Raw genomic sequence first — 144179 nt, forward strand, 5'->3', positions numbered from 1 at the left:
GAGCTGAACCGTATCACGATTCGCGATCCCTATCCCCTTCCTCTGATCCCGGACCTCTTCAACCAAATTGTTGGGGCCAAGGTGTTTTCCAAATTGGATTTGAGAGGCGCGTACAACCTGGTCAGGGTCAGAGAGGGGGATGAATGGAAAACGGCCTTTAATACCCCTAACGGGCATTTCGAGAATCTCGTTATGCCTTTCGGCCTGATGAATGCTCCGGCCGTCTTTCAGCATTTTGTTAATAGTATTTTCTACCATTTAATGGGGAAATTTGTATTGGTGTATCTTGATGATATTTAGATTTTTTCCCCTGATGTTCAGACCCATCAGGATCATCTTTTTCAGGTTCTGCAGATTCTGCGGGAAAATAAATTGTACGCCAAGCTGGAGAAATGTCTTTTTATGGTATCGGAGATTCAATTTCTGGGTTTTCTCCTCTCTGCTTCTGGTTTTCGCATGGATCCGGAGAAGGTCCGTGCTGTACTTGAGTGGGAGCTTCCTGAGAATCAGAAGGCATTGATGCGCTTTCTGGGTTTTGCGAACTATTACAGAAAGTTCATTTTGAATTATTCCTCTGTTGTCAAACCCCTTACTGACATGACAAAAAAGGGGGCAGATTTTTCCTCTTGGTCGGAGGAGGCGCTTGCAGCCTTTTCTAAGATTAAAGAGAGTTTTGCGTCTGCTCCCGTCTTGGTGCATCCCGATGTTTCCTTACCTTTTATTGTTGAGGTGGATGCTTCCGAGGTGGGTGTGGGTGCGGTTTTGTCCCAGGGCCCTTCTCCTGCCAAATGGCGACCCTGTGCCTTTTTCTCTAAAAAACTCTCCCCGGCAGAGAGAAACTATGATGTGGGAGATAGGGAGTTGTTGGCCATCAAGTTGGCTTTCGAGGAATGGCGCCATTGGTTGGAGGGGGCCAGGCACCCTATCACCGTTTTTACCGACCATAAGAATCTGGCATACTTGGAGTCGGCCAGGCGTATGAATCCGAGACAGGCCAGATGGTCTCTGTTCTTCTCCAGATTCAATTTTGTTGTTACATTCCGACCTGGGATAAAAAATGTGAAGGCTGATGCTCTCTCTCGCTGTTTTCCGGGAGGAGGAAACTCCGAGGACCCGGGTCCCATTTTGGCGGAGGGGGTAGTTGTTTCTGCTCTATATTCCGATTTGGAGGCCGAGGTCCAGGCTGCCCAGACTGAGACACCTGCCCATTGTCCTTCTGGGAAGTTGTTCGTGCCTCCTGAGCTACGTCACAAACTCTTTAAGGAGCATCATGATACGGTTCTTGCTGGTCACCCCGGGAGTAGAGCCACGGTAGATCTCATTGCTCGGAGATTTTGGTGGCCGGCTCTTCGTAAGTCGGTGGAGGGTTTTGTGGCTGCTTGTGAGACGTGCGCTCGCGCTAAGGTCCCTCGTTCACGGCCTTCAGGTTCCCTTCTCCCGTTACCCATACCTTCCCGTCCTTGGACACACCTGTCCATGGACTTTATCACGGATCTTCCTCGTTCCTCGGGGAAGTCAGTGATCCTGGTGGTGGTGGACCGTTTTAGCAAGATGGCTCATTTCGTACCTTTCCCTGGTTTACCCAATGCTAAAACGTTGGCGCAAGCTTTTGTCGACCATATTGTTAAATTGCACGGCATTCTTTCTGATATTGTTTCCGATAGAGGCACGCAGTTTGTGTCCAGGTTCTGGAAGGCTTTCTGTTCTCGCCTGGGGGTTCGGCTGTCCTTCTCTTCTGCTTTTCACCCGCAGTCGAATGGTCAGACTGAGCGCCTCAATCAGAATCTGGAGACATATTTGCGCTGTTTTGTGGCAGAGAACCAGGAGGATTGGTGTTCATTTCTCCCTCTTGCTGAGTTTGCTCTGAACAACCGTCGTCAGGAATCTTCTGATAAGTCACCATTCTTTGGTGCATATGGGTTCCATCCGCAGTTTGGGACATTCTCGGGAGGGGCTCTTTCTGGTTTACCTGAGGAGGAGAGATTTTCCTCGTCTTTGTCTACCATTTGGCAAAAGATTCAGAGTAATCTTAAAAAGATGAGTGAGAGGTATAGGCGTGTGGCTGATAAGAGACGTGTGCCTGGTCCGGACCTGAATGTGGGTGATCTGGTGTGGTTGTCTACAAGAAATATTAAACTGAAGGTTCCCTCCTGGAAATTGGGTCCCAAGTTTATTGGGCCTTATAAAATCTTGTCAGTCATCAATCCTGTTGCCTTCCGTCTTGATCTTCCACGGGTTTGGAAGATACATAATGTATTTCACAGATCTCTCTTAAAACCATATGTCCAGCCCACGGTACCCTCCTCTTTGCCTCCTCCTCCGATTTTGGTTGATGGCAATCTGGAGTTTGAGGTTTCCAGAATTGTGGACTCTCGCATTGCCTGCGGTTCTCTTCAGTACCTCGTTCATTGGAAGGGTTATGGTCCTGAGGAGAGGATGTGGGTTCCGGTGTCGGACATTAAAGCCACTCGCCTCATCAGGGCATTTCATAGGGCTCATCCTGAGAAGGTGGGTCCTGGGTGTCCGGAGTCCACCCGTAGAGGGGGGGGGGTACTGTCACTACCAGAGCTTTGGGACGTTCTCACAGCTGTTTCTCCACCCCTGTGATGATGTCACTACTAGAGCTGGGAGGAGTTCTCACTGCTCTGTTTACTTTTGGTTTCCTTCCTCCCAGCTGTTCCTCTTGCGTTTGATTTCCCTCTCTTTATATCACCCCTCCTCCTATTGTAGGGCGTGGATTATAGTTCTCATTTCAGTTGTAGCTCTTGCTTTAGTATCTTCACTTGTAGCTATCAGTTCACTGGACCTGTGTTCTGCTGCAGCAAGCACTCCGGATATTGCCAGCTGTCCTTGGATCCGTCTTCTCTGCGGCTGCAACACCTTCAGCTAAGTGTACAGACTTTGTTGTGTACCTGATTATTTTCTGACTGGATCTGAGGTGGCCACGGTTCCCTCCATATACTGAGTAGGGCACCGGTGGCCGTGCCCCTTCCACTATTGTAGGGGTTACAGTGGTCATCAGTCTTAGGCACGTGGGCATGCCTCGTTCCGCCATTTGAATCCGGGCATGTGCTTTAGCAGCATAGGGAGAGCTTTGAGGGTCTGACAGGGGTCACCCTTTATCCTCCCTAGTTTGGGTCCGGTCAGTAGCTCTTTTACTGTGTATACTATTGTTGCTCACATACAGCCGTGACATTGTTTTACCTTTTGATAATCTGTGCTGTCCTCATCTGGCATAGTCCGGTATGCTTCCGCTGCCCTACCCGACAATTTGCCGGCCAATAGGGGTACCTTATCCGCAGGATCGATTTTATGCAGCTGGCATAATCTTTCGAAGTCCTGCAGGTACCCATCAATGTCCTCGGTTTCCACATAGGTTTTAAATGCATGGTGCGGTAATTTCTGTTTTTCTGATATTACCGGATATGCAGGAGGGTTTGCTCCCCCAGGTGAAGTGAGGTTTGGTCGGGTGGCCGCTAGATATTCATTAATATCAGCTGATGTCCTTTCCAGAAATTCCTGGGAATGTGGCAACGGAAAAAATGCCAGCCTTATCCTCATTTCGTTGGCCCATGCTGAGCTATATGTTTCCGTGGCTGCTGGTGTAACTGCTGCTTGATCGCCCTCCATGAGTTCTGCAATAATGACTCTTTTCGCTTTGTTACTGGCAATAATTCCTCTGGCTTCCAGTAATGCCTTTAGCGTTTCTCTTTTCAGCCTGGTATAATCCGTCTTCATTCGTCATCTGTTCGCATAAAATCTGCATACTCACGAACGATGACTTTGTACGGATGAGGTTCCTTTCCGTTCGTATCAAATAAAACAGCTGAACGGTCTTCTGCTGTGAGATTCGAATCCCGTCGCTTGCCACCAATTGTAGCGGAGAGGCAGGGTGAAGTGCAGTATCTCCGCTGGTAGACAGGAACAATCAGAATGAAATGCAGGTAGCGTGTATATATCCCATCCCTCCAAGAACTAGACGACACATAGCTTGGAGGTGAACTGCCTGGCCGCTAGCTTGCAGCCCTCTTTATTACATGCTCCCATGAAGGAGAGGGACACACACATTATCATACATTAAGCAATAACATTGTAGTTACAACCCACACATATTCCTCCCCTCTGTCTAGGAGATAATTGAATCAATCACTGTATCTCCCCAATTATCTCCTAAACTGAAAAGTTACTACACAATGGGACAATAGAAACCCACCCAGCATATTCCTCCCCTCTGTTTGGAGCTAATTGAGTCAATCACTGTATCTTCTCAACTATCTCCTAAGCTGAAAAGTTACTCTTATACATTTTTACAACTTTGTGAGTTTACAGGTTACATACATAAAACTTATATCAATTTAACCAGTATAACTTGAGGATAACATATCCAAAACACAGTGGCAACTTGGACTAAAAGGGGGGGATTGTCACAAATACAGTCCAACAGTTCTCAATGTGGCTGGATTTGCCACAATAATACAGTCCAACAGTTCTCAATGTGGCTGGATTTGCCACAGTGGCATCTGAGCGCTCAGATCCAAGCCATATGGGGATATGTGGGGTTTTGAGGTGTGTGACAGAACCATCTGTCTTTGGAATTGTATTGTATGTTATGTGATGGTACCCAGATAGCTAATTTTATTGTATTTGTGTATTCTGAGTGCCATTCACCTAATGATATGCACTCAGACTTGAGTTGTCTGGGAATATGTTAAATGTCTGTGTTTGCTGTGGGGGTGTGACATTGTGTGTTTGGGTGGTGATTTCTGTCCTGTTGTTCCCACATGTGTATTGGTGATTTCCCTTTGTCCTGAGAGATAATTGAATTGCTCCTCGGGTGTCTCCAGGGCAGAGAGGAGGAAACCATGATGCATTGTGGGGATGTGTTGTGTCTGTGTATCCTGAGTGCTACGTATCTGTCCTGTGTCACAGTCTTCCTTCTGGTCCCCTAGGGGCGTGTACACCAGATGGGGACCTGCATAAATACGGGCGGGTAGCCCTCAATAAAGTGTTCCTGTTTTACACTCAACATAGAGCCTTGTCTCATGTGTGTGGGGATTGCTATACTTGTATACTCCCCTGGCTATTACTCCTAGCTCTTGTAAGAGCTGTTCCTGTTTCCTGTGGTGGTATCGGTGTCGAGCGGAGTCCTCGGGAGGCACTGGGAGCATTTATCAACGGAGGTACCCGGTCGGGGTGCCAGGAGATCCGTTACAGTGATCAATGATAGGGGGGTGATCAGGGAGTGTATATGGGGTGATCACCCCCCTGTAAGGCTCCATTCAGACGTCTATGTGTTTTGCGGATCCAATCCATGTATCCGTAAAAAACATACGGACGTCTGAATGGAGCCTTACAGGGGGGTGATCAATGACAGGGGGGGTGATCAATGACGGGGGGTGATCAGGGAGTCTATATGGGGTGATCACCCCCCTGTCATTGATCACCCCCCTGTAAGGCTCCATTCAGATGTCCGTATGTGTTTTGCGGATCCGATCCATGTATCCGTGGATCCGTAAAAAACATACGGACGTCGGAATGGAGCCTTACAGGGGGGTGATCAATGACAGGGGGGTGATCAGGGAGTCTATATGGGGTGATCACCCCCCTGTAAGGCTCCATTCAGACGTCTATGTGTTTTGCGGATCTGATCCATGTATCCGTGGATCCGTAAAAAACATACGGACGTCTGAATGGAGCCTTACAAGGGGGTGATCAATGACAGGGGGGTGATCAGGGAGTCTATATGGGGTGATCAGGGGTTAATAAGTGACAGGGGAGGTGTAGTGTAGTGGTGTTTGGTGCTACTTATTACTGAGCTACCTGTGTCCTCTGGTGGTCGATCCAAACAAAAGGGACCACCAGGTAGCAGGTATATTAGACGCTGTTATCAAAACAGCGTCTAATATACCTGTTAGGGGTTTTAAAAAATTGCATCTCCAGCCTGCCAGTGAACGATTGCCGCTGGCAGGCTGGAAATCCACTCGCTTACCTTCCGATCCTGTGAACGCGCGCGCCTGTGTGCGCGCGTTCACAGGAAATCTCGCGTCTCGCGAGATGACGCATATATGCGTGACTGTGCGCAGGGGTGCCGCCTCCGGAACGCGATCCTGCGTTAGGCGGTCCGGAGGCGGTTAAACTAATAACACACAAAGAGTTAAATGTTACCATGTTTTTATTGAACACACCATGTAAACATTCACAGTGCAGGTGGAAAAAGTATGTGAACCCTTGGATTTAATAACTGGTTGAACCTCCTTTGGCAGCAATAACTTCCACCAAACGTTTCCTGTAGTTGCAGATCAGACGTGCACAACGGTCAGGAGTAATTCTTCACCATTCCTCTTTACAGAACTGTTTCAGTTCAGCAATATTCTTGGGATGTCTGGTGTGAATCGCTTTCTTGAGGTCATGCCACAGCATCTCAATCGGGTTGAGGTCAGGACTCTGACTGGGCCACTCCAGAAGGCGGATTTTCTTCTGTTTCAGCCATTCTGTTGCTGATTTACTTCTATGCTTTGGGTCGTTGTCCTGTTGCAACACCCATCTTCTGTTGAGCTTCAGCTGGTGGACAGATGGCCTTAAGTTCTCCTGCAAAATGTCTTGATAAACTTGGGAATTCATTTTTCCTTTAATGATAGCAATCCGTCCGGGCCCTGACGCAGCAAAGCAGCCCCAAACCATGATGCCCCCACCACCATACTCCACGTCGGGATGAGGTTTTGAGGTTGGTGTGCTGTGCCTCTTTTTCTCCACATATAGTGTTTCTTCCAAACAACTCAACTTTGGTTTCATCTGTCCACAGAATATTTTGCCAGTACTGCTGTGGAACATCCAGGTGCTCTTGTGCAAACTGTAAATGTGCAGCAATGTTTTTTTTGGACAGCAGTGGCTTCCTCTGTGGTATCCTCCCATGAATTCCACTCTTGTTTAGTGTTTTACGTATCGTAGATTCGCTAACAGGGATGTTAGCATATACCAGAGACTTTTGTAAGTCTTTAGCTGACACTCTAGGCTTCTTCTTCACCTCACTGAGCAGTCTGCGCTGCGCTCTTGCAGTCATCTTTACAGGACGACCACTCCTAGGTAGAGTAGCAGCAGTGCTGAACTTTCTACATTTATAGACAATTTGTCTTACCGTGGACTGATGAACAGCAAGGCTTTTGGAGATACTTTTATAACCCTTTCCAGCTTTATGCAAGTCAACAATTCTTAATCGTAGGTCTTCTGAGAGCTCTTTTGTGCGAGGCATCATTCACATCAGGCAATACTTCTTGTGAGAAGCAAACCCAGAACTGGTGTGTGTTTTTTATAGGGCAGGGCAGCTGTAACCAACACCTCCAATCTCATCTCATTGATTGGACTCCAGTTGGCCGACACCTCACTCCAATTAGCTCTTGGAGATGTCATTAGTCTAGGGGTTCACATACTTTTTCCACCTGCACTGTGAATGTTTACATGGTGTGTTCAATAAAAACATGGTAACATTTAACTCTTTGTGTGTTATTAGTTTAAGCAGACTGTGATTGTCTATTGTTGTGACTGAGATGAAGATCAGATCACATTTTATGACCAATTTGTGCAGAAATCCATATAATTCCAAAGGGTTCACATACTTTTTCTTGCAACTGTATATGGAGACGAGTGATGGCATTAGTGATCACTGCTTCTTATACTGTGGAGGAGATCGCTGCATGTAACTGTGTCTCCTCCACTGAAGAGCAGGCGACTGTCAGGAAGGAACGCTTCTGTATGTGGACGAGCGATGGCATTAGTGATCACTGCTTCCTGTACTGTGGAGGCGATTGCTGGCGGTAATAGCAGGATACTCTATGCCATATATGTCTGATAGGTCCCAACTCTGGAACCCAAAGTGTAGAGAACATGGTTCCCCCGACCTGTCTGGTGAAGTGAGTGCAGAAGGAACAGAGTGGTGTCGCTGCTCTTCTATTCACTTCTGTGGCAGTCATGGCATCACGGAGGGGGGGGGGGGAGGGGTGTGCATTTACCCTATGGAACACCCTATAAATCTGCTGCTGCTCCTTATTTAATAGGTGACATGAAACCAGAGACGGACAGATCACCAGATTTACAGAAATTGCTAAAAATCACCTCACCAAGACTGAAAAAAGAGGATTTACACAGCGTGAGAAAAAGTATTTTATTACAAAAATCTAATATCACAACATTCCAGATAGTGTACAGGGCAGGAGGAGATGACCTAGAACCCAGTGGAGGGTGGCACAACTAGAATGGTATCTGGCATGAGAGTTTGTAGTAAGTGGCCTGTGTGAAAGGCTTGGTCATCACGTCTTCTGTCCATTGCTCCTGTTGGGGCTATAGCACTAGCTTGTCCCCATACGGCGGGGAGCGCTGAATGGCAGCAATGTTGGGTTAGACGTCTTCCTGATAACCGTCTGAAGCACTGCTCTGTGTGAAAGGACCATCAGGGTCACCTACATTTCCAGAAGATTCTGGAGCCCACACGGTCTACTCCTCCAAACCGTACAATCAGGGGAAAACATAAGGACTCCCGAGGAAATGTTTTCTACCTTGGTGGACAGATTATTATCTAATCTCCATTCAAATATAAAAATATAAAGGAGATGGAACAAAAACCACTCACATAAAGACTTCACAATTTAATATAAAAATAATATAAAATTCACCCATCTTCATTCCACACAAGGATGTAGATTTATCACTACCTTAAAGGGGTTTTCAAGTTAGACCACTTTCACACTCACGTTTTATGCGGATCTGTCATGGACGGATCCGTTCGGATAATACAACCGTCTGCATCCGTTCAGAACGGATCCGTTTGTATTATCTTTAACATAGCCAAGACGGATCCGGTTGTATTATGTCTTCTATAGCCAAGACGGATCCGGTTGTATTATGTCTTCTATAGCCAAGACGGATCCGGTTGTATTATGTCTTCTATAGCCAAGACGGATCCGGTTGTATTATGTCTTCTATAGCCAAGACGGATCCGGTTGTATTATGTCTTCTATAGCCAAGACGGATCCGTCTTGAACACCATTGAAAGTCAATGGAGGACGGATCCGTTTCCTATTGTGCTAGATTGTGTCAGTGAAAACGGATCCGTCCCCATTGACTTACATTGTGTGTCAGGTCGGATCCGTTTGGCTCAGTTTCATCAGACAGACACCAAAACGCTGCAGGCGGCCTTCAGAGCGGAATGGTGACGGATCGGAGGCAAACTGACTTTTTCTGAGCGGATCCTTTTCCATTCAGAATGCATTAGGGCAAAACTGATCCGTTTTGGACGCTGAGCCCTGAACGGATCTCACAAGCGGAAAGACAAAACGCCAGTGTGAAAGTAGACTTATATAAACCTATCCTCTATCCACAGGAGGCCTACCTCTAGGAGCCCCACTGACTATGAGAACGGGGGCCTCTACCCTGTGGTGCCCCCCAAAATGAACAGAGCAGCCAGTTGGGCATTTGCACTGCCAGTCCATTCATTTCTATCGGAGGTCCAGAGATGGAGCGCACTGTACTCGACTATCTCCAGAACTCCCATAAAAATGAATTGGAGCAGCAATTCATTCTGGGGGGCACCACGGGGTACGGGGCCCCCATTCTTGTAATCAATGGAGGTCCCAGTGGCAGGACCCCCACAGATCTAATAGTAATCCTGTATCCTGTGGATAGGTGATAACTTTATATAACCAGAATATCAGATAAAAATAAGTGGTAAGAAGCCAGGTTTATGAGGACAATTCAGCGCCAATGCTCTGACCAGGCTCTACTTGTCTTCCTCATGTCCACAACATGTCTCCTCCATGGACCACAGCACAGCTGCCCTCACATAAATATTATTTGAGTATTTGGCAGATCCAGGCTGATTCCACACAAGAAATAAACCCTCGTATCGGCTGATTAATGATATGCTACAAAACCTTTTCATCTTATACCATGTCCCACACTCCAAGCAAGAATATGGTTTCTTCTCTGTGTGAATTCTCTGATGAGTTTCTAAATTGATTTTACTTTTAAAACATTCCTCACATTAATAATGTCAAAATGCCATCTCTCCTGTGTGACTTCTCTGATGTGTAACAAGCTCTGATATATCTGTAAAACATTTCCCACATACTGAACATGAATATGGCTTCTCTCCTGTGTGACTTCTCTGATGTGTAACAAGCTCTGATTTATCTGTAAAACATTTCCCACATACTGAACATGAATATGGCTTCTCTCCAGTGTGATTTATATGATGTCTAACAAGTTCTGATTTCAGCATGAAACATTTTCCACAATCTGAACAGGAATATGGCTTCTCTCCTGTGTGAATTCGCTGATGCTTAACAAGATTAGATCTATCTGTAAAACATCTGCCACATACTGAACACGGATGTGGTTTCTCTCCTGTGTGAGTTTGCTGATGTTTAACAAGAACTGTGCTCCGGGCAAAACATTTCCCACACTGAGGACAAGAATATGGCTTCTCGCCTGTGTGAATTCTCTCATGTGTAACAAGATTTGATCTAATAGTAAAACATTTCCCACATACTGAACATGAATATGGTCTTTCTCCTGTGTGAATTCTCTGATGTTTAACAAGATCTGATTTCAGCTTAAAACATTTTCCACAATCTGAACATGGAAATGGCTTCTCTCCTGTATGAGTTCTTGTATGTGAAAAAAGACCTGAGTGCTTGTTAAACTGTCTTCCACACTCATCACACTGAAACTTTTTACCTCCTTTCTGCCCTGTATTTGTGGTAAGAACCTGTGGTCGTTCGGGAGGTTTCTTCTGATTAAATAGATTACATGACACATCTGTTCCGTGAGGTCCTGAATGTATGTTAAGTCTAACGAGGTTTCCTCCCGAAGAGCGCTGCTTGATATCTTCACCTTCTGCTCTATAGTTTAGTGGAAACATGAGGTTCCTCTCACAGTTCTTACTGGGGTTTCCTGCCAGGATAAAAAAGATTTATTTATTTTTTTCTTTCAACAAGATTTATAAAATTTCTATTAGATCGCAGTCACACATGCAGTTCTTTGTGAAGTTTTTCAGTCAAAGCCAGAACTGAATCCAGCAGGAAGGAGAAGTCCTTCCTTTATGTTTCCTTTTCATTTAGAATTCATTTCAGGCTTTGGCTCAAATAACTGCATAAAAAAAAAAACAGATAAATTTTAAAGAGTTAAATAAAGCTTCAGATGCAGGAATCACGTGTCCTCCTTGTGAAAGTCTAGGACTCTGCGCTTCATTCAGTGACTGCTTTTATTAGGTGAACCTCAAAAGTCTGAGAGGCACAGCCTTGTCTGGCAATCTATGCTGTCCTCTGTTAGGACAATCTCACCATGCCCACAGTCTGCTGGTAACAAGGAAGGGAACTGTAGGTCGCAATTGTGAAGAGAAAAATGAGAAACGGTTAACTATGAAAATTAAAAACATAAGTGGCACACTGTTATTGTGGCTCAACGGCTGTGGCCAAAGTGTCATGTATCATGAGACTAAAGTATGCGAGGGACATTTTCTACTAAACACGGAAAGAACAAGACAAATTCTGATACAGCTGTAAGGTCCATATACAGTGCCTTGCAAAAGTATTCACCCCCTTGACTTTTTTTTCGTATTTTGGTGCCTCACAACCTGGAATTAACATGGATTGTTTGAGGATTTTGTAATTTACAGAAGATGCCGACAACTTTGAAGATGTTTTTTTATTTTTATTTATTGTGAAGCAAACAACAAATAGGACAAAATACCAGAAAAAGTCAATGTGCAGAACTATTCACCCCCCTAAAGTCAGTACTTTGTAGAGCCACCTTTTGCGGCAATCACAGCTCCAGGTCGCTTTGGATCGGTTTCTATGAGCAGTTGCCACCTCTGACCGCTGGGATTGTTGCCCATTCCTCCTTGCAGAACGGCTCCGGCTCCTTCAGGTCGGATGTTTGCGCTTGTGAACAGCAATCTTTACGTCTGACCACAGATTTCCTATTGGATTGAGATCTGGGCTGTGACTCGGCCATTCCAACACATTTACTTGTTTCCTCTTAAACCACCCAAGTGTTGCTTTAGCCGTGTGTTTTGGGTCATTGTCCTGCTGGAAGGTGACCATCCGTCCTAGCCTCAGATCACGCACAGAGTGGGGCAGGTTCTGCTGAAGGATATCCCTGTATTTAGCACCATCCATCTTTCCCTCAGCTCTGACCAGTTTCCCAGTCCCCCCAGCATGATGCTGCCACCACCAGGTCTCACTGTGGGGATGGTGTTCTTTGGGTGATGTGATGTGTTAGGTTTGCTCCAGACATAGCACTTTCTTTGGCCGATAAGTTCAATGTTAGTCTCCTCAGACCGGAGCCCCTTCCTCCATACATTTTGGGGTCTCCCACAGGCCTTTTCACAATCTCATAACGCGCCATTTTGTTTCTAGCTGACAGTAATGGCTTTCTTCTAGCCACTCTGCCATAAAGCCCAACTCTATGGCGCGTACGTCTTATTGTCGTCCTATGTACAGATCCTCCAGTCTCTGCTGTGGAACTCTGCAGTTCCTCCAGGATTACCTTAGGTCTCTGTGCTGCCTCTCTGATTAATGCCCTCCTTGCCCGGTCCGTCAGTTTAGGTGGGCGGCCGTCTCTTGGCAGGTTTGCTGTTGTGCCATGTTCTTTCCATTTGGTATGATAGATTTGATGGTGCTCCTGGGGATCATCAAGGATTTTTAGATTTTTTATAACCTAACCCTGAGTTGTACTTCTCCACAACATTGTCCCTTACTTGTTTGGAGAGTTCCTCGGTCTTCATGGCAGTGTTTGGCTAGTGATGCCTCTTGCTTAGGTGTTGCAGCCTCTGGTGTGTATATGTAATGACAGATCATGTGACACTTAGATTGCACACAGGTGACATCATGTCACTAATCATGTGACTTCTGAAGGTAATTGGTTGCACCAGAGCTTTTTATGGGCTTCCTAACAAAGGGGGTGAATACATACGCACAGGACAATTTTCTGTTTCTAAACAATAGTTTTATTATATTTTTCTCATTTCACTTCACCAACTTAGACTATTGTGTTCTGATCCATCACATAGAATTCAGATTAACAAAACATTGAACTTAAGGCTATAATGTAACAAAATACGAAAAAAGTCAAGGAGGGTGAATACTTTTGCAAGCTACTGTATCTCCACAGACTCCAGTTTTGTTTTCCATGAGAAACGGACTAAAGTAGTGCAAGGAGCATGGAAAGCAGATGACATCGGTCAAACACCATGTTGCAAAACCATGTAGGCAAAGAAAATAAGGATTTGTGCTGTGTGAACTTTGAGTTTCAGTCAATTAATTGGTTAAAATCTTCTTATGACGGCATTTCAGAGCTGCAAAGCCCCTTCCTCAAGTTACAGAAGAACAAGCAAATATTCATGGTGAGGCCCCATTTTTATGTCATCTGAAGTTCTACTACCCACGAATGATTACTGCTCTGATCGAATACTCAAAGAAAAACTCAAGTACAAATCGAGCGCTTCTCAACCTGTAAAGCCTGAGGAATCCACCATACAAATCCCCCCACCTTGGGACCAAGGTACTGGTGAAACATACATGTTGGGAACATTCTTTTAATCTTAAAAAACTTCTAAAGAAAGAGGTCCAACACCATGTGGACTACCTGTTTCTCACGTTATATCTTAACCACTTCACATCTGGGCCATTTGCCCCCTTCCTGACCAGGCCTAATTTTGCAAATCTGACATCTCTCACTTTATGTGGTAATAACTTTGGAACGCCTTTACTTATCCAAGCCGTTCAGAGATTGTTTTCTCGTGACACATTGTACTTGATGATAGTCATAAATTTGAGTCAATATATTTCACCTTTATTTAGGAAAAAATCCCAAATTTACCAAAAATTTTGAAATATTTTCAATTTTCTAAATTACAATTTCTCTGCTTTTAAAACAGAAAGTGATACCTCATAAAATATTTATTACTTAACATTCCCCATACGTCTACTTTATGTTAGCATCATTTTGGAAATGTCATTTTATTTTTAGAGGCTTAGAAGTTTAGAAGCAATTCTTCAAATTTTTAAGAAAATTGCCAAAACCCAGTTTTTAAGGACCAGTTCAGGTCTGAAGTCACTTTGTGGGGCTTACATAGTGGATACCCCCATAAATGACCCCATTGTAGAAACTACACCCCTCAAGTTACTCAAAACTGATTTTACAAACTTTGTTAACCCTTTAGGCGTTCCACAAGAATTAAAGGAAAATGGAGATCAAATTTTTAAATTTCACTTTTTGGGCAGAATTTCCATTTTAATCCAATTTTTTCTTTAACACATCGATGGTTAACAGCCAAACTCAATATTTATTACCCAGATTCTGCGGTTTACAGAAACACCCCACATGTGGTCATAAACTGATGTATGGGCACACGGCAGGGCGCAGAAGAAAAGGAACTCCACATGGTTTTTAGATGCCATGTCCCATTTGAAGCCCCCCTGATGCACCCTTACAGTAGAAACTCCCAAGAAGTGACCCCATTTTGGAAACTAGGGAATAAGGTGACAGTTTTATTGATACTATTTTTGGGTACATATGATTTTTTGATCATTCATCGGGGCAAGGTGACCAAAAAATTGGTTTTTATTTATTTATTTTTACAGCGTTCACCTGAGGGGTTCGGTCAAGTGACATTTTTATAGAGCAGATCGTTACGGATGTGGCGATACCTAATATGTATACAAAAAGTTATTTATTCAAGTTTTACACAATAATAGCATTTTTGAAACAAAAAAATTATGTTTCAATGTGTCCATGTTCTGAGAGCTATATTTTTATTTATTTTTTTGGGAGATTTTCTTATGTAGGGGCTCATTTTTTGCGGGATGAGGTGACGGTTTTATTGGTACCATTTTGTGGGACATAAGCCTTTTTGATCACTTGGTGTTGCACTTTTTGTGATGTAAGGTGACAAAAATTGCTTGTTTTGACACAGTTTTTTTTATTTTTTATGGTGTTCACCCGAGGGGTTAGCTCATGTGATATTTTTATAGAGCTGGTTGTTACGGACGCGACAATACCTAATATGTATACCATTTTGTATTTATTTCACTTTAACACAAGAATAGCATTTTTTAAACCAAATAAATGATGTTTTAGTGTCTCCATGTTCTGAGAGCTATAGTTTTTTTTATTTTTTGAGAGATTTTCTTATGTAGGGGCTCATTTTTTGCGGGATGAGGTGACGGTTTTATTGGTACCATTTTGTGGGACATACGCCTTTTTGATCACTTGGTGTTGCACTTTTTGTGATGTAAGGTGACAAAAATGGCTTTTTTTGACAGTTTTTTATATATTTTTTATGGTGTTTATCAGACTGGGTCGATCATGTGATATATTTATAGACACTTTTTGTCCCCCATAAAGGTAATACAAGACCTCTGGGAGACATTTACTTCACTTTTTTTTTTTTTTTCACTGTTGATTTCTCCTGTAACTGGGGCTGACATAGTAGCCCCAGTTACAGGAGAAATGCACCCCCCAGAGAGGCTGTACAGCCTAATTCAGCGCTGTACAGCCTCAGTGCAGGGCTGATCGAGGTCTCTGAAAGACCTCACACAGCTCCTGCACTCTCCGGTCCCGGCGATCACATGACCGCCGGGACGGAGCAAGAAGCGCTTCCTGTTCCGGCCTGGCGTTCGGTGAGCGCTGTGTATGAAGCGATCCAGAAGGCAGGGACACCTGGGCACTGTCCCTGCCTTCTCTCTGGGTTGCCCTGCTGTCACTGACAGCGGGCAACCCGATCAGCAGCTGCACGATTAGCGTGCAGCTGCAGTTTCTGAATGGACGTTCTGGAACGTGCATTCAGAAACAGAGAACCACCTACCGGACGTTTATAGTCAACGTGCGGACGGGAGGTGGTTAAAGGGGAGCTGGTACCTAGAAGCCTTAGATTAAGCACAGTATGCTCCTTTAAAGGCTATGTACACCTTTGGGGACAATTGTTTTATTAGTGCATTGTACTTATTTTGAGCTAAATATCATTTTTTAATTTGGTCTTTATTAAAAATATGGAGCCCCTTTCTCTGTACAGGGCTGAGATTCTCCAGTAGCAACCTGTGAATTTTCACTCTCTTCTGTCAGTTGGAGAGGGGACAGTGTCCTTATCTTTGCTCTGTCAGGCAGGGAGCTGATGGCTCCTTATCTCTGCTCTGTCAGGCAGGGAGCTGACGGCTCCTTATCTCTGCTCTCTGACATTATAAACACTCATTATCGCTCAGTCCGTATCTTACTGATAAGATTGTGGCTTCAATAAGTGTTTATGAGAAGAGGTTTATTAGATGGCAGCACAAAGTGAAAGTACCAGTTACAGAACTAGAAAAACTGTTAACCCTTTGTGACAGAACAACTCTATATTTTTAATAAAGACCAAATTGAAAAAATGATGTGTAGCCCAAAATGAGTAAAATGCAATCATAAAAAAATGCCTCCAAGGTGTACATAGCCTTAATGCACAAGCTCATATTTTTAAACAAGAAAGACTTTTAAAGAGTTTCTTAAAAGAAGGAAGCCCTCTTTAACCCCTTCCCGGCTGCCCACTGGGTATATACGTCCTATCTGCACATGCCCCATGCAGATAGCTTGTATAGAAACGTTCAGGCAGCTCTTTAGCTCTGATCAGCGCTGGGATTAAAGCTTGTGCAATCAAACAGGAGCAGGTCGGGTCCCGGGTGTGAGACACAGCGGGAACCCCGAGGAGAAGACAGGAGCGCCGTGAGAAGATTGATGCAGGAGCATTGTGAGGAGAGCAGGAAGAGGCAGAGCTGCTTCCTCTGTTAGTCCCAGAGGTCACGTGACCCCCGGGGGTTTCTGGGGCAGTTGCAGAGCTGCAGGGTCTAAAGAGACCTGATCAGCTATACCTGTGTGTCGTGCCCCCACAGGGGGCTGTTTCCTCTATAACGGGCTCCTGTCGATGCTCCAGTTACAGTGGAAACAGTGAAAAGTCAGTGTCCTCCAGAGGTCTTTTAATGACCTCCTGGGGACATCATTGTGTGCCAAAAATAAATTAAAATATATATAAAAAAAAGTTTGCTCAAACCTATACATGTTACGTATTGCCAGAACGCCGCCCCTAGGCACTTACAAGCCTTCATTTGCATATGAATAAAACTGCATTTTTACTGCTGGTCAATGTCAGAACAAAGGTACCATATGACTCACGTACATGTATGCTACAGCGCTGTGTACGCAGTCTATAAGGTGACATTGTGGGGACAGACCCCCTTTAATAATGCATATAATATGAGAGATTCTCATTACATGGGAATGCCAGCTGTTTGGACTCCCGGCGACGTCCACATTATGTCCGATGTGCCCCGGGGCCATCTGATGTGTCCGGCTTTACCAGGAGGATCTAGTGTCCGTCCAGGAAGATGAATACTGCCAAGAGGTGTTTGTGTATTCGCCCCTAAGGTCCAGACTGTGTGGCATCGTACCGACGGTATTACAGAAAGGCATAAAAAGATATAAAATCACATAAAACCGTACACAGATAATAAGAGCCTCTCTATCCTGAACAGATACAGCTCTGCATTATGTGGGAAGCAGAGCTGAGATGGGTTCTGCTCTGTATGGGAGACCTCTGCTTCCAATTGCCTTGTAGTTCTAATTCCTCATCCTGTGGCAAGAGAATGTGCTGAAGAAAGGAAGAATGACCTGCCTCCATCAGCAGGAGTTTCCTGGTCACCCCGTCCTAGACGAATGACTGAGAGAGTAGATGGAAATCTGTAAGTATCGGTGGCTGCTCCAAAAGCCGCTTCACCAGCGGCAAACCAGGAATCCATGGATCAGAAAGCGGATTCATTATACAAAAAGTCTTATACTTCACCTTTTATTGCCCATAACATCTATTTCTAGGAGAAGAGCACTGCGTATCTGGCTGAACCTAACACCCCCTCCCCTCTCATCAGTAACACCCCCCTCCGCTCTCATCAGTAACACCCCCCTCCCCTCTCATCTGTAACACCCCCCCTCCGCTCTGATCAGTAACACCCCCCTCCGCTCTCATCAGTAACACCCCCCCTCCGCTCTCATCTGTAACACCCCCCTCCGCTCTCATCAGTAACACCCCCCTCCGCTCTCATCTGTAACACCCCCCTCCGCTCTCATCAGTAACACCCCCCTCCCCTCTCATCTGTAACACCCCCCTCCGCTCTCATCAGTAACACCCCCCTCCCCTCTCATCTATAACAGCCCCCCTCCGCTCTCATCTGTAACACCCCCCTCTGCTCTCATCTGTAACACCCCCCTCCACTCTCATCTGTAACACCCCCCTCCGCTCTCATCAGTAACACCCCTCTCCGCTCTCATCAGTAACACCCCCCTCCCCTCTCATCTGTAACACCCCCCTCCCCTCTCATCTTGTCACGAGGGTGTCAAGAGCCACGCCTGACTCCGTTATACCCGGGGTCAGGAAGTCGCAGCGGTTGGCTGCACGCTCTATGTAAGATAGGGCTGTTTCCTTATGGTAGCTTTCTGGGTTTGCTTTGCAAACCCTTTTGGGTCACTCAGGGATCCGTAGCTCCTTCTCCTCAGCTGTTCCTTGTCCAGCACTCCCAGACCTCCTTATATTCCCCTCTCACACTTCTCTGGTTGCCAGATATAGAGCTTCCTGCCTGGACTTCTATTCTGACCCTCTGGAGCTGTGTTGCTGCGTTCTCTAGTTGTTGGTCCAGAACGCTACCCTCCGTATCCCTGTTACACCTTTGTGGTCTGCTGTGGTCGCCCACCTGGGTGTATGTGTTTGTCTGTTTTGTCTGTCCTCTCCTTGGTGTTTCCCTCTTAGTGACAGTGGTGCGGACTAGCGATCCCACCGGCCGTTCACTATCTAGGGCTCATTTTAGGGAAAGCCAGGGTTTAGGCACGTGATCGCCGCACGGGTGAGGAACCCGTCTAGGGACGTCAGGGCAGTCAGGTGCCAGCCGCAAGGTGAGTTAGGGGTCACCACCTTTCCCTCTCCCTTGGGCAGGGCTTTCCCTTTTTCCTCCCTGTGCGTGACGCCGGTCATTACACCAGGCCTTTCCAATGCCCAGTGGCGAGGTGGGTTCCGCCACATTTCTCCCCTTTCCCATTGAGACTATCCAGACTCCAGACCTCCAGTCGGTCTGGGGCTCTGATAGTCAGCCGGCTTTTCTTAAAGGGTGTAGTTGTCCCTATGGCCCCCTGCCACTTGTGCCCAGTTGTAGATCCATGGCTTGGGGGGAAGGTAACCAGGGTGCCCTCTCCCCTGGTTGAACAAAGCTGTTGCTGGGGGGAAGGGGTAACAGGCTCCTCTCTCTGCGACACCCTCCCTTATTGTAGGGGAAAACAGACTGCCTCTACTTCCAATACATTGTCCTGTTGTTGTGGACCAGGACAGACTGTCCATATCTCCAGTGGTGCAGGTACAGAGACTACGGTCCCATCTGCACTGTTGTGGGGCTTACTGTCTCCCCTTGGTGTGCTAGGCAAACCGCTGGGGCTACTTGGGGAACAGCGGCCAGCGGTGTTCTGCACTGATGCCAGCTCTTCTGCTGGAAGGGGGCCAGAGGGGGCTACCGACTCCTCTACTGACCCCAGTACCTGGTTTGGAGTTGGCTGTGGAGGGGAGGGGTTGCTTACCTCCTCCTCCTGGTACTGCTGCTGTTGGGGAGAGAGACCGACTGTCTCCCCTCCCTGTAAAGCACACTGCCGCTGTGGAGTGAGACCGGCTGTCTCCACTCCCTGTAGTTCACACTGCCGCTGGGGAGTGAAACCGGCTGTCTCCACTCCCTGTAAAGCACACTGCCGCTGTGGAGTGAGACCAGCTGTCTCCACTCCCTGTAGTTCGGGTTTTTCATGCCTCTCATCCTGAGAGACCTGGTCCTGAGTGTCCGGAGGCCACTCGTAGAGAGGGGGGTACTGTCACGAGGGTGTCAAGAACCACGCCTGACTCCGTTATACCCGGGGTCAGGAAGTCGCAGCGGTTGGCTGCACGCTCTATGTAAGATAGGGCTGTTTCCTTATGGTAGCTTTCTGGGTTTGCTTTGCAAGCCCTTTTGGCTCACTCAGGGATCCGTAGCTCCTTCTCCTCAGCTGTTCCTTGTCCAGCACTCCCAACCTCCTTATATTCCCCTCTCACACTTCTCTGGTTGCCAGATATAGAGCTTCCTGCCTGGACTTCTATTCTGACCTTCTGGAGCTGTGTTGCTGCGTTCTCTGGTTGTTGGTCCAGAACGCTACCCTCCGGATCCCTGTTGGACCTTTGTGGTCTGCTGTGGTCGCCCACCTGGGTGTATGTGTTTGTCTGTATTGTCTGTCCTCTCCCTGGTGTTTCCCTCTTAGTGACAGTGGTGCTGACTAGCGATCCCACCGGCCCGTTCACTATCAGGGCAGTCAGGTGCCAGCCGCAAGGTGAGTCAGGGGTCACCACCTTACCCTCTCCCTTGGGCAGGGCTTTCCCTTTTCCCTCCCTGTGTGTGACGCCGGTAATTACACATCTGTAACACCCCCCTCCCCTCTCATCTGTAACACCCCCCTCCGCTCTCATCAGTAACACCCCCCTCCGCTCTCATCTGTAACACCCCCCTCCGCTCTCATCAGAAACACCCCCCTCCGCTCTCATCAGTAACACCCCCCTCCGCTCTCATCTGTAACACCCCCCTCCGCTCTTATCTGTAACACCCTCTCCACTCTAATCTGTAACACCCCCCTCTGCTCTCATCAGTAACACCCCCCTCCGCTCTCATCAGTAACACCCCCCTCCCCTCTCATCTGTAACACCCCCCCTCCGCTCTCATCAGTAACACCCCCCCTCCGCTCTCATCAGTAACACCCCCCCTCCGCTCTCATCAGTAACACCCCCCCTCCGCTCTCATCAGTAACACCCCCCCTCCGCTCTCATCAGTAACACCCCCCCTCCGCTCTCATCAGTAACACCCCCCTCCGCTCTCATCAGTAACACCCCCCTCTGCTCTCATCAGAAACACCCCCCTCCCCTCTCATCTGTAACACCCCCCCTCCGCTCTCATCAGAAACACCCCCTTCCGCTCTCAACACCCCCCTCCGCTCTCATCAGTAACACCCCCCTCCCCTCTCATCTGTAACACCCCCCCTCCGCTCTCATCAGAAACACCCCCCCTCCGCTCTCATCAGAAACACCCCCCCTCCGCTCTCATCAGTAACACCCCCCTCCGCTCTCATCAGAAACACCCCCCTCCGCTCTCATCAGTAACACCCCCCTCCGCTCTCATCAGAAACACCCCCCTCCGCTCTCATCAGAAACACCCCCCTCCTCTCTCATCAGTAACACCCCCCCTCCGCTCTCATCAGTAACACCCCCCCTCCGCTCTCATCAGTAACACCCCCCTCCGCTCTCATCAGTAACACCCCCCTCCGCTCTCATCAGTAACACCCCCCTCCGCTCTCATCAGTAACACCCCCCTCCGCTCTCATCAGTAACACCCCCCTCCGCTCTCATCAGTAACACCACCCTCCGATCTCATCAGTAACACCACCCTCCGATCTCATCTGTAACACCCCCCTCCACTCTCATATGTAACACCCCCCTCTGCTCTCATCAGAAACACCCCCCTCCGCTCTCAACACCCCCCTCCGCTCTCATCTGTAACACCCCCCTCCGCTCTCATCAGTAACACCCCCCTCCACTCTCATCAGTAACACCCCCCACCGCTCTCATCAGTAACACCCCCCTCCGCTCTCATCAGTAACACCCCCCTCTGCTCTCATCAGTAACACCCCCCTCCACTCTCATGAGTAACACCCCCCTCCACTCTCATCTGTAACACCCCCCCTCTGCTCTCATCAGTAACACCCCCCTCCGTTCTCATCAGTAACACCCCCCCTCCGCTCTCATCAGTAACACCCCCCTCCGTTCTCATCAGTAACACCCCCCCTCCGCTCTCATCAGTAACACCCCCCTCCGCTCTCATCAGTAACACCCCCCCGCTATCATCAGTAACACCCCCCTCCACTCTCATCTGTAACACCCCCCCTCTGCTCTCATCAGTAAGACCCCCCTCCGTTCTCATCAGTAACACCCCCCTCCTCATATTTAGTATGCTGACAGCACAGATAGCAGGCGGTCTTCTTACACTGTCCTTACTCTGTCACTCATGGCTGTTCTATGTCCGTAACCCTATTAACAGATCTTTTCATTATCTTTGGCGCCCTTTTAGGATATAAATATCAGTTTCCGCACCATGAATGTAAGCTTGTTCTGTAACTTGAGGAAGAGCCTCCGAGTCCATCTCTGCTGGTGCTCACAATCTCCGAACCTTCTTTACCCAGTATTGGCTCCGTTGTGGCCAAATGAAGGTGACCACCAGTAAAGTGAGACTTTGTGGGTCTCGTGCATGGGTCGTTACTGTAAGTGGTGGTGCATGATGAACTGTATTACTGAACGAATTGGAGCCCAGATCAGTTATGGATTGCGGCACAATCAACAAATCCGGGTTCAAATTCGTAAAGTAGGAGCCTTGGAAAGTAGTGCATGATTTGAGTTTCTCCAGTGGAAAGCTCCCAACCTTTCTTTTTTAGAGACCTTTACAGCAGCCACATGGCGCACAGATGGTCATTGACATCTAAGTGAGAGTGAGTGGGCATGCTCTGTGACCTCTGCAGAGGAGTCAGCTGAAACCATCACCTACCGTCAGCAGTAGCTTCTCGTTATCTAGAGATGTCACTTTTTGTTGTCCTTCCTGTGATAACAATAGGATGACTGCTGAGAAGCGATCTCTAGAGAGTGGGAAGTGTCTCTTTGACTCCAGAGGCTGATAGCACTTTTATATGCAGTTTGGGAGCATATGAGTGCGTTTTCATTTTGTGTGACTTGAGATGTGGCTTTAGATTTGGGGACTACATTTACACATTTATCACTTTCACTATTATTGACCTTGTTTTTTCTCTTTTCTGCTGTAATTCCCATTGAGGAGTACGTGCTCCATGACTGACAGTGCCGTGTGAAATGTATGCAGTCCTGGAACAGACGTGTGAGGCGCAGATTGCTGTGCAAAATGGGAGGAATTCCCAACACTGAGATACCTTGAATATATGGAGCGGAGATTGCTGCTCACTGTGCGGACCCTTGCTGGGGTAGAGGAGCAGGAGGAGCGGAAGGACGGGAGGAGCTTGAGGGTGGGTGGACGGAGGAGCAGGAGGACAGAGAAGTGGAAAAACGGAAGAGCGGGAGGGTGGAAGGATGGAGGAGCAGGAGAGTGGGAGAACGGAGAAGTAGGAGGGTAGGAGGACTGAGGAGCAGTGAGACTATGGACTCTTTACTGTAAGAGCAGTGAGACTATGGACTCTATACTGTAAGAGCAGTGAGACTATGGACTCTATACTGTAAGAGCAGTGAGACTATGGACTCTTTACTGTAAGAGCGGTGAGACTATGGACTCTTTACTGTAAGAGCAGTGAGACTATGGACTCTTTACTGTAAGAGCAGTGAGACTATGGACTCTTTACTGTAAGAGCAGTGAGACTATGGACTCTATACTGTAAGAGCAGTGAGACTATGGACTCTATACTGTAAGAGCAGTGAGACTGTGGACTCTTTACTATAGGAGCAGTGAGACTATGGACTCTTTACGGTAAGAGCGGTGAGACTATGGACTCTATACTGTAAGAGCAGTGAGACTATGGACTCTTTAGTGTAAGAGCAGTGAGACTATGGACTCTTTACTGTAAGAGCAGTGAGACTATGGACTCTTTACTGTAAGAGCAGTGAGACTATGGACTCTATACTGTAAGAGCAGTGAGACTATGGACTCTATACTATAAGAGCAGTGAGACTGTGGACTCTACTGTAAGAGCAGTGAGACTATGGACTCTTTAATGTAAGAGCAGTGAGACTATGGACTCTTTACTGTAAGAGCAGTGAGACTATGGACTCTTTACTGTAAGAGCAGTAAGACTATGGACTCTTTACTGTAGGAGCAGTGAGACTGTGGACTCTTTACTGTAAGAGCAGTGAGACTATGGACTCTTTACTGTAAGAGCAGTGAGACTATGGACTCTTTACTGTAAGAGCAGTGAGACTATGGACTCTTTACTGTAAGAGCAGTGAGACTATGGACACTTTACTGTAAGAGCGGTGAGACTATGGACTCTCTACTGTAAGAGCAGTGAGACTATGGACTCTTTACTGTAAGAGCAGTGAGACTATGGACTCTTTACTGTAAGAGCAGTGAGACTATGGACTCTTTACTGTAGGAGCAGTGAGACTATGGGACTCTTTACTGTAGGAGCAGTGAGACTATGGACTCTTTACGGTAAGAGCAGTGAGACTATGGACTCTTTACTGTAAGAGCAGTGAGACTATGGACTCTTTACTGTAAGAGCAGTGAGACTATGGACTCTATACTGTAAGAGCAGTGAGACTATGGGACTCTATACTGTAATAGCAGTGAGACTATGGACTCTTTACGGTAAGAGCAGTGAGACTATGGACTCTTTACTGTAAGAGCAGTGAGACTTTGGACTCTTTACTGTAAGAGCAGTGAGACTGTGGACTCTATACTGTAATTGCAGTGAGACTATGGACTTTTTACTGTAAGAGCAGTGAGACTATGGACTCTTTACTGTAAGAGCAGTGAGACTATGGACTCTTTACTGTAAGAGCAGTCAGACTATGGACTCTTTACTGTAAGAGCAGTGAGACTATGGGACTCTTTACTGTAGGAGCAGTCAGACTATGGACTCTTTATGTCATGGCACAGTGTAGTAAATACACTCCACACTGAACACAGAAGGGAAGGGAAAAGGTATTAGGCCTGGAACCTAGGGAAAGGGAAAAGGTCACACCTAGTGAGTCCCTACGCCAAGCCTTGACTGCTATCAGTATGAACAGATCTTGATGGTAGGAATGTTCATACGCAGGAACCTGAGCCCAATCTTATCCTAACAGGGCCCTGCAGATAGTGTCAGGACACAGATGGCCTATTCCTCCCTAGATGAAGGAATTACATTACCCCCCGCCCCCCCCCCCCCCCCCCCGTCTACAGGTGGCCTCCGAACACCCAGGACCGTCTTTATCCAGATAAGCTCTGTGAAAAGCTTTCACAAGACAATTAGCATCAACGTCGGCTGCTGGAACCCACATCCTCTCCTCTGGTCTGTAACCCTTCCAGTGGATAAGATACTGGAGGAATCTACAAAGAATTCTGGAGTCCACTATCCTGGCTATTTCAAATTCTAGATAACTGTCCACCATGACAGGCGCGGGAGGCAAGGAGGACGGTTTAACAGATTCAACATCTCTCTTCAACAACGACTTATGGAACACATTTTGAATCTTCAAAGCCTGAGGGAGTTCAAGACGAAAGGCAACCGGGATAACAATGGCAATGTTTCTTGTGGACAGCCACACAGAATCACCCACTTTCAGGTCCGGACCATTCATACGTCTCTTGTCAGCCATACGTTTATACTTATTGCCCATTTTTTTAGATTTTGAATCTAGATGAGAAAGAAGAGGAAAAACGTTTCTCTTCAGGTATACTAGAAGTTTCCGTACCAGAAAATGTGTCAAATTGCAGGTGGAACCCATATGCCCCAAAAAACGGCCACTTATCAGTGATCCCCTGTCTATGGTTATTTATGGCAAATTCGGCTAAAGACAAAAATGAAGACCACTCCTCCTGGTTCTCCAAGACAAAACATCTCAAATAAGTCTCCAGATTCCGGTTAGTGCGTTCAGTCTGTCCGTTCGACTGAGGATTAAAGGCCGAAGAGAAGGACAATTGTACCCCCAGACGAGTACAGAACGACTTCCAGAATCTGGAAACAAACTGAGTCCCCCCTATCAGACACCACATCAGAGGGAATACCATGTAATTTCATGATGTTATCGACAAACTCTTGTGAAAGAGTTTTAGCATTAGGTAGACCTGGCAATGCTATAAAGTGAGCCATCTTACTAATGCGATCAACAACCACCGAAATCACAGTTTTTCCTGAAGAATTAGGCAAATATGTGATAAAATCTATGGACAAATGAGTTCAAGGTCTGGATGAGATGGGTAACGGAAGTAAAGATCTGGAAGGCCGAGTACGTGTCACCTTAGCACGTGCACAAGTACTACAAGCAGATGCATAGTCCTCAACACTCTAACGCAACCCGGGCCACCAGAATCTACGAGAGATGAGATCAACAGCAGATCTGCTCCAGGGTGTCCTGTGAGAACCGTACAGTGATGTTCCTTGAACATCTTGTGACGTAACTCAGAAGGAACAAACAACTTCCCCGGAGGACAAGAATCTGGTGCATCTCCCTGGGCCTCCAACACCTCTGCCTTAAGGTCGGGATATAGGGCGGATATTACTAACCCTTCAGACAATATCGGACCAGGATTTTCCGAATAACCTCCCCCCAAGAAAGCTACGCGACAAAGCATCAGCCTTGACGTTTTTAACCCCACGGCGATAGGCGATGATGAAATTAAATCTGGTGAAAAACAACGAGCATCTGGCCTGCCTTGGGTTCAGACGTTTAGCCAACTCCAGATAAGCCAGATTTTTGTGGCCAGTAAGCACAGTAATAGGATGAATTGCTCCTTCCAACCAATGACGTCATTCCTCAAAAGCCAACTTAATGGCCAGCAACTCTCTATTACCCACGTCATAATTCCTTTCTGCGGCCGAGAGTTTCTTAGAGAAGAAAGCAGATGGGCGCCATTTACTAGGTGAAAGACACTGCGAAAAAACTGCTCCTACCCCCACCTCGGATGCGTCAACTTCCACAATGAATGGTTGTGACACATCAGGTTGCACCAATATAGGAGTAGAAGCAAAACACTCCTTCACAGCTGAAAAGGCTTGTAATGTCTCATTAGACCAGACTGAGACATCCAAACCTTTCCTAGTCATGTCCGTGAAAGGTTTGACCACAGTCGAGTAGTTAATAAAATTAATTTACGGTAGTAGTTGGTGAACCCCAAAAACCTCATAAGCGTTTTCAGACTTTCGGGTCGATCCCAGTCCAACACGGCACGGACCTATTCTGGATCCATACGAAAACCTGAAAATGAGAGTAGGTAAACGAGGAATTGCACTTCCTGAACTGCAAATACACACTTCTCCATCTTAGCATACAATGTATTCTCTCTTGGGATCTGTAACACCTGTCTCACGTGATCCTGATGAGTCTCCATATCTGGAGAATAAATTAATATGTCATCCAGATACATAACAACAAACCTCCCCACCAGATGATGAAAGATATCATTAACAAAATGCTGAAAACCACAGGAGCATTAGTTAATCCAAACAGCATGACCAGACTCTAAAAATGACCCTCTGGGGTATTAAACGCCATCTTCCATTCATCCTCTTTCTTGATCCTTACCAGATTATATGCCCCCCTAAGGTCCAACTTGGAGAACACTTTTGCACTAACAATCTGATTAAACAAGTCAGGAATCAAAGGAAGGGGGTACGGATCACGGACCGTAATACGATTGAGCTCACGGAAGTCCAGGCATGGCCTAAGGGTTCCGTCTTTCTTCTTTACAAAGAAAATTCCAGCCGCCACTGGGGACTTGGAAGGTTTAATATGTCCCTGTAATAGTATCAACCGTTGGCGATGTCCTTCTCCCCTAGTCAGAGTGGCGCTGTAGAGTCGCTCCCGAGACTTCCAAGCCGAGTTGCGATTCCCAGTAGCTGTGCAGCTCTTACAAGAGCTAGTAGTGATATAGCTGTTCCTTACAACACCAGACGAGGCTGCGAGTTGAGGGTAAGAAGAAGACCCTTTATTGGTGCCACCCTTGGCCTTATATGCGAGTCCCGATGTAAGGGGACCTCCCCTCTGGACCTGATGGAAAACTGGGTGACAAACACACAGACCAATGAAAATAACCACACAATCGGGAAACACTCCCATACAGGACACACAATGCCTCACCTCTGCCTGGGAGATAATTAGTTCAGATACTACCGATTACCGAAGAAATCGCGAATGCATCCTGTTTTAAAATTACAGAATCACAAGAGCCCTCTCATTCACGCAAAGAGTTAAAACTTTCTCAACCCAGAAGTTAATTCACCTCCAGCTATAGCTCACAGAGCAGAGGTAAATTAGCAAGTCCTTGCCAAAAGATTCCTCCTGGCCTTAGGAGCACCCCCTGCCAGGTTACACATCCCTCAATCTGATATTGTCCTGACAAAACCCCATAAAAGTGCCCTCTCTCTAGTCTGAGCGGCCCCAGCACAGCAGGGGTCCTAACACCCTAAACCTGGTCAGAGACTTCAGAAGAGAATGACAGATCCTTATCACACAGCCGGTTGGTACAAGAAGGAAGATGAAAGTCACCTCCAATCCATAGACTTCATATTTTTTCCATATTTTCTTCATATTTCATGCGTTAGGAAAATACTGAATGAACAATCTCTTCTCAAATGGTTGGGGTTATTCTAACCCACCTTCCAGGAAATCCGCAAGCCAATCGGAGATTCCCGCTCTGAGATATAAAGGTTCTCAGGCACACGGTATTGTCTTCCAGTCATATTTGGTATCAGATGGTTCGTAAAGTTCTACTGATTATAAATATGAATTCTATTTCTTGATTTGACCTACGGGTACGGCGAAACTGGCAAAGCAGGGATTCTGACAGATTTTCTCTCTCTGGGGCAAGAACTGCCCCCTCTCCCAATTACACAAGGAGGGACTTGTACGTGTCATAGCCACTACCAGCTCCAGAGGGGGTAAAACACAGCGACCCACTCAGGTCCGAGTCCTTCATCTACCATCTGACGTCGACTAACATCACGACCGCCCGCTGGACACGGGCACACCGCCATCTTGGATTATTCCTTGCAAGGACTTTATCTTTTACTGGACTCTACCGCGGTAATTCTGAACTTACAGACATTCTATTCCCTTTCATCTCTTACTTATTTCTATCCATCCAATCTGTTCGGCCGGCCGGTAGATTTATCTGTCAGTTATAATGTAGATTTCTGTGTGTAGTTTTTAGAATAAAGCTAACGATTTAATGGTTCCAGTTCTGCCCTTGTTCCCTGATTATCGGGTCTATGCTGAGAGCTCTGTCCTCGGAGGAGACATACTACCGCATTGTCTAATTTCTATACATTGCTGATTGGTTAGCTAGGCTGCAAATAACCGTTCCTTCCCTTTAGGATTAGCTAGCCGGGGGTCTCTTCGCCCAGATTCAATACGAAGAGTGGTGGCAGCAAAGTTATTAGATTTTTAGCGCGAAATTTTATTTTAACCGATTGCACATACAATCACGATTGTACCATGTATGGGCACACCAACCAATCAAACGTTTACTGGACTCACAGTGGATTTGCCACCAGAAGTCTCTAGTGGACGAGACCTGAATGGCAACTGTGGCATAGCACGACGAGATTGGCGGGTGGTTGTCACAGTATGTAACCCAATTATCTCCAGGCAGTAAAACCACTTTTTTTTTTATAAAGCAGTCAAAAGTACCCCAAAATCCACTATATCCCCTGATAGCCCTGGCCTGGGTGACCAACATATCCAAAAATCACCCAGATCAGAGAAGGGGTTAAAGAATTTCCTGGAGGTCTTGTTTCTGACCGACCGCACACAAGGCTCCTGCCCAAAATAGTTCCATAGAATCTGGCTGGGCAGTCGGTCCCCTTTCAAGAGTCGAAATGTCTTTTAATACCTAACAGTTCGCAACTTTATTTTGTCCATAAACCTCGTTCGGGGGTTCGACATAATTAAACGAAATATTCCAACAGACAAACAGAGGGCTTCTGTTAGATGGCTCCCTCTCAGTGGAACACGCTGGCAGACCCGGTTTGACCCCTTTTCAGGGCAACTTGGGGCTGTCCAGTCTCTGTTATGCGGGGTTGAGGTCAGTCTGCCGGGCTAATCCATCTGCGTTGCCGTTCTGTTTTCCGGGCCGTTACTGGATGGTAAAGTTGTAGGGTTGGAGTGCCAGACTCTATCTCAGCAGCCGGCCATTGTCCCCTGCAACACGGTTTAGCCAGAAGAGCGGGTTATGGTCTGTAACAAGTGTGAACTCCGGTCCATATAAATATGAAGTCAATTTCTTTAGGGCCCACACCAGGGCTAAGCACTCCTACTCCACCGCCGCGTAGCTGACCTCTCGGGGAAGACGCTTTCTACTAATGTAGGCGACAGGGTGCTCTCCTCCATCTTCTCCCACCTGGCTCAAAACTGCCCCCAGTCCGAACACTGAGGCGTCGGGGTCTCCAGAGTTGGTGAACTGGTCCGTTCGGTTCTAGCTTGTGCAGGGGTCGTCATGGGGTGTGCATCTGCTGTAGACGTGGAGATGTAGGCAGAAGTGAGGGGGCCCAAATCGTTGCCCAGAAGGACTTCTGCAGGTAAGGTATCCATTATGTCGACTTTTACTACACCAGATCCGGCTTCCCAGTCTAGGTGAACGTGGGCGGTAGGCAGGCGAAATACGGCTCCCCCAGCCACTCGAACAGCTACGACTTGGCCTGTACGCTTATGGGCTGCAATCAAGAGCCTCTGTACCAGTGTAATGGTAGCCCCAGTGTCCCGTAATCCTTGGGCGACCTGTCTGTCGAGTTTGACCTCTTGTCGGTGCTGCTGTCTGTTATCCCCAGAATCAGCCTGAATGGGATTGACCTCGTACAATACCCCCAGATATTTCTCAGGGTGAGTGTCCGTGTCCACACAGTGGATAGCCGGGGTACGGGATGCAGCAGGGGTTGACACAGGGGGCGAGTTGTTCCAGGAAGGTCGGGGAGGGCCAAAAGGGGAATTGGCCACTAGGTGTCCTGGTTCGTGGCATTGGTGACATTTCACCTTGGAATTCCCTGAATTATTCTTGGAAGGGCCAGCAAAACGAGGGGGGCCGGGCGGAACAGGGGCCCTAAACTCTGGTTGTGGAGAGCGTCTGGACCCAGGTAACCGCTCGAGGATTAGGTCGGGATAAGGCTGGGTCCAGTCACTGGGTCCAGTCCTAAAATTGTTTTACTTCGTCCTCTGGGATGGCCAAGAAGGCTTGTGCTGCTCTACCGGAGAGCTGGGTGGATAGAATGGTGAAGTACACACTGCCTTTCAAAGTCCACCAAATAGCTGTCAATCTCCCCCTCTGCCTCCCGGAACTGTTTAAATGCAGCAAATGGTACCTTCCGCTTTTCTGTGATGGCCGGAGTAAGGGTGACTGGGGGTGGCTCTGGAGGTCGCTGGGCAATTATTCATTGCAGCTCGTATTCCATCTGTTCTCGAGCTTCCACTGCTACCTGGGCAGAAATCTGTGCAATCCGTTCCTCAGAGGGGTTTGGCCCATAAATCGCCAACCGGTCCCTCACTATGTGAGTCGTTTCGTCTCCAGACGGGGCAGGGGTCTCAGCCATGGCAGAATTCCGATCCAGCTGCTGTAACTCCGCAATCAGCTCCCTCCTAGGTCGGTTGCTGGCACTCCCTCCACGGCTTTCCAGTAGATCCTTGAGGGTCGTCCTTTTTAGCTGCTCATATCGGCTTTCAATTCGACCTGCACGCCTCCTGGGGTAGAAGGACTATCCCACTGCTTGCCACTAAATATAATGGTATCTACCGTTGGCGATGTCCTTCTCCCCTAGTCAGAGTGGCGCTGTAGAGTCGCTCCAGAGACTTCCAAGCCGAGTGGTGATTTCCAGTAGCTGTGCAGCTCTTACAGGAGCTAGTAGTGATATAGCTGTTCTCTACAACACCAGACGAGGCTGCGAGTTGAGGGTAAGAAGACCCTTTATTGGTGCCACACTTGGCCTTATATGCAAGTCCCCATGCAAGGGGACCTCCCCTCTGGACCTGATGGAGAACTGGGTGACAAACACATAGACCAATGGAAATAACCACACAATCCGGGACAGTCCCATACAGGACACACAATGCCTCCCCTCTGCCTGGGAGATAATTAGTTCAGATACTATATGTAACCCAATTATCTCCAGGCAGTAAAACCATTTTTTTTATAAAGCAGTAAAAAGTACCCCAAAATCCACAATATCCCCACAAATGTGACATATCCTGATCGCCCTGATCTGGGTGACCAACATATCCAAAAATCACCCAGATCAGAGAAGGGTTAAAGAATTTCCTGGAGGCCTTGTTTTTGACCGACCGCACAGGAGGCTCCTGCCTAAAATAGTTCAATAGAATCAGGCTGGGCGGTCGGTCTCCTTTCGAGAGTCGAAATGGCTAAATATTTAAAGGGAGTCTGTCACCACTATATGGCCATATACAGCACTTACCTGGCGCTGTAGCACACCTATACAAGATTCTAATGGTACCTTTGTTATTTTCTTTAGACATCCTGAAGCAGGAAAAACTAAGTTTATTTCATATGCAGCACCGCTGCCTTCTCAAACAGCTGACCGGCGGGGGTCCCGGGTGTCGGACCCCCGCAAATCATCAGTTTAAACAAACTGCAGAACCCCTTTAAGACAGTTGTCCATGCAATAATCACTTCAATCAAGAATCTGTCTCGCTTGCCAGTCAATGGTAGGGGATGATGTTTGCTCAACCATGGTAAGCCCAGAACCAGTGGAGCAGGCAGACCCTCCAGCTCTAAAACGGATGTCCAGCACCATCTGTGACAAACATTTCTGAGTAAGTGGTGCGGAGTCTATCGCAAACACAGAAATATTTTTCTCTAATGCGCTTGTTGTCAACCCATGCAAATGGACGAACTGACCATCAACTAGGTTAACCCCTGCCCCACTGTCAATAAACATCTCAATTCTCACAGTTTTGGACTCTAGCGCCACCTCGGCAGACAGGAGAAATTGGGTACTACCAGTAAATGGCAAAAGTAAGTTCTCTGACTCCCCACCCACACCACCAAGTGAGATGGGAAAACGTTTTCTTCTTGTTTTTACCTTGACGCAGAACGTAAGGACAAACATTAACAAAATGTCGCCTTTTTCCACAGAAAAAAACATACTACCTTCTTATGAGTAGAACTCTTGCAAGCAGGCCCAGGGGTAGCTCCTCCTAGCTACATGGGTTCGTCACCAGGCATAAAGTCAGGAGTCTCTCCTCCCAAGGTGTCAGAGGAAGCCGCCACATTATATGATACATCTTCCTGAGAGTGAGGGACCTTTGATCTCTCTCAGGCGTCTATCCATACGTGCGGCAAGGGACCCGGCCGCTTCCAGTGACTCCTGATTTTCGTGAAAGGCCAAGGCATCCTTCAGCCTCTCAGACAATTCCTGACAGAACTGACTACGGAGAGCTGGATCATTCCATTCCGTATCCGTAGCCCATCTCCTAAATTCAGAGCAATAGATCTCCGCAGAATGCTCTCCCTGTCGTAAACCATCATCGTAGATAAGACCTAGAGCTCTGAAAAATGAATCTACCGACTGTGATCCAGTCGGCAAAAAAAAATCCGAAGACCTAGCGTCCCCTTTAAGCAACGAAATTATAATACCAACATTCCCAGATGAGAGCGGATGTAACTTAAAGTACAACTTACACAACTCTCTGAACCGAATGAAGTTGTCACTCCCCCCGAGAACCTGTCCGGAAGAGCAACCTTCGGTTCAGGACAGGCCTGGTAAGTACTACTGACAACAGCAGCCTGTGATCCCTGGATCTGCGTGCGGAGGTCGGCTAACTCCAAAGACAGACCTTGCAATTGTCCAGCCAGTGCAGCGATAGGATCCATAGCCTCACTGACACAGACCAAAAATGACGGTTTGCGGCAGTTGATAATGTCACGGCGCGGGAAATACACTGAATACGGAACACAGAAGGGGAGGGAAAAAGGTATTAGGCCTGGAACCTAGGGAAAGGGAAATGGTCACACCTAGTGAGTCCCTACGCTGAGCCCTGAATGATATCCGTATGAACAGACCTTGATGGTAGGAATGTTCATACGCAGGAACCTAAGCCCAATCTCACCCTAACAGGGTCCTGCAGATAGTGTCAGGAAACGGATGGCCAATTCCTTCCCAGATGAAGGAATAGGAGACCCCTCAGGCCTAATATCAGGAGGAAGGGGAAAACAACAAACAACAAAGAAGATAAACTTAACTTCCAGAAGTATGCGGACAAGCAGGAACTCAGAGCACCAACAACAGGACGTCCACAAACAAGGAGCCATCAACCACATAGCATGATGGGTGAGGTCAGACTAAATAGAGGAGAAGGAATGACCACTTAAGCTACACCTGAGACAAGAGGTCCTCCCCAGCAACAACACAGAAAGTGAAACCAAAGAGACGGTCAATCACGTGCAGCCAGTCATCTCGATCTTCTAGTCCCTGTCACAGGCAGGACCGTGACACTTTACTGTAAGAGCAGTGAGACTATGGGCCCTTTCCTATAAGAGCAGTGAGACTATGGGCCCTTTCCTATAAGAGCAGTGAGACTATGGACTCTTTACGGTAAGAGCAGTGAGACTATGGACTCTACTGTAAGAGCAGTGGGACTATGGACTCTATACTGTAAGAGCAGTGAGACTATGGACTCTTTACTGTAAGAGCAGTGAGACTATGGACTCTATACTGTAAGAGCAGTGAGACTATGGACTCTTTACAGTAAGAGCAGTGAGACTATGGACTCTTTACTGTAAGAGCAGTGAGACTATGGACTCTTTACTGTAAGAGCAGTGAGACTATGAACTCTTTACTGTAAGAGCAGTGAGACTATGGATTCTATACTGTAAGAGCAGTGAGACTATGGACTCTTTACTGTAAGAGCAGTGAGACTATGAACTCTTTACTGTAAGAGCAGTGAGACTATGGATTCTATACTGTAAGAGCAGTGAGACTATGGACTCTGTACTGTAAGAGCAGTGAGACTATGGACTCTGTACTGTAAGAGCAGTGAGACTATGGACTCTTTACTGTAAGAGCAGTGAGACTATGGACTCTTTACTGTAAGAGCAGTGAGACTATGAACTCTTTACTGTAAGAGCAGTGAGACTATGGACTCTGTACTGTAAGAGCAGTGAGACTATGGACTCTATACTGTAAGAGCAGTGAGACTATGGACTCTATACTGTAAGAGCAGTGAGACTATGGACTCTTTTCTGTAACAGCAGTGATACTATGGACTCTTTACTGTAAGAGCAGTGAGACTATGGACTCTTTACTGTAAGAGCAATGAGACTATGGACTCTTTACTGTAAGAGCAGTGAGACTATGGACTCTTTACGGTAAGAGCAGTGAGACTATGGACTCTGTACTGTAAGAGCAGTGAGACTATGGACTCTGTACTGTAAGAGCAGTGAGACTATGGACTCTTTACTGTAAGAGCAGTGAGACTATGGACTCTTTACTGTAAGAGCAGTGAGACTATGGACTCTGTACTGTAAGAGCAGTGAGACTATGAACTCTTTACTGTAAGAGCAGTGAGACTATGGACTCTGTACTGTAAGAGCAGTGAGACTATGAACTCTTTACTGTAAGAGCAGTGAGACTATGGACTCTTTACTGTAAGAGCAGTGATACTATGGACTCTTTACTGTAAGAGCAGTGAGACTATGGACTCTTTACTGTAAGAGCAGTGAGACTATGGACTCTTTACTGTAAGAGCAGTGAGACTATGGACTCTTTACTGTAAGAGCAGTGAGACTATGGACTCTATACTGTAAGAGCAGTGAGACTATGGAACTCTTTACTGTAAGAGCAGTGAGACTATGGACTCTTTACTGTAAGAGCAGTGATACTATGGACTCTTTACTGTAAGAGCAGTGAGACTATGGACTCTTTACTGTAAGAGCAGTGAGACTATGGACTCTATACTGTAAGAGCAGTGAGACTATGAACTCTTTTCTGTAAGAGCAGTGAGACTATGGACTCTTTACTGTAAGAGCAGTGAGACTATGGACTCTACTGTAAGAGCAGTGAGACTATGGACTCTTTACAGTAAGAGCAGTGAGACTATGGACTCTTTACTGTAAGAGCAGTGAGACTATGGACTCTTTACTGTAAGAGCAGTGAGACTATGAACTCTTTACTGTAAGAGCAGTGAGACTATGGACTCTGTACTGTAAGAGCAGTGAGACTATGGACTCTATACTGTAAGAGCAGTGAGACTATGGACTCTATACTGTAAGAGCAGTGAGACTATGGACTCTTTTCTGTAACAGCAGTGATACTATGGACTCTTTACTGTAAGAGCAGTGAGACTATGGACTCTTTACTGTAAGAGCAGTGAGACTATGGACTCTTTACTGTAAGAGCAATGAGACTATGGACTCTTTACTGTAAGAGCAGTGAGACTATGGACTCTTTACGGTAAGAGCAGTGAGACTATGGACTCTGTACTGTAAGAGCAGTGAGACTATGGACTCTATACTGTAAGAGCAGTGAGACTATGGACTCTGTACTGTAAGAGCAGTGAGACTATGGACTCTTTACGGTAAGAGCAGTGAGACTATGGACTCTACTGTAAGAGCAGTGAGACTATGGACTCTATACTGTAAGAGCAGTGAGACTATGGACTCTTTACTGTAAGAGCAGTGAGACTATGGACTCTTTACTGTAAGAGCAGTGAGACTATGGACTCTTTACTGTAAGAGCAGTGAGACTATGGACTCTGTACTGTAAGAGCAGTGAGACTATGAACTCTTTACTGTAAGAGCAGTGAGACTATGGACTCTTTACTGTAAGAGCAGTGATACTATGGACTCTTTACTGTAAGAGCAGTGAGACTATGGACTCTTTACTGTAAGAGCAGTGAGACTATGGACTCTTTACTGTAAGAGCAGTGAGACTATGGACTCTTTACTGTAAGAGCAGTGAGACTATGGACTCTTTACTGTAAGAGCAGTGAGACTATGGACTCTATACTGTAAGAGCAGTGAGACTATGGACTCTATACTGTAAGAGCAGTGAGACTATGGACTCTATACTGTAAGAGCAGTGAGACTATGGACTCTTTACTGTAAGAGCAGTGAGACTATGGACTCTTTACTGTAAGAGCAGTGAGACTATGGACTCTTTACTGTAAGAGCAGTGAGACTATGGACTCTTTACTGTAAGAGCAGTGAGACTATGGACTCTATACTGTAAGAGCAGTGAGACTATGGACTCTTTACTGTAAGAGCAGTGAGACTATGGACTCTTTACTGTAAGAGCAGTGAGACTATAGAGTCTTTACTGTAAGAGCAGTGAGACTATGGACTCTTTACTGTAAGAGCAGTGAGACTATGGACTCTATACTGTAAGAGCAGTGAGACTATGGACTCTATACTGTAAGAGCAGTGAGACTATGGACTCTTTACTGTAAGAGCAGTGAGACTATGGACTCTTTACTGTAAGAGCAGTGAGACTATGGACTCTTTACTGTAAGAGCAGTGAGACTATGAACTCTTTACTGTAAGAGCAGTGAGACTATGGACTCTGTACTGTAAGAGCAGTGAGACTATGGACTCTATACTGTAAGAGCAGTGAGACTATGGACTCTATACTGTAAGAGCAGTGAGACTATGGACTCTTTTCTGTAACAGCAGTGATACTATGGACTCTTTACTGTAAGAGCAGTGAGACTATGGACTCTTTACTGTAAGAGCAGTGAGACTATGGACTCTTTACTGTAAGAGCAATGAGACTATGGACTCTTTACTGTAAGAGCAGTGAGACTATGGACTCTTTACGGTAAGAGCAGTGAGACTATGGACTCTGTACTGTAAGAGCAGTGAGACTATGGACTCTATACTGTAAGAGCAGTGAGACTATGGACTCTGTACTGTAAGAGCAGTGAGACTATGGACTCTTTACGGTAAGAGCAGTGAGACTATGGACTCTTTACTGTAAGAGCAGTGAGACTATGGACTCTTTACTGTAAGAGCAGTGAGACTATGGACTCTGTACTGTAAGAGCAGTGAGACTATGAACTCTTTACTGTAAGAGCAGTGAGACTATGGACTCTTTACTGTAAGAGCAGTGATACTATGGACTCTTTACTGTAAGAGCAGTGAGACTATGGACTCTTTACTGTAAGAGCAGTGAGACTATGGACTCTTTACTGTAAGAGCAGTGAGACTATGGACTCTTTACTGTAAGAGCAGTGAGACTATGGACTCTTTACTGTAAGAGCAGTGAGACTATGGACTCTATACTGTAAGAGCAGTGAGACTATGGACTCTATACTGTAAGAGCAGTGAGACTATGGACTCTATACTGTAAGAGCAGTGAGACTATGGACTCTTTACTGTAAGAGCAGTGAGACTATGGACTCTTTACTGTAAGAGCAGTGAGACTATGGACTCTTTACTGTAAGAGCAGTGAGACTATGGACTCTTTACTGTAAGAGCAGTGAGACTATGGACTCTATACTGTAAGAGCAGTGAGACTATGGACTCTTTACTGTAAGAGCAGTGAGACTATGGACTCTTTACTGTAAGAGCAGTGAGACTATAGAGTCTTTACTGTAAGAGCAGTGAGACTATGGACTCTTTACTGTAAGAGCAGTGAGACTATGGACTCTATACTGTAAGAGCAGTGAGACTATGGACTCTATACTGTAAGAGCAGTGAGACTATGGACTCTTTACTGTAAGAGCAGTGAGACTATAGAGTCTTTACTGTAAGAGCAGTCAGACTATGGATTCTTTACTGTAAGAGCAGTGAGACTATGGACTCTTTACTGTAAGAGCAGTGAGACTATGGACTCTTTACTGTAAGAGCAGTGAGACTATGGACTCTCTACTTGAGGACTTACCACAAGAATGGGTCTGGATGCACTCTGGAGTGTAATAATGTTACAGGTTATAGTTACTAGAATCCCGATTCTTCCTGATTGGATTAAAGAAAAAACTTTGTGGCACTCCGTTGTTTGTCCGCTACTGGAAGTCGGGTTCCCACCCCTTTTTGTCAAGAATACAATACAATCTCCAGAATACAATCTCCAGTTTATGCGGTGCAATAGAATTCATTTAATTTGCAATGCAGCATATCATATACGTGACGTTTCGGCCACAATCCGGCCTTCATCAGACTGGTGCCGCTGGAAAGACTGCTCGGACGGCGGGCGTATATAGAAATCGCAGAGACGTCTGCTGGTATGTAGAGATACCCGAATTGTGGCCGAAACGTCACGTATGTGATATGCCGCATTGCAAATTAAATGAATTCTATTGCACCGCATAAACTGGAGATTGTATTCTTCTTTCTGCCTGATTGGAGTCGGGAATAATTTTTCCTCACAGGTTTTCTTTGCTGGATAAAAGGCTGAACCGGGTGGATGAAGTGCTTTTTCAGCCTTACAAACTATGTACCGTATATATATATATATATATATATATATATATATATACTATTGGAGTCATTTACTATTCTGAATGTGCCTAAATGAGGCATATTTCAGGGGCAGAACCGTTGCGCCGTCTGCGGCTTCGCCCCACTTACTCCAGGGGCCAGCAGGCCTGTCTTATTCATCATTTTCTATGCCCGTTTTAGGTGTAGAATATGGTCTTCATGTGAGACAGCCCGGAATCCGTCTTACATTTAGAAGTGGTGGCGCACAAGTTCTGGAGAGGCCTGCTACTCTTCATAACTCCGACAGATCCACCACCAGCGCATTAAGACTGGTGTCCTAATAAATGTGCCCCTATGTCTGTATGTTCTATGTATCAGAACTGCAACATTTTAGGTTTATAGTCTTAAATATAGATAGCGATAGTAGAAATAAAAAGACACCAATGTGCAGGAGCTGCATTCACAACCCCCGACTGAACTCATCATCACCCGGAGTGCTACTTTACTGCGGCTCTAAGGTGGAGGCTCACCCTAAGAAACCGCTGAATCCACTTCCTCCATCCATTATCCCATACCTGTGGTCACATGGACTGGAAGGTCCTCCTCCACCTCACTCCTACGTGGAGGCTCACCCTAAGAAACCGCTGAATCCACTTCCTCCATCCATTATCCCATACCTGTGGTCACATGGACTGGAAGGTCCTCCTCCACCTCACTCCTACGTGGAGGCTCACCCTAAGAAACCGCTGAATCCACTTCCTCCATCCATTATCCCATACCTGTGGTCACATGGACTGGAAGGTCCTCCTCCACCTCACTCCTACGTGGAGGATCGCCCATCATCCGCTCTTCTTCTGCTTCAAACTCCACTGTAATTATATTCAGATCTTCCCCCTGATTTGACATAAGTAGTTATTCAGGACAATGCAGCAGACGGGTGGGAAATCTAACAGGTCCACATAGGAGACCCCCACCATCTATGACCCCTCTATATAGATGTCTACAGGCCTCAGCTCCACCTACCTGAGCATTGTCAGTCTCTTCTGGACAGTCCTGGGAATACAGAGGACGGGGACATCCCTCTGCTGGATTTCTCCTCCTGGATCCATCTGTGGGAGAACCACAGTGACAGAAACGATTATTTGCATGGGATGATGATGGCAGTAGTACGTATCTGTTTTTTCTTTACAAGCACTGAAAGTCCCCCCTCCTTACACTGCTGATCGCCCCATAAATCCGTCTCCTCTTCCTCTTCATCTATAATCTTAATTTTAATATCAATCAGATTTTCATCCTAAACAAAAGAAAGCATGTAAAATTATTTTTGGTTCAATCCCTTTCTGGTCAGATGTTGGGGAGACTTCAGCTCCATCTACCTGATGGTTCTCTGGGAGCTTCTCCTCTGGACAGTCCTGGGAATACAGAGGACGGGGACATCTCTCGGGGGGATTTCTCCTCCTGGATCCATCTATGGAGACACTAGAGTTGTCACCATACAAGCTGAGCCAACATAAATCAAACTGTGATAGCTAGACGAGGAAGAACATACAAATGGCCAATCATGTGGAGTTGTCCTGGTATGCAGTGGTTAGTATCTACAACCACTGAATTAGGGACAGGGTCAAAGGTGACTAAGGCTGTCTGATGCAAAGACAAGGCCTTCTGGTCTGATCTCTTGTAAAAGAAACTTTAGGGTCCAACAAGCTGAACCTGGTCTACCTCGAGCGGAGTCTGTAGAATCTCATAGGGTTAGACTGGGTCCTCCAGTCCCACTGAGATCATTGGTTTCAGACAAAGTACATCTACCCGCTGTATAAAGGATCTGAGGCCAACATCTTTGTCTCAGAAACCACAGGACACATTCACAGGTCTAGTGGAGTCTATGCCATCACGACTGGGACCTACATTCAGCAGCTGTCCACATGCCAATAGAAATATACACAAAGATACATGTCCCTAAGGCTGAAGACATGTACTTTAATACTAACTGGCGAGCTTAAGACTCTTCTCTTCTGGATAGGAAGGAGGACCTTGCATCTCAGGTCTTCCATGTCTGGCACAATCCAATATGACCAAGTGTCTGTCAAAGGTTACGGCCCCAGCCAGGTAAGCCTGATCCTCCAGGGAAAGGGCTGTAACGACCCTAACTTATTCATCCCTCATCTTTATGTCACCCTGGCCATCAGACAGAAGAGAGACTACAATAAAGGCCATATACATTAGATAACAGTAGAGCGTGCATATTTTCTGAATGCGGAGAAGGATGCTGCAAGAAACCTCTGGTGGCAACTCATTTCCACAAGAATAACAGGGCCAGGGATGCTGAAATCCAACAGCCTGATCCTTGTCCCTCCGTAGAGACAAGACCGGCACCTGGTCCCACTGAAAGCAGTGGTTTAAACTATAATGTACATCTAGTTCGTATGACCAGCTGAAGGGAATCAGGGAAAGCTATTTTTGGCTTTTTTTTTTTTTTGGCCCGGCGGCAAACAGATAATCCATTCCTCTTTACTAGAGATGAGCAAATTTCCGCTTATGAAATTCATTCACACTTTGTTTGGTGGTAAAAGGTGAATTGCGTTCTGGATTCGATTACCACGGACCATAACACAATTCTATGATGGAATGAATAACAGAATGCCTTTAGAGGCATTACGTTATTTATTCCGTCATAATAGAAGTCTATGGGTTGCAAAAAGGATTCCGAGTCCTCTCCTGATCCCGAGTCCTCTCCTGATCCCGAGTCCTCTCCTGATCCCGATTCCTCTCCTGATCCCGATTCCTCTCCTGATCCCGAGTCCTCTCCTGATCCCGAGTCCTCTCCTGATCCCGAGTCCTCTCCTGATCCCGAGTCCTCTCCTGATCCCGAGTCCTCTCCTGATCCCGAGTCCTCTCCTGATCCCGAGTCCTCTCCTGATCCCGAGTCCTCTCCTGATCCCGAGTCCTCTCCTGATCCCGAGTCCTCTCCTGATCCCGAGTCCTCTCCTGATCCCGAGTCCTCTCCTGATCCCGAGTCCTCTCCTGATCCCGAGTCCTCTCCTGATCCCGATTCCTCTCCTGATCCCGAGTCCTCTCCTGATCCCGAGTCCTCTCCTGATCCCGATTCCTCTCCTGATCCCGAGTCCTCTCCTGATCCCGATTCCTCTCCTGATCCCGATTCCTCTCCTGATCCCGAGTTCTCTCCTGATCCCGATTCCTCTCCTGATCCCGAGTCCTCTCCTGATCCCGAGTCCTCTCCTGATCCCGAGTCCTCTCCTGATCCCGAGTCCTCTCCTGATCCCGAGTCCTCTCCTGCATAATGGAAATGGGGCGGAACCGTTATGCAGCACATAGAATTCTATTATGACGGAATGAATAACGGAATGCATCTAAAGGCATTATGTTATTCATTCCATCATAGAATTGCGTTATGGTCCGTGGTAATCGAATCCATAACGCAATTCACCTTTTACCACCAAACGAAGTGTGAACGAAATTCAAAATATGAAATTCGCTCATCTCTACACTTAAAGGGGCTGTGTCACGGTCAGTGTGGGGGGAAAACTCAACACTGAACACAGGAGGGAAGGGGAACAGTAACTGGGCCTGGAAACTAGGGAAGGAAAAGGTCACCTCCTAAATCCGTGCCCTAACTACCTATCTATATGAATAGACCTTGAAGGTAGGAATATTCATATGCAAGATACCTAGGCCCTTATTTCCCTATAAGGCCCTGCAATAAGGTTAGGACCAGAGCCAACCCATTCCGCCCCAGATGGACGAATGGAAGTCTCTGTCTCAGGTCCAGATACAAAGAACAGGGAATATAACAAACACAATACAATAAGAAAAGATAAGACTTCGCTTAAAGTAGAAAACTGGCAACTCCAGAAGCAGCACAGAGTACAACCGACCAGATAGTACGAATACAGGAAGAAAATCTATAAACCGCACCTCCGAGAGTGAGAAGCGGCTACTTATGGGGAAGGTAAATGTCACTACCAGAGCTTTGGGACGTTCTCACAGCTCTGTTTCTCCACCCCTGTGATGATGTCACTACTAGAGCTGGGAGGAGTTCTCACTGCTCTGTTTACTTTTGGTTTCCTTCCTCCCAGCTGTTCCTCATGCGTTTGATTTCCCTCTCTTTATATCACCCCTCCTCCTATTGTAGGGCGTGGATTATAGTTCTCATTTCAGTTGTAGCTCTTGCTTTAGTATCTTCACTTGTAGCTATCAGTTCACTGGACCTGTGTTCTGCTGCAGCAAGCACTCCGGATATTGCCAGCTGTCCTTGGATCCGTCTTCTCTGCGGCTGCAACACCTTCAGCTAAGTGTACAGACATTGTTGTGTACCTGATTATTTTCTGACTGGATCTGAGGTGGCCACGGTTCCCTCCATATACTGAGTAGGGCACCGGTGGCCGTGCCCCTTCCACTATTGTAGGGGTTACAGTGGTCATCAGTCTTAGGCACGTGGGCATGCCTCGTTCCGCCATTTGGATCCGGGCATGTGCTTTAGCAGAATAGGGAAAGCTTTGAGGGTCTGACAGGGGTCACCCTTTATCCTCCCTAGTTTGGGTCCGGTCAGTAGCTCTTTTTACTGTGTATACTCTTGTTGCTCACATACAGCCGTGACATTATAATCCACCCAAAACCGTCCTTTTTTTTTACATGGATCCGCTTTCTGGCCTGGTTGACCGCATGCAGGGTCTTTCTTTGGAAGTAGCGGATCTCCGTCAATCTATGACTCAGCTTCAAGCATTGGGCTCTGCTCCGGCTCATGGAGTCTGTTGCGAGCCAAAGGTCTCACTTCCGGAAACGTTCTCCGGGGGCAGTGAGAATTTTGTTCGCTTCAGAGAGGCATGCAAACTCCATTTTTGCTTGTGTCCCCACTCCTCTGGTAAGGAAGAGCAGAGGGTGAGGATTGTCATCTCCCTGCTCAGGGGTAATGCTCAGACTTGGGCCTTTTCGCTGCCATCAGGGGATCCCTCCCTTCGATCCGTGGAAAGATTTTTTGTGGCCCTGGGGCAAATTTATGATGACCCGGATCGTGTTGCTCTGGCCGAATCTAACTTACGTGTTTTATGCCAGAACAAACTGTCTGCGGAGCTTTATTGTTCTGAATTTCGGAGATGGGCAGCTGATTCGGGTTGGAATGATGCTGCACTCCGGAGTCAGTTCTGTCATGGTCTCTCAGAGAGATTGAAAGATGCGTTTGCTTTCCATGAGAGACCAACGTCCTTAGAGTCTGCCATGTCATTGGCGGTACGCCTTGACAGGCGTCTAAGAGAAAGAAACGAGACCTCTCTGTCCAGCCATAGTCAGTCTAGGGGCAGTGGTGTGGACTCATTCAGTGTGCAGGGGCCTCATCCTGTCCCGCTCCCCTCTGAGGAGGAGCCCATGCAGCTAGGTCGACTTGCCCCTGATAAAAGAGGATTTAGTCCTCAGAGTATGGTGTGTTTTTGTTGTGGGGGCATAGGTCATTTGGCAAATGTTTGTCCCTCTAGGAGATTCTTGAACTGTACTAAGAGCGATAATAAGAGAAAAAACTCAAAAGGTAAATCATCAAATTCTGCTTCATCTGCTACTTTGGGCAAAGTTGATGTAGGAATTGATGCTTTTCCTCTGACCTGCAGTTCCCGTTTTCTCCTGTCTGCCAGGGTGGCGCTAGAGAGCAAAGTCATTTCTTGTGAGATTTTTGTCGATAGTGGAGCAGCCGTCAATCTTATTGACACTCAATTTGTAGCCATGCATGGTTTTCAGGTTTGCACATTAGAAAAGGATATACCTGTTTTTGCTATTGACTCTGCTCCACTCTCACAGAGATCTCTGAAGGGCATTGTTCACAATATCCGGCTAGCTGTAGGTGACACTCATGTGGAGGATATATCTTGTTTTGTCCTTAACGGATTGCCTTCTCCTCTAGTTTTGGGGTTACCCTGGCTCACTAGACATAACCCCACTATTGATTGGCAAGGAAGGCAAATAAATGAGTGGAGTGACTTTTGTAGAGAGAATTGTCTCACAGCGACTTTTGCAGAGGTGTCTACTAAAACTGTACCATCATTTCTCTCTGATTTCTCGGACGTGTTTTCCGAGAGCGGTGTTCAGGAGCTACCTCCTCACCGGGAGTTTGACTGTCCCATTAACCTCATTCCCGGCGCCAAGCTGCCAAAAGCACGCCTCTACAATCTCTCACAACCGGAAAGAATCGCAATGCGAACTTATATCTCCGAGAGTCTCGAGAAGGGGCATATTCGTCCCTCAAAGTCACCTGTGGCCGCGGGTTTTTTTTTTGTTAAAAAAAAAGATGGCTCTCTGAGACCTTGCCTAGATTTTAGGGAGCTGAACCGTATCACGATTCGCGATCCCTATCCCCTTCCTCTGATCCCGGACCTCTTCAACCAAATTGTTGGGGCCAAGGTGTTTTCCAAATTGGATTTGAGAGGCGCGTACAACCTGGTCAGGGTCAGAGAGGGGGATGAATGGAAAACGGCCTTTAATACCCCTAACGGGCATTTCGAGAATCTCGTTATGCCTTTCGGCCTGATGAATGCTCCGGCCGTCTTTCAGCATTTTGTTAATAGTATTTTCTACCATTTAATGGGGAAATTTGTATTGGTGTATCTTGATGATATTTTGATTTTTTCCCCTGATGTTCAGACCCATCAGGATCATCTTTTTCAGGTTCTGCAGATTCTGCGGGAAAATAAATTGTACGCCAAGCTGGAGAAATGTCTTTATATGGTATCGGAGATTCAATTTCTGGGTTTTCTCCTCTCTGCTTCTGGTTTTCGCATGGATCCGGAGAAGGTCCGTGCTGTACTTGAGTGGGAGCTTCCTGAGAATCAGAAGGCATTGATGCGCTTTCTGGGTTTTGCGAACTATTACAGAAAGTTCATTTTGAATTATTCCTCTGTTGTCAAACCCCTTACTGACATGACAAAAAAGGGGGCGGATTTTCCTCTTGGTCGGAGGAGGCGCTTGCAGCCTTTTCTAAGATTAAAGAGAGTTTTGCGTCTGCTCCCGTCTTGGTGCATCCCGATGTTTCCTTACCTTTTATTGTTGAGGTGGATGCTTCCGAGGTGGGTGTGGGTGCGGTTTTGTCCCAGGGCCCTTCTCCTGCCAAATGGCGACCCTGTGCCTTTTTCTCTAAAAAACTCTCCCCGGCAGAGAAAAACTATGATGTGGGAGATAGGGAGTTGTTGGCCATCAAGTTGGCTTTCGAGGAATGGCGCCATTGGTTGGAGGGGGCCAGGCACCCTATCACCGTTTTTACCGACCATAAGAATCTGGCATACTTGGAGTCGGCCAGGCGTATGAATCCGAGACAGGCCAGATGGTCTCTGTTCTTCTCCAGATTCAATTTTGTTGTTACATTCCGACCTGGGATAAAAAATGTGAAGGCTGATGCTCTCTCTCGCCGTTTTCCGGGAGGAGGAAACTCCGAGGACCCGGGTCACATTTTGGCGGAGGGGGTAGTTGTTTCTGCTCTATATTCCGATTTGGAGGCCGAGGTCCAGGCTGCCCAGACTGAGGCACCTGCCCGTTGTCCTTCTGGGAAGTTATTCGTGCCTCCTGAGCTACGTCACAAACTCTTTAAGGAGCATCATGATACGGTTCTTGCTGGTCACCCCGGGAGTAGAGCCACGGTAGATCTCATTGCTCGGAGATTTTGGTGGCCGGCTCTTCGTAAGTCGGTGGAGGGTTTTGTGGCTGCTTGTGAGACGTGCGCTCGCGCTAAGGTCCCTCGTTCACGGCCTTCAGGTTCCCTTCTCCCGTTACCCATACCTTCCCGTCCTTGGACACACCTGTCCATGGACTTTATCACGGATCTTCCTCGTTCCTCGGGGAAGTCGGTGATCCTGGTGGTGGTGGACCGTTTTAGCAAGATGGCTCATTTCGTACCTTTCCCTGGTTTACCCAATGCTAAAACGTTGGCGCAAGCTTTTGTCGACCATATTGTTAAATTGCACGGCATTCCCTCTGATATTGTTTCCGATAGAGGCACGCAGTTTGTGTCCAGGTTCTGGAAGGCTTTCTGTTCTCGCCTGGGGGTTCGGCTGTCCTTCTCTTCTGCTTTTCACCCACAGTCGAATGGTCAGACTGAGCGCCTCAATCAGAATCTGGAGACATATTTGCGCTGTTTCGTGGCAGAGAACCAGGAGGATTGGTGTTCATTTCTCCCTCTTGCTGAGTTTGCTCTGAACAACCGTCGTCAGGAATCTTCTGATAAGTCACCATTCTTTGGTGCATATGGGTTCCATCCGCAGTTTGGGACATTCTCGGGAGGGGCTCTTTCTGGTTTACCTGAGGAGGAGAGATTTTCCTCGTCTTTGTCTACCATTTGGCAAAAGATTCAGAGTAATCTTAAAAAGATGAGTGAGAGGTATAGGCGTGTGGCTGATAAGAGACGTGTGCCTGGTCCGGACCTGAATGTGGGTGATCTGGTGTGGTTGTCTACAAGAAATATTAAACTGAAGGTTCCCTCCTGGAAATTGGGTCCCAAGTTTATTGGGCCTTATAAAATCTTGTCAGTCATCAATCCTGTTGCCTTCCGTCTTGATCTTCCACGGGTTTGGAAGATACATAATGTATTTCACAGATCTCTCTTAAAACCATATGTCCAGCCCACGGTACTCTCCTCTTTGCCTCCTCCTCCGATTTTGGTTGATGGCAATCTGGAATTTGAGGTTTCCAGAATTGTGGACTCTCGCATTGTCCGCGGTTCTCTTCAGTACCTCGTTCATTGGAAGGGTTATGGTCCTGAGGAGAGGATGTGGGTTCCGGTGTCGGACATTAAAGCCACTCGCCTCATCAGGGCATTTCATAGGGCTCATCATGAGAAGGTGGGTCCTGGGTGTCCGGAGTCCACCCGTAGAGGGGGGGGGGGGGTACTGTCACTACCAGAGCTTTGGGACGTTCTCACAGCTCTGTTTCTCCACCCCTGTGATGATGTCACTACTAGAGCTGGGAGGAGTTCTCACTGCTCTGTTTACTTTTGGCTTCTTTCCTCCCAGCTGTTCCTCATGCGTTTGATTTCCCTCTCTTTATATCACCCCTCCTCCTATTGTAGGGCGTGGATTATAGTTCTCATTTCAGTTGTAGCTCTTGCTTTAGTATCTTCACTTGTAGCTATCAGTTCACTGGACCTGTGTTCTGCTGCAGCAAGCACTCCGGATATTGCCAGCTGTCCTTGGATCCGTCTTCTCTGCGGCTGCAACACCTTCAGCTAAGTGTACAGACATTGTTGTGTACCTGATTATTTTCTGACTGGATCTGAGGTGGCCACGGTTCCCTCCATATACTGAGTAGGGCACCGGTGGCCGTGCCCCTTCCACTATTGTAGGGGTTACAGTGGTCATCAGTCTTAGGCACGTGGGCATGCCTCGTTCCGCCATTTGGATCTGGGCATGTGCTTTAGCAGAATAGGGAAAGCTTTGAGGGTCTGACAGGGGTCACCCTTTATCCTCCCTAGTTTGGGTCCGGTCAGTAGCTCTTTTTACTGTGTATACTCTTGTTGCTCACATACAGCCGTGACAGTAAATTACCAACAAGCAACACCTGAAGTAAGGAGTGTGGCATTCACTAAAACACAGACACAATAAGTTCCACAAGCAACTTGTCAATTTAACCCACGTGTTGCCAGTCTCTCTGATCTCCTGGTACCTGCCATTGGAACGTCCGTGACAGTACCCCCCCTTCTACGGGGGGCCTCCGGGCACCCAGGACCGACCTTATCCGGGTGAGATCTATGAAAGGCATTCAATAAACCAGTGATGCCCAACCTACGGCCCGCGGGCCACATCCGGCCCGCAAAGCCGTGTCATGTGGCCCGCGCCACGATTGGAGGCAGAGCTTGCGCACAGTGGAAGAAGAAGAAGCGACACGCCTGGGCGGCTGCTGTGGTGCAGTGCTGAAGTGCCATTTTAAATATCAAGGCAACTCACAGAACGAATGTAAATGTAATAAGTTTCTCGCGCCCAGTAGTTGTTTGTATGCACGCTGCTACGTGCGGAGGAAGGGCTGACCACCTTACTGCTTAATGGCGGGCACAGGCGACAGTGGTCTGTGTGTGAGCAGTGTGGTTTCAGGAGGGCTGCCCCCTGTGAGTGTGGCAGGTACCTTAGTGAGGAGAGTTGGTAAATATCCTGAAGGGCCAGTGGTGTCCATGTGGCAGGGGGTCCAGCAGTACATGCCTTTGAGGGGTATGAAGGGAACCCCTCTTGTTGTTTGGGAAGGCCAGGACATGAGTGGTGTTCATTGGTCTTGGTTGGAATTGTGACACTGGTAGCGGTGGTCTGCGCTGTGGCTGGCAGTAGAGAGAGTGGCCTCTTTACATAATAAAGCTCACATGTGCCCCCTTCACAGTGGTAATGCCCAGATGTGCCCCTTCACAGGGATACTGCCCAGATGTGCCCCCTTCACAGGGGTAATGCCCAGATGTGCCCCTTCACAGGGATACTGCCCAGATGTTCCCCCTTCACAGGGGTAATGCCCAGATGTGCCCCCTTCAAGGTAGTAATACTCACATGTGCCTCCTTCACAGAGGTAATGCCCAGATGTGCCCCCATCACAATAGTAATGCCCAGATGTGACCCCTTTACAGGGGTAATGCCCAGATGTGCCCCCTTTACAGGGGTAATGCCCAGATGTGCCCCATTCACAGGGGTAATGCCCAGATTTGCCCCCTTTACAGTAAAAATGCTCAGATGTGCCCCCTTCAAGGTAGTAATACTCACATGTGCCTCCGTCACAGTGGTAATGCCCAGATGTGCCCCCTTCACAATAGTAATGCCCAGATGTGACCTCTTTACAGGAGTAATGCCCAGATGTGCCCCCTTCACAGTAGTCATGCTCACATAAGCCCCCTTCATGGTAAAAATGCCCAGATGCCCCCCTTTACAGTAAAAATGCTCAGATGTGCCCCCTTTACAGTAAAAATGCTCAGATGTGCCCCCTTTACAGTAAAAATGCCCAGATATTTGCCCCTTCACAGTAGTAACGCTCACACGTGCCCTCTCACAGGGTTTGCATTTCTTTCTGGCAAAGCTCCCTGGTTTTGGCCCGCAAAATTTATACCATATCTAGTGCAGCCCTCAGACGAAAAATGGTTGGGCACCACTGCACTAAACAATTGGCATTAACGTCGGATGCCGGCACAGACATCCTCTTCTCCGGTCCATAACCTCTCCAGTGGACGAGATATTGACGGGACCCACGGAGAACTTGAGAGTCAACTATTTTCGCGATATCGAATTCCAAATTACCGTCCACCATGACCAGAGCGGGTGGCAAGGAAGATGGCTGTAAAGGTTCCACATATTATTTCTACAAAGACCTATGGAACACATTATGAATTTTTAGGATCTGAGGAAGCTCAAGACGAAAAGCTACAGGATTAATACTGGCCGTGATCTTATATGGGCCGATAAGATAAACCTTAGACCCAACTTCCAGGAAGGTACCTGCAACTTAATGTTTCTTGTGGACAGCCACACAGAATCACCCACACTTAGGTCCGGAACATTCATATGTTTCCTGTCAGCCACACGTTTATATTTGTTGCCCATATTTTTCAAGTTATTTTGAATTTTTCGCCATATTGATGACAATGATAAAGAAAAATGTTCTTCCTCAGGGATACCAGAATTATTAGAACCAGAAAATGTGCCAAACTGCAGGTGAAACCAATAGGCCCCAAAAAACAGCAACTCACCAGTGGACTCTTGACTACGATTGTTTATGGCAAACTATGCCAAAGACAAAAAGGAAGACCACTTCTCCTGGTTCTCAGATACCAAACCTCTCAAGTAAATCTCCTGGGTCTGATTAGTGCGCTCCGTCTGTCCATTCAACTGAGGATGAAAAGCCGAAGTAAAGGACAGTTGAATTCCCAGACGAGTACAGAACGCCTTCCAGAATCTGGACACAAACTGAGTCCTACGATCTGAGACCACGTCAGAGGGAATGCCATGAAGTTTCACAATGTTGTCAACAAAAACCTGTGCAAGGGTTTTAGCATTAGGTAGGCCTGGTAATGTAATAAAATGCAACATTTCACTAAAGCGATCAACTACCACCAGAATAACTGTCTTTCCTGAAGAATTAGGTAGATCAGTGATAAAGTCCATGGATCATGAGTCCATGGTCTGGACGGAATGGGTAACGGAAGTAAAGATCGAGAAGGTAGAGTATGTGTCACCTTGGCACAAGCACAGGTAGTACAGCCTGACACATAGTCCTTCACACACTTACGCCACCCCGGCCACTAGAATCTACGAGATATGAGGTTGGCAGTGGACCTACTCCCAGGATGTCCTGTAAGAACCGTACAATGATGTTCCTCCAACACTTTGTGACGCAATTCCGGTGGCACAAATAGTTTCCCAGAGGGACACGAGTTCGGTGCGTCTCCCTGAGCCTCTAACACCTTCATCTCAAGGTCAGGGTAGAGGGCGGATATCACCACCCCTTTAGACAGTATGGGACTCGGGTTTTTAAAATCACCACCTCCAGGAAAACTACGTGACAAGGCATCTGCCTTGACATTCTTAATCCCAGGACGATAGGTGACAGTGAAATTGAATCTGGTGAAAAACAGGGCCCATCTGGCTTGTCTTGGGTTCAGTCGTTTCGCCGACTCCAGATAAGCCAGATATTTGTGATCAGTGAATACCATGATCGGATGAATCGCCCCTTCCAACCAATAACGCCATTCCTCAAAAGCCAATTTAATGGCCAGCAACTCTGTTACCCACATCATAATTTTTCTCAGCGGGGGATAGTTTAAAAAAAAATAAAAATGCACATGGTCGCCATTTGCCAGGTGATGGGCCCTGTGGCAAACTGCTCCTACCCCCACCTCGGAGGCGTCCACTTCCATAATAAACGGTTGTGACACATCTGGCTGCACCAATATGGGAGCAGAAGAGAAGCATTCCTTAATCGCAGAAAAGGCTTGCAACGCCGAATCAGACCACACAGAGACATCCGTCCCTTTCTTAGTCATGTCCGTTAAGGGTTTTACTATTGTCGAATAAGTCTTAATACATTTATGGTAATAGTTGGTGAACCCTAAAAACCACATAAGAGCCTTTAGATGTTCGGGTCGATCCCAGTTCAATACAGCACATACTTTCTCAGGATCCATTCGAAAACCCGAAGATGACAGCAGGTAGCCCAAGAACTGCACCTCGTGTACTGCAAAAACATTTCTCTAATTTTGCAAACAATTTATTATCCCTTAGGATCTGTGACACCTGTCTCACATGATTCTGATGTGTCTCCATGTCAGGAGAATAAATAAGAATGTCATCCACATACACGATCACAAACCTCCCCACAAGGTGATGAAAGATGTCATTCACAAAATGTTAGAAGACCGCAGGGGCATTGGTCAACCCGAAAGGCATGACCAGGTTCTCAAAGTGCCCCTCAGGAGCATTAAAAGCAGTCTTCCATTCATCCCCTTCCTTGATCCTAACCAGATTATATGCCCCCCTTAAGTCCAACTTGGAGAACACCTTGGCACCAACAATCTGGTTAAAGAAATCGGGAATCAAAGGAAGAGGGTAAGGATCACGGACAGTAATCTGATTGAGTTCACGAAAATCCAGACATGGCCGAAGACCTCCATCCTTTTTTTATTACAACAAAGAACCCTGCAGCCACTGGAGACTTGGAAGGTCTTCTGTGCCCTTTCTTCAATCTCTCGGCAATATATTCTCTCATGGCCTTCCTTTCAGGTCCAGAAAGATTATACAACCTAGATTTAGGCAATATAGCCCCAGGAATAAGATTGACAGGGCAATCATATTCCTGATGGGGAGGTAAATCCTGACATCCACTCTCAGAAAAAAAAACTGCAAACTCGGATATAAAAGAGGGTGCAGCCTTAGTAGTAACCACAGAAAAGGATGTATTGAGACAATGATCAATGCAATAGTCCCCCAATCCAGAATCTGCCTAGCTTGCCAATCGACAACCTTGCTTGGCAAGCCATGGTAAACCCAGAACCATAGGTGCAGGGAAGGGAGACCTTCCAAGACAAAAGACGAGAGAACTTCTTGATGAAAGTCACCCACTCTTAACCTGATGTCATGCAAAACTTGCGACAAGCACCTCTGAGTAAGAGGGGCAGAATCAATAGAAAATACAGGAATGTCTTTTTTTAATGTACTTGGTGATTACCCGTGCATGCGGACAAACTGAGCATCAATCAAGTTCACCCCGGCCCCGCTGTCGATAAATACTTTAATTTCCACCGTTTTTTACTCTAGCGCCCCCTCGGCTGTCAGGAGAAATCGTGTACTACCAGCAAAGGACAAATGCACATTCTCTGAATCCCCACTCACACCTCCGAGTCAAAGGAATACGGTACGTTATGTAATAGAGCGTCCTGAGAGAGCGGGCCCTTAGATCTCTCTCTCAGGCGTCTATCAGTACGTACAGCCAAAGACATAGCGGCTTCCAAAGACTCAGGATTCTCATGAAAGGCCAAAGCGTCCTTCCGCCTCTCAGATTATTCCTGACAAAACTGGCTACGGAGAGCTGGATCGTTCCACTCAGTATCCGTAGCCCACCTCCTAAATTCGGAACAATAGATCTCCACCAAATGCTCTCCCTGACGCAGGCTGCGTTATTTAGTCTAGGCCAGGGAGATTCAGTCCAGGTCATCATAGATGAGACCTAAAGCTCCGAAAAATGCATCTACCGATCGGAGAGACTGTGATACGGTCGGCAGAGAAAAAGCCCAAGACTGGGCGTCACCTTTAAGCAACATTACCACAGTGTATAACACCCACTAACATCCACCCACTAGCCGTGCAGTCTACCATTACCACAGTGTATAACAGCCAGCCTCTAGCCGTGCAGTCTACCATTACCACAGTGTATAACATCCAGCCTCTAGCCGTGCAGTCTACCATTACCACAGTATATAACATCCAGCCTCTAGCCGTGCAGTCTACCATTACCACAGGTGTATAACATCCAGCCTCTAGCCGTGCAGTCTACCATTACCACAGTATATAACATCCAGCCTCTAGCCGTGCAGTCTACCATTACCACAGTATATAACATCCAGCCTCTAGCCGTGCAGTCTACCATTACCACAGTATATAACATCCAGCCTCTAGCCGTGCAGTCTACCATTACCACAGTGTATAACATCCAGCCTCTAGCCGTGCAGTCTACCATTACCACAGTGTATAACATCCAGCCTCTAGTCATGCAGTCTACCATTACCACAGGTGTATAACATCCAGCCTCTAGCCGTGCAGTCTACCATTACCACAGTGTATAACATCCAGCCTCTAGCCATGCAGTCTACCATTACCACAGTATATAACATCCAGCCTCTAGCCATGCAGTCTACCATTACCACAGTGTATAACATCCAGCCTCTAGCCATGCTGGATCTATTACTTTTCATTCAAATCTACGTTGCACTTTAGTTTCGTAGCAAATAACTTACAAAGACATAGTCCTCCACCAGAGCAGATGTTAACCCTAAGTGAGCCTAACTCTCCTGGGAAATTTATTCATGTGGGGGTGGGTGTTCCCGCGGCCCGTTGCAGGTAATAGTCTCACAAACTTACTACATATAACACGTAACATATAAACACAATGCAAAGTCTCATATTATTAATATTCATAAAAATAATAATCCAAATAGTGAAGAAATATGCAACATATTTGTATGTATGGAACGCCCCCAAAAACATACAATGCATTTCTACGTGTCTCTTCTTACATTGTGACGTCTGAGTCCGGGGGTCCTCCATCATGGCCTCCTTGTACAGGTCCTCATGTCCTTCTAAATACTTCCATTCCTCCATGGAGAAATAGACAGCGACATCCTGACACCTTACAGGAACCTGACAACACAATGACATCATGATCACTCAGACTCTTCCAGTGCTGGTACTGGAGTATTTCCCAGTATTCCCAGCAGTGTCACCTCTCCAGTCAGCAGCTCCATCATCTTGTGGGTGAGTTCGAGGATCTTATGCTCATGTATCAGGGGGGGAAGTTCTGTAATTGGGGTTCTGCTCCACCCTCCTAACTCACTGATGTTGGGATTCCCCCCTGATGTCTTCTTCACTATTGTGTAGTCCTGTGGATGGAGAAAGACATTTCCAGAACTGAACCCCAGTATTCCTTCCTCAGTGAAAAGCTGGAGATTATGACCACCCATGTATAAGAGACAACAATCTGGAGTACTGGGGTCAGTCCTGCATATGTTGACAATAAAAAATGGTCCAAAGAAGGCAACAAAAATGGTGAAAGCCAAAAATGTATTAGGAAAGGCTTAAAGAACTTAATAGGTTTTCCTCCCACACTCCAAAAATATACAAATAGTCAAAAATGCGTCTATATAGATGTCAGACTAGATGGACCATGTGTTCTGCCGTAATCTTGTGTCTATATAGATGTCAGACTAGATGGACCATGTGTTCTCCTGCCGTAATCTTGTGTCTATATAGATGTCAGACTAGATGGACCATGTGTTCTCCTCCTGCCGTAATCTTGTGTCTATATAGATGTCAGACTAGATGGACCATGTGTTCTGCCGTAATCTTGTGTCTATATAGATGTCAGACTAGATGGACCATGTGTTCTCCTCCTGCCGTAATCTTGTGTCTATATAGATGTCAGACTAGATGGACCATGTGTTCTGCCGTAATCTTGTGTCTATATAGATGTCAGACTAGATGGACCATGTGTTCTCCTGCCGTAATCTTGTGTCTATATAGACGTCAGACTAGATGGACCATGTGTTCTCCTGCCGTAATCTTGTGTCTATATAGATGTCAGACTAGATGGACCATGTGTTCTCCTGCCGTAATCTTGTGTCTATATAGACGTCAGACTAGATGGACCATGTGTTCTCCTGCCGTAATCTTGTGTCTATATAGATGTCAGACTAGATGGACCATGTGTTCTCCTGCCGTAATCTTGTGTCTATATAGATGTCAGACTAGATGGACCATGTGTTCTCCTGCCGTAATCTTGTGTCTATATAGATGTCAGACTAGATGGACCATGTGTTCTCCTGCCCTAATCTTGTGTCTATATAGACGTCAGACTAGATGGACCATGTGCTCTCCTGCCGTAATCTTGTGTCTATATAGACGTCAGACTAGATGGACCATGTGTTCTCCTGCCGTAATCTTGTGTCTTATATACATGTCAGACTAGATGGACCATGTGTTCTCCTGCCGTAATCTTGTGTCTATATAGACGTCAGACTAGATGGACCATGTGTTCTCCTGCCGTAATCTTGTGTCTATATAGATGTCAGACTAGATGGACCATGTGTTCTCCTGCCGTAATCTTTTGTCTATATAGACGTCAGACTAGATGGACCATGTGTTCTCCTGCCGTAATCTTGCGTCTATATACATGTCAGACTAGATGGACCATGTGTTCTCCTGCCGTAATCTTGTGTCTATATACATGTCAGACTAGATGGACCATGTGTTCTCCTGCCGTAATCTTGTGTCTATATAGATGCCAGACTAGATGGACCATGTGTTCTCCTCCTTCCATCATCATCTATGTGTCTATATAGATGTCATACGAGATGGATCGTGTGGTCCCCTCCTTCTATCATCTTCTATGTGTCTATGCAGATGTCAGACTACATGGACCATGTGTTCTCCTCCTGCCGTCATCTTCTCTGTTCTATATAGATGTCAGACTAGATGGACCATGTGTTCTCCTCCTGCTGCCATCTTCTATGTGTATATATAGATGTCAGACTAGATGGACCATGTGTTCTCCTCCTGCTGCCATCATCTATGTGTCTATGTAGATGTCAGACTAGATGGATCATGGGATCTCCTCCTGACATCATCGTCTATGTGTCTATATTGATGTCAGACTAGATGGATCATGTGGTCGGTCCCCTCCTTCCATCATCATCTATGTGTCTATATAGATGTCAGACTAGATGGACCATGTGGTCCCCTCCTTCCATCATCTTCTATGTGTCTATATTGATGTCAGACTAGATGGATCATGTGGTCGGTCCCCTCCTGCCATCATCATCTATGTGTCTATATAGATGTCAGACTAGATGGACCATGTGGTCCCCTCCTTCCATCATCTTCTATGTGTCTATATAGATGTCAGACTAGATGGACCATGTGGTCCCCTCCTTCCATCATCTTCTATGTGTCTATATAGATGTCAGACTAGATGGACCATGTGGTCCCCTCCTTCCATCATCTTCTATGTGTCTATATAGATGTCAGACTAGATGGACCATGTGTTCTCCTCCTTCCATCATCTTCTATGTGTCTATATAGATGTCAGACTAGATGGACCATGTGGTCCCCTCCTGACATCATCGTCTATGTGTCTATATAGATGTCAGACTAGATGGACCATGTGGTCCCCTCCTTCCATCATCTTCTATGTGTCTATATAGATGTCAGACTAGATGGACCATGTGGTCCCCTCCTTCCATCATCTTCTATGTGTCTATGTAGATGTCAGACTAGATGGACCATGTATTCTCCTCCTTCCATCATCTTCTATGTGTCTATATAGATGTCAGACTAGATGGACCATGTGGTCCCCTCCTTCCATCATCTTCTATGTGTCTATGTAGATGTCAGACTAGATGGACCATGTGTTCTCCTCCTGACATCATCGTCTATGTGTCTATATAGATGTCAGTCTAATGGTAGAAATCATCCCTTCAGGCCACACTCTCATCACCCGATCCTCTTGTACCTGCTGTGTCCTCTTGGTTTTCAAGCGTCTACTTACTATTCTCATATAACTACTTCAACATTACTATTGGTCGTCATAGTGGTGGCTGATCTTCATGTCCTCCATCACTTGGAAGGCCTGGAGGACTGTTATGCAGCTTCATGGACTCTTTGTATCACTTCCTATGATGGATTCTCCTTCCTGATGTCCAACTCGTTACAGAATACAATAAAGAAGAGAGAAATCTAGAAAAGTTTACCTCTCCGCTCAGCAGGGAGATGATCTCCAAGGTGAAGTCTAATATTCTTCTGCTGATCTCCTTCCTGTCCATCTTTGGTGGGTCATTCAGGAGAAAAATGGATGAACTGGAGGCTTCTAGTACTGCAGGCCCCTTAAGGAAGAGAAAATGGAATCATCCAGGGGATAAGAGCATTAGTGATACCCAGAAGAGCACTTACTGACCTAGGAGAAACCCTGCTTCTCAGAGCCTCCAGCACATGGCACACAGGGGGACCCTAACACAATGTGTGGTGTATCCACAGGGTACGGGAGAAATGTCTTACACAGTCAAGAACCACTTCTCTGACCCACACCTAGGAGGAAACTAGAGGACCCCCGAGCCACGACCCACCTTCTGAGGCTGTCCATGTGGAGAATGAATGGAGACGTGGCTGTATACACAGTGCTGTATTTACAATTAGGCACCCGAGGGCATGTACCTAGGGCAGGGCTGAGTAGGGGGTGGTGCCAGAGGTTTTTTTTACCACTTGGCCGTCCCCCTTGCCAACTGGGTAACCTGGTCACAAAAAAGGGAGGTGAGTCGGGGGGCTGTGGTGCTCTGCAGAGACCCAGCAGAAAGCACTACCAACCAGGACCAGCTCTAGATTTGCTATACTGAAAGAGCTGAAGGACCTGTGATGATATCACCATCAGGAGGGGCGGGAGCTCATATATATCTGGAAGTGATAGGAGGAGAACATTTAAATAATTGGAAGTTCTGTCTCCATCAAATAGTGGTAATGCATGGATGGACTTCACTGACAGTAAAGGGATGTGGTTTTCATTAGATAACCTGCCATTTACCTTACAAGAAGATGCAGCATGAGGAGACATGTCCTGCGTGGCAGACGGACAAACACCAGACATCTAGGGCTGCGAGTATTCTATTGATCAATCCAACGATTCATTGATTACTCTAATAACAAAAAACTAATTAAAAGAACGTTTTTCTTTATAAAAACTCATCACCCCCTTCCCCCGTGCCATCAGCTGACCCCCCCAGTGCCATCAGCTTCCCCCCAGTGCCATCAGCTTCCCCCCAGTGCCATCAGCTGCCCCCCTCCAGTGCCATCAGCTGCCCCCCAGTGCCATCAGCTTCCCCCCAGTGCCATCAGCTGCCCCCCTCCAGTGCCATCAGCTTCCCCCCAGTGCCATCAGGTTCTACCCCAGTGCCATCAGCTGCCCCCCTCCAGTGCCATCAGCTGCCCCCCAGTGCCATCAGCTCCCCCCCAGTGTCATGAGCTTCTACCCCAGTGCCATCAGGCTCCCCCCTAGTGCCATCAGCTGCCCCCCTCCAGTGCCATCAGCTGCCCCCCCAGTGCCATCAGCTGCCCCCCCAGTGCCATCAGCTGCCCCCCCAGTGCCATCAGCTGCCCCCCCAGTGCCATCAGCTGCTCCCCCCAGTGCCATCAGCTGCCCCCAGTGCCATCAGCTTCCACCCTAGTGCCATCAGCTCCCCCCCAGTGCCATCAGCTCCCCCCCCCCCAGTGCCATCAGCTGCACCCAGTGCCATCAGCTTCCACCCCAGTGCCATCAGCTTCCACCCCAGTGCCATCAGCTTCCACCCCAGTGCCATCAGCTTCCACCCCAGTGCCATCAGCTCCCCCCCAGTGCCATCAGGTTCCCCCCAGTGTCATGAGCTTCTACCCCAGTGCCATCAGGCTCCCCCCTAGTGCCATCAGCTGCCCCCCTCCAGTGCCATCAGCTGTCCCCCAGTGCCATCAGCTACCCCCCCAGTGCCATCAGCTGCCCCCCCAGTGCCATCAGCTGCCCCCCCCAGTGCCATCAGATGCCCCCCCCCCCAGTGCCATCAGCTGCCCCCCCAGTGCCATCAGCTGCCCCCCCAGTGCCATCAGCTCCCCCGTGTCATCAGCTCCCCCCAGTGCCATCAGCTGCCCCCCAGTGCCATCAGCTGCCCCTCCAGTGCCATCAGCTGCCCCCCCAGTGCCATCAGCTGCCCCCCCAGTGCCATCAGCTGCCCCCCAGTGCCATCAGCTGCCCCTCCAGTGCCATCAGCTGCCCCCCCAGTGCCATCAGCTGCCCCCCCAGTGCCATCAGCTGCCCCCCCAGTGCCATCAGCTGACCCCTCAGTGCCACAAGCTGACCCCCAGTGCCATCAGCTTCCACCCCAGTGCCATCAGCTGCCCCCCTCCAGTGCCATCAGCTGCCCCCCAGTGCCATCAGCTGCCCCCCAGTGCCATCAGCTGCCCCCCAGTGCCATCAGCTGCCCCCCCAGTGCCATCAGCTGCCCCCCCAGTGCCATCAGCTGCTCCCCCCAGTGCCATCAGCTGCCCCCCCAGTGCCATCAGCTGCTCCCCCCAGTGCCATCAGCTGCCCCCAGTGCCATCAGCTTCCACCCTAGTGCCATCAGCTCCCCCCCAGTGCCATCAGCTCCCCCCCCCCAGTGCCATCAGCTGCCCCCAGTGCCATCAGCTTCCACCCCAGTGCCATCAGCTTCCACCCCAGTGCCATCAGCTTCCACCCCAGTGCCATCAGCTCCCCCCAGTGCCATCAGCTCCCCCCCAGTGCCATCAGCTCCCCCCCAGTGCCAACAGCTGCCCCTCCCAGTGCCATCAGCTGCCCCTCCCAGTGCCATCAGCTGCCCCCCAGTGCCATCAGCTGCCGCCCCCAGTGCCATCAGCTGCCGCCCCCAGTGCCATCAGCTGCCCCCCAAGTGCCATCAGCTCCCCCCCAGTGCCATCAGCTGCCCCCAGTGCCATCAGCTGCCCCCAGTGCCATCAGCTGCCCCCAGTGCCATCAGCTTCCACCCCAGTGCCATCAGCTTCCACCCCAGTGCCATCAGCTCCCCCCCAGTGCCATCAGCTCCCCCCCAGTGCCATCAGCTGCTCCCCCCAGTGCCATCAGCTGCCCTTCCAGTGCCATCAGCTGCCCCCCCAGTGCCATCAGCTGCCCCCCCAGTGCCATCAGCTGCCCCTCCAGTGCCATCAGCTGCCCCCCCAGTGCCATCAGCTGCCCCCCCAGTGCCATCAGCTGACCCCTCAGTGCCACAAGCTGACCCCCAGTGCCATCAGCTTCCACCCCAGTGCCATCAGCTTCCCACACAGTGCCATCAGCTTCTCCCCAGTGATATCAGCTTCCCACCAGTGCCATCAGGTGCCACCGCGTGACATCAGGTGCCACCGCGTGACATCAGGTGCCCCCCCATGCCATCAGGTTCGCCCCTAGTGCAATCAGTTGCCCCCCAGTGCCATCAGCTGCCCCCTCAAGAGGAAAGTGCGGGCTGGCGTGTGACCACGGATCGGTGAGTAATAGCAAGCGCTTCATTCCCGCTCGGTGGTCACATGACAGAAACGGATCCTCGATGCAAGAAATTTGCATCAAGGATTTGTGTGTGTTGAATTACTCGATTTAGCCCTACAGACATCAGACTCCATGTGACACTGTCCTCCTGTCCATACTGGATCTTTAGTGTAAAACCTGTGGAGCGCTGAGCTAGAGACCCCGTTACACTGCAGTAATGGTGGCGATCACTAGAGGCGGATCTCAGTATTACAGAACAAACCAGTAGGACAAACCAGAAATGGGCTCCTACCTAGGGCCACACGACTCAGGGTCAGCGCTGGAATAGGGAGCTCATTAACACGGTGGTCACACATGAGGCCAGAATCTCAGCAGCTTTCCCCCTTAGGGTCCCATCCCTGGCAGTTACCTGCACAGGTCACTTGTCTGCGCTCAGCATCGCCCGATAGCAGAACCAAAAGGAATGGTCACAACTGACATCACAGTGAAATCTCAGGACAAACGTCAATTAACGTTCAACTTAAAGGAGGTGTCTCATCTCTCTCAATAGGATAAACCTTCAAAGTCAGGTGTGGGTGCCACTCGCCTATCTAGAGAACGGCACACTGCACATGCGCAGCACACTCTCCATTCATCACTACAGGTGTGCTAAGCTACTTCCAGGAGTTCATATATAGAAATCACCTCTATGGGACTGACGGAAACAGCCAACATTAACATTGTGGTGAACAAAGGGTGGCCTCAGGTGCTCAGCTATTTCCAGCAGTCCTGTAGCAGTCTATAGACAGGGCACCGCGCTCACCGCTCCCTTCACCCCTATTGGAGGGCGGACTCAGGTAATTACAGCAGTCCTATGGTAGTCTATAGACAGGGCACCGTGCGCTCACCGCTCCCCTCACCTCTATTGGAGGGCGGCCTCAGGTGCTCAGCTATTTCCAGCAGTCCTATGGTGGTCTATAGACAGGGCACCGTGCGGTCACCTGTACCTTCACTTCTATCGCAAGGCGGCCTCAGGTATTTGCAGCAGTTCTATAGCAGAGTATAGACGGGGCACTGTGCGGTCACTGCTCCCTTTACCTCTATTGCAAGGCGGCCTCAGGTGCTCAGCTATGTCCAGCAGTCCTGTAGCAGAGCATAGACAGGGCACCGCGCGGTCACTGCTCCGTTCACCTCTATTGGAGGGTGGCCTCAGGTGCTCAGCTATATCCAGCAGTTCTATAATGGTCTATAGACAGGGCACTGTGCGCTCACCGCTCCCTTCACTTCTATTGGAGGGCGGCCTCAGGTAAATCCAGCAGTATTATGGTGGTCTATAGACAGGGCACCATGCGCTCACCGCTCCCTTCACCTCTATTGGAGGGCGGCCTCAGGTATTTCCAGCAGTCCTATAATGGTTTATAGACAGGACACTGTGCGCTCACCGCTCCCTTCACCTCTATTGGAGGGCGGCCTCGGGTATTTCCAGCAGTCCTATGGTGGTCTATAGACAGGGCACTGTGCGCTCACCGCTCCCTTCACCTCTATTGGAGGGCGGCCTCAGGTATTTCCAGCAGTCCTATGGTGGTCTATAGACAGGGCACCGATCGCTCACCGCTCCCTTCAACCTCTATTGGAGGGGGCCTCAGGCACTCAGGTATTTCCAGCAGTCTTATGATGGTCTATAAATAAGGCACCGCACGCTCACCGCTCCCTTCACCTCTATTGGATGGTGGCCTCAGGTATTTCCAGCAATCCTATGGTGGTCTATAGACAGTGCACCGTGCGCTCACCGCTCCCTTCACCTCTATTGGAGGGTGGCCTCAGGCACTCAGGTATTTCCAGCAGTCTTATGATGGTCTATAAATAGGGCACCACACGCTCACCGCTCCCTTCACCTCTATTGGAGGGTGGCCTCAGGTATTTCCAGCAATCCTATGGTGGTCTATAGACAGGGCACAGCACGCTCACCGCTCCCTTCACCTCTATTGGAGGGTGGCCTCAGGCACTCAGGTATTTCCAGCAGTCCTATGGTGGTCTATAGACAGGGCACCACGCGCTCACCGCTCCCTTCACCTCTATTTAAGGGCGGACTCAGGCACTCAGGTATTTCCAGCAGTCCTATGGTGGTCTACTATAGACAGGGCACCGTGCACTCACCGCTCCCTTCATCTCTATTGGAGGGCGGCCTCAGGCACTCAGGTATTTCCAGCAGTCCTGTAGCAGTCTATAGACAGGGCACTGTGCGCTCACCGCTCCCTTCACCTCTATTGGAGGGCGGACTCAGGTATTTCTAGCAGTCTTATCGTGGTCTATAGACAGGGCACCGAGCGCTCACCGCTCCCTTCACTACTATTGGAGGGTGGCCTCAGGTATTTCCTGCAGTCCGATGGTGGTCTATAGACAGGGCACCGCGTGCTCACCGCTCCCTTCACCTCTATTAGAGGGTGGCCTCAGGTATTTCCAGCAGTCTAATGGTGGTCTATAGACAGGGCACCGCGCACTCACCGCTCCCTTCCCCTCTATTGGGGGCGGCCTCAGGAATTTCCAGCAGTTCTATGGTGGTCTATAGACAGGGCACCGCGTGCTTACCGCTCCCTTCACCTCTATTGGAGGGGGCCTCAGGTATTTCCGGCAGTCCTATGGTGGTCTATAGACAGGGCACTGTGCGCTCACAGCTCCATTCACTTCTATTGGAGGGGGGCCTCAGGCGCTCAGGTACTTCCAGCAGTCCTATGGTAGTCTATAGACAGGGCACAGCGCGCTCACCGCTCCCTTCACCTCTATTGGAGGGCGGCCTCATGTATTTCCAGCAGTCTAATGGTGGTCTATAGACAGGGCACCACGCGCTCACCGCTCCCTTCACCTCTATTAGAGGGTGGCCTCAGGTATTTCCAGCAGTCTAATGGTGGTCTATAGACAGGGCACCGCGCGCTCACCACTCCCTTCACCTCTATTGGAGGGCGGCCTCAGGAATTTCCAGCAGTCCTATGGTGGTCTATAGACAGGGCACCGCACGCTCATCGCTCCCTTCACCTCTATTGGAGGGGGGCCTCAGGCACTCAGGTATTTCCAGCAATCCTATGGTGGTCTATAGACAGGGCACCGCTCGCTCACCGCTCCCTTCACCTCTATTGGAGGGTGGCCTCAGGCACTCAGGTATTTCCAGCAGTCCTATGGTGGTCTATAGACAAGGCGCCGCTCGCTTACCGCTCCCTTCACCTCTTTTTAAGGGCGGCCTCAGGCGCTCAGATATTTCCAGCAGTCCTATGGTGGTCTATAGACAAGGCACCGCGCGCTCACCACTCCCTTCACTTCTTTTGGAGGGGGGCCTCAGGCACTCAGGTATTTCCAGCAGTCCTATGGTGGTCTATAGACAGGGCACCGCGCGTTCACCGCTCCCTTCACCTCTATTGGAGGGCAGCCTCAGGCGCTCAGGTATTTCCAGCAGTCCTATGGTGGTCTATAGACAGGGCACCGCGCGTTCACGGCTCCCTTCACCTCTATTGGAGGGGGGCCTCAGGCACTCAGGTATTTCCAGCAGTCCTATGGTGGTCTATAGACAAGGCGCCGTTCGCTCACCGCTCCCTTCACCTCTATTGGAGGGGGGCCTCAGGCATTTCCAACAGTCCTATGGTGGTCTATAGACAGGGCACCGCGCGTTCACGGCTCCCTTCACCTCTATTTGAGGGTTGCCTCAGGCACTCAGGTATTTCCAGCAGTCCTAAGGTGGTCTATAGACAGGGCACCGCGAGCTCACCGCTCCCTTCACCTCTATTGGAGGGGGGCCTCAGGCACTCAGGTATTTCCAGCAGTCCTATGGTGGTCTATAAACAGAACGCCGCTCGCTTACCGCTCCCTTCACCTCTATTTAAGGGCGGCCTCAGGTATTTCCAGCAGTCCTATGGTGGTCTATAGACAGGGCACCGCGCGCTCACCGCTCCCTTCACCTCTATTGGAGGGGGGCCTCAGGCACTCAGGTATTTCCAGCAGTCCTTTGGTGGTCTATAAACAGGGCGCCGCTCGCTCACCGCTCCCTTCAAATCTATTGGAGGGCGGCCTCAGGTATTTCCAGCAGTCCCATGGTGGTCTATAGACAGGGCACCCCGCGTTCACGGCTCCCTTCACCTCTATTGGAGGGTGGCCTCAGGCACTCAGGTATTTCCAGCAGTCCTATGGTGGTCTATAGACAGGGCACCGCGCGCTCACCGCTCCCTTCACCTCTATTGGAGGGCGGCCTCAGAAATTTTCAGCAGTCCTATGGTGGTCTATAGACAGGGCACCGTGGGGTCACCGCTCCATTCACCTCTATTGGAGGGGGGCCTCAGGCACTCAGGTATTTCCAGCAGTCCTATGGTGGTCTATAGACAGGGCACCGCGCGCTCACCGCTCCCTTCACCTCTATTGGAGGGCGGCCTCAGGCGCTCAGGTATTTCCAGCAGTCCTATGATGGTCTATAGACAGGGCACTGCGCGCTCACCGCTCCCTTCACCTCTATTGGAGGGCGGCCTCAGGCGCTCAGGTATTTCCAGCAATCCTATGGTGGTCTATAGACAGGGCACCGCTCGCTCACCGCTCCCTTCAACTCTATTGGAGAGCGGCCTCAGGAATTTCCGGCAGTCCTATGGTGGTCTATAGACAGGGCACCGTGGGGTCACAGCTCCCTTCACCTCTATTGGAGGGCGGCCTCAGGTATTTCCAGCAGTGCTATGGTGGTCTATAGACAGGGCGCCACTCGCTAACCGCTCCCTTCACCTCTATTGGAGGGGGGCCTCAGGCGCTCAGGTATTTCCAGCAGTCCTACGGTGTTCTATAGACAGGGCACAGCGCGCTCACCTCTCCCTTCACCTCTATTGGAGGGGGGCCTCAGGCGCTCAGGAATTTCCAGCAATCCTATGATGGTCTATAGACAGGGCACCGCGCACTCACCGCTTCTTTCCCCTCGATTGGGGGGCGGCCTCAGGAATTTCTAGCAGTCCTATGGTGTTCTGTAGACAGGGCACTGCGCGCTCACCGCTCCCTTCACCTCTATTGGAGGGGGGCCTCAGGCACTCAGGTATTTCCAGCAGTCCTATGGTGTTCTATAGACAGGGCACCGCACGCTCACCGCTCCCTTCACCTCTATTGGAGGGTGGCCTCAGGCACTCAGGTATTTCCAGCAGTCCTATGGTGGTCTATAGACAGGGCACCGCTCGCTCACCGCTCCCTTCACCTCTATTGGAGGGCAGCCTCAGGCATTTCCAGCAGTCCTATGGTGGTCTATAGACAGGGCACCGCGCGCTCACCGCTCCCTTCACCTCTATAGGAGGGGGGCCTCAGGCGCTCAGGTATTTCCAGCAGTCGTATGGTGTTCTATAGACAGGGTGCCGCTCGCTAACCGCCCCCTTCAACTCTATTGGAGGGGGGCCTCAGGCACTCAGGAATTTCCAGCAGTCCTATGATGGTCTATAGACAGGGCACCGCGCACTCACCGCTTCTTTCCCCTCGATTGGGGGGCGGCCTCAGGAATTTCTAGCAGTCCTATGGTGTTCTGTAGACAGGGCACTGCGCGCTCACCGCTCCCTTCACCTCTATTGGAGGGGGGCCTCAGGCACTCAGGTATTTCCAGCAGTCCTATGGTGTTCTATAGACAGGGCACCGCACGCTCACCGCTCCCTTCACCTCTATTGGAGGGCGGCCTCAGGCACTCAGGTATTTCCAGCAGTCCTATGGTGGTCTATAGACAGGGCACCGCTCGCTCACCGCTCCCTTCACCTCTATTGGAGGGGGGCCTCAGGTATTTCCAGCAGTCCTATGGTGGTCTATAGACAGGGCACCGCGCGCTCACCGCTCCCTTCACCACTATTGGAGGGGGGCCTCAGGGATTTCCAGCAGTCCTATGGTGGTCTATAGACAGGGCACCGCTCGCTCACCGCTCCGTTCACCTCTATTAGAGGGTGGCCTCAGGTGCTCAGGTATTTCCAGCAGTCCTATTGTGGTCCATAGACAGGGCGCCGCTCGCTCACCGCTCCCTTCACCTCTATTGGAGGGCGGCCTCAGGAATTTCCAGCAGTCCTATGGTGGTCTATAGACAGGGCACTGCGCGTTCACCGCTCCCTTTACCTCTATTGGAGGGCGGCCTCAGGCACTCAGGTATTTCCAGCAGTCCTATGGTGGTCTATAGACAGGGCACCGCGCGCTCACCGCTCCCTTGCCCTCTATTGGAGGGGGGCCTCAGGCGATCAGGTATTTCCAGCAGTCCTATGGTGGTCTATAGACAGGGCGCCGCTCGCTCACCGCTCCCTTCACCTCTATTGGAGGGCGGCCTCAGGAATTTCCAGCAGTCCTATGGTGGTCTATAGACAGGGCACTGCGCGCTCACCGCTCCCTTCACCTCTATTGGAGGGCGGTCTCAGGCGCTCAGGTATTTCCAGCAGTCCTATGGTGGTCTATAGACAGGGCACCGCTCGCTCACCGCTCCCTTCACCTCTATTGGAGGGCGGCCTCAGAAATTTTCAGCAGTCCTATGGTGGTCTATAGACAGGGCAACGTGGGGTCACCGCTCCCTTCACCTCTATTGGAGGGGGGCCTCAGAAATTTTCAGCAGTCCTATGGTGGTCTATAGACAGGGCACCGTGGGGTCACCGCTCCCTTCACCTCTATTGGAGGGGGGCCTCAGGCACTCAGGTATTTCCAGCAATCCTATGGTGTTCTATAGACAGGGCACAGCGCGCTCACCGCTCCCTTCACCTCTATTGGAGGGGGGCCTCAGGTATTTCCAGCAGTCCTAAGGTAGTCTATAGACAGGGCACCGCACGCTCACCGCTCCCTTCACCTCTATTGGAGGGGGGCCTCAGGCGCTCAGGTATTTCCAGCAGTCCTATGGTGTTCTATAGACAGGGCACAGCGCGCTAACCGCTCCCTTCCCCTCTATTGGAGGGGGGCCTCAGGTATTTCCAGCAGTCCTATGGTGATCTATAGACAGGGCACCGATCGCTCACCGCTCCCTTCACCTCTATTGGAAGGGGGCCTCAGGCACTCAGGTATTTCCAGCAGTCCTATGGTGGTCTATAGACAGGGCACCGTGCGCTCACCGCTCCCTTCCCCTCTATTGGAGGGAGGCCTCAGATATTTCCAGCAGTCCTATGGTGTTCTATAGACAGGGCACCGCTCGCTCACCGCTCCCTTCACCTCTATTGGAGGGGGGCCTCAGGCACTCAGGTATTTCCAGCAGTCCTATGGTGGTCTATAGACAGGGAACCGTGCGCTCACCGCTCCCTTGCCCTCTATTGGAGGGGGGCCTCAGGCGCTCAGGTATTTCCAGCAGTCCTATGGTGGTCTAAAGACAGGGCGCCGCTCGCTCACCGCTCCCCTCACCTCTATTGGAGGGCGGCCTCAGAAATTTTCAGCAGTCCTATGGTGGTCTATAGACAGGGCACCGTGGGGTCACCGCTCCCTTCACCTCTATTGGAGGGGGGCCTCAGGCGCTCAGGTATTTCCAGCAGTCCTATGGTGGTCTATAGACAGGGCGCCGCTCGCTCACCGCTCCCTTCACCTCTATTGGAGGGCGGCCTCAGAAATTTTCAGCAGTCCTATGGTGGTCTATAGACAGGGCACCGCGCGCTCACCACTCCCTTCACCTCTATTGGAGGGCGGCCTCAGGTATTTCCAGCCGTCCTATGGTGGTCTATAGACAGGGCACCGCGCGCTCACCGCTCCCTTCATCTCTATTGGAGGGGGGCCTCAGGTATTTCCAGCCGTCCTATGGTGGTCTATAGACAGGGCACCGCGCGCTCACCGCTCCCTTCATCTCTATTGGAGGGGGGCCTCAGGTATTTACAGCAGTCCTATGGTGGTCTATAGACAGGGCACCGCACGCTCACCACTCCCTTCACCTCTATTGGAGGGCAGCCTCAGGCGCTCAGGTATTTACAGCAGTCCTATGGTGGTCTATAGACAGGGCACCGCACGCTCACCACTCCCTTCACCTCTATTGGAGGGGGGCCTCAGGCGCTCAGGTATTTACAGCAGTCCTATGGTGGTCTATAGACAGGGCACCGCGCGCTCACCACTCCCTTCACCTCTATTGGAGGGCAGCCTCAGGCGCTCAGGTATTTCCAGCAGTCCTATGGTGGTCTATAGACAGGGCACCGTGCGCTCACCGCTCCCTTCACCTCTATTGGAGGGGGGCCTCAGGCGCTCAGGTATTTACAGCAGTCCTATGGTGGTCTATAGACAGGGCACCGCGCGCTCACCACTCCCTTCATCTCTATTGGAGGGCAGCCTCAGGCGCTCAGGTATTTCCAGCAGTCCTATGGTGGTCTATAGACAGGGCACCGTGGGGTCATGCTAGGAGTTAGGAGGGAAGAAGAGGATTAATGCTTCTATAGAGATCAGACCTTCTGAAGAACACTTACCTTGTACTGGAGCCACAAGACAACTCTTATTACCAAAATCCAGAAATTAACAAATGCAGTCCGGGGGCCACAGCCAGCGGGGGCCCCTTGTAAATAATATAGCCTCAGTATACAGAAAGAACGGCTGATAGCAGAGAGAGCAGGACAACTGCAGTCACCACACAGCAGAAGGACCTGTGATGACGTCACCGTCATGTGACCCGTCCTTCAGGGGGCGGAGCTAGGCGGTTTCCACTACAGAAAGGGGTGAAAGACTTGTGACAGTGTCGCCATTGGAAAAATCAACTTAGAAGTCCCACCAGCTCCGCTGCTAAGCTCCGCCCCTAAAGCACTGATCACATGACAACACTAACATCGCAGGTCCTTAACCTACACTGGACATGAAAACTGCAGAGCTCCGCCTCCTGAATAATTAGTCACGTGATATTATAGGTCCATGAATCTACTCTCTATTGCTGAGCTCCGCCCCTCAGGCTGTAATCCCAGAACATGAAGTCATCACAGGTCCTCAATAGACACATCTAAACAGCAAAGCGAGAGCGGCATCTTCACAGGTCCTGAACTAAAGAGACTAGGCATTGCTAAGCTCCGCCCTCCACTGATCACATGATAGTGACATCATCACAGGTCCTGAACTAAAGAGACTAGGCATTGCTAAGCTCCGCCCTCCTCTGATTACATGTAAGTGACATTATCACAGGTCCTGTACTAAAGAGACTAGGCATTGCTAAGCTCCGCCCTCCTCTGATCACATGACAGCCGCATCTTCACAGGTCCTGAACTAAAGAGACTAGGCATTGCTAAGCTCCGCCCTCCTCTGATGACATGATAGTGACATCATCACAGGTCTTTCTACCCTAGCAGTGTAACACATAAAGAGAGGAAAGGATAAACCCCATGAATGGGAATGACCTTCTGACGTCAAGGAGGCACGTGACATACTGAAATCACGTGACCGCAAAGCGCATGTATATTCATGCAGAGTGACGGCGTCTGAAGTGAATGGAAGCAGCTGAATCCTCTACTCCAGGGTCCTGGTCCTCACCAGTGATAGGAAGCAGCTAAATCCTCTACTCCCAGGAGCTGGTCCTCACCAGTGATAGGAAGCAGCTAAATCCTCTACTCCAAGGTCCTGGTCCTCACCAGTGATAGGGAGCAGCTAAATCCTCTACTCCCAGGACCTGGTCCTCACCAGTGATAGGAAGCCGCTAAATCCTCTACTCCAAGGTCCTGGTCCTCACCAGTGATAGGGAGCAGCTAAATCCTCTACTCCAAGGTCCTGGTCCTCACCAGTGATAGGAAGCAGCTAAATCCTCTACTCCTAGGTCCTAGTCCTCACCAGTGATAGGGAGCAGCTAAATCCTCTACTCCAAGGAGCTGGTCCTCACCAGTGATAGGAAGCAGCTAAATCCTCTACTCCAAGGTCCTGGTCCTCACCAGTGATAGGGAGCAGCTAAATCCTCTACTCCAAGGAGCTGGTCCTCACCAGTGATAGGGAGCAGCTAAATCCTCTACTCCAAGGTCCTGGTCCTCACCAGTGATAGGAAGCAGCTAAATCCTCTACTCCAGGGTCCTGGTCCTCACCAGTGATAGGAAGCAGCTAAATCCTCTACTCCAAGGTCCTGGTCCTCACCAGTGATAGGAAGCAGCTAAATCCTCTACTCCAGGGTCCTGGTCCTCACCAGTGATAGGAAGCAGCTAAATCATCTACTCCAAGGTCCTGGTCCTCACCAGTGATAGGAAGCAGCTAAATCCTCTACTCCAAGGTCCTGGTCCTCACCAGTGATAGGAAGCAGCTAAATCCTCTACTCCAGGGTCCTGGTCCTCACCAGTGATAGGGAGCAGCTAAATCCTCTACTCCAAGGTCCTGGTCCTCACCAGTGATAGGAAGCAGCTAAATCCTCTACTCCAAGGAGCTGGTCCTCACCAGTGATAGGGAGCAGCTAAATCCTCTACTCCAGGGTCCTGGTCCTCACCAGTGATAGGAAGCAGCTAAATCCTCTACTCCAAGGTCCTGGTCCTCACCAGTGATAGGAAGCAGCTAAATCCTCTACTCCAAGGAGCTGGTCCTCACCAGTGATAGGAAGCAGCTAAATCCTCTACTCCAAGGAGCTTGTCCTCACCAGTGATAGGAAGCAGCTAAATCCTCTACTCCAAGGTCCTGGTCCTCACCAGTGATAGGAAGCAGCTAAATCCTCTACTCCAGGAGCTGGTCCTCACCAGTGATAGGGAGCAGCTAAATCCTCTACTCCAAGGACCTGGTCCTCACCAGTGATAGGGAGCAGCTAAATCCTCTACTCCAGGGACCTGGTCCTCACCAGTGATAGGAAGCAGCTAAATCCTCTACTCCAAGGACCTGGTCCTCACCAGTGATAGGGAGCAGCTAAATCCTCTACTCCAAGGACCTGGTCCTCACCAGTGATAGGGAGCAGCTAAATCCTCTACTCCAAGGTCCTGGTCCTCACCAGTGATAGGGAGCAGCTAAATCCTCTACTCCAAGGTCCTGGTCCTCACCAGTGATAGGGAGCAGCTAAATCCTCTACTCCAGGAGCTGGTCCTCACCAGTGATAGGAAGCAGCTAAATCCTCTACTCCAGGAGCTGGTCCTCACCAGTGATAGGAAGCAGCTAAATCCTCTACTCCCAGGTCCTGGTCCTCACCAGTGATAGGAAGCAGCTAAATCCTCTACTCCAGGGTCCTGGTCCTCACCAGTGATAGGAAGCAGCTAAATCCTCTACTCCAGGAGCTGGTCCTCACCAGTGATAGGAAGCAGCTAAATCCTCTACTCCAGGGTCCTGGTCCTCACCAGTGATAGGAAGCAGCTAAATCCTCTACTCCAGGAGCTGGTCCTCACCAGTGATAGGGAGCAGCTAAATCCTCTACTCCAAGGTCCTGGTCCTCACCAGTGATAGGGAGCAGCTAAATCCTCTACTCCAGGAGCTGGTCCTCACCAGTGATAGGAAGCAGCTAAATCCTCTACTCCAGGAGCTGGTCCTCACCATTGATAGGGAGCAGCTAAATCCTCTTCTCCAGGGTCCTGGTCCTCACCAGTGATAGGAAGCAGCTAAATCCTCTACTCCAGGGTCCTGGTCCTCACCAGTGATAGGAAGCAGCTAAATCCTCTACTCTAAGGTCCTGGTCCTCACCAGTGATAGGGAGCAGCTAAATCCTCTACTCCAGGAGCTGGTCCTCACCAGTGATAGGAAGCAGCTAAATCCTCTACTCCAGGGTCCTGGTCCTCACCAGTGATAGGAAGCAGCTAAATCCTCTACTCCAGGGTCCTGGTCCTCACCAGTGATAGGAAGCAGCTAAATCCTCTACTCCAGGGTCCTGGTCCTCACCAGTGATAGGAAGCAGCTAAATCCTCTACTCCAAGGTCCTGGTCCTCACCAGTGATAGGGAGCAGCTGAATCCTCTACTCCAGGGTCCTGGTCCTCACCAGTGATAGGAAGCAGCTAAATCCTCTACTCCAGGGTCCTGGTCCTCACCAGTGATAGGGAGCAGCTAAATCATCTACTCCAAGGTCCTGGTCCTCACCAGTGATAGGAAGCAGCTAAATCATCTACTCCAAGGTCCTGGTCCTCACCAGTGATAGGGAGCAGCTAAATCCTCTACTCCAGGGTCCTGGTCCTCACCAGTGATAGGGAGCAGCTAAATCCTCTACTCCAGGGTCCTGGTCCTCACCAGTGATAGGGAGCAGCTAAATCCTCTACTCCAGGGTCCTGGTCCTCACCAGTGATAGGGAGCAGCTAAATCCTCTACTCCAAGGTCCTGGTCCTCACCAGTGATAGGAAGCAGCTGAATCCTCTACTCCAGGGTCCTGGTCCTCACCAGTGATAGGGAGCAGCTGAATCCTCTACTCCAGGGTCCTGGTCCTCACCAGTGATAGGGAGCAGCTAAATCCTCTACTCCAAGGTCCTGGTCCTCACCAGTGATAGGGAGCAGCTAAATCCTCTACTCCAGGGTCCTGGTCCTCACCAGTGATAGGGAGCAGCTAAATCCTCTACTCCAAGGTCCTGGTCCTCACCAGTGATAGGAAGCAGCTGAATCCTCTACTCCAGGGTCCTGGTCCTCACCAGTGATAGGAAGCAGCTGAATCCTCTACTCCAGGGTCCTGGTCCTCACCAGTGATAGGAAGCAGCTAAATCCTCTACTCCAAGGTCCTGGTCCTCACCAGTGATAGGGAGCAGCTAAATCCTCTACTCCAGGGTCCTGGTCCTCACCAGTGATAGGAAGCAGCTAAATCCTCTACTCCAGGGTCCTGGTCCTCACCAGTGATAGGAAGCAGCTAAATCCTCTACTCCAGGAGCTGGTCCTCACCAGTGATAGGAAGCAGCTAAATCCTCTACTCCAGGGTCCTGGTCCTCACCAGTGATAGGGAGCAGCTAAATCCTCTACTCCAAGGTCCTGGTCCTCACCAGTGATGGGGAGCAGCTGAATCCTCTACTCCAAGGTCCTGGTCCTCACCAGTGATAGGGAGCAGCTAAATCCTCTACTCCAAGGTCCTGGTCCTCACCAGTGATAGGAAGCAGCTAAATCCTCTACTCCAGGGTCCTGGTCCTCACCAGTGATAGGAAGCAGCTAAATCCTCTACTCCAGGAGCTGGTCCTCACCAGTGATAGGGAGCAGCTAAATCCTCTACTCCAAGGTCCTGGTCCTCACCAGTGATAGGGAGCAGCTGAATCCTCTACTCCAAGGTCCTGGTCCTCACCAGTGATAGGGAGCAGCTAAATCCTCTACTCCAAGGAGCTGGTCCTCACCAGTGATAGGAAGCAGCTAAATCCTCTACTCCAGGAGCTGGTCCTCACCAGTGATAGGGAGCAGCTAAATCCTCTACTCCAAGGTCCTGGTCCTCACCAGTGATAGGGAGCAGCTGAATCCTCTACTCCAAGGTCCTGGTCCTCACCAGTGATAGGGAGCAGCTGAATCCTCTACTCCAGGGTCCTGGTCCTCACCAGTGATAGGAAGCAGCTAAATCCTCTACTCCAGGGTCCTGGTCCTCACCAGTGATAGGAAGCAGCTAAATCCTCTTCTCCAGGGTCCTGGTCCTCACCAGTGATAGGAAGCAGCTAAATCCTCTACTCCAAGGTCCTGGTCCTCACCAGTGATAGGGAGCAGCTGAATCCTCTACTCCCAGGTCCTGGTCCTCACCAGTGATATAGAGCAGCTAAATCCTCTACTCCAGGAGCTGGTCCTCACCAGTGATAGGAAGCAGCTAAATCCTCTACTCCAAGGTCCTGGTCCTCACCAGTGATAGGGAGCAGCTAAATCCTCTACTCCAGGGTCCTGGTCCTCACCAGTGATAGGGAGCAGCTAAATCCTCTACTCCAGGGTCCTGGTCCTCACCAGTGATAGGGAGCAGCTAAATCCTCTACTCCAAGGTCCTGGTCCTCACCAGTGATAGGAAGCAGCTGAATCCTCTACTCCAGGGTCCTGGTCCTCACCAGTGATAGGAAGCAGCTAAATCCTCTACTCCAGGGTCCTGGTCCTCACCAGTGATAGGGAGCAGCTGAATCCTCTACTCCAGGGTCCTGGTCCTCACCAGTGATAGGGAGCAGCTAAACCCTCTACTCCAAGGTCCTGGTCCTCACCAGTGATAGGGAGCAGCTAAATCCTCTACTCCAGGGTCCTGGTCCTCACCAGTGATAGGGAGCAGCTAAATCCTCTACTCCAAGGTCCTGGTCCTCACCAGTGATAGGAAGCAGCTGAATCCTCTACTCCAGGGTCCTGGTCCTCACCAGTGATAGGAAGCAGCTGAATCCTCTACTCCAGGGTCCTGGTCCTCACCAGTGATAGGAAGCAGCTAAATCCTCTACTCCAAGGTCCTGGTCCTCACCAGTGATAGGGAGCAGCTAAATCCTCTACTCCAGGGTCCTGGTCCTCACCAGTGATAGGAAGCAGCTAAATCCTCTACTCCAGGGTCCTGGTCCTCACCAGTGATAGGGAGCAGCTAAATCCTCTACTCCAGGAGCTGGTCCTCACCAGTGATAGGAAGCAGCTAAATCCTCTACTCCAAGGTCCTGGTCCTCACCAGTGATAGGGAGCAGCTAAATCCTCTACTCCAAGGTCCTGGTCCTCACCAGTGATAGGGAGCAGCTAAATCCTCTACTCCAGGGTCCTGGTCCTCACCAGTGATAGGGAGCAGCTAAATCCTCTACTCCAGGGTCCTGGTCCTCACCAGTGATAGGGAGCAGCTAAATCCTCTACTCCAAGGTCCTGGTCCTCACCAGTGATAGGAAGCAGCTGAATCCTCTACTCCAGGGTCCTGGTCCTCACCAGTGATAGGGAGCAGCTGAATCCTCTACTCCAGGGTCCTGGTCCTCACCAGTGATAGGGAGCAGCTAAATCCTCTACTCCAAGGTCCTGGTCCTCACCAGTGATAGGGAGCAGCTAAATCCTCTACTCCAGGGTCCTGGTCCTCACCAGTGATAGGGAGCAGCTAAATCCTCTACTCCAAGGTCCTGGTCCTCACCAGTGATAGGAAGCAGCTGAATCCTCTACTCCAGGGTCCTGGTCCTCACCAGTGATAGGAAGCAGCTAAATCCTCTACTCCAAGGTCCTGGTCCTCACCAGTGATAGGGAGCAGCTAAATCCTCTACTCCAGGGTCCTGGTCCTCACCAGTGATAGGGAGCAGCTAAATCCTCTACTCCAGGGTCCTGGTCCTCACCAGTGATAGGGAGCAGCTAAATCCTCTACTCCAAGGTCCTGGTCCTCACCAGTGATAGGAAGCAGCTAAATCCTCTACTCCAGGGTCCTGGTCCTCACCAGTGATAGGAAGCAGCTAAATCCTCTACTCCAGGGTCCTGGTCCTCACCAGTGATAGGGAGCAGCTGAATCCTCTACTCCAGGGTCCTGGTCCTCACCAGTGATAGGGAGCAGCTAAACCCTCTACTCCAAGGTCCTGGTCCTCACCAGTGATAGGGAGCAGCTAAATCCTCTACTCCAGGGTCCTGGTCCTCACCAGTGATAGGGAGCAGCTAAATCCTCTACTCCAAGGTCCTGGTCCTCACCAGTGATAGGAAGCAGCTGAATCCTCTACTCCAGGGTCCTGGTCCTCACCAGTGATAGGAAGCAGCTGAATCCTCTACTCCAGGGTCCTGGTCCTCACCAGTGATAGGAAGCAGCTAAATCCTCTACTCCAAGGTCCTGGTCCTCACCAGTGATAGGGAGCAGCTAAATCCTCTACTCCAGGGTCCTGGTCCTCACCAGTGATAGGAAGCAGCTAAATCCTCTACTCCAGGGTCCTGGTCCTCACCAGTGATAGGGAGCAGCTAAATCCTCTACTCCAGGAGCTGGTCCTCACCAGTGATAGGAAGCAGCTAAATCCTCTACTCCAAGGTCCTGGTCCTCACCAATGATAGGGAGCAGCTAAATCCTCTACTCCAAGGTCCTGGTCCTCACCAGTGATAGGGAGCAGCTAAATCCTCTACTCCAGGGTCCTGGTCCTCACCAGTGATAGGAAGCAGCTAAATCCTCTACTCCAGGGTCCTGGTCCTCACCAGTGATAGGGAGCAGCTAAATCCTCTACTCCAAGGTCCTGGTCCTCACCAGTGATAGGAAGCAGCTGAATCCTCTACTCCAGGGTCCTGGTCCTCACCAGTGATAGGGAGCAGCTGAATCCTCTACTCCAGGGTCCTGGTCCTCACCAGTGATAGGGAGCAGCTAAATCCTCTACTCCAAGGTCCTGGTCCTCACCAGTGATAGGGAGCAGCTAAATCCTCTACTCCAGGGTCCTGGTCCTCACCAGTGATAGGGAGCAGCTAAATCCTCTACTCCAAGGTCCTGGTCCTCACCAGTGATAGGAAGCAGCTGAATCCTCTACTCCAGGGTCCTGGTCCTCACCAGTGATAGGAAGCAGCTAAATCCTCTACTCCAAGGTCCTGGTCCTCACCAGTGATAGGGAGCAGCTAAATCCTCTACTCTTATAGGGTCCTGGTCCTCACCAGTGATAGGAAGCAGCTAAATCCTCTACTCCAGGGTCCTGGTCCTCACCAGTGATAGGGAGCAGCTAAATCCTCTACTCCAAGGTCCTGGTCCTCACTAGTGATAGGGAGCAGCTGAATCCTCTACTCCAAGGTCCTGGTCCTCACCAGTGATAGGGAGCAGCTAAATCCTCTACTCCAAGGTCCTGGTCCTCACCAGTGATAGGAAGCAGCTAAATCCTCTACTCCAGGGTCCTGGTCCTCACCAGTGATAGGAAGCAGCTAAATCCTCTACTCCAGGACCTGGTCCTCACCAGTGATAGGAAGCAGCTAAATCCTCTACTCCAGGAGCTGGTCCTCACCAGTGATAGGGAGCAGCAAAATCCTCTACTCCAGGAGCTGGTCCTCACCAGTGATAGGGAGCAGCTAAATCCTCTACTCCAGGGTCCTGGTCCTCACCAGTGATAGGAAGCAGCTAAATCCTCTACTCCAGGACCTGGTCCTCACCAGTGATAGGAAGCAGCTAAATCCTCTACTCCATGGTCCTGCTCCTCACCAGTGATAGGAAGCAGCTAAATCCTCTACTCCAGGACCTGGTCCTCACCAGTGATAGGAAGCAGCTAAATCCTCTACTCCAGGAGCTGGTCCTCACCAGTGATAGGAAGCAGCTAAATCCTCTACTCCAGGAGCTGGTCCTCACCAGTGATAGGAAGCAGCTAAATCCTCTACTCCAGGGTCCTGGTCCTCACCAGTGATAGGGAGCAGCTAAATCCTCTACTCCAAGGTCCTGGTCCTCACCAGTGATAGGGAGCAGCTGAATCCTCTACTCCAAGGTCCTGGTCCTCACCAGTGATAGGGAGCAGCTAAATCCTCTACTCCAAGGTCCTGGTCCTCACCAGTGATAGGAAGCAGCTAAATCCTCTACTCCAGGGTCCTGGTCCTCACCAGTGATAGGAAGCAGCTAAATCCTCTACTCCAGGACCTGGTCCTCACCAGTGATAGGAAGCAGCTAAATCCTCTACTCCAGGAGCTGGTCCTCACCAGTGATAGGGAGCAGCTAAATCCTCTACTCCAAGGTCCTGGTCCTCACCAGTGATAGGGAGCAGCTGAATCCTCTACTCCAAGGTCCTGGTCCTCACCAGTGATAGGGAGCAGCTAAATCCTCTACTCCAAGGAGCTGGTCCTCACCAGTGATAGGGAGCAGCTAAATCCTCTACTCCAAGGTCCTGGTCCTCACCAGTGATAGGGAGCAGCTGAATCCTCTACTCCAAGGTCCTGGTCCTCACCAGTGATAGGGAGCAGCTGAATCCTCTACTCCAGGGTCCTGGTCCTCACCAGTGATAGGAAGCAGCTAAATCCTCTACTCCAGGGTCCTGGTCCTCACCAGTGATAGGAAGCAGCTAAATCCTCTACTCCAGGGTCCTGGTCCTCACCAGTGATAGGAAGCAGCTAAATCCTCTACTCCAAGGAGCTGGTCCTCACCAGTGATAGGAAGCAGCTAAATCCTCTACTCCAGGGTCCTGGTCCTCACCAGTGATAGGAAGCAGCTAAATCCTCTACTCCAGGGTCCTGGTCCTCACCAGTGATAGGGAGCAGCTAAATCCTCTACTCCAGGGTCCTGGTCCTCACCAGTGATAGGAAGCAGCTAAATCCTCTACTCCAAGGTCCTGGTCCTCACCAGTGATAGGAAGCAGCTAAATCCTCTACTCCAAGGTCCTGGTCCTCACCAGTGATAGGGAGCAGCTAAATCCTCTACTCCAGGGTCCTGGTCCTCACCAGTGATAGGAAGCAGCTAAATCCTCTACTCCAGGGTCCTGGTCCTCACCAGTGATAGGGAGCAGCTAAATCCTCTACTCCAGGGTCCTGGTCCTCACCAGTGATAGGAAGCAGCTAAATCCTCTACTCCAAGGTCCTGGTCCTCACCAGTGATAGGAAGCAGCTAAATCCTCTACTCCAGGGTCCTGGTCCTCACCAGTGATAGGGAGCAGCTAAATCCTCTACTCCAGGGTCCTGGTCCTCACCAGTGATAGGAAGCAGCTAAATCCTCTACTCCAGGGTCCTGGTCCTCACCAGTGATAGGAAGCAGCTAAATCCTCTACTCCAGGGTCCTGGTCCTCACCAGTGATAGGGAGCAGCTAAATCCTCTACTCCAGGGTCCTGGTCCTCACCAGTGATAGGAAGCAGCTAAATCCTCTACTCCAAGGTCCTGGTCCTCACCAGTGATAGGAAGCAGCTAAATCCTCTACTCCAAGGTCCTGGTCCTCACCAGTGATAGGGAGCAGCTAAATCCTCTACTCCAGGGTCCTGGTCCTCACCAGTGATAGGAAGCAGCTAAATCCTCTACTCCAAGGTCCTGGTCCTCACCAGTGATAGGAAGCAGCTAAATCCTCTACTCCAGGGTCCTGGTCCTCACCAGTGATAGGAAGCAGCTAAATCCTCTACTCCAGGGTCCTGGTCCTCACCAGTGATAGGGAGCAGCTAAATCCTCTACTCCAGGGTCCTGGTCCTCACCAGTGATAGGGAGCAGCTAAATCCTCTACTCCAGGGTCCTGGTCCTCACCAGTGATAGGAAGCAGATAAATCCTCTACTCCAAGGAGCTGGTCCTCACCAGTGATAGGAAGCAGCTAAATCCTCTACTCCAGGGTCCTGGTCCTCACCAGTGATAGGAAGCAGCTAAATCCTCTACTCCAGGGTCCTGGTCCTCACCAGTGATAGGAAGCAGCTAAATCCTCTACTCCCAGGTCCTGGTCCTCACCAGTGATAGGAAGCAGCTAAATCCTCTACTCCAGGAGCTGGTCCTCACCAGTGATAGGGAGCAGCTAAATCCTCTACTCCCAGGTCCTGGTCCTCACCAGTGATAGGAAGCAGCTAAATCCTCTACTCCAGGGTCCTGGTCCTCACCAGTGATAGGAAGCAGCTAAATCCTCTACTCCCAGGACCTGGTCCTCACCAGTGATAGGAAGCAGCTAAATCCTCTACTCCCAGGACCTGGTCCTCACCAGTGATAGGAAGCAGCTAAATCCTCTACTCCAAGGAGCTGGTCCTCACCAGTGATAGGAAGCAGCTAAATCCTCTACTCCAAGGTCCTGGTCCTCACCAGTGATAGGAAGCAGCTAAATCCTCTACTCCAGGGTCCTGGTCCTCACCAGTGATAGGAAGCAGCTAAATCCTCTACTCCAGGGTCCTGGTCCTCACCAGTGATAGGAAGCAGCTAAATCCTCTACTCCAGGGTCCTGGTCCTCACCAGTGATAGGAAGCAGCTAAATCCTCTACTCCAGGGTCCTGGTCCTCACCAGTGATAGGAAGCAGCTAAATCCTCTACTCCAGGGTCCTGGTCCTCACCAGTGATAGGAAGCAGCTAAATCCTCTACTCCAAGGACCTGGTCCTCACCAGTGATAGGGAGCAGCTGAATCCTCTACTCCAGGGTCCTGGTCCTCACCAGTGATAGGGAGCAGCTAAATCCTCTACTCCAGGGTCCTGGTCCTCACCAGTGATAGGAAGCAGCTAAATCCTCTACTCCCAGGACCTGGTCCTCACCAGTGATAGGAAGCAGCTAAATCCTCTACTCCAAGGAGCTGGTCCTCACCAGTGATAGGAAGCAGCTAAATCCTCTACTCCAGGGTCCTGGTCCTCACCAGTGATAGGAAGCAGCTAAATCCTCTACTCCAGGGTCCTGGTCCTCACCAGTGATAGGAAGCAGCTAAATCCTCTACTCCAAGGTCCTGGTCCTCACCAGTGATAGGAAGCAGCTAAATCCTCTACTCGAGGGTCCTGGTCCTCACCAGTGATAGGAAGCAGCTAAATCCTCTACTCCAGGAGCTGGTCCTCACCAGTGATAGGAAGCAGCTAAATCCTCTACTCCAGGGTCCTGGTCCTCACCAGTGATAGGAAGCAGCTAAATCCTCTACTCCAAGGACCTGGTCCTCACCAGTGATAGGGAGCAGCTAAATCCTCTACTCCAAGGTCCTGGTCCTCACCAGTGATAGGAAGCAGCTAAATCCTCTTCTCCAAGGAGCTGGTCCTCACCAGTGATAGGGAGCAGCAAAATCCTCTACTCCAGGGACCTGGTCCTCACCAGTCATAGGGAGCAGCTAAATCCTCTACTCCAAGGTCCTGGTCCTCACCAGTGATAGGGAGCAGCTGAATCCTCTACTCCAAGGTCCTGGTCCTCACCAGTGATGGGGAGCAGCTAAATCCTCTACTCCAAGGTCCTGGTCCTCACCAGTGATAGGGAGCAGCTGAATCCTCTACTCCCAGGACCTGGTCCTCACCAGTGATAGGAAGCAGCTAAATCCTCTACTCCAAGGTCCTGGTCCTCACCAGTGATAGGGAGCAGCTGAATCCTCTACTCCCAGGACCTGGTCCTCACCAGTGATAGGAAGCAGCTAAATCCTCTACTCCAAGGTCCTGGTCCTCACCAGTGATAGGGAGCAGCTAAATCATCTACTCCCAGGACCTGGTCCTCACCAGTGATAGGAAGCAGCTATATCCTCTACTCCCAGGACCTGGTCCTCACCAGTGATAGGAAGCAGCTAAATCCTCTACTCCAAGGACCTTGTCCTCACCAGTGATAGGAAGCAGCTAAATCCTCTACTCCAGGGTCCTGGTCCTCACCAGTGTTTGGAAGCAGCTAAATCCTCTACTCCAAGGTCCTGGTCCTCACCAGTGATAGGAAGCAGCTAAATCCTCTACTCCAGGGTCCTGGTCCTCACCAGTGATAGGAAGCAGCTAAATCCTCTACTCCAAGGTCCTGGTCCTCACCAGTGATAGGGAGCAGCTAAATCCTCTACTACCAGGCCCTAGTCCTCACCAGTGATAGGGAGCAGCTAAATCCTCTACTCCCAGGACCTGGTCCTCACCAGTGATAGGAAGCAGCTAAATCCTCTACTCCCAGGACCTGGTCCTCACCAGTGATAGGAAGCAGCTAAATCCTCTACTCCAGGACCTGGTCCTCACCAGTGATAGGGAGCAGCTAAATCCTCTACTCCCAGGACCTGGTCCTCACCAGTGATAGGAAGCAGCTAAATCCTCTACTTCCAGGACCTGGTCCTCACCAGTGATAGGGAGCAGCTAAATCCTCTACTCCAGGACGTGGTCCTCACCAGTGATAGGGAGCAGCTAAATCCTCTACTCCCAGGACCTGGTCCTCACCAGTGATAGGGAGCAGCTAAATCCTCTACTCCAAGGAGCTGGTCCTCACCAGTGATAGGGAGCAGCTAAATCCTCTACTCCCAGGACCTGGTCCTCACCAGTGATAGGGAGCAGCTAAATCCTCTACTCCAGGAGCTGGTCCTCACCAGTGATAGGAAGCAGCTAAATCCTCTACTCCCAGGACCTGGTCCTCACCAGTGATAGGGAGCAGCTAAATCCTCTACTCCAAGGAGCTGGTCCTCACCAGTGATAGGGAGCAGCTAAATCCTCTACTCCAAGGTCCTGGTCCTCACCAGTGATAGGAAGCAGCTAAATCCTCTACTCCCAGGACCTGGTCCTCACCAGTGATAGGAAGCAGCTAAATCCTCTACTCCAAGGAGCTGGTCCTCACCAGTGATAGGGAGCAGCTAAATCCTCTACTCCAAGGTCCTGGTCCTCACCAGTGATAGGAAGCAGCTAAATCCTCTACTCCAGGGTCCTGGTCCTCGCCAGTGATAGGGAGCAGCTAAATCCTCTACTCCAAGGTCCTGGTCCTCACCAGTGATAGGGAGCAGCTAAATCCTCTACTCCAAGGACCTGGTCCTCACCAGTGATAGGGAGCAGCTCAATCCTCTACTCCAAGGACCTGGTCCTCACCAGTGATAGGAAGCAGCTAAATCCTCTACTCCCAGGACCTGGTCCTCACCAGTGATAGGAAGCAGCTAAATCCTCTACTCCAAGGTCCTGGTCCTCAGCAGTGATAGGAAGCAGCTAAATCCTCTACTCCAGGGTCCTGGTCCTCACCAGTGATAGGAAGCAGCTAAATCCTCTACTCCAGGGTCCTGGTCCTCACCAGTGATAGGAAGCAGCTAAATCCTCTACTCCAGGACCTGGTCCTCACCAGTGATAGGAAGCAGCTAAATCCTCTACTCCAGGACCTGGTCCTCACCAGTGATAGGGAGCAGCTAAATCCTCTACTCCCAGGACCTGGTCCTCACCAGTGATAGGGAGCAGCTAAATCCTCTACTCCCAGGACCTTGTCTTCTCCAGTGATAGGAAGCATCTAAATCCTCTACTCCCAGGAGCTGGTCCTCACCAGTGATAGGAAGCAGCTAAATCCTCTACTCCAAGGTCCTGGTCCTCACCAGTGATATGAAGCAGCTAAATCCTCTACTCCAGGACCTGGTCCTCACCAGTGATAGGGAGCAGCTAAATCCTCTACTCCCAGGACCTTGTCCTCACCAGTGATAGGAAGCAGCTAAATCCTCTACTCCAAGGTCCTGGTCCTCACCAGTGATAGGAAGCAGCTAAATCCTCTACTCCAGGACCTGGTCCTCACCAGTGATAGGGAGCAGCTAAATCCTCTACTCCAGGACCTGGTCCTCACCAGTGATAGGGAGCAGCTAAATCCTCTACTCCAGGAGCTGGTCCTCACCAGTGATAGGGAGCAGCTAAATCCTCTACTCCAGGGTCCTGGTCCTCACCAGTGATAGGAAGCAGCTAAATCCTCTACTCCAGGACCTGGTCCTCACCAGTGATAGGAAGCAGCTAAATCCTCTACTCCAAGGAGCTGGTCCTCACCAGTGATAGAAAGCAGCTGAATCCTCTACTCCCAGGACCTGGTCCTCACCAGTGATAGGAAGCAGCTAAATCCTCTACTCCAGGGTCCTGGTCCTCACCAGTGATAGGAAGCAGCGAAATCCTCTACTCCAGGGTCCTGGTCCTCACCAGTGATAGGAAGCAGCTAAATCCTCTACTCCAGGAGCTGGTCCTCACCAGTGATAGGAAGCAGCTAAATCCTCTACTCCAAGGAGCTGGTCCTCACCAGTGATAGGAAGCAGCTAAATCCTCTACTCCAGGGTCCTGGTCCTCACCAGTGATAAGAAGCAGCTAAATCCTCTACTCCAGGGTCCTGGTCCTCACCAGTGATAGGAAGCAGCTAAATCCTCTACTCCAAGGTCCTGGTCCTCACCAGTGATAGGAAGCAGCTGAATCCTCTACTCCAAGGTCCTGGTCCTCACCAGTGATAGGGAGCAGCTAAATCCTCTACTCCAGGAGCTGGTCCTCACCAGTGATAGGAAGCAGCTAAATCCTCTACTCCCAGGACCTGGTCCTCACCAGTGATAGGGAGCAGCTAAATCCTCTACTCCAGGGTCCTGGTCCTCACCAGTGATAGGAAGCAGCTAAATCCTCTACTCCAAGGAGCTGGTCCTCACCAGTGATAGGGAGCAGCTAAATCCTCTACTCCAAGGTCCTGGTCCTCACCAGTGATAGGAAGCAGCTAAATCCTCTACTCCAGGGTCCTGGTCCTCGCCAGTGATAGGGAGCAGCTAAATCCTCTACTCCAAGGTCCTGGTCCTCACCAGTGATAGGGAGCAGCTAAATCCTCTACTCCAAGGACCTGGTCCTCACCAGTGATAGGGAGCAGCTCAATCCTCTACTCCAAGGACCTGGTCCTCACCAGTGATAGGAAGCAGCTAAATCCTCTACTCCCAGGACCTGGTCCTCACCAGTGATAGGAAGCAGCTAAATCCTCTACTCCAAGGTCCTGGTCCTCAGCAGTGATAGGAAGCAGCTAAATCCTCTACTCCAGGGTCCTGGTCCTCACCAGTGATAGGAAGCAGCTAAATCCTCTACTCCAGGGTCCTGGTCCTCACCAGTGATAGGAAGCAGCTAAATCCTCTACTCCAGGACCTGGTCCTCACCAGTGATAGGAAGCAGCTAAATCCTCTACTCCAGGACCTGGTCCTCACCAGTGATAGGGAGCAGCTAAATCCTCTACTCCCAGGACCTTGTCTTCTCCAGTGATAGGAAGCAGCTAAATCCTCTACTCCCAGGAGCTGGTCCTCACCAGTGATAGGAAGCAGCTAAATCCTCTACTCCAAGGTCCTGGTCCTCACCAGTGATATAAAGCAGCTAAATCCTCTACTCCAGGACCTGGTCCTCACCAGTGATAGGGAGCAGCTAAATCCTCTACTCCCAGGACCTTGTCCTCACCAGTGATGGGAAGCAGCTAAATCCTCTACTCCAAGGTCCTGGTCCTCACCAGTGATAGGAAGCAGCTAAATCCTCTACTCCAGGACCTGGTCCTCACCAGTGATAGGGAGCAGCTAAATCCTCTACTCCAGGAGCTGGTCCTCACCAGTGATAGGGAGCAGCTAAATCCTCTACTCCAGGGTCCTGGTCCTCACCAGTGATAGGAAGCAGCTAAATCCTCTACTCCAGGACCTGGTCCTCACCAGTGATAGGAAGCAGCTAAATCCTCTACTCCAAGGAGCTGGTCCTCACCAGTGATAGAAAGCAGCTAAATCCTCTACTCCCAGGACCTGGTCCTCACCAGTGATAGGAAGCAGCGAAATCCTCTACTCCAGGGTCCTGGTCCTCACCAGTGATAGGAAGCAGCTAAATCCTCTACTCCAGGAGCTGGTCCTCACCAGTGATAGGAAGCAGCTAAATCCTCTACTCCAAGGAGATGGTCCTCACCAGTGATAGGAAGCAGCTAAATCCTCTACTCCAGGGAGCTGGTCCTCACCAGTGATAAGAAGCAGCTAAATCCTCTACTCCAGGGTCCTGGTCCTCACCAGTGATAGGAAGCAGCTAAATTCTCTATTTCAGGGTCCTGGTCCTCACCAGTGATAGGAAGCAGCTAAATCCTCTACTCCAAGGTCCTGGTCCTCACCAGTGATAGGGAGCAGCTAAATCCTCTACTCCCAGGACCTGGTCCACACCACTGATAGGAAGCAGCTAAATCCTCTACTCCAAGGTCCTGGTCCTCACCAGTGATAGGAAGCAGCTGAATCCTCTACTCCAAGGTCCTGGTCCTCACCAGTGATAGGAAGCAGCTAAATCCTCTACTCCAGGGTCCTGGTCCTCACCAGTCATAGGAAGCAGCTAAATCCTCTACTCCAGGAGCTGGTCCTCACCAGTGATAGGAAGCAGCTAAATCCTCTACTCCAAGGAGCTGGTCCTCACCAGTGATATGAAGCAGCTAAATCCTCTACTCCCAGGACCTGGTCCTCACCAGTGATAGGAAGCAGCTAAATCCTCTACTCCAGGGTCCTAGTCCTCACCAGTGATAGGAAGCAGCTAAATCCTCTACTCCAGGGTCCTGGTCCTCACCAGTGATAGGAAGCAGCTAAATCCTCTACTCCAGTGTCCTGGTCCTCACCAGTGATAGGAAGCAGCTAAATCCTCTACTCCAGGGTCCTGGTCCTCACCAGTGATAGGAAGCAGCTAAATCCTCTACTCCAAGGTCCTGGTCCTCACCAGTGATAGGAAGCAGCTAAATCCTCTACTCCAGGGTCCTGGTCCTCACCAGTGATAGGAAGCAGCTAAATCCTCTACTCCAGGGTCCTGGTCCTCACCAGTGATAGGAAGCAGCTAAATCCTCTACTCCAAGGACCTGGTCCTCACCAGTGATAGGAAGCAGCTAAATCCTCTACTACAGGGACCTGGTCCTCACCAGTGATAGGAAGCAGCTAAATCCTCTACTCCAAGGAGCTGGTCCTCACCAGTGATAGGAAGCAGCTAAATCCTCTACTCCAGGAGCTGGTCCTCACCAGTGATAGGAAGCAGCTAAATCCTCTACTCCCAGGACCTGGTCCTCACCAGTGATAGGAAGCAGCTAAATCCTCTACTTTTAGGTCCTGGTCCTCACCAGTGATAGGAGGCAGCTGAATCCTCTACTCCAAGGTCCTGGTCCTCACCAGTGATAGGGAGCAGCTAAATCCTCTACTCCAAGGTCCTGGTCCTCACCAGTGATAGGAAGCAGCTAAATCCTCTTCTCCAGGAGCTGGTCCTCACCAGTGATAGGAAGCAGCTAAATCCTCTACTCCAAGGACCTGGTCCTCACCAGTGATAGGAAGCAGCTAAATCCTCTACTCCAGGGTCCTGGTCCTCACCAGTGATAGGAAGCAGCTAAATCCTCTACTCCAGGAGCTGGTCCTCACCAGTGATAGGAAGCAGCTAAATCCTCTACTCCAAGGACCTGGTCCTCACCAGTGATAGGAAGCAGCTAAATCCTCTACTCCAGGAGCTGGTCCTCACCAGTGATTGGAAGCAGCTAAATCCTCTACTCCAAGGAGCTGGTCCTCACCAGTGATAGGAAGCAGCTAAATCCTCTATTTCCAGGACCTGGTCCTCACCAGTGATAGGAAGCAGCTAAATCCTCTACTCCAGGAGCTGGTCCTCACCAGTGATAGGAAGCAGCTAAATCCTCTACTCCAAGGAGCTGGTCCTCAGCAGTGATAGGAAGCAGCTAAATCCTCTAATCCCAGGAGCTGGTCCTCACCAGTGATAGGAAGCAGCTAAATCCTCTACTCCAAGGTCCTGGTCCTCACCAGTGATAGGGAGCAGCTAAATCCTCTACTCCCAGGACCTGGTCCTCACCAGTGATAGGAAGCAGCTAAATCCTCTACTCCTAGGTCCTGGTCCTCACCAGTGATAGGAAGCAGCTGAATCCTCTACTCCAAGGTCCTGGTCCTCACCAGTGATAGGAAGCAGCTAAATCCTCTACTACAGGGACATGGTCCTCACCAGTGATAGGAAGCAGCTAAATCCTCTACTCCAAGGAGCTGGTCCTCACCAGTGATAGGGAGCAGCTAAATCCTCTACTCCAGGGTCCTGGTCCTCACCAGTGATAGGAAGCAGCTAAATCCTCTACTCCAGGGACCTGGTCCTCACCAGTGATAGGGAGCAGCTAAATCCTCTACTCCAGGACCTGGTCCTCACCAGTGATAGGAAGCAGCTAAATCCTCTACTCCAAGGAGCTGGTCCTCACCAGTGATAGAGAGCAGCTAAATCCTCTACTCCAGGGTCCTGGTCCTCACCAGTGATAGGAAGCAGCTAAATCCTCTACTCCCAGGACCTGGTCCTCACCAGTGATAGGAAGCAGCTAAATCCTCTACTCCAGGAGCTGGTCCTCACCAGTGATAGGAAGCAGCTAAATCCTCTACTCCAAGGAGCTGGTCCTCACCAGTGATAGGGAGCAGCTAAATCCTCTACTCCAGGACCTGGTCCTCACCAGTGATAGGAAGCAGCTAAATCCTCTACTCCAAGGAGCTGGTCCTCACCAGTGATAGGAAGCAGCTAAATCCTCTTCTCCAAGGACCTGGTCCTCACCAGTGATAGGAAGCAGCTAAATCCTCTACTCCAGGGACCTGGTCCTCACCAGTGATAGGGAGCAGCTAAATCCTCTACTCCAGGACCGGGTCCTCACCAGTGATAGGAAGCAGCTAAATCCTCTACTCCAAGGAGCTGGTCCTCACCAGTGATAGGGAGCAGCTAAATCCTCTACTCCAGGACCTGGTCCTCACCAGTGATAGGAAGCAGCTAAATATTCTTGTAACGGTCGCGTACACACAGGGGGAGGGAAGTGACCACTGTGCTCCACCCTTACCCCTGGCCCTGCCTACTTGCCTCGCGAGTCCTAATGACAGGGGACAACTGGACGGCAATCCCTAACTTGGAATAAGTGCAGGGATGACAGACAGACAAACAACGGGACGTGAACGGACCGAGTCAATACCAGGAAAGCTGCAAAGTACAAATGGAGCAAGCAGAGAATTGTCAGGAGAAGCCGGGGTCATAAATACCAGGAGAGCAGAGAAGTACAAGAAGAGTCCTAAGAGAGTAGTCAGGTGGGAGCCGAGGTCACAATACCAGGACGGATGCGCAGTACAGGCGGAGCAGGCAAAAGGATGGTCAGGGAACAGGATCAGGTAAGTATACAGCAGTCCAACAAATAGCCAGGAACCTAGAAATTAACAGGCAACCTGTAGCCAGCAGGCTGCCTGTATTTATAGTGGGGAGTGAGGGTCATGTGACGTGGCCAGCGTCACATGACCGACAGACCAACCAGTCGAGCACCGAGTGATCAGCTCGGCGCTCAAGGCAGACTAGGAGCAGGGAGCCACCCAGCTAGTAAAGCCGCCCTGGGAATGAGGTCAAACACAGAACCTCATTCCAAAAGCTAAGCAACAGTTCTGCGGGCAATGGGGGACCGAGTGCACCTTCGGAACCCCGTGACACCTCTACTCCAAGGAGCTGGTCCTCACCAGTGATAGGGAGCAGCTAAATCCTCTACTCCAGGGTCCTGGTCCTCACCAGTGATAGGAAGCAGCTAAATCCTCTACTCCAGGTCATGGTCCTCACCAGTGATAGGAAGAAGATAAATCCTCTACTCCAAAGACCTGGTCCTCACCAGTGATAAGAAGCAGCTAAATCCTCTACTCCAGGACCTGGTCCTCACCAGTGATAGGAAGCAGCTAAATCCTCTACTCCCAGGACCTGGTCCTCACCAGTGATAGGAAGCAGCTAAATCCTCTACTCCCAGGACCTGGTCCTCACCAGTGATAGGAAGCAGCTAAATCCTCTACTCCAAGGTCCTGGTCCTCACCAGTGATAGGAAGCAGCTAAATCCTCTACTCCAAGGAGCTGGTCCTCACCAGTGATAGGGAGCAGCTAAATCCTCTACTCCAAGGTCCTGGTCCTCACCAGTGATAGGAAGCAGCTAAATCCTCTACTCCAAGGACCTGGTCCTCACCAGTGATAGGAAGCAGCTAAATCCTCTACTCCAGGTCCTGGTCCTCACCAGTGATAGGAAGAAGATAAATCCTCTACTCCCAGGTCCTGGTCCTCACCAGTGATAGGAAGCAGCTAAATCCTCTACTCCAAAGACCTGGTCCTCACCAGTGATAGGAAGCAGCTAAATCCTCTACTCCCAGGTCCTGGTCCTCACCAGTGATAGGGAGCAGCTAAATCCTCTACTCCAAGGTCCTGGTCCTCACCAGTGATAGGAAGCAGCTAAATCCTCTACTCCAGGGTCCTGGTCCTCACCAGTGATAGGAAGCAGCTAAACCCTCTACTCCAGGAGCTGGTCCTCACCAGTGATAGGAAGCAGCTGAATCCTCTACTCCAGGGTCCTGGTCCTCACCAGTGATAGGAAGCAGCTAAATCCTCTACTCCAAGGAGCTGGTCCTCACCAGTGATAGGGAGCAGCTAAATCCTCTACTCCAGGAGCTGGTCCTCACCAGTGATAGGAAGCAGCTAAATCCTCTACTCCAGGGTCCTGGTCCTCACCAGTGATAGGGAGCAGCTAAATCCTCTACTCCAGGGTCCTGGTCCTCACCAGTGATAGGGAGCAGCTGAATCCTCTACTCCAGGGTCCTGGTCCTCACCAGTGATAGGAAGCAGCTAAATCCTCTACTCCAAGGAGCTGGTCCTCACCAGTGATAGGGAGCAGCTAAATCCTCTACTCCAAGGAGCTGGTCCTCACCAGTGATAGGGAGCAGCTAAATCCTCTACTCCAGGAGCTGGTCCTCACCAGTGATAGGGAGCAGCTAAATCCTCTACTCCAAGGTCCTGGTCCTCACCAGTGATAGGAAGCAGTGCCTGGCTTTAGGGTCATGACTAAATCCTCTACTCTAAGGAGCTGGTCCTCACTAGTGAAGCAGCTGACTCGGTGTGAGCTCTCTATTTCCCACCATTTGTAGGGACCTCTTCTTCTGCCTCGTTGATCTGGTTACTGAACTGTGTTAGGATTTAATTGCTTCTCAGTGACTTGGCTGAATCCCCTTGTCTATTAGGACCTGCTCCTGCCCTTAGTCCAGTAACACAGCGTCTACATGGATACAGTGTTATAGTATACAATAACGTTATATAGGTGACTATTGTAGAGTAAGGGCACTTTCACACTAGCGTTTTTCTTTTCCGGCACCAAGTTCCATCCTAGGGGCTGAATACCGGAAAAGAACTGATCAGTTTTATCCTAATGCATTCTGAATGGAGAGCGATCAGTTCAGGATGCATCAGGACGTCTTCAGTTCAGTCACTGTACGCTTTTTGGCCGGAGAAAATACTGCAGCATGCTGTGGTATTTTCTAAGGCCAAAATTCCAAAACACTTATATTCATTTCCATTGAAATGTTTTAATGCCGGATCCGGTATCAAGTGTTCCGGTAAAACAGGTCCGGTTTCCAGGTCTGCGCATGCACAGACGTTTAAAAATGTGAAAAATAATAAATACCGGATCCGTTTTTCCTGATGACACCAGAAGAACGGATCCGGTATTGCAATGCATTTGTCAGACTGATCAGGATTTGCATCCAGTTTTCCTGATCAGACAGCGGAGCCGCCTGCTGAAATCATACAACGCAAGTGTGAAGAACCGCAGCCTCTTTTAGGTTTATTTTTATTTCTTAAAAATCTTTACAAGAAAAACAAACTATCATGTGACTTCTGAGCCCTTGTCTCTGCAGAAATATCCGGTCATATGATCTCTGTACTTTCATAGACGTTAAAGGGGTTATCCGATATCGAAAATATCCCCGCCAATGCATTATACTTACCTGTCGCTGGGGATCCCTGCATGTCCGCTGCTGCATCTCCCTGTCGCTCGGATCAAAACATCCAGTGACGGGGGAGCAGACAATAGCAGGCCGCAACGGTGACCAGACCCAAGGGGGCCCCTTCCAGGCCCGGCCTGCTATTGCCTGCCCTCCCTGTCGCCGGATATTTAGATCCCAGTGATGGGGAGATGCAGCGGTGGCCATGCAGGGATCCGGAGCGACGCCGGTGCCCTGAGCACGTATAATCCGTACAAGGGGCCCGGGCATTGGATATTAGATAAACGCTTTAACATTATTTGTTTAAAAAACTAATTAGAAATTTCCTATATTCTCAAAAGGACCTTTTCCATCCATTATATAGTATGGAGGATTCATACTGCGGAGGTCCTTTTTAGGGACAGGATTTAGACGACTCGCACTGAAGTGATTATTTCCCGTACCCCAGAAGGACCTTTTCCATCCATTATATAGTATGGAGGATTCATACTGCGGAGGTCCTTTTAGGGACAGGATTTAGCCGACTCGCACTGAAGTGATTATTTCCCGCACCCCAGAAGGACCTTTTCCATCCATTATATAGTATGGGGGATTCATACTGCGGAGGTCCTTTTTAGGGACAGGATTTAGCCGACTCGCACTGCAGTGATTATTTCCCGCACCCCAGAAGGACCTTTTCCATCCATTATATAGTATGGAGGATTCATACTGCGGAGGTCCTTTTAGGGACAGGATTTAGCCGACTCGCACTGAAGTGATTATTTCCCGCACCCCAGAAGGACCTTTTCCATCCATTATATAGTATGGGGGATTCATACTGCGGAGGTCCTTTTTAGGGACAGGATTTAGCCGACTCGCACTGCAGTGATTATTTCCCGCACCCCAGAAGGACCGATCCCATCCATTATATAGTATGGAGGATTCATACTGCGGAGGTCCTTTTTAGGGACAGGATTTAGCCGACTCGCACTGAAGTGATTATTTCCTGTACCCCAGAAGGACCTTTTCCATCCATTATATAGTATGGAGGATTCATACTGCGGAGGTCCTTTTTAGGGACAGGATTTAGCCGACTCGCACTGAAGTGATTATTTCCCGTACCCCAGAAGGACCTTTTCCACCCATTATATAGTATGGGGGATTCATACTGCGGAGGTCCTTTTTAGGGACAGGATTTAGCCGACTCGCACTGCAGTGATTATTTCCCGTACCCCAGAAGGACCTTTTCCATCCATTATATAGTATGGAGGATTCATACTGCGGAGGTCCTTTTTAGGGACAGGATTTAGCCGACTCGCACTGAAGTGATTATTTCCCGCACCCCAGAAGGACCTTTACCATCCATTATATAGTATGGAGGATTCATACTGCGGAGGTCCTTTTTAGGGATAGGATTTAGCCGACTTGCACTGAAGTGATTATTTCCTGTACCCCAGAAGGACCTTTTCCATCCATTATATAGTATGGAGGATTCATACTGCGGAGGTCTTTTTAGGGACAGGATTTAGCCGACTCGCACTGAAGTGATTATTTCCCGCACCCCAGAAGGACCGATCGCATCCATTATATAGTATGGAGGATTCATACTGCGGAGGTCCTTTTTAGGGACAGGATTTAGCCGACTCGCACTGCAGTGATTATTTCCCGTACCCCAGAAGGACCTTTTCCACCCATTATATAGTATGGGGGATTCATACTGCGGAGGTCCTTTTTAGGGACAGGATTTAGCCGACTCGCACTGAAGTGATTATTTCCCGCACCCCAGAAGGACCTTTTCCATCCATTATATAGTATGGAGGATTCATACTGCGGAGGTCCTTTTTAGTGACAGGATTTAGCCGACTCGTACTGAAGTGATTATTTCCCGCACCCCAGAAGGACCTTTTCCATCCATTATATAATCAGCAAAATAAATGAAACTGACTTTCGTGTGTATGAAAATCCAACAAGCTTTATTGTAAATATATATGAACAGTAGATACATGTATTATAAAACAGGCAGCACGAGGCGGGACACACAGACGAGGAGCCGGACCCGAGGAGAGGGCGGGAGATCAGTGCACGGAAATACATGGAAACAGAGCGAACCTCCGAGCCTCATGGCAGCAACGCCCCAAACACAAGAGAGGCGATGGTGGAGACTGAGGTTAAGATGGAAGGAACACAATGAAACATCCCCTGAGTGGTGCAGAGATCTCTCGGCCGACTCCTGACCCAACGCCGTTTGGCCAGCAGATCTGGCTTCCCCCGGGGATACGGAAACACATAAACACATCTCCCCTATATAGCGCCCCCACAGGTGTGTGGAGGATAATGAAGATTGCAGGATCTGGAATTGGAGCCCCAGTACTAATGGGGGTAGGACTGTGAGCGAGCACATGACCGCAGTGTCAGAGGTGCGTCATAAGACACGCCCTGACCATGCCAGGAAAGCCAATCAGTAGCCCATGTGGTCATACGGAGGAGGAGCCGGGGGCAGTGCAGTAGGTGCGGCCAAACGTCTGAGTGACAGCGGCACCAACAGAACATGAGGCCTCAGACTCCAAGGGGCGGAGGAATAGTGACACAGCACGCGACCGCAATGTCATGGGCGCCGCCAAGGCAACGCCCCCACTGCAACTCCACAAGCAGTGGTGGACGCCCCACCCCGGCAACGCAGGCAAGCCTTAGTGACGGAGCGGTCACGTGATGCGGCACATTTAAGGCCGCTTTCACACCTGCATTCAGAGTGGATCCGTCTGGTGTCTACACCAACGGATCCGCTCCCACAATGCAGACGTTGGGATCCGCTCAAAACTGATCCGTCTGGCTCCGCACGGCGGGGCGGACACCTGCAAGCTGCGCCGGCCTTTGGGGTGTGCGAGCTGTGCGGCCGCACAGGGCGCCATGGCAACAGGGGCGGCCGACACAGCTCGCAGTCGGTCTCTACAGGCTACAGCAGCCGGGGGGCGACAGGCAGCAAACACTGAAATGAGGATCATGGGAGCCTATGGCTCCAGTCCCCTCCGTTCAGCGCCTGAAGCCTATGAGGCAGTAGAGCGAGCGTAGTGTCTAGAACAGGCATCCTCAACCTGCGGCCCTCCAGCTGCTGTAAAACTACGACTCCCACAATGCCCTGCTGTAGGCGGATACCTGTAGGCTGTTTGGGCATTCTGGGAGTTGTAGTTTTGCAACAGCTGGAGAGCCGCAGTTTGAGGATGCCTGGTCTAGAATGTAGTTGATCCTAGGAGGTATGATGTCAGGGGAAGAGGCGGAGTCTCGTCATCCAGGGGGCGGGGCCTAACGATGTGCAGGAGATTCTACAGAGCAGGAGCAGAGTCTGCAGGTCGGTGTGTGGAGGAGGAGAATAGTGACTGCAGGGGGGGAAGGGAGAAGGGACTGGAGACTGTATGCTGGAGGGGCTGGAGGGGCTGAAGAGGGGGGGGGGGGGGGTGATATTATTTACATGGGACTGTATGCTGGAGGGGCTGAAGGCAGGGCAGTAATGTGTCTTACATGGGACTGTATGCTGGAGGAGTCTGAAGAGAGGGGGTGATATTATTTACATGGGACTGTATGCTGGAGGGGCTGAAGGCAAGGGGGTGATATTATTTACATGGGACTGTATGCTGGAGGAGCGGAAGGGAGAAGGAATCATCTGTGTACTGGAGACTGTATGCTAGAGGGGTCTGAAGAGGGGGGGTGATATTATTTACATGGGACTGTATGCTGGAGGAGCGGAAGGGAGAAGGGATCATCTGTGTACTGGAGACTATGCTAGAGGGGTCTGAAGAGGGGGGGGTGATATTATTTACATGGGACTGTATGCTGGAGGAGCGGAAGGGAGAAGGGATCATCTGTGTACTGGAGACTATGCTGGAGGGGTCTGAAGAGAGGGGGGGTGATATTATTTACATGGGACTGTATGCTGGAGGGGCTGAAGGGAGAAGGGATCATCTGTGTACTGGAGACTATGCTAGAGGGGTCTGAAGAGGGGGGGGGTGATATTATTTACATGGGACTGTATGCTGGAGGAGCGGAAGGGAGAAGGGATCATCTGTGTACTGGAGACTATGCTGGAGGGGTCTGAAGAGAGGGGGGGTGATATTATTTACATGGGACTGTATGCTGGAGGGGCTGAAGGGAGAAGGGATCATCTGTGTACTGGAGACTATGCTAGAGGGGTCTGAAGAGGGGGGTGATATTATTTACATGGGACTGTATGCTGGAGGGGCTGAAGGGAGAAGGGATCATCTGTGTACTGGAGACTGTATGCTAGAGGGGTCTGAAGAGGGGGGGTGATATTATTTACATGGGACTGTATGCTGGAGGGGCTGAAGGGAGAAGGAATCATCTTTGTACTGGAGACTGTATGTTACAGGGGTCTGAAGAGAGGGGGGTGATATTATTTACATGGGACTGTATGCTGGAGGGGCTGAAGGCAAGGGGGTGATATTATTTACATGGGACTGTATGCTGGAGGGGCTGAAGGCAGGGGTGTGATGTATCTTACATGGGACTGTATGCTGGAGGGGCTGAAGGCGGGGCAGTAATGTGTCTTACATGGGACTGTATGCTGGAGGGGCTGAAGGCAGGGGTGTGATGTATCTTACATAGGACTGTATGCTAGAGGGGCTGAAGGCAGGGGTGTGATGTATCTTACATGGGACTGTATGCTGAAGGGGCTGAAGGTGGGGAGTGATATATCTTACATGGGACTGTATGCTGGAGGGGCCGAAGGCAGGGCAGTAATGTGTCTTACATGGGACTGTATGCTGGAGGGGCTGAAGGCAGGGCAGTAATGTGTCTTACATGGGACTGTATGCTGGAGGGGCTGAAGGCAGGGGTGTGATGTATCTTACATGGGACTGTATGCTGGAGGGGCTGAAGGCGGGGAGTGATATATCTTACATGGGACTGTATGCTGGAGGGGCCGAAGGCAGGGCAGTAATGTGTCTTACATGGGACTGTATGCTGGAGGGGCTGAAGGCAGGGCAGTAATGTGTCTTACATGGGACTGTATGCTGGAGGGGCTGAAGGCAGGGGTGTGATGTATCTTACATGGGACTGTATGCTGGAGGGGCTGAAGGCAGGGGTGTGATGTATCTTACATAGGACTGTATGCTGGAGGGGCTCAAGGCAGGGGTGTGATGTATCTTACATGGGACTGTATGCTGGAGGGGCTGAAGGCAGGGGTGTGATGTATCTTACATGGGACTGTATGCTGGAGGGGCTGAAGGCAGGGGTGTGATGTATCTTACATGGGACTGTATGCTGGAGGGGCTGAAGGCGGGGAGTGATATATCTTACATGGGACTGTATGCTGGAGGGGCCGAAGGCAGGGCAGTAATGTGTCTTACATGGGACTGTATGTTGGAGGGGCTGAAGGCAGGGGTGTGATGTATCTTACATAGGACTGTATGCTGGAGGGGCTGAAGGCAGGGGTGTGATGTATCTTACATGGGACTGTATGCTGGAGGGGCTGAAGGCGGGGAGTGATATATCTTACATGGGACTGTATGCTGGAGGGGCCGAAGGCAGGGCAGTAATGTGTCTTACATGGGACTGTATGCTGGAGGGGCTGAAGGCAGGGCAGTAATGTGTCTTACATGGGACTGTATGCTGGAGGGGCTGAAGGCAGGGCAGTAATGTGTCTTACATGGGACTGTATGCTGGAGGGGCTGAAGGCAGGGCAGTAATGTGTCTTACATGGGACTGTATGCTGGAGGGGCTGAAGGCAGGGGGAAGGTTGTATCTTACATAGGACTGTATGCTGGAGGGGCGGAAGGGAGAAGGTATCATCTTTGTACTGGAGACTGTACGTTAGAGGGGTCTGAAGAGGGGGGGGTGATATTATTTACATGGGACTGTATGCTGGAGGAGCGGAAGGGAGAAGGGATCATCTTTGTACTGGAGACTGTATGTTCGAGGGGTCTGAAGGGGGGGGGGTGATATTATTTACATGGGACTGTATGCTGGAGGGGCTGAAGGCAAGGGGGTGATATTATTTACATGGGACTGTATGCTGGAGGGGCTGAAGGCAAGGGGGTGATATTATTTACATGGGACTGTATGCTGGAGGAGCGGAAGGGAGAAGGAATCATCTTTGTACTGGAGACTGTATGTTAGAGGGGTCTGAAGAGGGGGGGTGATATTATTTACATGGGACTGTATGCTGGAGAGGCTGAAGGCAAGGGGGTGATATTATTTTACATAGGGCTGTATGCTGGAGGGGCTAAGGCAGGGAAGTGATGTGTCTTACATGGGACTGTATGCTGGAGGGGCTGAAGGCAGGGAAGTAATGTGTCTTACATGGGACTGTATGCTGGAGGGGCTGAAGGCAGGGGTGTGATGTATCTTACATAGGACTGTATGCTGGAGGGGCTGAAGGCAGGGCAGTAATGTGTCTTACATGGGACTGTATGCTGGAGGGGCCGAAGGCAGGGCAGTAATGTGTCTTACATGGGACTGTATGCTGGAGGGGCTGAAGGCAGGGAAGTAATGTGTCTTACATGGGACTGTATGCTGGAGGGGCTGAAGGCAGGGGTGTGATGTATCTTACATAGGACTGTATGCTGGAGGGGCCAAAGGCAGGGCAGTAATGTGTCTTACATGGGACTGTATGCTGGAGGGGCTGAAGGCAGGGCAGTAATGTGTCTTACATGGGACTGTATGCTGGAGGGGCCGAAGGCAGGGCAGTAATGTGTCTTACATGGGACTGTATGCTGGAGGGGCTGAAGGCAGGGAAGTAATGTGTCTTACATGGGACTGTATGCTGGAGGGGCTGAAGGCAGGGGTGTGATGTATCTTACATAGGACTGTATGCTGGAGGGGCTGAAGGCAGGGCAGTAATGTGTCTTACATGGGACTGTATGCTGGAGGGGCTGAAGGCAGGGAAGTAATGTGTCTTACATGGGACTGTATGCTGGAGGGGCTGAAGGCAGGGCAGTAATGTGTCTTACATGGGACTGTATGCTGGAAGGGCTGAAGGCAGGGCAGTAATGTGTCTTACATGGGACTGTATGCTGGAGGGGCTGAAGGCAAGATGAGTGATGCATTTTACATGGGACTGTGCTAGAAGGACTGGAAGGCAAGATGAGTGATGCATTTTACATGGGACTGTATGCTGGAGGGGCGGAAGGCAAGATGAGTGATGCATTTTACATGGGACTGTATGCTGGAGGGGCGGAAGGCAATATGAGTGATGCATTTTACATGGGACTGTGCAAGAAGGACTGGAAGTCAAGGGGGAGTGATGTATCTTACATAGGACTGTATGCTGGAGGGGCTGAAGGCAGGGAAGTAATGTGTCTTACATGGGACTGTATGCTGGAGGGGCTGAAGGCGGGGCAGTAATGTGTCTTACATGGGACTGTATGCTGGAGGGGCTGAAGGCAGGGCAGTAATGTGTCTTACATGGGACTGTATGCTGGAGGGGCTGAAGGCAGGGGTGTGATGTATCTTACATAGGACTGTATGCTGGAGGGGCTGAAGGCAGGGCAGTAATGTGTCTTACATGGGACTGTATGCTGGAGGGGCCGAAGGCAGGGCAGTAATGTGTCTTACATGGGACTGTATGCTGGAGGGGCTGAAGGCAGGGGTGTGATGTATCTTACATAGGACTGTATGCTGGAGGGGCCAAAGGCAGGGCAGTAATGTGTCTTACATGGGACTGTATGCTGGAGGGGCTGAAGGCAGGGCAGTAATGTGTCTTACATGGGACTGTATGCTGGAGGGGCCGAAGGCAGGGCAGTAATGTGTCTTACATGGGACTGTATGCTGGAGGGGCTGAAGGCAGGGAAGTAATGTGTCTTACATGGGACTGTATGCTGGAGGGGCTGAAGGCAGGGGTGTGATGTATCTTACATAGGACTGTATGCTGGAGGGGCTGAAGGCAGGGCAGTAATGTGTCTTTCATGGGACTGTATGCTGGAGGGGCCAAAGGCAGGGCAGTAATGTGTCTTACATGGGACTGTATGCTGGAGGGGCTGAAGGCAGGGAAGTAATGTGTCTTACATGGGACTGTATGCTGGAGGGGCTGAAGGCAGGGCAGTAATGTGTCTTACATGGGACTGTATGCTGGAAGGGCTGAAGGCAGGGCAGTAATGTGTCTTACATGGGACTGTATGCTGGAGGGGCTGAAGGCAGGGCAGTAATGTGTCTTACATGGGACTGTATGCTGGAGGGGCTGAAGGCAGGGGGAAGGTTGTATCTTACATGGGACTGTATGCTGGAGGGGCATAATTATTACTATAATACTACAGAGGGGCCCATTATAATATTAATAATAATAATAATACAGAGGAGGAAATAATATTAATAATATAGAGGGGCCGTTATATATTATAATTATACAGAGGGCATTATAGTTATGGGGGAGGGGAGGTCTGTTATCTGAGGATGATTGTAAAGTGAGGAATCCCCAAAATTTTCTGTGAAACTTTGCAGAGACGAGACGCGGCTGAAAGAAGGTGTCATGGCGGTCTTATCTCCGCATGAAGACGCTGAGGAAAGTCTACATCACAGGAGAGGTCACTGGATGTAAGAGGTGTGGGGCCTGGGGGCAGGGGACTGGGTAAGGTGGGTGACACCGTGACAGTCACTGGGTATGATTAAGGGGGGCAGCGGACTGGCTATGGGTGACACTGGGTATGATTAAGGGGGGCAGGGGACTGGCTATGGGTGACACTGGGTATGATTAAGGGGGGCAGCGGACTGGCTATGGGTGACACTGGGTATGATTAAGGGGGGCAGCGGACTGGCTATGGGTGACACTGGGTATGATTAAGGGGGGCAGGGGACTGGCTATGGGTGACACTGGGTATGATTAAGGGGGCAGGGGACTGGCTATGGGTGACACTGGGTATGATTAAGGGGGGCAGCGGACTGGCTATGGGTGACACTGGGTATGATTAAGGGGGGCAGCGGACTGGCTATGGGTGACACTGGGTATGATTAAGGGGGGCAGGGGACTGGCTATGGGTGACACTGGGTATGATTAAGGGGGGCAGGGGACTGGCTATGGGTGACACTGGGTATGATTAAGGGGGGCAGCGGACTGGCTATGGGTGACACTGGGTATGATTAAGGGGGCAGCGGACTGGCTATGGGTGACACTGGGTATGATTAAGGGGGGCAGGGGACTGGCTATGGGTGACACTGGGTATGATTAAGGGGGGCAGGGGACTGGCTATGGGTGACACTGGGTATGATTAAGGGGGGCAGGGGACTGGCTATGGGTGACACTGGGTATGATTAAGGGGGGCAGGGGACTGGCTATGGGTGACACTGGGTATGATTAAGGGGGGCAGCGGACTGGCTATGGGTGACACTGGGTATGATTAAGGGGGGCAGCGGACTGGCTATGGGTGACACTGGGTATGATTAAGGGGGGCAGGGGACTGGCTATGGGTGACACTGGGTATGATTAAGGGGGGCAGGGGACTGGCTATGGGTGACACTGGGTATGATTAAGGGGGGCAGGGGACTGGCTATGGGTGACACTGGGTATGATTAAGGGGGGCAGCGGACTGGCTATGGGTGACACTGGGTATGATTAAGGGGGGCAGGGGACTGGCTATGGGTGACACTGGGTATGATTAAGGGGGGCAGCGGACTGGCTATGGGTGACACTGGGTATGATTAAGGGGGGCAGGGGACTGGCTATGGGTGACACTGGGTATGATTAAGGGGGGCAGGGGACTGGCTATGGGTGACACTGGGTATGATTAAGGGGGGCAGGGGACTGGCTATGGGTGACACTGGGTATGATTAAGGGGGGCAGGGGACTGGCTATGGGTGACACTGGGTATGATTAAGGGGGCAGGGGACTGGGTATGGGTGACACTGGGTATGATTAAGGGGGGCAGGGGACTGGCTATGGGTGACACTGGGTATGATTAAGGGGGGCAGGGGACTGGGTATGGGTGACACTGGGTATGATTAAGGGGGGCAGGGGACTGGCTATGGGTGACACTGGGTATGATTAAGGGGGGCAGGGGACTGGCTATGGGTGACACTGGGTATGATTAAGGGGGGCAGGGGACTGGCTATGGGTGACACTGGGTATGATTAAGGGGGGCAGGGGACTGGGTATGGGTGACACTGGGTATGATTAAGGGGGGCAGGGGACTGGGTATGGGTGACACTGGGTATGATTAAGGGGGCAGGGGACTGGGTATGGGTGACACTGGGTATGATTAAGGGGGGCAGGGGACTGGCTATGGGTGACACTGGGTATGATTAAGGGGGGCAGGGGACTGGCTATGGGTGACACTGGGTATGATTAAGGGGGGCAGCGGACTGGCTATGGGTGACACTGGGTATGATTAAGGGGGGCAGGGGACTGGCTATGGGTGACACTGGGTATGATTAAGGGGGGCAGGGGACTGGCTATGGGTGACACTGGGTATGATTAAGGGGGGCAGGGGACTGGCTATGGGTGACACTGGGTATGATTAAGGGGGGCAGGGGACTGGCTATGGGTGACACTGGGTATGATTAAGGGGGGCAGGGGACTGGCTATGGGTGACACTGGGTATGATTAAGGGGGGCAGGGGACTGGCTATGGGTGACACTGGGTATGATTGTACTTGTTTGCACTTAAATTGTCTGTAATTAAAGAAAACTGTTTGTTACAAAGATTGTTTTCCTCTTTGTGTATGTTTAGGTGAACGGGGGGGGGGGGAGATTAGCTCGCACAGGGCGCCTGAACACCTAAGGCCAGCTCTGGCTGCAAGCTGCGCCCGGGTGTCCGCCCGCTGAGCGGAGCCAGATGGATCCGTCCAAACTTGCAGTGTGGGTCGGTGGGTGCGGATCCGTTTGAAGTTGACACAATGTGGTGCGATTTCGAGCGGGTCCGTCCCCCATTGACTTTCGGTGTGGGGTCTGGACGGGTCCGTCCCCCATTGACTTTCGGTGTGGGGTCTGGACGGGTCCGTCCCCCATTGACTTTCGGTGTGGGGTCTGGACGGGTCCGTCCCCCATTGACTTTCGGTGTGGGGTCTGGACGGGTCCGTCCCCCATTGACTTTCGGTGTGGGGTCTGGACGGGTCCGTCCCCCATTGACTTTCGGTGTGGGGTCTGGACGGGTCCGTCCCCCATTGACTTTCGGTGTGGGGTCTGGACGGGTCCGTCCCCCATTGACTTTCGGTGTGGGGTCTGGACGGGTCCGTCCCCCATTGACTTTCGGTGTGGGGTCTGGACGGGTCCGTCCCCCATTGACTTTCGGTGTGGGGTCTGGATGGGTCCGTCTGACTAATTTGCACACTTGGAATTTTTCTGAGCTATGGTGCAGACGGATCTGTTTTGAGCGGATCCCAACGTCTGCATTGTGGGAGCGGATCCGTTGGTGTAGACACCAGACGGATCCACTCTGAATGCAGGTGTGAAAGCGGCCTTAAATGTGCCGCATCACGTGACCGCTCCGTCACTAAGGCTTGCCTGCGTTGCCGGGGTGGGGCGTCCACCACTGCTTGTGGAGTTGCAGTGGGGGCGTTGCCTTGGCGGCGCCCATGACATTGCGGTCGTGTGCTGTGTCACTATCCCTCCGCCCCTTGGAGTCTGAGGCCTCATGTTCTGTTGGTGCCGCTGTCACTCAGACGTTTGGCCGCACCTACTGCACTGCCCCCGGCTCCTCCTCCTTATGACCACATGGGCTACTGATTGGCTTTCCTGGCATGGTCAGGGCGTGTCTTATGACGCACCTCTGACACTGCGGTCATGTGCTCGCTCACAGTCCTACCCCCATTAGTACTGGGGCTCCAATTCCAGATCCTGCAATCTTCATTATCCTCCACACACCTGTGGGGGCGCTATATAGGGGAGATGTGTTTATGTGTTTCCGTATCCCCGGGGGAAGCCAGATCTGCTGGCGAAACGGCGTTGGGTCAGGAGTCGGCCGAGAGATCTCTGCACCACTCAGGGGATGTTTCATTGTGTTCCTTCCATCTTAACCTCAGTCTCCACCATCGCCTCTCTTGTGTTTGGGGCGTTGCTGCCATGAGGCTCGGAGGTTTCCCTGTATTTCCGTGCACTGATCTCCCGCCCTCTCCTCGGGTCTGGCTCCTCGTCTGTGTGTCCCGCCTCGTGCTGCCTGTTTTATAATACATGTATCTACTGTTCATATATAATTACAATAAAGCTTGTTGGATTTTCATACACACGAAAGTCAGTTTCATTTATTTTGCTGATTATTATGACTCCTTGGGGGTCCGATGTTTTGATATCATTCTGTCCGGTTAATATTGGTTGACCATCCATTATATAGTATGGAGGATTCATACTGCGGAGGTCCTTTTTAGGGACAGGATTTAGCCGACTCGCACTGCAGTGATTATTTCCCGCACCCCAGAAGGACCTTTTCCATCCATTATATAGTATGGAGGATTCATACTGCGGAGGTCCTTTTTCGGGACAGGATTTAGCCGACTCGCACTGCAGTGATTATTTCCCGCACCCCAGAAGGACCTTTTCCATCCATTATATAGTATGGAGGATTCATACTGCGGAGGTCTTTTTAGGGACAGGATTTAGCCGACTCGCACTGAAGTGATTATTTCCCGCACCCCAGAAGGACCTTTACCATCCATTATATAGTATGGAGGATTCATACTGCGGAGGTCCTTTTTAGGGACAGGATTTAGCCGACTCGCACTGCAGTGATTATTTCCCGCACCCCAGAAGGACCTTTTCCATCCATTATATAGTATGGAGGATTCATACTGCGGAGGTCCTTTTTAGGGACAGGATTTAGCCGGCTCGCACTGAAGTGATTATTTCCCGCACCCCAGAAGGACCTTTTCCATCCATTGTATAGTATGGGGGATTCATACTGCGGAGGTCCTTTTTAGGGACAGGATTTAGCCGGCTCGCACTGCAGTGATTATTTCCCGCACCCCAGAAGGACCTTTTCCATCCATTGTATAGTATGGGGGATTCATACTGCGGAGGTCCTTTTTAGGGACAGGATTTAGCCGACTCGCACTGAAGTGATTATTTCCCGCACCCCAGAAGGACCTTTTCCATCCATTATATAGTATGGGGGATTCATACTGCGGAGGTCCTTTTTAGGGACAGGATTTAGCCGACTCGCACTGCAGTGATTATTTCCCGTACCCCAGAAGGACCTTTACCATCCATTATATAGTATGGAGGATTCATACTGCGGAGGTCCTTTTTAGGGACAGGATTTAGCCGACTCGCACTGAAGTGATTATTTCCCGCACCCCAGAAGGACCTTTACCATCCATTATATAGTATGGAGGATTCATACTGCGGAGGTCCTTTTTAGGGACAGGATTTAGCCGACTCGCACTGAAGTGATTATTTCCCACACCCCAGAAGGACCTTTTCCATCCATTATATAGTATGGAGGATTCATACTGCGGAGGTCCTTTTTAGGGACAGGATTTAGCCGACTCGCACTGCAGTGATTATTTCCCGCACCCCAGAAGGACCTTTTCCATCCATTATATAGTATGGAGGATTCATACTGCGGAGGTCCTTTTAGGGACAGGATTTAGCCGACTCGCACTGAAGTGATTATTTCCCGCACCCCAGAAGGACCTTTTCCATCCATTATATAGTATGGAGGATTCATACTGCGGAGGTCCTTTTTAGGGACAGGATTTAGCCGACTCGCACTGAAGTGATTATTTCCCGTACCCCAGAAGGACCTTTTCCATCCATTATATAGTATGGAGGATTCATACTGCGGAGGTCCTTTTAGGGACAGGATTTAGCCGACTCGCACTGCAGTGATTATTTCCCGTACCCCAGAAGGACCTTTTCCATCCATTATATAGTATGGAGGATTCATACTGCGGAGGTCCTTTTTAGGGACAGGATTTAGCCGACTCGCACTGCAGTGATTATTTCCTGTACCCCAGAAGGACCTTTTCCATCCATTATATAGTATGGGGGATTCATACTGCGGAGGTCCTTTTAGGGACAGGATTTAGCCGACTCGCACTGAAGTGATTATTTCCCGTACCCCAGAAGGACCTTTTCCATCCATTATATAGTATGGAGGATTCATACTGCGGAGGTCCTTTTTAGGGACAGGATTTAGCCGACTCGCACTGAAGTGATTTTTTCCCGCACCCCAGAAGGACCGATCCCATCTACTATGTAATATTAAGATAGTACGCTGGTGATCATGATTGTGGTTCAGAAATGAAGACGCGACTTTTCTTTTTGATGGCCTTTCAAATTGTGTTCCTTGAGTCGGGGCAGATCCTGGACGGAGGGGACACATCACAGGTGGACGCGGCAGTGAATAAGAGGTCAGTGAAGGCAGACTTTATAGGAAGGGGCAAACACGGAGGGTGGCGTCACTCCACTGTACCTTCCCATAGAGGCCCAGCACTGTGGACTGGGAAGGATGGTGCAGCAGGTGAGCATCAGAATCTCCCCCTCTGTGACCATGCAGGGAGTCCCCTTGTAGCAGTAGATGCTGCTCCCATGTGGTGTATGTCCGTTACATCATATATAGGCCCTGATTAGGGGTCCATTCACACCTACGCATGTGTTTTGTGGTCCGCGCATTGCCGGCACTATAATCGAAATGCCTTTTCATGTCCACAATTGCAGACAAGAATAGGACATGCTCTATTTTTTCGGGGACAGAAGTGCGGATGGGGACAGCACACAGTGTGCTCTCCGCATCTTTTGTGGCCCCATTGAAAATGAATGAGTCCGCACCCATTCCACATAATTGCAGAACGGATCCGGACCCATTCATGCTGACGTGTAAATGGACCCTTACCAGAACTTCACTCCAGAATTCTGGCATCAAAAAGTCACAAAATATGGCTTTTGTGACTTTTTTTTGCCCTCATTTGCTCCAAATTTTGTGACTTTTTGCATTTTTACACAACCCTAACTCTAACAACTCACTCCATGTAATATGGATAGAAAAGTGGGTGTGGTCAGCTATGGTAATGAGCTTCACTCTAGATTTATCATTATCTCACTCCAGGAGGAGCGAAGAACAGGAATAACCCTAACCCTACTGACCCTGACACATAGTCTACTGACCCTGACACATAGTCTACTGACCCTGACACATAGTCTACTGACCCCCTAACACATAGTCTACTGACCCTCTAACACATAGTCTACTGACCCTCTAACACATAGTCTACTGACCCTCTAACACATAGTCTACTGACCCTCTAACACAGTCTACTGACCCTGACACATAGTCTACTGACCCTGACACATAGTCTACTGACCCTGACACATAGTCTACTGACCCTCTAACACATAGTCTACTGACCCTGACACATAGTCTACTGACCCTGACACATAGTCTACTGACCCTGACACATAGTCTACTGACCCTGACACATAGTCTACTGACCCTGACACATAGTCTACTGACCCTCTAACACATAGTCTACTGACCCTCTAACACATAGTCTACTGACCCTGACACATAGTCTACTGACCCCCTAACACATAGTCTACTGACCCTCTAACACATAGTCTACTGACCCTCTAACACATAGTCTACTGACCCTGACACATAGTCTACTGACCCTCTAACACATAGTCTACTGACCCTCTAACACATAGTCTACTGACCCTCTAACACATAGTCTACTGACCCTCTAACACATAGTCTACTGACCCTCTAACACATAGTCTACTGACCCTCTAACACATAGTCTACTGACCCTCTAACACATAGTCTACTGACCCTGACACATAGTCTACTGACCCTGACACATAGTCTACTGACCCTCTAACACATAGTCTACTGACCCTCTAACACATAGTCTACTGACCCTCTAACACATAGTCTACTGACCCTCTAACACATAGTCTACTGACCCTCTAACACATAGTCTACTGACCCTCTAACACATAGTCTACTGACCCTGACACATAGTCTACTGACCCTCTAACACATAGTCTACTGACCCTCTAACACATAGTCTACTGACCCTCTAACACATAGTCTACTGACCCTGACACAGTCTACTGACCCTGACACATAGTCTACTGACCCTCTAACACATAGTCTACTGACCCTGACACAGTCTACTGACCCTGACACAGTCTACTGACCCTGACACATAGTCTACTGACCCTCTAACACATAGTCTACTGACCCTCTAACACATAGTCTACTGACCCTCTAACACATAGTCTACTGACCCTCTAACACATAGTCTACTGACCCTCTAACACATAGTCTACTGACCCTGACACATAGTCTACTGACCCTCTAACACATAGTCTACTGACCCTCTAACACATAGTCTACTGACCCTGACACAGTCTACTGACCCTGACACAGTCTACTGACCCTGACACATAGTCTACTGACCCTCTAACACATAGTCTACTGACCCTCTAACACATAGTCTACTGACCCTCTAACACATAGTCTACTGACCCTCTAACACATAGTCTACTGACCCTCTAACACATAGTCTACTGACCCTCTAACACATAGTCTACTGACCCTCTAACACATAGTCTACTGACCCTCTAACACATAGTCTACTGACCCTCTAACACATAGTCTACTGACCCTCTAACACATAGTTTACTGACCCTCTAACACATAGTTTACTGACCCTCTAACACAGTCTACTGACCCTCTAACACATAGTCTACTGACCCTCTAACACATAGTCTACTGACCCTCTAACACATAGTCTACTGACCCTCTAACACATAGTCTACTGACCCTCTAACACATAGTCTACTGACCCTCTAACACATAGTCTACTGACCCTCTAACACATAGTCTACTGACCCTCTAACACATAGTCTACTGACCCTCTAACACATAGTCTACTGACCCTCTAACACATAGTCTACTGACCCTCTAACACATAGTCTACTGACCCTCTAACACATAGTCTACTGACCCTCTAACACATAGTCTACTGACCCTCTAACACATAGTCTACTGACCCTCTAACACATAGTCTACTGACCCTGACACATAGTCTACTGACCCTCTAACACATAGTCTACTGACCCTCTAACACATAGTCTACTGACCCTCTAACACATAGTCTACTGACCCTCTAACACATAGTCTACTGACCCTCTAACACATAGTCTACTGACCCTCTAACACATAGTCTACTGACCCTCTAACACATAGTCTACTGACCCTCTAACACATAGTTTACTGACCCTCTAACACATAGTTTACTGACCCTGACACATAGTCTACTGACCCTCTAACACATAGTCTACTGACCCTGACACATAGTCTACTGACCCTGACACATAGTCTACTGACCCTGACACATAGTCTACTGACCCTGACACATAGTCTACTGACCCTGACACATAGTCTACTGACCCTGACACATAGTCTACTGACCCTGACACATAGTCTACTGACCCTCTAACACATAGTCTACTGACCCTCTAACACATAGTCTACTGACCCTGACACATAGTCTACTGACCCTGACACATAGTCTACTGACCCCCTAACACATAGTCTACTGACCCTCTAACACATAGTCTACTGACCCTCTAACACATAGTCTACTGACCCTCTAACACATAGTCTACTGACCCTCTAACACATAGTCTACTGACCCTCTAACACATAGTCTACTGACCCTCTAACACATAGTCTACTGACCCTCTAACACATAGTCTACTGACCCTCTAACACATAGTCTACTGACCCTCTAACACATAGTCTACTGACCCTCTAACACATAGTCTACTGACCCTCTAACACATAGTCTACTGACCCTCTAACACATAGTCTACTGACCCTGACACATAGTCTACTGACCCTCTAACACATAGTCTACTGACCCTGACACATAGTCTACTGACCCTCTAACACATAGTCTACTGACCCTCTAACACATAGTCTACTGACCCTGACACAGTCTACTGACCCTGACACAGTCTACTGACCCTGACACATAGTCTACTGACCCTCTAACACATAGTCTACTGACCCTCTAACACATAGTCTACTGACCCTCTAACACATAGTCTACTGACCCTGACACATAGTCTACTGACCCTCTAACACATAGTCTACTGACCCTCTAACACATAGTCTACTGACCCTCTAACACATAGTCTACTGACCCTCTAACACATAGTCTACTGACCCTCTAACACATAGTCTACTGACCCTCTAACACATAGTCTACTGACCCTCTAACACATAGTCTACTGACCCTCTAACACATAGTCTACTGACCCTCTAACACATAGTCTACTGACCCTCTAACACATAGTCTACTGACCCTCTAACACATAGTCTACTGACCCTCTAACACATAGTTTACTGACCCTCTAACACATAGTTTACTGACCCTCTAACACAGTCTACTGACCCTCTAACACATAGTCTACTGACCCTCTAACACATAGTCTACTGACCCTCTAACACATAGTCTACTGACCCTCTAACACATAGTCTACTGACCCTCTAACACATAGTCTACTGACCCTCTAACACATAGTCTACTGACCCTCTAACACATAGTCTACTGACCCTCTAACACATAGTCTACTGACCCTCTAACACATAGTTTACTGACCCTCTAACACATAGTTTACTGACCCTCTAACACAGTCTACTGACCCTCTAACACATAGTCTACTGACCCTCTAACACATAGTCTACTGACCCTCTAACACATAGTCTACTGACCCTCTAACACATAGTCTACTGACCCTCTAACACATAGTCTACTGACCCTCTAACACATAGTCTACTGACCCTCTAACACATAGTCTACTGACCCTCTAACACATAGTCTACTGACCCTCTAACACATAGTCTACTGACCCTCTAACACATAGTCTACTGACCCTCTAACACATAGTCTACTGACCCTCTAACACATAGTCTACTGACCCTCTAACACATAGTCTACTGACCCTCTAACACTAACCCAGGTAAGGAGAGACTGTAGCGGACTGTAGTGCTGCTCTGTAACCCGGTCAGAACCATGGTGCAAGGCACAAAGAGGGGCAAAGCCATCATGGCTGTGAGTTAACAGATTAGTAGGTAGTCCCTCAGGGGATGGAGGCGGAGGGGGATCCCCGTCCACGGCCCGCGGGTCGTTGCTGCCTTTGTCCTAGACCCTAGTTTAAATATCAATCCTTCAATCACATATACTAAGGTCCCTAATCTTGGCCTTAAATTAGCACCGACCACTAAGAGGAAGAAACCAATTAACACATCGAATTGGTTGTCTGTTAAAGTTTTTTTTTAGGTATGGTATGTGCCAAAATTGTAAAGTAACAAATTTTCCCAAGAAGACCACTAGGGTACAATCAACCCATAATTCCTTCCACTTGGACATCAGGAACGGTTTGTCCTGCAACTCAGTAGATGTTATGTATTTATTAGAATGTCCCTGCTGCAAGCAATATGTTGGTAGGACAAAACGCACACTCAAAAAGAGGGTAGCAGAGCATATCGCTAACATTAAAAAAGGGTATGAGCTACATTCAGTTTCCAAGCATTATAAAGATTTTCATAATAGTGTCCCTCCACATTAAGATACGTAGCCTTTGAAAAAATACCAAGGTCATGGAGAGGAGGTAATCACATCTCTAGGATGTCCAGAAATGAGTCAAAGAGAATTTTTGAATTTAATAATCTGGCCCCAAAAGGTCTTAATGCAGAACTGGAATTGTTTGGATTCTTGTAGGATGGGGTGGGTGCGGGCCCGTGATGGGGTAGACGGTGGTGTTTTCTGTACCTCCTCCTCCTGATCCGGCCCCTGCCCCCACCACAACAGAATCACATACCCTATCAAGACCATCTATTAAAGTTATTATAGTCTGGAGTCTATTTATTGAGCAAAACATTGTTTTTCTTTTTTTTTTTATATTTTTATATATTTTCTCTGAGCTGGAATTGAGAATTGCTATGGGGGTTTCATCAAATCCCCTTTTTTTCAAGATTTTTTACACATTATGCAGGTAACATTGGACTCTTCAGACCCGAGCTCTTCCTGCCCCTCACGGACACTCTTGGGGTCCATCTGTATTTCTCACCCAGATTACTGCTCCGTATTTCAACTTAGATAAATCCCGCACGATCTTCAGCCCGCAGGATTACTAAACGGGATCGTGCATTTCCCCTTTACTAGCTGATACTCCGGTTATTGCTATGTGTCCCAGCTCCTCCCACACACGTGACTGATCACATGACTGATCACATGACTATGACATCACCGCAGGTCCTGGATCTTTACTGGAGAGGAGTTATTGGTGAGAAATCTGTTTATAGCACAACAAGTATCTACAGTTTATATCTATAGTGTGTACTCTATACAGTGTATATATCTATAGTGTGTATTCTATATAGTGTGTATATCTATAGTGTGTATTCTATACAGTGTATATATCTATAGTGTGTATTCTATACAGTGTATATATCTATAGTGTGTATTCTATACAGTGTATATATCTATAGTGTGTATTCTATATAGTGTGTATATCTATAGTGTGTATTCTATACAGTGTATATATCTATAGTGTGTATTCTATACAGTGTATATATCTATAGTGTGTATTCTATACAGTGTATATATCTATAGTGTGTATTCTATACAGTGTATATATCTATAGTGTGTATTCTATACAGTGTATATATCTATAGTGTGTATTCTATACAGTGTATATATCTATAGTGTGTATGCTATACAGTGTATATATCTATAGTGTGTATTCTATACAGTGTATATATATATAGTGTGTATTCTATACAGTGTATATATCTATAGTGTGTATTCTATACAGTGTATATATCTATAGTGTGTGTTCTATACAGTGTATATATCTATAGTGTGTGTTCTATACAGTGTATATATCTATAGTGTGTGTTCTATACAGTGTATATATCTATAGTGTGTATTCTATATAGTGTATATATCTATAGTGTGTGTTCTATATAGTGTATATATCTATAGTGTGTGTTCTATATAGTGTATATATCTATAGTGTGTATTCTATACAGTGTATATATCTATAGTGTGTATTCTATACAGTGTATATATCTATAGTGTGTGTTCTATACAGTTTATATATCTATAGTGTGTATTCTATACAGTGTATATATCTATAGTGTGTATTCTATACAGTGTATATATCTATAGTGTGTATTCTATATAGTGTGTATTCTATACAGTGTATATATCTATAGTGTGTGTTCTATACAGTGTGTATATCTATAGTGTGTGTTCTATACAGTGTATATATCTATAGTGTGTATTCTATACAGTGTATATATATATATATAGTGTGTATTCTATATAGTGTGTATATCTATAGTGTGTATTCTATACAGTGTGTATATATATATAGTGTGTATTCTATACAGTGTGTATATCTATAGTGTGTGTTCTATACAGTGTATATATCTATAGTGTGTGTTCTATACATGGTATATATCTATAGTGTATTCTATACAGTGTATATATCTATAGTGTATTCTATACAGTGTATATATCTATAGTGTGTATTCTATACAGTGTATATATCTATAGTGTGTATTCTATACAGTGTATATATCTATAGTGTGTATTCTATACAGTGTATATATATATATAGTGTGTATTCTATACAGTGTATATATCTATAGTGTGTATTCTATACAGTGTATATATCTATAGTGTGTATTCTATACAGTGTATATATCTATAGTGTGTATTCTATACAGTGTATATATCTTTGTCTGCTATCCTAACCCCACCAGTGCTGCACCTCCTACATCTCCTCCTCATCTCTGTCTACCATCCTACCTGTGCTCTCCACAGTGCTGCACCTCCTACATCTCCTCCTCATCTCTGTCTACCATCCTACCTGTGCTCTCCACAGTGCTGCACCTCCTACATCTCCTCCTCATCTCTGTCTACCATCCTACCTGTACTCTCCACAGTGCTGCACCTCCTACATCTCCTTCCTCATCTCTGTCTACCATCCTACCTGTGCTCTCCACAGTGCTGCACCTCCTACATCTCCTCCTCATCTGTCTACCATCCTACCTGTGCTCTCCACAGTGCTGCACCTCCTACATCTCCTCCTCATCTCTGTCTACCATCCTACCTGTACTCTCCACAGTGCTGCACCCCCTACATCTCCTCCTCATCTCTGTCTACCATCCTACCTGTGCTCTCCACAGTGCTGCACCTCCTACATCTCCTCCTCATCTGTCTACCATCCTACCTGTGCTCTCCACAGTGCTGCACCTCCTACATCTCCTCCTCATCTCTGTCTACCATCCTACCTGTACTCTCCACAGTGCTGCACCTCCTACATCTCCTTCCTCATCTCTGTCTACCATCCTACCTGTACTCTCCACAGTGCTGCACCCCCTACATCTCCTCCTCATCTCTGTCTACCATCCTACCTGTGCTCTCCACAGTGCTGCACCTCCTACATCTCCTCCTCATCTGTCTACCATCCTACCTGTACTCTCCACAGTGCTGCACCCCCTACATCTCCTCCTCATATTTGTCTACCATACTACCTGTACTCTCCACAGCGCTGCACCCCCTACATCTCCTCCTCATCTCTGTCTACCATCCTACCTGTACTCTCCACAGTGCTGCACCCCTACATCTCCTCCTCATCTCTGTCTACCATCCTACCTGTACTCTCCACAGTGCTGCACCTCCTACATCTCCTCCTCATCTCTGTCTACCACCCTACCTGTGCTCTCCACAGTGCTGCACCCCCTACATCTCCTCCTCATCTCTGTCTACCATCCTACCTGTGCTCTCCACAGTGCTGCACCTCCTACATCTCCTCCTCATCTCTGTCTACCATCCTACCTGTACTCTCCACAGTGCTGCACCCCTACATCTCCTCATCTCTGTCTACCATCCTACCTGTGCTCTCCACAGTGCTGCACCCCCTACATCTCCTCCTCATCTCTGTCTACTATCCTACCTGTACTCTCCACAGTGCTGCACCTCCTACATCTCCTCCTCATCTCTGTCTACCATCCTACCTGTACTCTCCACAGTGCTGCACCCCCTACATCTCCTCCTCATCTCTGTCTACCATCCTACCTGTACTCTCCACAGTGCTGCACCTCCTACATCTCCTCCTCATCTCTGTCTACCATCCTACCTGTACTCTCCACAGTGCTGCACTCCTACATCTCCTCCTCATCTCTGTCTACCATCCTACCTGTGCCCTTCACAGTGCTGCACCTCCTACATCTCCTCCTCATCTCTGTCTACCATCCTACCTGTGCTCTCCACAGTGCTGCACCCCCTACATCTCCTCATCTGTCTACCATCCTACCTGTGCTCTCCACAGTGCTGCACCTCCTACATCTCCTCCTCATCTCTGTCTACCATCCTACCTGTACTCTCCACAGTGCTGCACCCCCTACATCTCCTCCTCATCTCTGTCTACCATCCTACCTGTGCCCTTCACAGTGCTGCACCTCCTACATCTCCTCCTCATCTCTGTCTACCATCCTACCTGTGCTCTCCACAGTGCTGCACCCCTACATCTCCTCCTCATCTCTGTCTACCATCCTACCTGTACTCTCCACAGTGCTGCACCCCCTACATCTCCTCCTCATCTCTGTCTACCATCCTACCTGTACTCTCCACAGTGCTGCACCCCCTACATCTCCTCCTCATCTCTGTCTACCATCCTACCTGTACTCTCCACAGTGCTGCACCCCTACATCTCCTCCTCATCTCTGTCTACCATCCTACCTGTACTCTCCACAGTGCTGCACCCCCTACATCTCCACCTCATCTCTGTCTACCATCCTACCTGTACTCTCCACAGTGCTGCACCCCCTACATCTCCTCCTCATCTCTGTCTACCATCCTACCTGTGCTCTCCACAGTGCTGCACCTCCTACATCTCTTCCCTCATCTCTGTCTACCATCCTACCTGTGCTCTCCACAGTGCTGCACCACCTACATCTCCTCCTCATCTCTGTCTACCATCCTACCTGTACTCTCCACAGTGCTGCACCCCCTACATCTCCACCTCATCTCTGTCTACCATCCTACCTGTACTCTCCACAGTGCTGCACCCCCTACATCTCCTCCTCATCTCTGTCTACCATCCTACCTGTGCTCTCCACAGTGCTGCACCTCCTACATCTCTTCCCTCATCTCTGTCTACCATCCTACCTGTGCTCTCCACAGTGCTGCACCACCTACATCTCCTCCTCATCTCTGTCTACCATCCTACCTGTGCTCTCCACAGTGCTGCACCTCCTACATCTCTTCCCTCATCTCTGTCTACCATCCTACCTGTGCTCTCCACAGTGCTGCACCACCTACATCTCCTCCTCATCTCTGTTTACCATCCTACCTGTACTCTCCACAGTGCTGCACCCCCTACATCTCCTCCTCATCTCTGTCTACCATCCTACCTGTACTCTCCACAGTGCTGCACCCCCTACATCTCCTCCTCATCTCTGTCTACCATCCTACCTGTACTCTCCACAGTGCTGCACCCCTACATCTCCTCCTCATCTCTGTCTACCATCCTACCTGTACTCTCCACAGTGCTGCACCCCCTACATCTCCACCTCATCTCTGTCTACCATCCTACCTGTACTCTCCACAGTGCTGCACCCCCTACATCTCCTCCTCATCTCTGTCTACCATCCTACCTGTGCTCTCCACAGTGCTGCACCTCCTACATCTCTTCCCTCATCTCTGTCTACCATCCTACCTGTGCTCTCCACAGTGCTGCACCACCTACATCTCCTCCTCATCTCTGTCTACCATCCTACCTGTACTCTCCACAGTGCTGCACCCCCTACATCTCCACCTCATCTCTGTCTACCATCCTACCTGTACTCTCCACAGTGCTGCACCCCCTACATCTCCTCCTCATCTCTGTCTACCATCCTACCTGTGCTCTCCACAGTGCTGCACCTCCTACATCTCTTCCCTCATCTCTGTCTACCATCCTACCTGTGCTCTCCACAGTGCTGCACCACCTACATCTCCTCCTCATCTCTGTCTACCATCCTACCTGTGCTCTCCACAGTGCTGCACCTCCTACATCTCTTCCCTCATCTCTGTCTACCATCCTACCTGTGCTCTCCACAGTGCTGCACCACCTACATCTCCTCCTCATCTCTGTTTACCATCCTACCTGTACTCTCCACAGTGCTGCACCCCCTACATCTCCTCCTCATCTCTGTCTACCATCCTACCTGTACTCTCCACAGTGCTGCACCCCCTACATCTCCTCCTCATCTCTGTCTACCATCCTACCTGTACTCTCCACAGTGCTGCACCCCCTACATCTCCTCCTCATCTCTGTCTACCATCCTACCTGTGCTCTCCACAGTGCTGCACCCCTACATCTCCTCCTCATCTCTGTCTACCATCCTACTTGTGCCCTTCACAGTGCTGCACCGCCTACATCTCCTCCTCATCTCTGTCTACCATCCTACCTGTACTCTCCACAGTGCTGCACCCCCTACATCTCCTCCTCATCTCTGTCTACCATCCTACCTGTACTCTCCACAGTGCTGCACCCCCTACATCTCCACCTCATCTCTGTCTACCATCCTACCTGTACTCTCCACAGTGCTGCACCCCCTACATCTCCTCCTCATCTCTGTCTACCACCCTGCCTGTACTCTCCACAGTGCTGCACCTCCTACATCTCCTCCTCATCTCTGTCTGCCATCCTACCTGTACTCTCCACAGTGCTGCACCCCCTACATCTCCTCCTCATCTCTGTCTACCACCCTACCTGTACTCTCCACAGTGCTGCACCTCCTACATCTCTTCCCTCATCTCTGTCTACCATCCTACCTGTGCTCTCCACAGTGCTGCACCACCTACATCTCCTCCTCATCTCTGTCTACCATCCTACCTGTGCTCTCCACAGTGCTGCACCTCCTACATCTCTTCCCTCATCTCTGTCTACCATCCTACCTGTGCTCTCCACAGTGCTGCACCCCTACATCTCCGTCTACCATCCTACCTGTACTCTCCACAGTGCTGCACCCCCTACATCTCCTCCTCATCTCTGTCTACCATCCTACCTGTGCTCTCCACAGTGCTGCACCCCTACATCTCCTCCTCATCTCTGTCTACCATCCTACTTGTGCCCTTCACAGTGCTGCACCGCCTACATCTCCTCCTCATCTCTGTCTACCATCCTACCTGTACTCTCCACAGTGCTGCACCCCCTACATCTCCTCCTCATCTCTGTCTACCATCCTACCTGTGCTCTCCACAGTGCTGCACCCTTACATCTCCTCCTCATCTCTGTCTACCATCCTACCTGTGCTCTCCACAGTGCTGCACCCCCTACATCTCCTCCTCATCTCTGTCTACCATCCTACCTGTACTCTCCACAGTGCTGCACCCCCTACATCTCCTCCTCATCTCTGTCTACCATCCTACCTATGCTCTCCACAGTGCTGCACCCCCTACATCTCCTCCTCATCTCTGTCTATCATCCTACCTGTGCTCTCCACAGTGCTGCACCTCCTACATCTCCTCCTCATCTCTGTCTACCATCCTACCTGTACTCTCCACAGTGCTGCACCCCCTACATCTCCTCCTCATCTCTGTCTACCATCCTACCTGTACTCTCCACAGTGCTGCACCTCCTACATCTCCTCCTCATCTCTGTCTACCATCCTACCCGTGCTCTCCACAGTGCTGCACCCCCTACATCTCCTCCTCATCTCTGTCTACCATCCTACCTGTGCTCTCCACAGTGCTGCACCCCTACATCTCCTCCTCATCTCTGTCTACCATCCTACCTGTACTCTCCACAGTGCTGCACCCCCTACATCTCCTCCTCATCTCTGTCTACCATCCTACCTGTACTCTCCACAGTGCTGCACCTCCTACATCTCCTCCTCATCTCTGTCTACCATCCTACCTGTACTCTCCACAGTGCTGCACCCCCTACATCTCCTCCTCATCTCTGTCTACCATCCTACCTGTGCTCTCCACAGTGCTGCACCCCCTACATCTCCTCCTCATCTCTGTCTACCATCCTACCTGTACTCTACACAGTGCTGCACCTCCTACATCTCCTCCTCATCTCTGTCTACCATCCTACCTGTACTCTCCACAGTGCTGCACCCCCTACATCTCCTCCTCATCTCTGTCTACCATCCTACCTGTACTCTACACAGTGCTGCACCCCCTACATGTCCTCCTCATCTCTGTCTACCATTCTACCTGTGCTCTACACAGTGCTGCACCCCTACATCTCCTCCTCATCTCTGTCTACCATCCTACCTGTACTCTCCACAGTGCTGCACCTCCTACATCTCCTCCTCATCTCTGTCTACCATCCTACCTGTACTCTCCACAGTGCTGCACCTCCTACATCTCCTCCTCATCTCTGTCTACCATCCTACTTGTACTCTCCACAGTGCTGCACCTCCTACATCTCCTCCTCATCTCTGTCTACCATCCTACCTGTGCTCTCCACAGTGCTGCACCTCCTACATCTCCTCCTCATCTCTGTCTACCATCCTACCTGTGCTCTCCACAGTGCTGCACCCCTACATCTCCTCCTCATCTCTGTCTACCATCCTACCTGTGCTCTCCACAGTGCTGCACCCCTACATCTCCTCCTAATCTCTGTCTACCATCCTACCTATATTCTCCACAGTGCTGCACCCCCTACATCTCCTCCTCATCTCTGTCTACCATCCTACCTGTGCTCTCCACAGTGCTGCACCTCCTACATCTCCTCCTCATCTCTGTCTACCATCCTACCTGTACTCTCCACAGTGCTGCACCCCCTACATCTCCTCCTCATCTCTGTCTACCATCCTACCTGTGCTCTCCACAGTGCTGCACCCCCTACATCTCCTCCTCATCTCTGTCTACCATCCTACCTGTACTCTCCACAGTGCTGCACCCCCTACATCTCCTATTCATCTCTGTCTACCATCCTACCTGTACTCTCCACAGTGCTGCACCTCTACATCTCCTCCTCATCTCTGTCTACCATCCTACCTGTGCTCTCCACAGTGCTGCACTCCTACATCTCCTCCTCATCTCTGTCTACCATCCTACCTGTACTCTCCACAGTGCTGCACCCCCTACATCTCCTCCTCATCTCTGTCTACCATCCTACCTGTACTCTCCACAGTGCTGCACCCCCTACATCTCCTCCTCATCTCTGTCTACCATCCTACCTGTACTCTCCACAGTGCTGCACCTCCTACATCTCCTCCTCATCTCTGTCTACCATCCTACCTGTACTCTCCACAGTGCTGCACCCCTACATCTCCTCCTCAACTCTGTCTACCATCCTACCTGTATTCTCCACAGTGCTGCACCCCTACATCTCTTCCTCATCTCTGTCTACCATCCTACCTGTACTCTCCACAGTGCTGCACCCCTACATCTCCTCCTCAACTCTGTCTACCATCCTACCTGTATTCTCCACAGTGCTGCACCCCTACATCTCTTCCTCATCTCTGTCTACCATCCTACCCGTACTCTCCACAGTGCTGCACCTCCTACATCTCTTCCCTCATCTCTGTCTACCATCCTACCTGTACTCTCCACAGTGCTGCACCTCCTACATCTCCTCCTCATCTCTGTCTACCATCCTACCTGTACTCTCCACAGTGCTGCACCCCTACATCTCCTCCTCAACTCTGTCTACCATCCTACCTGTATTCTCCACAGTGCTGCACCTCCTACATCTCCTCCTCATCTCTGTCTACCATCCTACCTGTGCTCTCCACAGTGCTGCACCTCCTACATCTCCTCCTCATCTCTGTCTACAGTCCTACCTGTACTCTCCACAGTGCTGCACTTCATACATCTCCTCCTCATCTCTGTCTACCATCCTACCTGTACTCTCCACAGTGCTGCACCCCCTACATCTCCTCCTCATCTCTGTCTACCATCCTACCTGTGCTCTCCACAGTGCTGCACCCCTACATCTCCTCCTCATCTCTGTCTACCATCCTACCTGTGCTCTCCACAGTGCTGCACCTCCTACATCTCTTCCCTCATCTCTGTCTACCATCCTACCTGTACTCTCCACAGTGCTGCACCCCCTACATCTCCTCCTCATCTCTGTCTACCATCCTACCTGTACTCTCCACAGTGCTGCACCTCCTACATCTCCTCCTCATCTCTGTCTACCATCCTACCTGTACTCTCCACAGTGCTGCACCCCCTACATCTCCTCCTCATCTCTGTCTACCATCCTATCTGTGCTCTCCACAGTGCTGCACCCCCTACATCTCCTCCTCATCTCTGTCTACCATCCTACCTGTACTCTCCACAGTGCTGCACCTCCTACATCTCCTCCTCATCTCTGTCTACCATCCTACCTGTACTCTCCACAGTGCTGCACCCCCTACATCTCCTCCTCATCTCTGTCTACCATCCTACCTGTACTCTCCACAGTGCTGCACCTCCTACATCTCCTCCTCATCTCTGTCTACCATCCTATCTGTGCTCTCCACAGTGCTGCACCTCCTACATCTCCTCCTCATCTCTGTCTACCATCCTACCTGTGCTCTCCACAGTGCTGCACCCCCTACATCTCCTCCTCATCTCTGTCTACCATCCTACCTGTACTCTCCACAGTGCTGCACCCCCTATATCTCCTCCTCATCTCTGTCTACCATCCTACCCGTGCTCTCCACAGTGCTGCACCTCCTACATCTCCTCCTCATCTCTGTCTACCATCCTACCTGTGCTCTCCACAGTGCTGCACCTCCTACATCTCCTCCTCATCTCTGTCTACCATCTTACCTGTGCTCTCCACAGTTCTGCACCCCCTACATCTCCTCCTCATCTCTGTCTACCATCCTACCTGTACTCTCCACAGTGCTGCACCCCCCTACATCTCCTCCTCATCTCTGTCCACCATCCTACCTGTACTCTCCACAGTGCTGCACCCCCTACATCTCCTCCTCATCTCCGTCTACCATCCTACCTATACTCTCCACAGTGCTGCACCTCCTACATCTCCCTCATCTCTGTCTACCATCCTACCTGTACTCTCCACAGCGCTGCACCCCCTACATCTCCTCCTCATCTCTGTGTACCATCCTACCTGTACTCTCCACAGTGCTGCACCCCTACATCTCCTCCTCATCTCTGTCTACCATCCTACCTGTACTCTCCACAGTGCTGCACCTCCTACATCTCCTCCTCATCTCTGTCTACCATCCTACCTGTACTCTCCACAGTGCTGCACCCCCTACATCTCCTCCTCATCTCTGTCTACCATCCTACCTGTGCTCTCCACAGTGCTGCACCCCTACATCTCCTCCTCATCTCTGTCTACCATCCTACCTGTGCTCTCCACAGTGCTGCACCTCCTACATCTCTTCCCTCATCTCTGTCTACCATCCTACCTGTACTCTCCACAGTGCTGCACCCCCTACATCTCCTCCTCATCTCTGTCTACCATCCTACCTGTACTCTCCACAGTGCTGCACCTCCTACATCTCCTCCTCATCTCTGTCTACCATCCTATCTGTGCTCTCCACAGTGCTGCACCCCCTACATCTCCTCCTCATCTCTGTCTACCATCCTACCTGTACTCTCCACAGTGCTGCACCTCCTACATCTCCTCCTCATCTCTGTCTACCATCCTACCTGTACTCTCCACAGTGCTGCACCCCCTACATCTCCTCCTCATCTCTGTCTACCATCCTACCTGTACTCTCCACAGTGCTGCACCTCCTACATCTCCTCCTCATCTCTGTCTACCATCCTATCTGTGCTCTCCACAGTGCTGCACCTCCTACATCTCCTCCTCATCTCTGTCTACCATCCTACCTGTACTCTCCACAGTGCTGCACCCCCTACATCTCCTCCTCATCTCTGTCTACCATCCTACCTGTGCTCTCCACAGTGCTGTACCCCCTACATCTCCTCCTCATCTCTGTCTACCATCCTACCTGTACTCTCCACAGTGCTGCACCCCTACATCTCCTCCTCATCTCTGTCTACCATCCTACCTGTACTCTCCACAGTGCTGCACCCCCTACATCTCCTCCTCATCTCTGTCTACCATCCTACCTGTACTCTCCACAGTGCTGCACCTCCTACATCTCCTCCTCATCTCTGTCTACCATCCTACCTGTGCTCTCCACAGTGCTGCACCTCATACATCTCCTCCTTATCTCTGTCTACCATCCTACCTGTACTCTCCACAGTGCTGCACCCCCTACATCTCCTCCTCATCTCTGTCTACCATCCTACCTGTGCTCTCCACAGTGCTGCTCTTGTGGTCAGGTCCTCACTCCTCTTGTGTCTCCTCATAGATTGTAAGCTCTTGTGATCAGGGCCTCACTCCTCTTGTGTCTCCTCTATCTCCTCATAGATTATAAGCTCTTGGGGGCAGGATACCTTAAGTACTTTGTTACCTTCATAGTGTAGGTCAGAGTCAGACAGTACCATACTGTGGCTTTGCCTGCAGTTACTGTACACTGGGTCACATTTTCTGGCATATGGCTGAAGTTAGATCAGAGTAGTCACTATCCGGCTCACTGTGGTGACCCTTTTTCCTGTGGTTTATGGCAGCTTTGTGCTATATGGAGGGATGTCATACATGCAGAGTGTTCTCATTTGTAGCTTGCCATTTCCATACCGTGTTCCAAATCCTTTTGTAGGTAACATTCTGTCAGTCATTATATACAAGCAGGTTTTTTCCTCTGCAGTTCAGTTACAATGTGGATGTTATTGGGGTCAGTAGTAGCCAGGCAGTCAGTGTTGTTTTCTGCAGCAAGAGCTGGTCCATTGTCTGCATGAATATGATTTGATTTCGCAGGACATTCTTCTTCTTCTTTTTATACCATTGCGGAAAATGCTCAGTTAGAAATTCCACATATTGTTTTGACACTCTACCATCTCACTTCCCAATAATCTGGCCTAAATCATCACTCAGCCACCTCCTTGCTGATGTCCCAGTCTTGTAGAAGCAGGGTGACTCTTCACCAGCTGTCCATAGCTCCTTCCACCTGGACCATCCAGTGGAGCCTGGCATTCATTGATCAAAAAAACGGCTTGATAACTACCATATGTTTTGCTTTATAAGATGCACCTGATGATAAGATGTACCTGTGATGGATACCGTACCCCTCGTGCCCCGGACGTCAACTACGTCGAGCTCACGAAATACGGTATGGTCACTGGTTACCAAGGAGTGGCGTTACGCCCTCCTGGAGGAGAGGGTAAGGTCAGTCTTGGTACAGTTTTCACACACACCTCCTGTCCACACGCGCACAGAGAGGCAACAAGCTAAGAGTCTGGTCACTGCCCCAGTGAAAACAGCGCGTTCTCAGCCCGGGTATACTGCTACCAGTTTCTTGTATGATATAAGCCCGGTCCGCTAACGGGATTATATAGGGTAAGAAACGTACCCGGGTTAGGGTATTGCTAGGCTGAAACACGGACGTGGGGATTCGTGATCGAGATACAAGATAGCACAAGATTTAATTATTTATTTAATCGCCTTAACGGCTCACTAGAAATAACACTATACACACAAGGAATATATACAGTGGTCTACGGTTACAAATACAGGTGGTATGGTACAAACTTGGTTAAGCAGAACAAAAGTCAGTTTACCAGATGGATGTAAGAGTCCTTTTGGGTAGTGATGAGTTCTTAGCTCACATGGAGGGCAGTGATGTCAGCAGGTTGCAGGTCCCTCTAAACACATGGCACGATGTGACCCTCCTTCAGAGAAAAGACATGCCCGCTTGCTGGCACAAGCCTTTTAAACTGTAGCCGGCTTCTCCTCTGCCCACCTCTGGGAAGGGTCCCCCCCTCCCTGCTGATCCTTACAGCTCCATGATCCACAAAACCCTTTAGGGTTCATAGCTCCAGACCATAAGGTCACAGGGAGATGGTTCTGGGAACAACAGACCTGCCCGGGTTCTGGCTACAAGTAGAGTCCAAGCATGGTACAGTAATTTAGGTTCTGTGGGGAGATATGTATATCTCACTTCCCTTGCATCCCACCACCAAACCATGACCATGGGCCTGTTCATCGTGGCCGCAGGGCCACAAATTTGTATCCGGTTTGTGCCTGTGATGGCCGGGCAATTCATAATTTCCATTGAACTGGGGAATGGATTAGACCTCCTGCAGAGAGGTCTTTCCTGTTCCATCAGCTGGGTTCCTGGCTGGCTGAATGGAAGTGTGAAAAGTTGTAAACACTGGTGGACTGCTAGAGGTCCTCTGCCATCTGCTGGCTTTGAAGCAGGGGTCCCCTGTGGAGAGCACTACCTCTGGTACCTTTCAGCTGATGGCTGGTGTGGGGACATGGCTGACCGTAAATATTAATCCATATTCCTCACAGTACCCCAGGTTTTAGAGAAGGAAAATAAGAAAAAATGTTTTTCATCAGACCGCCATATCAGATTGTCATATTAGACACCCATATCAGAGCCACACATCAGACCGCCATATCAGGACCTCCTGTATAAGATTCTCAGATCAACCCACCATATCAGGACTTCAGATCTGACCCATATATCAGATCCTCCCATCAGACCCTTTATTAGATCCTCAGATCATACCCCCATATCAGGACATCAGATCAGACCCCTGTATCAGATCCTCACTTCAGAGCCTTTATTAGACCCTCAGATCATACCCCCATATCAGGACATCAGATCAGACCCCTGTATCAGATCCTCACTTCAGAGCCTTTATTAGATCCTCAGATCATACCCCCATATCAGGATATCAGATCAGACCCCTGTATCAGATCCTCACATCAGACCCCTTAGTAGATGCTCAGATGAGACCCCTGTATCAGATCCTCACATCAGACCCTTTATTAGATCCTCGGATCATTCCCCCATATCAGGACATCAGATCAGACCCCTGTATCAGATCCTCACATCTTACCCTTTATTAGATCATTGGATCATTCCGCCATATCAGGACATAAGATCAGATCCTCACATCAGACCCCTTATTAGATCCTCAGATCATAACCCCATATCAGAACATCAGATCAGACCCCTGCAACAGATCCTCACATCAGACCCTTTATTAGATCCTCAGATCATACCCCCATATCAGGACATCAGATCAGACCCCCATATCAGGACATCAGATCAGACCCCCATATCAGGACATCAGATCAGACCCCTGTATCAAATCCTACCATCAGACCCTTTATTAGATCCTCAGATCATACCCCCATATCAGGACATTAGATCAGACCCCCATATCAGGACATCAGATCAGACCCCTGTATCAGATCCTCAGATCATACCCCCATATCAGGACATCAGATCAGACCCCTGTATCAGATGCTCACATAAGACCCATTATTAGATCCTCCGATAATACCCCCATAACAGGACATCAGATCAGACCCCCATATCAGGACATCAGATCAGACCCCTGTATCAAATCCTACCATCAGACCCTTTTTATATAGCTTGCTGCTTTTTCAAGGCTGCTAATCTAGTGCTGGTCTAATCAAGTGCTGATCTGCAAGTGCATTGGAGATATTCAGGAGATACTCAGGAGGTAATCTGGAGGTGGATACAATCTAAACAAGTAAGATTTGTTTGTTTAAATTTTTATTTATTCCCCCCCCCCCTCTTTGCAATGGCAGACCTGGTTCTGTGCAGGAATTGTTGTGCTTTTACTTCAGGTTCCACTCTTCAGAGGTTTGGATACTGTCTGATCTGTAGACGGCTCTCCATAATGCAGCAGGAAATCTCATTTTTGAAATATGAGATTTGTAAATTAACCATTAAGCAAACTCAGACTGAGAACATTGCAATGCCACTGCCACAGAGGCCCCCTAGAAATGGAAGATGGGTTACTGCAGGTTCTGGTAGACTGAGAGTTGTGGGTTCTGGTAGACAGAGTTGTGGATAGAAGACATGTCCCACAGTCTGTGGCTCTCCATAATTCATTTGCAGCACTTTCAGAGTGCAAGAGCAACATGGAGGATGGCTCAAGCACAGTGGGTGAGAAACAATCATCTCCCATTCCTAAAGTATGCAAGACTGCAGCCAAAGACAAAAAGGAGAAGGTGAGGACTGATAGTAAGCAGCTGTTGGTGGGCGATTCCATCATAAGAGGTGTGAAGTTTGAGGAGAATGGTGTTGTGAGATGTCCCCCTGGTGCTACCGCTAGCAGGGACAGATGACGGATCCTTAATATTGTTAGGCAAGCAAAGCAGGAAAGGGAGGTGGATGTTTTTCTCCATCTTGGGACAAATGATCTGGCTTGCAATGAGGTTTCAAAGGTGAAAGAAGCTTTTCACACACTTGGTAATGATATACGGGAGGTTGCATCAACTGTTTCATTCTCTGCAGTTTTGCCTGTGCATAACCTTCAGCATGACAGGAAGATGCGCATTAAGGAATTCAATGTATGGCTTGGTGAATGGTGTCGGAACCAAGGGTTTGGCTTTGTGTCTCATGTTAGCTCTTGTTGGAATGGAAAAGAACTGTACAAGAAAGATGGTTTGCATCTTTCTCTCAAAGGAACGAATGTCCTCGGTGAACAGTTCCAGGTATTTGCTAAGGAGCATTTAAACTAGGAAAGGAGGGCAAAAGAGTGATAATCCAGCAGTCCGACTGCCCCCCGGAACAATGCCAGAAGATGCCAGTAGCACAAAGGTTAAGAAATGACAAGCTCAGAGTCTTGTCTACACATGCTCGCAGTTTAGGGAATAAGATCAATGAACTTGAGGCTATAATGGCATCTGAGAATATAGATGTAGTGGCTTTTACTGAGACATGGTTCAAGGGGAGTAATGACTGGGATATATCAATACCAGGGTTCTCTCTATACAGGAAAGACAGAGAAGACAAGAAGGGGGAGGGGTGGCCCTGTATGTGAAAGACAGCATAAAATCTAATTTGATACAAGTTAGCGAGAACAATTTAGAGTCAGTTTGGGTTACCTTGCAGCTTGATAATCATAAGGTAACTCGTGTAGATGTGATATATAGACCACCTAGCCAAGTCAAAGAATTAGATGATCTACTAGTTGAGGAAATAGCTAAAATGACATTGAAGGGGGAAGTTATCATTATGGGAGACTTCAATCTTCCTGATGTAAACTGGAAAACCAAAATAGCTAGTTCTGCCAGGAGTACAGATATTCTAAATTCCCTACTGGGATTATCTCTACAGCAAGTAGTGGAGGAGCCAAACCGGAAGGAGGCCATTGTAGATTTTGTATTCACAAATGGGAATTTGGTATCTGATATTACTGTAGGGGAAAGCTTGGGATCTAGTGATCACCAGTCAGTGTGGTTTACTATAAGTACAGTGACTGAGTCACACCACACAAAAACAAAAGTTTTAGATTTTAGAAAAACTGACTTTTCTAAAATTAGATTAGTGGTATACGAGTCCCTATCAGATTGGGACAGTTTCATTGGAATCCAGGAGAAATGGGACTACTTAAGAGGCACTATTGACGGCAACAGATAATTGCATTAGGCTTGTCAGTAAAAGCAAAAAAAGGAAGAGACCACTGTGGTACTCAGCAGAAGTGGCCAAAACCATTAAAAACAAAAAGATAGCATTTAGGAATTATAAAAAAAAAATAAACGAGGATGACAGGCAAATTTATAAGATTAGGCAGAGAGAGGCCAAACAAGTTATAAGATCTTCTAAAGCACAGGCAGAAGAGAAATGAGCTCAGTCAGGGAAAAAAGGCGATAAGGCATTCTTCAGATACATAAATGAAAAAAGGAAACTAAAACAAGGAATTACCAAATTAAAAACAAAAGAAGGAAGGTATATGGAAGAAGATAAAGAACTAGCTGACGGCCTCAATGAATACTTCTGTTCAGTTTTTACGAAGGAAAATGAAGGAGAAGGACCTCAGTTAGGATTGAAGACTAATGAATCTTTTGATGTATGTGTCTGTACAGAGGAAGAGGTTCTAAGTCAGCTGTCTAAAATTACTACAAATAAGTCACAGGGGCCGGATGGGATACACCCAAAGCTATTAAAAGAGCTCAGCGGTGACCTAGCAAAACCATTAACAGATTTATTTAACCAATCACTGGCAACAGGAGTCGTCCCAGAAGATTGGAAATTGGCAAATGTTGTGCCCATTCACAAGAAATGTAGTAGGGAGGAATCGGGCAACTATAGGCCAGTAAGCCTGACATCAATAGTGGGGAAATTAAAGGAATCCATACTTAAGGAGAGGATTGTGGAACATCTAAAATTCCACGGATTGAAAGATGAAAAACAGCATGGGTTTACTTCAGGGAGATCATGTCAAACTAATCTTATAGATTTTTTTGATTGGGTGACTAAAACAATAGATGGCGGAGGTGCAGTAGACATCGCTTATCTGGACTTCAGTAAGGCTTTTGATACTGTCCCACACAGAAGGCTTATCAATAAATTGCAGTTTTTGGGCTTGGACTCCCATATTGTTGAATGGATTAGGCAGTGGCTGAGGGACAGGCAACAGAGGGTTGTAGTCCATGGAGTATATTCAGACCAAGGTCTTGTTACCAGTGGGGTACCTCAGGGGTCTGTTCTGGGACCCATATTGTTTAATATCCTTATCAGCAAAATTGCAGAAGGCCTCGATGGTAAGGTGGGTCTTTTTGCTGATGACACAAAGATTTGTAACAGGGTTGATGTTCCTGGAGGGATACACCAAATGGAAAAGGATTTAGGAAAACTAGAGGAATGGTCAAAAATCTGGCAACTAAAATTTAATGTGGATAAGTGCAAGATAATGCACCTGGGGCGTAAAGACCCAAGAGCAGAATATAAAATCAGTGATACAGTCCTAACCTCAGTATCTGAGGAAAGGGATTTAGGGGTCATTATTTCAGAAGACTTAAAGGTAGGCAGACCATGTCATAGAGCAGCAGGAGATGCTAGCAGAATGCTGGGGTGTATAGGGAGAGGCATTACCAGTAGACAGAGGGAGGCGCTCATGCTGCTCTACAGAGCACTAGTGAGACCTCACTTGGAGTATTGTGCGCAGTACTGGAGGCCATATCTCCAGAAGGATATAGATACTCTAGAGAGAGTTCAGAGAAGAGCTACTAAACTGGTACATGGATTGCAGGATAAAACTTACCAGGAAAGATGAAAGGACCTTAACATGTAGAGCTTGGAAGAAAGACGAGACAGAGGGGAGATGAGAGAAACTGCTAAATACATAAAGGGAATCAACAAGGGAAAAGAGGAGAGAAGATTTACAAGAAGAAAAACTGCTACAAGAGGACATAGTGTTAAATTAGAGGGGCAAAGGTTTAACAGTAATATCAGGAAGTATTACTTTACTGAGAGAGTAGTGGATGCATGGAATAGCCTTCCTGCAGAAGTGGTAGCAAATACAGTGGAGGAGGTTAAGCATGCATGGGATAAGCATAAGGCCATCCTTCATATAAGATAGGGCCGGGGGCTATCCATAGTACTCAGTATATTGGGCAGACTAGATGGGCCACACGGTTCTCATCTGCCGACACAGTCTGTTTCTAGATCCTCAGATCATACCCCCATATCAGGACATCAGATCAGACCCCTGTATCAGATCCTCACATCAGACCCTTTATTAGATCCTCAGATCATACCCCCATAATCGGACATCAGATCGTAACCCAGTATCAGACCTCCCTGATCCGGAAGAGAGCAAATACAGTGGTTTACCCAATCAGTGAGAGATCTGAGCATCTGCACTCACCGCCTCCTCCTTGCGGACACCGATCTGTGTGATTAGCGGCAGCAGGAGAGCACATGGGGGGGAGGTCCAACGCTGTACTGAAAGGAAATGAAAACACCAACTACAGCTTAAGAACTTTTGATGATGTCATGATCAATTGGAGGAGCCAGAACCGAAGGACTATCCAGCCACAGGGAAACTGAGTTTTTATTAGATAAGTTTGTGTATGTGTGTAGCAGAGCTGTATGTATGTAGCAGAGCTGTATCTGGGTGTAGTAGAGCTGTATGTGTGTAACAGAACTGTATGGGTGTAGCAGAACTGTATGGGTGTAGCAGAGCTGTATGTGTGTAATAGAGCTGTGTGTGTAGCAGAGCTGTATGTGTGTGTTTGAGTGTCTAAGAGTGTAATAGAGCTGTATGTATGTACAAGAGCTGTATCTGGGAGTAGTAGAGCTGTATGTGTGTAGCAGAACTGTATATATGTAACGGAACTGTATGTGTGTAATAGAGTTGTGTGTGTAGCATAGCTGTGTGTGTATGGCAGAGCTGTGTGTGTACCAGAACTGTGTGTGTGTCACAGATAAATACTTAAAAGTAATCTAGCAGAACAAGAAGCATGGCCGGACACAGGAGAGCAATGGAGACACATTTATTTGGATAGGTACATGTAATGAGGTGACCACATGCACCATTGCTGGTTGTTACAGTGGTCAGCAGATGTCAGTAAGGGTAAGAGGAGCTGACCAAAGCTGTCCCCCCTCCCCATACGCCACACCCTAAAGTTACTTACCTTGACCCTGCCGCTTCCGTAAACCATATTCTCTTCAACTAGGAGCTCGAATTTTTTTTTTCAAATTTTCTGTTGTCTAAACCTGGGGAGCGTCTTATAGTCAGGTGCGTCTTATAGTCAGGTGCGTCTTATAGTCATGTGCGTCTTATAGTCATGTGCGTCTTACATTCAGGTGCGTCTTATAGTCAGTGTGTCTTATAATCAGGCGGGTCTTATAGTCTAGTGCGTCTTATAGTCTAGTGCGTCTTATAGTCTAGTGCGTCTTGTAGTCTGGTGCGTCTTATAGTCTGTGTGTCTTATAGTTTGGTGCGTCTTATATTCCGGAGTGTCTTATAGTCCTGGTGTCTTATAGTTTGGTGCGTCATATTTTCCCTTTTCATCCTCCATGAAGGCATACCATGAGAGATGACCCGCCTCCAACCAGGTAGGGACAGGAAGAATAAATTTGACCCTCCTCCGGCTCCTCCTCAGTGTCTTCCTGTCCTTCCAGGTGGGAGATGGATCATCCTCATGGCACTTGCTATGAGCCCGTTTCTGGCAGAGGCAGTGGATAGAAGAAAATGGAATGCATTATACACATGAGGGAAGCAGGCAGCACCGTGCCCTAGTTGGGTATTGAGGTGCTGGTGAACCCTTCAAGATCCCTGCTCCTTACCTCCCGCTCAGCGCATCGGGCGTAGAGGTCCATGTGTGACCGGACACTCGGGGAGTCCCTCTGGTTGTATTGTAAGCTCCTCATCGCGATCTGATACCTTCAGCACTTGAGATGATGCCACCGGAAGTTGGATGCGGCTCACGTGCGTTCCAGGAGGTACTTCCGGTCTGTAGAACGCACGCTGAGGAGGCTACAATTGGCAAGCAAGGTCATGGCGGAGGTCGCCCGCTGAGCTGAGGTCTGCAGGTGAGAGTATTTAAAGGGGATCAGAGGTAGTGCAGACAAACATGTCTGAGCTAGGTACTGGTCAGATGGAGACCTCACAGGGCCCTACTATTGTAAGTAAGGAAGTCTTTTTTGGGCGAATGATGGTTATGTTACTAATGCTAACCCCTTGTACCTCTGTCCCCCTCTCTTCCTGTATGTATGCAGAATGATAAGGATGGGACTCAGAAAGCTAAGTCTAGTCCAAAAACTAAAAAGTGTGTTATACTGTATGTTCAGTAAAATTGCCTGATACATATAGTAAAAAACTCTGCAAAAAATTGCAAAAAATATACCACTAATATGGCAAAAGACCTAGTCCCGTCTATTAGGGAAGAACTAAGGGATGTAATTAGGGAAGAGATGAGGTCTGCCCTAGCTGAAAATCCTATAGCTTATCTGGGGACATCTAGCTCAAAACATAGGGATTTCAAAATGAGTGTCTCCGGTTTGTCATCTGCAGATTCTGAACAGGAATCAGATTCAGAGGATCTGGACTCTGGATTCATCTGGGTCTGATTCAGAATTCAAAAACTTTCTCTTCTCTTTTGAAGATACAAAAGAGTTAGTCAAAGCGGTCAAGGCGACTATGGATCTCTCGGATGAGAAAGTCCAAAGGTCCGTCCAAGATCAAATGTTTAGTGGACTGTAACAAAAGAAAAATAGTTTTTCCAGTCCACAAAAACATGCAGGAATTAGTAAAAAGAGAATGGAAAACTCCCCTTTAGTGAAGAGGATGAGGCCTTGCTAACATCCTACCCTAAAGTTGATGTGTCCCTGTCAAAATTGGTCAAAGGGGCAAATGCACTTCCATTTGGAGATATGGGGACCCTAAAAGACCCCATGGATAAGAAAGCATATCAGACTTTAAAAAAGACCTGGGAGGCTAGCGCGGCCCTATTCAAACCTATACGTCCATATCTAGATCCTTGAAAGGGTGGTTGTTGCAGTTAGAAGCTCTCCTAAAAGAAGGAGCTCCTTGTGACACACTAAAATACTCCTTCCCTTTGCTTTTAAAAGCAGTGGATTTCTTGTCTGATTCTACGGCAGAGTCCGTCAGAAGGGCAGCAAAAGCCACTGGACTAGCAGTAGTGGCTAGAAGAGCCCATTGGTTGAAATCTTGGACAGGTGATATCAGTTCCAAGATGAAATTATGTAGTTTTCCTTTTCATGGAAAGCTGATGTTTGGCCAGGATTTAGAAAGCATTTTAGAAAAGGCTTCGGACTCTAAAAAGTCCTTTCCTAAGGATACAAATTAAAGGGGGTACCTTTCTGGCAAAAAGATCTACTAGAGAAACACACTGGTCCAAAGGAAATAATCCAAAGAGGGGAAACGGAGGCTTCTTGTTTACCCCCAAAAATACAGACTCTTCCAAACAATGACGCCAGGTTTCAGGTGGAAGGAAGACCAACATTTTTTTGTAAAAGAATGGGAAGAGATCACTGCAAATCCTTGGGTACTAAACATTATTGCAAAAGGTTACGATATTACTTCTCATCTTCCTCCTCCCTTAAACGTCTTCAAGGTCACCCCAATTCAAAGATCGGCCTTCTTACAAGAAAAAAAGGGATTCGAAATCTCTTGGCTCAAAAAGCTATTATCCCGGTTCCTTTCTCACAACAAGAAAGGGGCTATTATTCTACAGTCTTTCTGGTAAAAAAAACAAAACAGGTGGAGGTTTCCGACTAATATTAAACCTAAAAAGCCTGAACAGGTTCATAAATTACGACAAATTCAAAATGGAGACCATAAAATCCACAATAAATCTGTTAAAAGAAGGAGATTTTTTGGCATCTATAGATCTAAAAGTTAACATTACCATATTCCTGTATGCGAGAAAGCTCAGAAATTTCTTCACATAGCAGTTTTTTGGGGGGGAAAAAACTACATCATTTCCAGTTCCAAGTACTTCCCTTTAATGGCCAGAGTGTAGAGAGAGGCGCTCATAGGGTGAGTATGTTCAATAAGTGGATAATCCACTATAAGAAGTTTTTTAGGTATGCTCACCTATTCAGGTTGCACCTAATTGGGTGTATGTAGACCCAGGTTGTATGTAGACAGTTCACAGTTGGTGCAGCCTAGATATGTCCAAATCCCTTGGGTGGGAGCCACCCCACCACTCGGGTCACACAGTAGAAACGAAAAGAAAGGATGCTTGACTTTCTCAGTCGAACGTATGGACAGTAGGAGGCGCACTATCACAACTGGGTACTAATTTTAACTTTTCAGGTTTATTGGTAGACAGCGCGTTTCGGGGTACTTCTGACCCCTTTATCAAGTCTGAGGTTTTTTGATCGTTAATAAAAACCTTGTGTCAGCGGTGCGGGCGGCATGGCTGGCGTATCAGCAGCACCAGGAGAACGCTGACACACATACTGACAGTACTTCCCTTTGGAATTACCTCCGCCCCTAGGGTGAAAGTAATGCTAGAGGTGGTGGCTCACTTAAGAAGGCAGAACATCCTAATCCTTCCCTACTTGGACGATCTGTTAATTGTAGGCGGCTCAAAACAAACCCTGGAAAACAATTTGTTCATAACTTGTCAGACCCTTTATCAGACAGGTTGGATAATAAACTGGAAGAAATCTAATCCTCGCCCATCTCAGAATTCTATGTTTTTAGGGGTCTGTCTACTTTTCAAGAAACATTTCTTCCAACTCAGAAAGTGATGAGGATAAGCGAAAAGGTCTCGAGATTTCAAAATCAATCTGTATGCACAATCAGGGAGGCTATGAACCTACCGGGTTCCTTGACTTTGTGCATCCCGGCAGTAAAATGGGCACAGCGCCACACCCGGATTCTACAACAGTGGATATTAGGGTGTTGGAACAGAACTCAGGAATCGTTAGAGGGGGTAGTTCAAATTCCCTTACTAGTAAATCAGTCCCTGCAGTGGTGGAAAAATCCAGAACATCTGATGAGAGGGGTTCCCTGGAATCCAGAACACCTGCTAGTTATTACGACAGATGCAAGCCTTTGGGGATGGGGAGCGCACTGCTCTCATCTCTCTTTCCATGGACAATGGTCAGTGACAGCAGGAGACCCCTCTATTCAAATCAGAGAGAGTTGGCGGCTGTTTGGGAAGCGATAAAGGCATTGTCTCATTACATAAAAGGAAAGGACATTCAAGTAAGGATGGACAACACAACAGTAGTTGCATACCTAAATCATCGAGGAGGAACAAGAAGCTTTGCGCTGAGCCTGTTAACAGAAAAAATTCTTGTGCGGAGTTCACTTAAGATCCCTGTCAGCGATACATCTAAAAGGATCCCTAAACACAAATGGCGGATTTTTTAAGCAGAACTTCTCTAAGATCAACAGAATGGAGCCTAGGAAAATAGGTTTTTCCTCAGATCACAGAATTATAGGGGATCCCACAAGTAGATCTATTTGCCTCAGCAGCAAACGCAAAATTAGAAAAGTTCTTTTCCCTGAACCCCTTCGACGGGGGTTCGCGTTGTCACAGAAGTGGGGCTTTCAACTGGCATATGCCTTCCCCCCTCTTCAACTAATTCCCAGGGTACTAAAAAAGATCCGGCTAGACAGAGCCCATGTTATTTTCATAGCGCCTCTGTGGCCACAAAAGCCATGGTTCCACTTGCTGAAGAACCTGTCAGTGCAGAGTCCATGGATTCTTCCCTGGAAACAAGATCTGCTGTCGCAGGGTCCTATTTGTCATCCCAAAGTAGAAAGGTTACATCTGGCAGCATAGAACCTGAAAGGGTGATAGGGGTTTATCGGATGCCATTATTGACACCATGACGGCCAGCAGAAAAGAAGTGACTTCCAAAATTTACTCTAAAGTTTGGGGGAGTTTCTGTAGTTGGTGTGTTCAAGGTCTCTTCTCAGAAATCTTCTGTTCGAGGATTCCTGCAAACAGGATTTGAGAAGGGATTACGTCCGAATACATTAAGGGTACACATATCTGCATTAAGTGCTGTGTTTGATGAAAAAATTGCGGACCACCCGTTTTTTCAAAGGGGCAGACAGGTTAAGACCAGTCCTAAGATCTGCTGTTTTCCCCTGGGACCTCAATTTAGTGCTATCAGGACTGATAAATTCTTCCTTTGAGCCCTTGTTAGAAGCCTCTCTAAGGTATTTGTAACTGAAGACCTTATTTTTGGTGGCAATTACCTTAGCAGAGCGTAGAATAAGCAAAATTCAAGCTCTAAAAATAGTGGAACCCTTCTGTATTGTGTTTTCAGACAGAATTGTTTTCAGATTAGATAATTCATTTCTTTCTAAAGTTGTATCAAATTTCCACAGACAAGAAGAAATTATTGTCCCATCATTTTGTTCAAATCCAAAGAAGAAGAAGAGAAGTTCCACAGGCTAGACGTTCGTATGGCTGTTTGGATCTATCTAGAAATCACAAAAACTTTCAGAAAAACTGACTACTTATTCATTCAGTTCAGTGGAGCACATAAGGGGCATAAAGCCTCAAAGATGGATAAAAATGGCCGTCTCAGAATCCTATAAGGCCTTAGGAAAATCTCCACTAAAATCTTTTACAGCTCACTCTACAAGATCTGTTTCATTATCCTTGGCTGAGAGAGCAAGCGCTTCATTAAAACTAATCTGTAGGGCAGCAGCGTGGTCAAGCCCTACATTATAGGGTGCATACTAGGGCTAGTGAGGAGCTCGCCTTTGGTAGAAAGGTGCTACAGGCCATAGTCCCTCCCTAATCAAGAAAAATTAATCTGTTATATCTCACGGTATGCCGTCATGGAGGATGAAAGGGAAAAACCAAATTACTTACCGGTAATTCCCTTTTCATGAATCCTCCATGACGGCATAGGTTCCCCCCTTCCCCCCCAAAAAAATACAAAAAACAAAAATGTATATAATATAACTATGTGATTGTAGATAGGTGGAGGTGCATGTCGGTGTGAATGGGAAAAAACAACAACTCATATACATATATGAGGAAAAGACTCTCTAGGCTGTCGGTTCAGAAAGACACTGAGGAGGAGCCGGAGGAGGGTCAAATGTATTCTTCCTGTCCCTACCCGGTTTGAGGCAGGTCATCTCTCCTGGTATGCCGTCATGGAGGATTAATGAAAAGAGAATTACCATTAAGTAATTTGGTTATTCCGGGGCGTCTTATAGTCTGGTGCTTCTTATAGTCCTGTTAGTCTTATAGTCTGGTGCGTCTTATAGTCTGGTGCTTCTTATAGTCCTGTTAGTCTTATAGTCTGGTGCGTCTTATAGTCCGGTGCATCTTATAGGCCTGTTAGTCTTATAGTCTGGTGCGTCTTATAGTCTGGGTGTCTTATAGTCCAGTGTGTCTTATATTCCGGTGCATCTTATAGTCCGGGGCGTCTTATAGTCTGGTGCTTCTTATAGTCCTGTGAGTCCTATAGTCTGGTGTCTTATAGTCCGGTGCATCTTATAGTCCGGTGCGTCTTATAGTCTGGTGCGTCTTATAGTCCGGGTGTCTTGTATTCTGGTGGGTCTTATACCGTGAATAAATTCACTTTTCATGTCCAGCGGTGTCCCCTGCATTCTTCTATCTCTGATCTTCTTTGGGTCGGCGCTGCACTGTCACCTGACTGTGTGCGCTACTTCCTGGTGCTGAACGCAGGGAGGAAGACCAGGGTTAGGTAGCGCCTGCACTTTTGCTGCTCATCAGTGATGTTTTTACAGCTGCCCCTTTAATAAGATTCCTTTGTCTGACAGAAACATTCCTTAATAAGTCCTTTTCAGAGAGGTGTTCTCCCGGGGTCGATGATCTCTCCAGTTGTTTTCATGCCTTTTACACGCTTATTATCTTCAGAGACCTGTGAATTCCTTCATAATGTAGAGCGACCTCTTTAGATGACTTTCCCTTTAACTGGCAATGAATTAGCCCTGAGATTGATGCCAGAAGTAAAACTAAGGCTCTGACACGTTTTGGCCAAATTCAGGTGTAAGTCAGAATAGGCACAAAAGTAATAAAGGTGTTTTTCTTACTGATGCCCTCTCCTCAGGACAGGTCATCAGTATCTGATGGGTGGGGGTCTGACACCCGGGACCCCCACGGTCAGCTGTTTGAGAAGACACCAGGGCTCCTGTGAGAACCATAGCCTTCTCCCTGCTCACCAGCGCCGTACATTGTATAGTGGCCGTGCTTGGTATCACGGACAGCCCCACTTACCTCTATGGGGCTGAACTGTGCTGAGGGCACGTGACCGATAAACGTGATATCACATGACCTAGGTAAAGCTGGAGAACGCCATGGTGTTCATAGCATCGCCGCTACCTTCTGTGTGTTGGACCCCCACCGATCAGACAGCGCACCCCTTTAATAGCAGGTACCACTTCAAAAACTTCATGAAAAAGTCTGTACATGCCCCATCTTCATAGACCGTAAACGCTCATTTTACTTGCATGGTAATGTGAGAGGCATTTACTAACTTGGGAATTATGGTGCTCAACATAATTTGTAACTTTTCTAAAGTGACAAGGAAAGGGGCGCGACGTAGGAGGAGGGGCCTTCACTGCCCCCGGATTTACTATAACTGCCAGAGGTGTGACTAATTTATCAAAAGGCATCTGCGTCATTAAAGGGGGGTCCCACAAAAAAGACTCAACACCTCTCCAACCTGCTCCGGAATGTGAATACTTTTGTTAGCGCCAACTGCTGTTAGAATTTCTTTTCAATTCTCTGACTAGCTCGCTGAGGTTGGCATACGTGCTCAGCTTCATGCTTCAACTTCCACCATCTGCATCAGCAGCAACAAGGACCCACACCCCTGAGAAAATGAATGCCCCCTGAGCTGCCAGGTAGAAATAAATCTAGCAGATCTCTGCATCCATGTGAGGAGCAGGTTATAGGGTTAGAGATGGTCATGTACTATAAGGGGTTACCTTAGCGCTGGGGGGTGTCAGGCTGCTGCGCAGAGGGATCAGGACTCAGCTGTGAGAACCAGTCCCAGTCTGTGTTTTTACCTCTAGAACTTGTTTGGATGAGATGTTCTTCCAGCATTTATATGACTCGTTCTCCCTTCCTCCTTTAGTAACTGACAAACTACTGATGGAAAAAGACAAGATGGCCGAGAGGATTTTAACCCTTTCCATAGAGATCATCTACCTGCTGACTGGAGAGGTGAGAGATTGTGGGAATGATATATCTTTCATGTCTTCAAGGACTGGAGAGATGAGGGGAATGTATGAGGTGAAGTCAGTGTCTCTTTCCATGCACAGGAGTACGTAGTAGTGAGGAAGATGAGAGAAGAGAGTGACGGATGGAGCATGGGCCCGGGGCCTATAACGTCATCTCCACATCACTCCCAGATACATAAGGAGATCCTGGAACTCATCAGCAAGTTGACTGAGCTGCTGACTGGAGAGGTGAGCCATGGTCGGTGCGTGTCAGGCTGCTGACCGGAGGCACATATATGAGGATGGTTATAGGTTCCTGTTAGCATCTCCATAACCCTAGTCTACAGAAGTAAAAGAGTTATCTGACTTTTATGAAAACCTGCCTAGTGTCCTTATGTGGTCACTGTACTTTCACGCAACTTTTTATAACTCAATAGTGCAGGCGAATAGAAGAATCTTTGTAATATACAGTCCACTGGTCCCTCAGGATACATTTGCCCCTTAGGATACACTGGTCCCTCAGGATACACTGGTCCCTCAGGATACACTGGTCCCTCAGGATATACTGGTCCCTCAGGATACACTGGTCTCTCAGGATACCCTGGTCTCTCAGGATACACTGGTCCCTCAGGATATACTGGTACCTCAGGATATACTGGTCTTTCAGGATACCCTGGTCTCTCAGGATATACTGGTCCCTCAGGATACATTTGCCCCTTAGGATACACTGGTACCTCAGGATATACTGGTCTTTCAGGATACCCTGGTCTCTCAGGATATACTGGTCCCTCAGGATACATTTGCCCCTTAGGATACACTGGTACCTCAGGATACACTGGTCCCTCAGGATATACTGGTCCCTCAGGATATACTGGTCTCTCAGGATACCCTGGTCTCTCAGGATACATTGGCCTCTCAGGATACATTGTCCTCTCAGGATACATTGGCCTCTCAGGATACATTGGCCTCTCAGGATACACTGGTCCCTCAGGATACACTGGTCCCTCGGGATACATTGGTCCCTCGGGATACACTGGTCTGTGTGGTGCTTCTGAGTATTCCTGCCTGAGTGAGAAATTTACAGGGGCAGAATCTGCGGTGTCCATGTGTAGTCTATGGGCAGACATTCTTACAGCAATTAGTGTTATATCTCACCTTGGTGCTTTATTCACATCTATACTGTTCTGTACTCCTTCAAAATTGTAACAATGCTGGTTGTGCACTAGACCAGAGAACTGGACTTTACCTGCTTCAGTTTACTGAAGTGACACCTAGCTATAAATAGGCTCAGTTATCACTACTCCATTCTAAGTAACAAGGCAAAGATAATAACCACCCCAAATTCAGATACAAGGCAGTTGCATAGCAACTACCCAAAGTTTGTAACCAGGTGAATATGAAGCACCAGGCAGACCTCTGCTGCTTCTACAATTATTGCCTCTATCTGGTGCTTCTGGGTGAATCTGAGTAAATGAGAGAGTATTAGGGAACATACTTTCCTGTCTCCATGTGTGGTCTATGGGTAGACATCAATACAGCTAATAGTAAGTGTTGTATCTTATCCTGCATGCTTTATTCACATCCGTACTGCTCTGTACTTCTCTATAATGGTACTTCTAAATGATTCCCATTGAGAGAGAATTAGGGAGCAGAATTTCCTCTCTCCATTTGTACCTTATGGGCAGATATCATTACATCTAATAGTAAGTTTTATATCTCAGCCGAGTGTTTTTTCATATCTATGCTCTCCGTAATGTCCTGTATGTTAATAAGAATTAAAGGACCACTTAACAACGAATACAAACAAGGAAAGAACAACCAAAAAAAGTAACACAATCTGCTTATGTGTCCGTTACTGTAGCTTGCAGAGGCCCAGCCTGCCCGATTCCATCCTGCTGGGATAGACCGAAGGCTTCAGAGCAGTCAGATATTTGGTGAATGAACCTTCTCCTCAGCAGAAATCAGACCTTGGGAATCCTTATACAACAGATACACAGCAGATATAATTCCATAATAGTTATTACATGTATGTACACCTACATCATATTTATGACACAAACCATCAAACATAAACCACAAAAGCAGTGCCTTGTTCTCTCAGGCTGCAGCCTTGTCTTCCCCTCCCTCTCCCCCTCTGATGCTAGTGCACATGATTCAGGCAGTTTAGGCATAGGGTGCTGGGTTAGGGTCTGGATAATTTTTGGCTACACAGTAATCGTGGCCATTTTGTTAAAAGGAATCTCCTGGTTACTAATAGTACAAAATAGATTTGGTAACAGCACCATACATAGTGCCAATAGCACCAGCTGTAATACATACATAGTACCTGCCATAGAACATAAAAGTGAATAGCTAATCTACCTAGTCCTCCCTTCACTGCATAACTTTGAAAAGTTGGGTAGCATGTGGAGGTATGGTGGAGATTAAACTAAATATAATATTTATACTCACGATTAGGGTTAGGTTGTACTAGAACCGCAGGGCTACAAGGCATCAGTGCTAACCACTGAGCCACCTATTGTCAACCACTCTTCTCCTTATGATAAGTTGGTTACCTTGAGGTAAGTGGTCAGCCTTTCATGTAGATCCCAGGTTCAAATCCTAGGAGAGACTTCTAAATTTTTTTTTCTTTGTTAATTTTGTCTCCCTCATAATCCTAACTCATATTAAAAGGCTTTTCTATATTGAGAATGGAGGTTTTCTATACTTAGAAAGCTAATATTTATTACTGGTCTCTTTATAGTCATATACCGTGCCTGGGAATACACCAGCAATACCTCCATTCTCAATTTAAATGTAAACATTTTGGCACAAAACACCAGAAAACTGGTCTTTAAACATTTTATATGTAAAATCAATTATTTGGGCAGTTGTCTTGCACTGTCTTTCCTACTTCTTTTATTTGTTAGACTATACTGCATACCAAAAATTGCAAAATATCAGGGATGTATAAAGACCCTTGCAAAATGAAGCCTCAGTGATGATGCATTGTTTTAAAACGTGAATTCTAGAGATTTCAGAATGAATAAGCTTATGCAGGCTAAGTGAATAAATATAATAATAATCATATGCCCTGCACGATACAATATGGGGGGGGCCTCCGATTCCGTCATGTGGTAGCACATGGCCGACACCTCGTGGTGATACAAGAAAGAAAATAGTATTTCTTTTTTACCAAATCTGTTTTTATGCAATTTTGCAAAGATAAAAAAAAAATACAAGTTCAAACAAAATACACTGCGATCATCCGGCACAATTGTAGACATTATGGGTACAATGGCATATCAGATTATATAACAACTTGTCATGGATTATTACCTTACTATGAAGGCCAGTCAGAATATAAGCAATACAAATCTAAGTATGTAGCAGCTGATATACCTGAACACATACTCACATATCCACATATGCCATGCCAGCAAAAAAGAAATGGTGATGGGGCTGAGGGGGGGGGGGGGCGGCTGATGGGGCCGAGGGGGGGGGGCGGCTGATGGGGCCGAGGGGGGGGGTGGCTGATGGGGCCGAGGGGGGGGCGGATGATGGGGCCGAGGGGGGGGGCGGCTGATGGGGCTGAGGGGGGGGGCGGCTGATGGGGCTGAGGGGAGGAGGATGGGGGGGGCGGCTGATGGGGCCGAGGGGGGGGGGCGGCTGATGGGGCCGAGGGGGGGGGGGCGGATGATGGGGCCGAGGGGGGGGGGCGGATGATGGGGCCGAGGGGGGGGGGCGGATGATGGGGCCGAGGGGGGGGGCGGCTGATGGGGTCGAGGGGGGGCGGATGATGGGGCCGAGGGGGGGGGGGCGGCTGATGGGCTCGAGGGGGGCGGCGGATGATGGGGCCGAGGGGGGGAGCGGCTGATGGGGCCGAGGGGGGGGGGCGGATGATGGGGCCAAGGAGGGGGCGGCTGATTGTAAAGTTAGAGGTGCACAAAAATAATTTAAAGGCTTTTAGCATATTGCAGCCAAGGGCCCCATGTACGCATGAAGGAATCGTGCCTATGTGCCTGCCAGCTGGTCAGCTCCTCCATGCGACATGACTGATGTACCTTCTGTAGCCATTGATGCTCAGTTGGTGGATATGGTGGCAGTCATAGCAGGGGAATTAAACATTTGGCCGCGGCTAGGAGGTGTGTTACCAAGGGAATATTTGGAGGCTTGAAAATGTTGAGCAAGAAGTACTAGTCCTGGTGTAAGCCCAAGGCTCGCATGTGTGCCTGAACCAATGACCCACGGGCAATACCACCATATATGACGTGCCCACATGTCAGTTACATCTCCAGCACAGCTTGATGTCCGACAGGCCCTGCCTAAACAGAAGATCGGGTGTCTTATACCACCTTGACAATAATGATTTTCCTGTATTTTAATGCATGGCGAGAAGCTGTGAGATTGAGCTAAGATAAAGGTCTTGTCTGCCTCTGGGAGTGATATACCTAATTCCTCTTCCCAGGATTAATGGAGGAGATTCAACCGAGGAGGAAAATAAAACCAGGACAGCTGTCTGCAGGCTGAATTAGAGGAGAAGAATGAGGAGCACTGTAGTGTAGAAAATTGATGTTAATGGATGATAATTGTAACGTATCACGATCGGGTGT

The 144179-nt window shown here is 48.9% G+C and overlaps 2 protein-coding genes across 2 annotated transcripts; both read right to left on the minus strand.

The window, feature by feature from the left end:
- Nucleotides 1-9386: 9386 nt before the first annotated feature.
- LOC120994151 (gastrula zinc finger protein XlCGF17.1-like) lies at nt 9387-41239 on the minus strand. Its single transcript, XM_040422604.1, has 4 exons — nt 41173-41239; nt 40212-40297; nt 39968-40082; nt 9387-10944 (listed from the first exon to the last, which is right to left on the minus strand). Exons 1-4 carry the CDS (start codon nt 41237-41239, stop codon nt 10043-10045), a joined length of 1170 nt encoding a protein of 389 aa, XP_040278538.1. The 3' UTR covers nt 9387-10042.
- Nucleotides 41240-54757: 13518 nt separating this feature from the next.
- Nucleotides 54758-70075, minus strand: LOC120996665. Its single transcript, XM_040426777.1, has 4 exons — nt 69806-70075; nt 58153-58284; nt 55132-55287; nt 54758-55048 (listed from the first exon to the last, which is right to left on the minus strand). The coding sequence occupies exons 1-4, from the start codon at nt 69998-70000 to the stop codon at nt 54758-54760; spliced, it is 774 nt and encodes a 257-aa protein (XP_040282711.1). The 5' UTR covers nt 70001-70075.
- Nucleotides 70076-144179: the final 74104 nt, after the last annotated feature.

Source organism: Bufo bufo, chromosome 3 (genome assembly GCF_905171765.1).
Source record: "Bufo bufo chromosome 3, aBufBuf1.1, whole genome shotgun sequence".
In the NCBI taxonomy this organism is placed as follows: Eukaryota; Metazoa; Chordata; class Amphibia; order Anura; family Bufonidae; genus Bufo; species Bufo bufo.

Excerpts from the sequence above, each read along its gene's own strand:
- LOC120994151 (XM_040422604.1), bottom strand. The coding sequence starts at position 41,239 with ATGGAAGACCTGAGATGCAAGGTCCTCCTTCCTATCCAGAAGAGAAGA. Across the intron at positions 40,083-40,211 it reads AAGAGACTGACAATGCTCAG|GGGGAAGATCTGAATATAAT; the intron begins GTAGGTGGAGCT and ends ATGTCAAATCAG. Across the intron at positions 10,945-39,967 it reads TCCAGTCCATGTGACCACAG|GAAACCCCAGTAAGAACTGT; the intron begins GTATGGGATAAT and ends TTATCCTGGCAG.
- LOC120996665 (XM_040426777.1), bottom strand. The coding sequence starts at position 70,000 with ATGACGGTGACGTCATCACAGGTCCTTCTGCTGTGTGGTGACTGCAGT. Across the intron at positions 55,288-58,152 it reads TCTCCCTGCTGAGCGGAGAG|GACTACACAATAGTGAAGAA; the intron begins GTAAACTTTTCT and ends CTCCATCCACAG. Across the intron at positions 55,049-55,131 it reads TGGAGCTGCTGACTGGAGAG|GTTCCTGTAAGGTGTCAGGA; the intron begins GTGACACTGCTG and ends TTGTGTTGTCAG.